The 144,179-nt window shown below is 38.4% G+C and overlaps 1 protein-coding gene across 2 annotated transcripts; it reads right to left on the bottom strand.

Annotated features, from left to right (window-relative positions):
• Positions 1-63,383: 63,383 nt before the first annotated feature.
• Positions 63,384-117,332, bottom strand: FLRT2 (fibronectin leucine rich transmembrane protein 2). 2 transcript variants are annotated; one of them, XM_061463756.1, is made up of 3 exons: positions 117,156-117,332; positions 84,721-84,838; positions 63,384-66,889 (listed from the first exon to the last, which is right to left on the bottom strand). In XM_061463756.1, exon 3 carries the CDS (start codon positions 66,460-66,462, stop codon positions 64,474-64,476), a length of 1,989 nt encoding a protein of 662 aa, XP_061319740.1. In that variant the 5' UTR covers positions 66,463-66,889; positions 84,721-84,838; positions 117,156-117,332; the 3' UTR covers positions 63,384-64,473. The 2 variants fall into 2 exon arrangements, with proteins under 2 accessions (XP_061319740.1, XP_061319739.1); XM_061463755.1 differs by lacking the exon at positions 84,721-84,838.
• Between the last annotated feature and the right edge of the window lie 26,847 nt (positions 117,333-144,179).

Raw genomic sequence — 144,179 nt, 5'->3', positions numbered from 1 at the left:
ATGTGGACTCCACATGTACAAAGCACAAGCAAAGATTTTGCTTCTCTGACTCTTCCATATTGAGTTTCTCTGGTGTTCTTCCAGCTGCCTGTTCTCTCTCATACATAATGTCGCTTTTGTTACAGTGTAGAAAGAGCTGAAAAAAGATAGCTGCTGCTGAGAGCTGAGGTATTTTTAATGCTTCATTCACTGTTACTGCCAGTAGAGTTTAAGGAATTACTTTTCCAGTGATAAATCTAATTTTTTCCGGGCTCTGCATCACTGGCATGGTGGAAAAATATACCCTAAGAGCACTCACATTTCACTTCTCTACTATCTGAATCCCTTCCCAATATTCTGACAATGAAACTTAGTTTGGCTAATTCATGCTATAGTTGCACTTGAACTGGCAGCTGGATGGAATTGATTCTGGTGAGGTGTCCATCTCCTCACTTCTGGTCTCTGGACTTTCAGTGAGCTCTGTGATGTGTTATGAAATGGCAAATTAGAGTTTCCCAACCATTTATACTTACAAACCTCCAGACTATGTGTAAATGTATTGTGTTAGTCAAACTAGTGATGCTAGTGCATTAGTATCACATCTAAAATGTGCAACAAGAATTTGAAAAATAAAACAACCCTTCAGCTCCTTCACGTGTATAATAATAACTGTGATATGGACATAGCATTCAGCTGTCTTATGATTAGAACAGAGGAATAGTAATGCGATGATTTATTTTTTTTAACTTTCTTTGTCAGTCACTTATTTGAGTCTAGATATTTTATCTCAGTTTCTTCTAAAAGGAAGGATGTTTACAAAAGTCAAGCTCCAAATTCTGAATATTATCCAAAATTAGGGACCTTTCTGACTATGGATTTGATTTAGTCCAATTTATAATTTTATCTTATTATCAAAGTATCCAGAAATATCAGCTATAACATATTGAACACTTACAATACAATTTTACAGTTCTCATACTAAATATGTGTACATGTGGCAACAAAATGTATGCTGCATCCAATCTGTTTGCCTGGTTCTTGATAGCTGTGCAATCGAAATAGTGGATAAATAGATAATTAAACCCTTTCAAATAAGTGATGTGCTTTTTAATAAATTTCTGTTCTACTTGAAAACGATTTTTTAATAAAATGTTTTTAGCTTTAAAATTGCTTTAAAAGCCTTTAGGAGTAAATACTGCTGAATTACACAGTGATTTTCTAAGGCAAACAGACAGACAGATAAAAGAAAGTCCTAATCAGTCTCTACAGATGGGGCTATTTAGATCTGTATATTTTCAGCTGCATCTCCTGCCACATAGACAACTGTCTAAAAGATGTTTATTGACATAGCTGGCAACCCAGTGTGAACAGTAATAATACTAATAATACCTTCTACAATATTGTTGCTCAGAATGTGTTAGTTAATTGTGTGGTATGGACATGAGTTTAGATATGACTCCTGAGATCTTAGTTTCCATTATGTTGAATGGCAATCTGAGTTTAATAGAGCGAAATAGGACAAGATGTAGTTTGGATACGATGTGAGGTGACAGTGAATTACTACCAGAAGAATTAGGATGCTTTTCAGGAAGGAAATGGAGAGACACAAGTGATGCCTTCTGCCTCCACAGCAACAGAGTCGATGTAAAAATGTATTGCACATTCTATCCAAGATGCCTCTGTAATAAACTTACATTGTGTAAAGTTAATTAATCCCATATGAGAATAATTTATCCTATCATATGAGAGGCAGAAATGAATTAGCAGGAGGACAAACTGTTGTCTTATGCCTGTAGAATATGGGTCACAAAACCAATCACATCCTGGGCAGAGAAAATTACGATCATAAATAATAATCCTCCTCACAAAGGAAATATGAAAGTCTAAAGAATGTTAACAAAATAATTGAGTTTGAACAAAACCAGGGTGAAATTTCACCAGAAAACTGCAGACAGAATTAGAAAGGATCTAATTATAAGTTTTTAATGGAAATATGAATCTCATTAAATACTGTGTAACAAATATTAAACACAAAGTATCAACTATAATTGTCTTCTTCAACCTTTTGCTGATTGGGAAGTTAGAGAGCAACCAGGAGAAATGTAATAAAAATAATAAAAGAATTATTCAATCAGAATAGACTGACATTGCACCTATGCTTTGTATCCTGTCCCTAAAGATTGCATACCGTAATCCTTATTTTCCTCAAATCTAATTTTAGTCTGCAGAGGATACCTCTTTGCAAAGGCCAAAACCACACAGAAAACAAGAACTGCTCAAGTCAATGAAAAATTACACAGGCAAAGAATTAGGACTAGCTCAATGCTCAGTTTGGTCAATACCCTGAAGTGTAATCAGCTTCTACTGAGGAATTATCTAGAGCTGTGTCATCCATAGGGGTCTCTTACAAGGTGTCTGCGAAGAACGTGCTGCTGCTGAAACTCAAAGGATTTTGGGGTCTGTTCTGTAATTCTGTGTCATGACACAGTAATACAGCTCCTCCTAACAGAACAATTAACTTGACATTTTTATCCCAGTCCTACTTTTCCAAGTAATAACTTCTGTCAAAGGAGTATTTTTAAAACCTCTTTATTTTCCCATGATTTTTTTTTCCCCAAACATGGTAAATATATAAATCCACTACACCTTATCAAAAATATGGAAATGTATGTATAGAAATTAGAAAAAAACCTAAGTATAGACTCAGGCTCAATAGGTTTAATCAATCTCAATCCTATCAACATAGAATTTGCTGTGTAATCATACCAATATTCCTTTTTATTCCCAAAGATTGCTTTAATTAATCAAAACTTATATCCGTAAAATTTTGAAAATGAGAAGACCAAGGACATCTATATTCAACTGGAACCACATCAAATAATTTGACATTTTGTGTTTTGTTGACATCTATTGACATTGATACTGAGCAAAATATTTCAGGATTGTACTGTCTTGTTAGTATGCTGTAGTTATGAAACAATAAAGTTTTGATCCCATGTATTATTTTTACAAAATTAGACATTTGTTTAAAGAAAATTTGTTATTATTAGTAGTAATGATTGTATCCTCCCCGTGTTTCAGACTGAATTAAAATCATTCTTTTATTTGAGATTAAAGTCTCATTAAAAAATTCTGCAGAGCTCTTTTCCATTATAAGCTGTTGTGTTTCATTGATATGTAATTCCTGTTTATCAGTTTGGTAAGCATTTTTGGAAAAAAAGGTGTTGAATAAAGATACTATTGATATGCTTATTTTGAAAGGCCATGTAATGCAGCTTCATAAAGTCATATAAATTTGAGGTGAATAGCTATTAGGTCATCTGGTTTAGTTCAGCCACAAATAATTTTTTGCATTATATCTATCGGTACCCTGGGGAAATTTTTCTGCAGACATAAATTTCTATTATAGAAATTGTAACCTGATAGTCAAACTAAATTTTCCTTCACTCAGTTTCATCTTACTTGCCCCTCTTGTGTTCTGTGGTCCAAACAAGGTACTTAATGTTATTTTGTAAAAAAAGTAAACCCTTTATCATTATTTTCTTTTTATTCAAGATAGACAAAGGTAAGACTTGAGCCCTTCTTATTAAGAATGAAAGATGAACAGAGAAAGGGAGATAACTAATGGACTGAAGACAACTGTTTTGAAAAGAGGCAATAAACTGTCATGAAACACTAAGCAAGTAGAGTGTAGGCAGGCAACATTAAAGGGAAGGACTTCAGTTAAGTGTTTTTGAGTCAGTGACAGAAATCTGAAAGGCAAATATACTACTACCTAATTTTCCTTCATCTGTGTGTCACTGATTATTTGACATTGAGCTGTATTTCCAGAAGTCAGCTATGAAGAAGTTAGAATATGAGAACCAAGAAGTTATTCCTATGTTTTGTATTCTGCAATTAGTGTTTAACAAGGCTACTTGTGTCTAAAATAATTTTCAGTGCATATTATAATAAATTATCTGATTTTCTAGGGATACATCTTGCTCTTTCTTTCTCTCTATTACCTGTCTAGTTTATCAGCCATTACTGCTTACCAGTTTAAAAATGTGAACTTCTCTTTCATATGGTAACAGTGCAGCTCTGGTTTAATCAGAGTTAGAGGTGTATGTAAGGGCTTCAGGGCTTTGTCAGTCACGCGTGGTATTAGGATTGCTATTTAGAACCCTAAGTGCTTTTCCATGTGAGATGGTTTATAAACACAGCTCAATTATTATTGAAACATATTGTAGAAGGGTCTACAACATACTGTCTTTCTGTAAAAAGTTTCAAATTTCACTGTTTTTTTTAGCCTACATACATCACTACAAGTATTAATTTTTACTCCTGTGCCCATTACCTCGATCTCTTTGGGCTTTTCCACTTCAAGATTGCACTCTTATATTGAATACTTAAGCTTTCTGTTGCTTCTTTGTAAGTGTATCACACTACATTTTTCCAGGGTGATTCAATTATCTTAAGTCAGTTAAGTAATCCCCCTGAAGTCAATGGTCATATTTTCAAAAAAGCTCAGGTCTCATATAGGCATCAGCATGCATTGTCTAGATTTTCCAAATTACTCATGGAACCAAAGTTTACAATTATCTTCACAGTGGAACTTGAGGCTTTTTGATAATCATGTGTTACCACATTTTTTAAATCACTTTTCTATACACTAACTAATCTAGAGTATGTTTTTGCCTCCCAAGTTTTGACTTATACATATATTCGTGCAACAGCTGAAAATTAGTCTTGAACCATGTGTTTTATTCCCCTTTTCAAACATGATAATACTATACTAGATAAATATGACTTCAAACTGATTCTTTAGATTTTCTTCTTCATGCATTACCGCTTACATTCTACTTTTGGTTATGGTGTTGTGGATTATGTACAATCCAAGGCTAAAGTGGCCCTATCCAGTTACCTGAAATCTCTTTTTAACTTCAGTCTATCTAATGCCAGCTGCTACTACAGTTTCCTAAACACCCCATTCTTTTCTTAATGTTCAGCGTGTCATAAATTAGTATTTATACCAGTCAACCAAAAGCAAGCATTGAGAGCTTGCAGAGACAAAACCCCTCTCAGGATGCACGTGCTCCTAATGATGTTATTTTATATCAAATAAAGGAATTTGATAAGAGTGGATCCAGATCCTGGCATATTTCATTTGATCCATGTGGTTATTTGAACAGTGGTTTGTTTTTTTTTTTTAAATCAGTTAGGGCTAACTAGAATTTTGGAAGCAGAAGCAGTTGCTTTTATGTTTAAAGAAGTAAAACACTTGGCTGCTAAATTTCAGTGGCTGCTTACTGTGAACTTTGTGTTGATCTGTCAATATGTTATTCCAGGGGCTTTTCCATAAGCCATAGCTAAACAATTTTATTTAACAGAGCAATGAAACACTAAGCAACCCTGATTGAATTCATGTAATAAAGAGCCTGGGTTCAGATAGTTCAGCTTCAGTGAACTCAAATATTTACTCTGATGTTATACTGCAACAAAGGACAGCAACCTCATGATGTAAATGTCATGAAGTAGTTACAGGGAATGTCAACTGCTTTCCTAAAGCTGAAATCAAAATGCTCAGTGGTCCCACAGACAAAGGACATGGGATTTGCATTCTGCCAAATCTTCTCTGGAGCATAAAGGCCAAAACAGTGTTGTGCTGGGGAAACACTAACACCAGGAAAAAAAACCTGTGTTTACAGATCCAGATTCTTCAGAACTGTGTTTGGCCAGGACAGGTTCTCCAAGTCATTGTAGTTGGGGAAGAGAAATTCAGTGTAATTTGTCATGGTTCTTGTCCTGGGTTCAGCAGTAGCAGTCATGTTTCTCCTTCGTGGTAGCTGGTGCAGTGCTGTGTTTTGACTTCCAGCCTAAGAACAGTGTTGGTGAAACCGATGTTTTCGGTTGTTGCTAAGTGATGTTTACCCTGACCAAGGACTTTGTGAGGCTCATGCTCTGCCAGGGAGGAGGGGAAGCCGTGAGGAAGCAGAGATGGGGCGCCTGACCCAGGCTAGCCAAGGAGGTATTCCATACCACAGCACATCATGCCCGGGGTGGGGGGTAACTGGGAGTTACCGGAAGGACACGGGCTTCCAGGTGGGACTCGTTTCTTGGCCGGTGGTATCGTATTCTCTTCCCTTGTTATTTTCTCATATCATTGTTGTCGTTGGTGTTAGCGGTGGTGATTTCTGTTGTACATTGGTTGCTGGACTTTTCTTGTCTCAACCCGTGGGAGTTGCACTCTTTCGATCCTCTCACTTTCAAAATTAGAAAAATAATTATCCTAGCATCTTGTATAACATTGTAACACAGAATTTACAAAGATGTACTCCAGCTAAGGGACTTAAGTTCCCATTTTGCAATGTGACCACCTAAGAACCCTTGTTTGCTTGAGTTTAAGCCTTGATTTATACCTGTATTTATAACTGTATTATAAGCTGTGTTCAAGTTGCTCATTTACAAATTGGCTTTGGGAAGCCAAAGATGGTCAGAATGAAAAAAGCCACATACCTCCTTTGGGCTGTTTTGGTAAGAGAACCTAGGATGTTATAGAGCTTTCTAACATTTATGAACTTTGACCATATGCATTGTTGAAGACAGAATCTTCAAGGGACTGAATGTATATTAGCTGTCACATTATAATACCATGCTGTAAACTAGTTAAATACATTATCATCATTTTTTAGCCAAGGAAACTGAGATAACAATAAGCAGCTTATAAGCTCATGGCTTTCTATTAAAAGTCACAGAGTCTGAATCGCAGAGAAAGTGGATATTCTGCCCACATTCTGTTTATTAGATAGGGGATAAGTCTATTGTACATTTAGGTATTGTATGTTTATGTATATTGTATATTTATTTGTCTTAGGCCAAATATATAGTCTAGCAATTTAAGTGACTTATATTTCAGGGCAATAGGAATATGACTTGACTGGTTATAGCTGTGAATATATGAAGGGTTAACTTAGAAGCACAGTAAATTGCATCAGTTCTTCATTGCGATGTTAAATAATACAGCAAACAAGAATCGATACATATCAATATATTATAATTCATTTTTATACTGAAATATTTTTTTTTTTCTTCTGGCAGGAACAATTTCATTTTGGCAAGACAGCCAAGAATCTGCAGAATATATGCAGAGAATAACTAGTTGAGACAATGACACCTTATTATTCTCCTCCTTCATCTATCTTAGTGTACCTGAACGCATGATTTTTCTGAATCATTTAGCATTGCTCAAAGCCCTGGAAATCTTGTGTAGTGACTTTGAACAGAGATACCCTCTAGTGGTTCCATTTTCAATACAAAATGGATATCATTTGCACCTCTGAATGGAGTATTTACTTAAGAACTAAAGAGATGAAAAGACCATTCTCTCTTTTCCTTTACCTCTGTATCAGCAAAGGGAAATAACCTTGGGTATCTCTCATCTCTGACAAATTAATTGCATTCCTCCTTTTATCATTTCAAGTACAATACTCTGAGGCTTCATAGTCTCTTGGTCCTGTTCTGAACAGATATGACAGAATTTACTCTGTTTAAATATATTTACAATTACCTTTTGGCCTATTTTCAGTGAAATATTTTTGTCTTCATGTCCTTCAATGTTAATACAGAATAGATTGGATATAAATTATTGTAGGAAAGTTTTCTACAGTTGGACCAAAAGGCTCACATCCAGTGCTCTGGATTTTACTCCCAAGTCTGTCACTGAATTTCACCTTTGACTAGGCATTTAAACATTGCATTCCTCAGTTTGAAATAGCTGTAATACCGATTGCTTCACTTACAGCATTTAGCCAAACATTAATTATGCATTTTTTAGATCTGTTAAGCTTGAGCAGAAAGTAGTATAGATCCACACCACTGCCTTTAGTGCCTATTCAGCAGTGAGGCTTTATGAAAAAATGTACTCAGTCGTCTTTTTCAGGATATATATATTCCTGAAATTGTTAGAGGATCTTATCTATCTCTGTTACATACCTAGGTCCTTTCTTACCTAGCCAACAGAAATTATTTCAACAATATTCAGCAATACGCAAGAGAGAAAAAAACAATAGCAGTCTTCTATCTTCAACTAACATATTAAAAAAATTGTTGTAGGAAAACAAATATCCACAGGGCATTGAAGTGACCAATGCACCTCAGTCCTCAGTGCCCTGCAGATACCGTAAGACAGCTTGATTAAAATATTTTTTCACTTACTTGACTGTGCTACAAATACCATACACATATTCACTTACAGAAGTTTAGATGTAACAACTGGTAACCTTTGTCTGTGTGTGAAAAAAATTGTGAAAGTTCCTCATTTACAATTTTAGACCAGAGATATTGTCAAGCAGAGAGATCAGTTGTTTCTATATTCTTAAATTTTAAGAGGAAGAAATAAAATTATGGGAGAATGGAAGGAGAGAATTTTTGTGATTGGAATGGAACCAAAATATCATCTAGGCCTCTTTTGCATGACAAACAATGAAAAATATGATGATTCAGCTTCTTCTCTGGGAAAGTAAGCTAAAGCAAATTATGGATTAGGTATGGATTAAGTAATAACAAAAAAAAAAACACTTTATGAAACTATGCTTATTATAATAGTGTGATAACTACATTTGGAATAATTGTTTCTGAATTTTAATTTTGTCTATCTTGTTCATAGGAGCATATGTGTATTTGACCTGTAACTTCATGCATTTTGCATTCATTATACATGCCTGTTTATTGTCCAACACATACAGTTACTTACCAAACTGAGACCTGATTATTATTAATATGATATTTAGAGATTCTTTGATATGCGTTATTATGAGTAAAAAATCTTAATCTGTAAATAGATAAGCTCAATTCCATTTTGAAATCTCATCTGCTGTTCTGCACAAGAAAGTTCACAGACACAAAATTTCAGAAAAATGTAAGCTAATCATGGTGAAGCCCTAAGCTTCTTCAGCTCATATGCTAAAAAAAAACAAAACCAAACAAAACCCAACACACTAAATGTGTGTATATATATGTGTAAATATATATAAAGTTTGCAGAAAATATATCAGGACATGTAAGTTTGCACTAACAAACAAGAAAGACTGTGAGTTGACGTGTTGAGTTTTTCATCTGTGCTTTACAAAACTATCTTCCCTGCCCTTCTACCTGATGTTAATACAGTCATAACACGTAGAAATGAGCAAGCAGCCATAGTTTAAGACTGGCCCATTAGGGTAAACTGTCTGTGTTTTTTTTTCTTCAACCACAGGAGGTACAAAACCAGATGTTATAATTTTCTGTCAAGAGAGTGGTAACCTTCATGAGAGATCTGAGTCACCACAGATAAATCTGATGTCAGTAATTATATTGTCCTGGATGGTGGAAAGTACTCTTTCTTATTTCACAGTTGTCTGAAGGGTATTCTGCAAATTTCTGTGTTCTGTATATCTTCAGCTTTTTACAGTCTTCCATTTTATTCATGTCTCTCAGGTTCCTGAAGAACATCAATCAGGGTGAAAATTACTTCCATTATAGAAGACCTGCCTTAAGTAAAGTCCTGCATTACAAAAGCTCTTTTGCATTAACCATGCATAAGCTGAAATTTTTTTCTTCATATTTGCATGAAATTTTGGAGCTGACGCCTGCTTTATGGAGGCAACATGGAAGATAGGTATAGCAGGATCAGAGAATGTTATCATATGTCAGTTCCATGAGAACTAAGCCAACTGGCATAACCCAGCATCAGTCCCGAAGCCATATAAATATGTTTCTAAGCCTACACTAATAAGGCCTACTGAGAGGCTACAGAGTTGGCATGAAGCTTATAAACTTCCAACACATGGATGAAGCATTTTCTGCAACAGCTTAAAAGCCTCCACACAGGTAAGTCTAACTATTAAAATACTTTTCTAAGAGGAAGATATGTATTTGAAACCCCAGGCAGATGTTCTAGCATAGGAAAGACAGGCTGTAGTTCTTGCTGCAAAGACCGGCTTTGGGGAAGTTCCCTTATAAGCCTTCATTTTAGCAGCCTCTTCTCAGCCCCATTCTATCTATGTGTCTCAGATCTTTCCCCCTTCTAATGCAAACCTAACCTCTTTGTCTGGAAAAATGTTGTCTCAGTCTTCAGTTAGGTTTAGGATTAGGGCTTAGGTTGAGAGAAAGAAAGCCAAGAGCTCCAGCTGGAGTAACAGGCACAAAAGGGCCTTCCAAAGGTCATTTCACTTTGTAGCCAAGCCCATCCTTCAGCATTCACTTTCAGTCTCTGATCCAGCTGGAGCAGTGGGCTTCCTATTGTTCTCAACTGTAACCTTACCTCTAACTCAAACTTCAACCCTAGAGCTAAAGGTATGGTAGTTTTTCTTGGCTATCTCAGGCTTTCCCCACTTTTTACTTTGTATGAAGGGAGAGGGTAAATGGGAAGGACAGATAACACTGTGACTTGATGACAGATGTCTCTTCCCGTTACTCACAAGGGAAGCCGAGGTCCATCATCCATCATTTGGGATACTGTTGCAGTGCTTAACACTTGGATGTTCTGAATATTTTGCAGGCAGATAAACCTGTTACAGAAATGCAGTTATCTGGGGCCCTTATGAATTCCCTCCCCAGTGATACTGCAAGATTCGTTTCAGATAGGCCACCTGAATTACATTCTTGTGATCACTGCTGGCACCCTGACATTGAAAACCATGGCTGAGATTCAGAAGTGTGGAATTAGGGATAAAATACTCCCGGTTTCATTATGTATTCCCAGGTACCCAGTTATTATTTACTTTGTCAGATATTATTAATTTTGTCAGATATTATTTTGAGGTACATTTCTTCCTTTTTTCCCCTTTTTTTAAATGTAAGAGCATATTTCTCTTTAATCGTAATTATTCCAAATTTATATCAAAATTATTCCTTGTAAAAAGTTAATATGTTCTTATACCAGACTTTTAAATATGATTGATTTAACAAATGTGGTATTAAAACTCTGACTGGGTATTTTAATGTTAATGTTTAATTGCTGTTGCAGGGGAAAAGTTTTATTACTGAGGTATGCTGGGGAAAAAAGAAAAAAAACCTTTATAAAAAATATCACTAATTGAACACTTAAAAGGTCAACATTAATAAAAATCAACATGCAGACTATTAAGCAACAGAGAAAATAGTGATACTTTCAGGTGTCGTTAAAATCAAATGCAAGAATAATGCATTTTATCTGAAAGATACACCAGATTCCTCATCCTTATGACAGAGACCTTCAGAACTTAATGTGACCACCTAACAATTTGAATTATGAGGTTATAGAGAAAAGTTACTTCATAAATTTTTGTCATCGTAGTTCCTCACCATGTATCCTTCAATATTTCAGCAAAATAATACATTTTCCAAGGTTATTATGAAGCTTCTTTTATTCCCAGAAAGAAATATGACTTTGGGGAAGCTTTTCAGTTCTTTCAATTTCTCTTTTTTTCCCAATTGTCATCGTGAAATTGTCACTAGAAAACATTAATATGATAATAGTATGGAAAATGGCAGAAACATTGTAAGTACATAACTATTAAGAAGGAACTCAGAATTGCTAATTATTCCCCAATCAAAATCTTTTTAAAAATTAATCTCCTCATTTTCCTACTGTCTTGAAAATTTCAGGTTTACCTACCCAATCTTTCTAATTGTATTTTATTCTGTGCTGGAAATAAGCTGTTGACTGTATGTGGAAGATTTCATTTATTATTGATCAGAGTAAGAATCTCGTACACTTAAACTGTGACTAGTGCCAGAAGTCAAAATATGAGGAGTTTAGGTATAGCAAAGATTCCAAAGAAACATGGTCCTGTAATACATTGGCCCTGATTCTTAGATAAAGGCCCTTTTACACATTCTGGCAGAAGAAAAGGAGCTGTAAAATGTATTTAAATAAAATTTATGGCCACTCAAAGATTTTTTTATGTTGCTAGAACTGCATAAATGAAAAAAATCTGGTCCATTACTTCAGAGGCTTTTGTTTGGTTTGGTTTTGTTTGTTTTTTTTTGTTTGGTCAGTTAGTTTTGTTTGGGTTTTTTTTTGGGGGGGGGGTGTTTTTTCTTTTTCTTCTTCCAACAGTTGCATTGTATATATGAAACAGAATTTATCTGTATCTTTGTAACTGCTACACTATCCTGTACAAATATATTAAGCAATGCCAAAACAAATCTAGGATTTGAAAGATAATTTTCGGAGTTAGAATAAGGAAAAATTAGGATTATTCAAAATTCTAAAGTTAGGATTATGCTAAATTCTAAAATTCTAAAATTAGGATTATTCTAAAAATACGTGCACTTTAAGAAATGTAATGATGTAAAAATTTCTTTTTTTTTTATTTTATTTTGAGAAGCTGTGATGGGGCATGCTAAATATCAGAAAGACTGGTTTAGGAATAGCTAGCAAAACGGATCGACTGAAGGAGGGCTGGCAGAAAACCAAATCTGTGACCATTCTTAACTGTAAAGCAGTTATAGCTGTTTCAAAATGAAAAATGAAAAATGGAGTGAATAGTTTTAAATGTAAGATCGTGCTGCTTCAAGAAATTTGCAGAAAATCCCCATTCTTGTGTTCTAGCCAGAGACCAGTGGAGCTGGGTGCAGATGGACTTAACTTCTGATTATAAGCAGTTCAGCTCTACATGTCCATTAGCGTTCAATAAGAACTTTCACTATCATGGATTCATGAGTAGTGAGGTGTATGGAAGCAACAGAAATACAGATCTGGAACTGCCATTGATAAATTCACTTACTGCATTAGCACTAAAATCCAAAGCTAGCCAACGATTAATTGAGGTTATGGAAAAATAACCAACTAGTATTTTGCTAAGCTTAGATCCACGTGGGTATCATCCAATATAGTCAGAAGTGCAGAACTTACGAAAGAGGTGTCCCTGCTCTGGGGAGGAAAGAGGACTGAGAACTTCCACTTGTCTGCAAAGTAAGGTCATGTTCTCATCCGCTGCCTTGGAGGAGTTCAAATGCCAAAATTATACTTCTGAGAGCAGTAGAGGTGAGACTGTAGTCACATTATGGGTTGCTGCTGTCACAGATGATGTGGGGGAAGCCACTTTTTCACTTTGGTGTATTTTTTACATGTAAAGAGGGATAACAATTACCTTCAGTCATGGCTAGAGCAGAACAGAACTGTGTAAAGTTCCCATTGCTCCCCCTTACACCTGTCAAGGGCCATCCAGTCTCCAGCTGATAGCAGCCCATCACCCCTATCAGGGTATTGTACCCCTTCACCTCATTAAACCCTTCACCACATTTCTCGTGGTCTCAGGCCTTGTTCCTACAGATGGGTGTTCATTTCTCCTGAGGAAAATGTGTTATGGAGGTAAATTCTTAAGGACTCTTATATATTTGCTCAGATAAGACATGCCTGAAACTGTGCTGAAGGGAGATATTCAGTGAATTGATTTTAAACTGTAGTACCTCTGGCCTTTAAAGTTAATTGCAGATAAACTATAACACTTCTATTTAATTAAGGCCCAGGTCCTGGGCAGGTTGCACATAGCCTGAATTCCAGGATTTGTGTTGTCTCCCTGACAGTCCATTCTCTGTCTCTCTTAACTGCAGTTCTGGTCTTGGCTTTGCCCCATTTTAAATTTGGTTTTCCTTCCTTCCTTTTATGCCAAGATTCAAATGGATTCCAGTCTTTTCCTCTGTAGGGTTTTCTTTCTTAGTGGAACCTGAAGCCTTTTATTTTTTATTTTTTTTTTCTTCACTAAAGTAATTTCTCACTAAATGCAATAGGTTCCCAGTCTGTGTTGCCCTGAAATTTCCCTGTTATTGTTTGAAAACTATAGGAACTGAGAGTCTTCAGTGCTCTTTGGTAGAGTGCTTATACCTGGGGATTACTTCAGCCAGCTCCCCAGGTGTTGACAGTAAAGCGGTGGGTCCTGTTGGTAACCTTGATTTTTACCTCTCTTGCAAAGAGCTCAGAATCCTGACTACCCTCCCTCCTTTTTTTATCGACTTTTCCCCTTTTGCTTTACACTGATTGCACATTACTCCGAAGGCCCTGTGGATGCATGACATAGCTGACAGACTGTTCTGGCAAGGATTTTTTTGGGGACAACTAGTTGTCCATGAACATCAGCCAAGTTTGGATAAAGAAGAGATTTTTCTCCAGCCTCTGAAGTGGACAACATAGTTTTCTGGATTCAACTATAATGAAAGTCAGTACCCAGGTTTTTTAACCTGTCGGTGGCCGGTGTTCATCTATTTGACCAGTCAAGGATGCAGTAAAACTTAGATTCTGTCGTGGTTTAAACCCAGTCAGGTAATTCGTTCACTCACTTCCCCCCCTTTCTTGCCCTCCCCCTGCTCTCGGAGGGATGGAGAGGAGAATTGAAAAGAATGCAACTCCCACGGGTTGAGATAAGAACAGTTTAGTAACTAAGGTATAACACAAATCACTACTGCTACCACCAATAACGACAAAGGAAATAACAGGGGAAGAGAATACAACACCTCAGCACCAGCTGACCGATAACTTGCCCCCCCAGCCCGACCAAGCTCCGACCGATACCTCCTCCAACCCTGCAGTCTCACAGCCCTTCCGGCTAACTCCCAGTTACATCCTGGGCATGACGTGCTGTGGTATGGAATACCTCTTTGGTCAGTTTGGGTCAGGTGTCCTGTCTCTGCTTCTTCCCGGCTTCCCCTCCCCCCTGGCAGAGCATGAGGCTCACAAAGTCCTTGGCCAAACCAAAACATCTCTATCAGCTCTGTTCCCGAGACGAAAGTCAAAACGCTGCACTGCACCAGCTACCAAGGAGGAGAAACATGACTGCTACTGCTGAACCCAGGACATTATCCACCCCTTATTCCATACCATTCACGTCATGCTCAGATCCCACATTTTCAATATACCATCACTCTTATCTCGGTGCACTCTTATCTTAGTGCATGGACCAGTCCCTATAAAGCTGCTGCGTCCATCTGGTCCATGTCAGGCTCCATCTCTTGTAACAGTCTTCCAGAGCAGGAGAGACTGTGTGCAGTGTTCACACTCGTGAATAACCTGGGCAATAGTGTCCATTGTTAAGTCCACCCCTCGATCATGAGTCCATCTCTGTGTTGCATCTCTGCTCTGATGGCCTGAAGTGCCATGGGCCCACCAGGCTTAAAATAATTCACTGTCCCCTTAAGCAGTTTCTGCAGCTTGTTGCTGGGGACTCCATACAGCTGCCTTCCATCTCCGATGCTTCCAAAGCACTGGAGGGGCCCAGTGGACTAGATACGTGCCCATACTGTCCCACACACCCTGCCACTCATGACTCTCCAGCCTTGGGGAAAATCTCTTGGTCCCCCTATATTGTTGTCTAACCCCAGACAAGACCCAAACCTGACTCTGCTTAACTTTTGAGATCAGACAAAATGGTGGTGGGTAGAACACAGTCTGTGTGTGTGCCAACATGCTGATCCCCATCACAATCAGCAGGCAGGTCCCAATGATACCCAAAGGCCATTCAAAACCTTCAGAACTCTCACACGATGCTGCTGTACTTGTCTCTGGGGCTGGTGTAGCTGCTGTGCTTGCCGGCTCTCCCACCACCGGCTTCTCTTTTCCTGAGTCCAGCTCTTCCTCCTCTGCCTTGCTGGGAAATGCTGCGTGGTCTCCTGCATCCTCCTGGGGCTCGGCGGGCGGCTTCCGGGGAATGCTCTCGGCCGTCGCGGAGCTGGGCTCCTCCGCGGGGCTCGGCTCCTCCGCCGCCTTCTCCCTCTGCTCGGCAGCCGCCTCCTTCCTCTCCTCGACCGCCCCGACCTCCTCCACCGGCAGCCGTCCCCTCGCGGCCTCCGGTCCCGTTCCCGCCGCCGCTCGGTCCCCGGGGCCGCTCTCCCGGGTCGGTTCGGCTGCCGCCGGCTCCCGGGGCCGCTCCCCCTCGGCTCCCCGCAGCCTCACGAAGATGGAGAGTAGGGTGAGGGCCAGGACGGTGAAGAGCAGCCGGACGGCCAGGTACAAGTCCACGGCCACGTCCGTCCCGCCCTGCTGCTGGAGCCCGCCCGTATTACAAGCCATTGCCATAAAGCACAGTGAGACAAGAACCTTAGCCCAGGCCCCACACTTGATAAACACTATCACAGCAAATACCGGCTCTACGTAAGTTACAACATTCTGAAGCTGTGAGATCAAGAGAAACAACTCTGAGAGCCAATAAATCGTCATTGTGATGAGTGACTATTAGTCTGGTCAGATCTGTCGTTATCTCGACCCTTCGAGCCCCACGTTGGGCGCCAAAAAGAACTGTCGTGGTTTAAACCCAGTCAGGTAATTCGTTCACTCACTTCCCCCCCTTTCTTGCCCTCCCCCTGCTCTCGGAGGGATGGAGAGGAGAATTGAAAAGAATGCAACTCCCACGGGTTGAGATAAGAACAGTTTAGTAACTAAGGTATAACACAAATCACTACTGCTACCACCAATAACGACAAAGGAAATAACAGGGGAAGAGAATACAACACCTCAGCACCAGCTGACCGATAACTCGCCCCCCCAGCCCGACCAAGCTCCGACCGATACCTCCTCCAACCCTGCAGTCTCACAGCCCTTCCGGCTAACTCCCAGTTACATCCTGGGCATGACGTGCTGTGGTATGGAATACCTCTTTGGTCAGTTTGGGTCAGGTGTCCTGTCTCTGCTTCTTCCCGGCTTCCCCTCCCCCCTGGCAGAGCATGAGGCTCACAAAGTCCTTGGCCAAACCAAAACATCTCTATCAGCTCTGTTCCCGAGACGAAAGTCAAAACGCTGCACTGCACCAGCTACCAAGGAGGAGAAACATGACTGCTACTGCTGAACCCAGGACAGATTCTTAATCCCATTATACTACTTGGATTTTCTTCTGACATTATTATTAAAGCTCTCACAGCACTGAATGAAAAATAGGTGCTGCTGATTATCATGAAAAGAATGTGGAAACTTTGCCTCTTAATACAAATGATTTTTATCTTCACAGACTTTGAGAAAAAATCCTGAAATGTCTTGAAGGAAAGCCAAATGGCAGTGTGAGGTGGAAGAAAATTAATAGTCTGACCAAGAGAAAAATATTCAAAGTTATAAAAAAATAAAAGGGCAGCTTTAGGTGTATGTGTAAATTAGCAATATCTAAAAGGTTGAATAGTATCCCTCTACCATATGAAGTTTCATTTTGTTTTGCTTAATAGGGACTATTTTTCTCATGTCTCCATCTGATAGTTTGTACAAAATATTCCTTTACTCTGCTTGACCTCTATTTCTTTAGTTTGCTTGAACTTTATTCCGTTTTAATCACCAACTTGATTCAAAACCACAATGCCTTAAAAGCCATTTTACATGTGGTACAGTTGTCGCAGATAAGTGGATAGATCTCAGATGTTGGCTAAAAGTTCACAAGCCATATGCACCATTGCAATTCTCCCTTTATGTAACAGAACTGATAAAGAGCTAGGATTGAGTGGCTGGGGAGCCTGGGTTATCATACTGCTTTGCAAATTTCTGGAGCTTAGTGAAATGTTTTACGTAAGCTGGTATTGCTCTTTCTATACTTTTTTCAAACAGAAAAATGTCCTGATAGATTTCCTTATAATTTACTTCTAGTTATTTTGGAAACTGTTGAGCAAAAATTGGTCTAGCTTATTAAATATTACATAAGCAGGGTCTGCGTACATAAGAATTTTGACTGATGGGTGGAAACGTTGGCTGTTTTGGAATTTTTTTATTATTGTGCAGATCAAAAATTGTCCCTAGGATACTTAACTCTTTTTTTTTCAGTGCACATCAAAATGCTTTTCTGACTGATCTTATATTATTCTCACTTTTTCATAGGCAAAACTGAGGCACATATAAGAAAACTCATTGCTTTCTCAGTCCCTTCAGAGCTTTAAAGACCTGCTCATTGGCCCACTGCTGTGCTAAGCACATCTCAGAGCAGAAGTGAGACACACAGCAGCAGAGACAACTAATAGATTCAGCCAGACTAAGGAGCATGAAGAAATTGTAGGTCTATTGATTAACCACCCATGATAGATGGTTTTCACTGATAGTGGCAGCCTGAGTTTTAAAGTTTTTTTGTAGGAATCACCATGCAAAATAGTTCCAACTGTGCTGTAAGTGGGAACATGCTGAAGTGATTTTATGATTTTTTATAGAGAATACTTTCTAAATATGAAGAAAGGATGAAAGCACCTAAATGAAATGTGAAGAAGGAACACTGAAGGTCAACCCTGAGGTCACCCAGGTGGTTGGTTGCAAACTCAGAGATGGTTGGGTCTGCAGATTCCCTCCTTGATTCAAATCCATCAGGCCACATTGCAGAACTCTGACTTGACATTCTCAGAACAAACAAGAAATAACCAACAAACCTACCAGAGGAATGTTTAGGCGATTAAAGATTTCTTCTGGTTTAGTGACGTATAGATGCTATAGCTAATGAAGAATGAGCTATGTAAGTCTGGAAATATCGTCAGAGTGAGAATCAGAACATTAAAGACTGAGGGTGAACCTAAAGCAGCCTGCTTATTCTTCAGAATTATTCATCATCAATAATTTTCTAGGCAGATATTAAAAATAAGCTTAAAGAAATATCTATTGTGTTGTATCCATTTCATAACTGCAGAACTGCAAGCATGATATAAAGTAAACAAACCCCACCAAACCCAAACTAAATCTCCTTCAAAGGCACAAAGTTGTAGCTGGCTTTACATTTCCAGAAGAAAACATACTTTCTTAGCACAATACATGAACTCATCCAAAAACATACCACACTTTTGGCAGGTTACCTTGCTTATAGTGTGTTTCTTCTGATACTAAAACTTAATTACTACCACTTCATGGCAACAGTTAATATTCCTGGAAAGTAAAGAACCTTACCATTAATGGACAATAAAGGCAGTATCAAAATACTTGAGAACAGAAGACTTTACAAGTTAAGGTAAAATAATAAGGATCTTATCTGGACTAAACAGAAGTGGGTAGAATGACTACATAGCAGTTTAAACCTTAAGAAGTCCCTCACAGGTTTTATAATTGTATCTGACTAGCTCTGTGCAAGCCAGACTTGCATGCATAGTAGCAGTTGCAGAAGGGATGGCCTGGGAATTTGTGCAGATGGGGCATGGATGAGGGGAGGAACTTCTCTGTGCAGGATCAAGGTTGCTAATCTGGCTCACTGTGCTAAAACTGCTGAAACTCCAATGGATTCAGAGCTCTTTCAGCATGCTTTTGGAAACCTGAATGATCATTACCTCTGACTACAAACATGCAGTTTTACTGGGTAAAGATCTTTTGTGACGTTGAGCAGAAACAGAAATCAGATCCCTTACAACAACATTTATGCATTTCCTACAAGGCTCATTTCCCCTTGTAAAATGCACATCTCATTTTTCCTGATGAATGACGTCACGAACCTTCATAATCATCTTTCTTTTACTGTAATCCAGGTGTACTCATTCACCTGAGTCAATATATCTAATATTTCTAATTGAAATAAATCTATAAATCTTGACCAGCTGCAGCTTTGTGGGGAAAAAAAATGCTTTATGGACACATCTATTGTCACCTCCCGCACAGTCACATTTTCACCTGCACACATAAACACACAGACACTCATCATATGAGACTCTAGGCATTCTCAATAGCATTCATTCCACTTTAAACCACCTGTCAAAACAGACATTTAATTAGGTTAAGGTGCTTGGTTTTGTGAAAAAGTTTTACTGTACTCTGTTGTCCTTGCTATAAAATTAATAGTTTGACCAACTTCTGAGGGGACAGGGTTTTGCACTTGTGAAAGTCAAATTAAAGCCACCTTTGCCAAACAGGGTAAAAAAAAAAAAAAAAAGAATCTTGGTGTCTGAAACTTTGAAAGCAACACTTCATTTATTACAATCCTTTTCTACTGCCAAGATACAAATTATGTAAAGAAATGGAAGTGCAGCTGCAAAGAAGCCAAGACTGTAACATTTAGTCCATGTCACCCTTGCAGCTGGTGGGGCAGTTGCAAGATGATGAAGCCATCAAAGGACTTGCACTTTACTTCACACAACCTATTTGCTGTCCAATCATAGAATAGTTAAGATTGGAAAGGACCATAAGATCATCTAGTTCCAACCCCTCTGCTATGGTCAGAGACACCTCACACTATACCAAGTCACCCAAGACTGTCCAACTTGGCCTTGAACACTGCCAGGGATGGAACATTCATCACTTCTTTGGGCAACCTGTTCCAGTGACTCACACCTTCACAGTAAAGAACTTCTTCCTTATACCTAACCTGAACTTCCCCTGTTTAAGTTTGAATTCATAAATAAACCCATAAATAAATCTTTAAGGAAGAGGGAGATGCTCTTCACTTTACTGTGATCTCTCTTTCACCGGGATAAGTCTCATTCTTTTGGCTGTCAAGGTAACTTTGTGCAGTCTTATGAATCACAAGCTCCTTACATATCAGCTTAGCTGAGTTGAAAACACTCTGGTGATATTGATCTGTCAGAATAACCTTTTTTTGTCAAGTGACAGCACTCAAGCAAAGAGGATGTCTAAGGAAAAGGGAGTGGTGTTAGGCTGTGGTTACATCCTGGTAACTTCTAAGGCATAGTCTCCTGCCTGCAGAGGTAGGCTTATTTCAGTGGGAGCAAAATTGTCCAGATTCCCACATTATTGAATCTACCTGATTTCCTTCAGGCTTGTGAAGTTCTAAAATATAATTGAAGAAAACCTTCCATTTATAATGGTATTTAATACAGATGTCACTTGCTGATACTCTTATTACAGCACTATCCCAAAGGTCTATTTTGTACGTGGGCCAGGATCTATGAACTTATTAAAAAATTAACATGATCCCTGGGGCTCTTACAATCTGATTAAGGCACAGTTATGAAAGCGATGATCAAGTAAAGCTTACCTGATAATGCATGTGCAGGTTTTTAAATTTAGTTTTTACTAACAGGTTACTTATATGCATTGACCGGTAGTATTTTGGCCAATTTATTTATTTTTAGAGTAACTGTATGGTACAAAATTTATTTTATCTGAATGATAGCACCTCCAGTACATTAAAAAAAAAAACAAACCTTTTTTAACTATTGGTTTATTTTGACTGCTCACAGCAATGGAGCACTTAAAATAAAATGAATTAACGAGTTTTTATCAGCAACAAATTTTAAACATGCAGTGCTCTCAAATACTTCATTCTGCATACAGAAAAGACTATTCTAAGGTGTACCTACCTTACAGCTACAATAATATATGACCTAGGTCAGGCTTCAAGTCTGCCTGAAAAGCTTAATATATGAAAACTTGTAACCTCTGATTTAACTTAAATATTTTCCATTTTCAGTACATCTGTGAAATAATATATTTCTCATCAAAATTCTCCTGATTCTCTGGAAGAACTTTCACTGAGACCCCTCATTTTTATTCTTTAATGTAAGCTAGTTTCAATCAGCAGTTTGCAATCTGCCTTCCAATGTCAACCAAAAATGGTTTTGAACAAGCTGCCTACATGTTATTCTTTCTTCTAAAAAACTAAAATGCAACACTTTTTGTTTCTGACAGCTATTTTCTCCATGATTCCTTCTCTTAATTTTCATTCTGTTGCTGTTATTTTCCGTAAATTTGTGTGAGATGCCACGTGTGGCTTTCTTAAAGTCTTTCTGGCTCTACGATGTTGTTTTTGCTGAGCAGAAGCTGTGGTTTACCAAGAATGCTCTCTGGAATGTGCAATCAGTTTAACTCTGCAGTTTCCCACATAACTACCAGTTCTTTTTTTTGATAACCAGAAAAAGGCATGCAAATATTTTTATTTTTTTTTTTTTTAATTTTATGTATAATTAGCTGACATAATTTTTCTGGATTCAGGTGGAGCTTTACTGCACCAAGTTGATCTTATTGCTTCTAGGCCTTTACTTCTTTGTTTAATTTGTTGTAGAATGGTTCAACTCCTTCTGTTTTGCAGAGTATTATTTGTAGACTGCTATGCTAGGACTTCTCACTTGCTGTTTTTTTATTTGTTTCTAAGATGTTAATTTTATTCAGTTTGATGCAATATTTAACAGTGACTTGTAGGAAAAAAAAAAAAGATCTCCTAAGGTGTATACTACTGCAGTTCACCTTTTTGTCAGGTCTGGTGATCATGCATGATCCTGTAATTCTTTCTAAAATTTCATAATAATCTGTATACCTTCCATGTTGAAGAGATTTCTCGCAGATTTTCCTACAGCAGAATTTCCTGACAGCTACGTCAAGTGTCCTTGACCTGACCTGCCAGCATCATGTAAGTGAACATACTGGCCACAGTGGAGATATCCTTTAGTTTCCCACACTTTCTGCCTTGTTCTTTAGTATCCATGTGTGCAGCACCAAGATTTCAGTCCAAGACCTTCAAATTGCTAGCCTGGATTCTTTCTTCTACTGCTGGAAATAAGAAAACAATAGCTAAACTTCTGCTTTCTTTCTACTCTTTTGTTGCACTTTGGTTTCAAAGTAAGCAACATATTTTTAACATTGTCTTTTTGAGACCTTTAATAGGTTCATCTTGCTTTTAGATAAATGTTGGATTTTTGTTATATTCTCTTCAGAAACTGAGAACTGTGCTGGAAAGAATAAACAAGACATGGATTTGTTAAGATGCTTTTCTAATATATTCTATTCTCAGCAGCTCAACTCATCAGAGAGAGTGATCAAGAACCTGTGTCCTAGGGGCACATGCTGTTCTGGATTCTGATGGGGACAACGCATGACTTACCTAACAGTGCATAAATATAAGATAGCAATTAGATTTACTAAAGCTGAATTTATGAGAGCAAGCAATCAAGCCTGTGCCTGAGCTACAAACTGAAACTCAATTTTCTTGCATCCCCTCTTCACTTGCCCAATCAATCAGCCCAGTGGTGCATAGCCTCTTTCATTTTGTAAAAATTCTGTGCTGGGTGGTAGGATGACTCAATATCTTACTCTTACTATTTTCTTATATCCTGGCAGCTTTTGCACTACTGCTGCTGAAGTTTTAATTTTGTACTAGCTTGTGGTGTGATTGTTAATGCTTGTTCTTTATCAAAAGTGTAATGGATGTGAACAGTACTTGCATAAGGTTATAAGGGGTTAATTGGGCACGCAAGCTTCTCTGCAGGTTGTCAGCTTGGCTGTAAACTCCAGTGACACTGCAAAAAAAAAAATATCTTCTCAGTAAAAATACAATGTCTTTATATAACATACAAAGCACACTGACATAATTTTGACAGCTAGAGTACTGTGCTAAGCTATTATTATTGCCATGCAGAATTTTTAATAAACATCTACAAAGTTCTAAATTCATTTTGTTAGTGGTCTTTTTTACCACAGTGAAAGACAGAGAGGAAAAAGGTGTTTTCAGAGCATACAATGTATATTTCATAATTCAGTGAAAGCAATCTAAAAAAAACCCTGCATCTGTCTCTGTGTGTATATGACAAAAAAGATGGGGGCAGCAGGAGAAAGATAATTTCTATGAATCCTTTTTATTATCTGTAATTTTTTTCTCTATCACATTTTATTCACCTCATTTTCACTTTATAGCTTTGCAGGAAAACAATGATCAGTGTCTGAAAATCATAAGGCACCAAACAAGCACTGGGGAGAATCCGGTATAGTTTTATATATACACCTGTAGCTGCTAATACCTGAAGATTTGTGTGGGTATTCAGTCTACAAAGGCTCTGTGTCTTGATAACTCTCAATTACTGTGACTGATGGCAAAGAGGCAGATAATAACAATCCTCCTCCCAATGCTAATCGTGTCGTGCTGCAAAAGCAGCTGACATTAATGGACCTCTGTGAGTGAACTACTCCACAATGAGAATGAAAGACTCAGATTCTGACTGTTGTTATATACTAAAATAAACTTCCACCTTCTGTGTCTCTCAGAAAAAAAGGGTATATTATCTAATGATGCTTAAGGGTTAGAGTGGCTTTAAGGGATAATAATTCTTCCACTTTTTAGTTGTACAAGAAGTATGTCAATTTTATTGAGTTTTTAAACGAAGTAACATATGGCTCTTTTGGGAAGAAAGGACGGGTCTGATTTCTGTATGCATATGGGTAAGCCGTTGAGCCCTGTTTGTTTATTCACGTGTTCATTTTCCCACCTGACAGCAAATTCAATGAAAAAAGCACAGATATCCACACTATCTGCGCATACCATGTGACTCAACCAAATGGATGTACAGAAGAGATAGAACTGCATCATTTCTGCATGTTTAAAAAGTTTGTAACATAGTTACAAAAGCTGTCTTTGCTAATGATTCTATGATTCTGTGAATTCTGTACTAGGGTAAGTTAACTACCCACTGTAAGCTTCTACTGTTTGGTGCTCTTCAGGCAGGCAAAAGTTGATGATCCCGATTTTATGACATTTTCAAACATGTATTTTCATTAAAGTGCCTGCGTTATGACGAAAAACATCCACAGAAGGAATTTGAACTACAATATTCACTCTTGACAAAGTTTTGTAGATGTAAACTTCTTTAGTATAAACAAAGTGTTTAGTTCCTTCCAAAGTAAAATCAATTAATGTGCTTTTCTTTAACTACTTTAAAATATTTTGAAACAAAAATGGGGCATGTTAACATTACCCACTCTTATGCTGTCTATATTTTTTGCTTGAGTTAAAACATGAAATAAACAATAATTCATTGCAGGAAGCCCTTCTAAAATCATAGAATCATGTAATAGTTAGGGTCAGAAAGGACCTTAAGATCACCTAGTTCCAACACCCCTGCCATGGGCAGGGACACCTCACACTAAACCATCTTACCCAAGGCTTCGTCCAACCTGGCCTTGAACACTGGAAGGGATGGAGCATTCACAACCTCCCTGGGCAACCTATTCCAGTGCCTCACCACCATAACAGGAAAGAATTTCCTCCTTATATCCAATCTAGACTTCCCCTGTTTAAGTTTTAACCCATTACCCCATGTTCTGTCACTACAGTCCCTAATGAAGAGTCCCTCCCCTCCCTCCCCAGCATCCCTATAGGCCCCCTTCAGATACTGGAAGGCTGCTTCATACGGGGGGTGCTCCAGTCCCCTGAGCATCCTCGTGACCCTCCTCTGCACTTGTTCCAACAGTTCCATGTCCTTTTTATGTTGAGGACACCAGAACTGCACACAATACTCCAGGTGAGGTCTCGCAAGAGCAGAGCAGAGGGGCAGGCTCCTTCGACCTGCTGGTCACGCTCCTTTTGATGCAGCCCAGGATATGGTTGGCTTTCTGGGCTGCGAGCACACACTGCTTGCTCATGTTCAGTTTCTCATCAACCAACCCCCCCAAGTCCTTCTCCGCAGGGGTGCTCTGAATCTCTTCTTTGCCCAACCTGCAGCTGTGCCTCGGAGTGCTCCAGCCCAGGTGTAGGACCTTGCACTTGTCATGGTTAAACTTCATAAGGTTGGCATCAGCCCAACTCACAAGCATGTTGAGGTCCCTCTGGATGGCAGACCTTGCAAACTTGCGCAAGACAGACCCAATCCCACTGTCCATGTCAGCGACAAAGATATTGAACAAGATCGGTCTCAACATCGATCCCTGAGGGACACCACTCATTACTGGTCTCCAGCTGGACATTTAGCCATTGACCACAACTCTCTGTGTCTAGCCATCCAGCCACCGAGTGGTCCATCCATCAAATTGATGTCGCTCCAATTTAGGACAAGGATGTCATGTGCGACAGTGTCAAACACTTTGCACAAGTCCAGGTAGATGACATAGAATCATAGAATTGTTAGGGTTGGAAAGGACCTTAAGATCACCTAGTTCCAACACCCCTGCCGTGGGCAGGGACACCTTATGCTAAATCACATCACCCAAGGCCTCGTCCAACCTGGCCTTGAACACTGCCAGGGATGGAGCATTCACAATCTCCCTGGGCACTATTCCAGTGCCTCACCACCCTAACAGGAAAGAATTTCCTTCTTATATCCAACCTAAACTTCCCCTGTTTAAGTTTTAACCCATTATCCCTTGTCCTGTCACTACAGTCTCTAATGAAGAGTCCCTCTCCAGCATCCCTATAGGCCCCCTTCAGATACTGGAAGGCTGCTATGAGGTCTCCACACAGCCTTCTCTTCTCCAGGCTCAACAGCTCCAACTTCCTCAGCCTGTCTTCATACGGGAGGTGCTCCAGTCCCCTGAGCATCCTCGTGGCCCTCCTCTGGACTTGTTCCAACAGTTCCATGTCCTTTTTATGTTGAGGACACCAGAACTGCACACAATACTCCAGGTGAGGTCTCACAAGAGCAGAGTAGAGGGGCAAGATCACCTCCTTCGACCTGCTGGTCATGCTCTTTTTGATGCAGCCCAGGATACGGCTGGCTTTCTGGGCTGCAAGCGCACACTGCTGGCTCATGTTCAGTTTCTCATCAACTGACACCCCCAAGTCCTTCTCCACAGGGCTGCTCTGAATCTCTTCTCTGCCCAACCTGTAGCTGGGCCTGGGATTGCTCCAACCCAGGTGTAGGACCTTGTACTTGTCATGGTTAAACTTCATGAGGTTGCCATCGTCCCACCTCACAAGTGTGTAGCCAGTTCTCCCGATAGCTTCTAGAGGGGCCTTATCTTGTCACAACTCTGTCTTTTATTCGCTACATACCTACAGAATCCCTTCCCATTATCCTTAACATCCCTAGCCAAGTTTAATTCTAACTGGGCCTTAGCTTTCCTAACCTGGTCCCTACTTCCCGGACAACATCCCTGTACTCTTCCCATGACGCCTGTCCTTGCTTCCACCTTTTATTAGCCTCTTTTTTCATTTGAATTTTCCTCAGCAGCTCCTTATCTATCCAAGGAGGTCTCCTGGCCTTCCTGCTGTACTTCCTTCTAGTTGAGATGCAATACTCTTGAGCTTGTAGCAGGTGATCCTTGAATATCAAGCAACAGTCTTGGGCCCCTCTGCCCTCTAGGGATGTATCCCAAGTAACCTTACTAATCAGGTTCCTGAAGAGGCCAAAGTCTGTTCTTTTGAAGTCCAGGGCAGTGAGCTTGCTGCACGCTCTTCTCACTGCCCTGAGTATCTCAAATTCGACCATCACATGATCACTGCAACCAAGGCTGCCCTGGAGAGTCACATTTCTAACAAGCCCTTCCTTGTTGGTGAGCACGAGGTCAAGCATGGCACCTCTCCTTGTCAGCTCCTCTATTACTTGCAGAAGAAAGTTGTCTTCTACACAATCGAGGAATGTCCTGGATTGCTTGTGCTTCACTGTATGCTAGATTTTATGTGAGCAGGATTTGGTATATGCATCATCAGGGAGATACAACTCATAATAGCAGCCAGTGTCATTTTACACACTTCTTTTAAGCCAGTACTTTCTGAATATTTTGCAAATTATGATGAAAGCTCACAGCCTCATTGGGTTTATAGTACAGTATTACCTACTTTTTATGCAGATGTACAGGATTATGTTTTAGAGAAGAGTGCAAGCCCTGCTGTAAATAAGGCATGCCAAGATAGCTCTGAGGAAATGTTTCAACAATCCTACTGGGTATAACTCCTCTTGTATCATGAAGTGAAAGCCAAAGGGTAATAAAGTACTTCATAAATCTTCAATCTCTTATGTGGTGCTAGAAATGATGCAGCTCCTTAAAAGTAAATAGGATGTGGTTGCACTGAATGAAAGAGACATGGTCAAACTGATATCTAACCAGTTACTAAATATGAGCTAAAACTGGTTCTACAGACATTTACAGGAGCCTGCCTGCTTTCTAGAGATTGCAGGGGGTTTATTTGTAGGTAAACCAGATATTTTTGGTTGATTTCTGGCAGGTCATAATCCCAATTTTTTTTTCTGCTTTGACTACCTTGAGGTTGAAAGATCTTAGATATGGAATCTTTCCTTCCTTACAGAGAACAGCCATTCCATCTGGACTTACACAAGCTTTGAAAGAGTAAAAAGGTTACTTGAGTGCTCCTCCCAAGCTCCATGCACGCACAAAGAACTGATATTATCTGACTGCAGGTGGAAGAATAGGCGATGTAAAAAAAGAAACAACCCAACAAACACAAACAAAAAACCACAAACACAAAACCAACCTACCAACCAAAACAAAACCAAACCCCTCCCCCCCCCAAAAAAACACCACCAAAAAAAGCCCAAATAAAATAACAGTGTTTAAAAGTGTCTTCTTTTCTGTTCACCTATCAGCAAAAACATGCAGGACTGGTCCCCTGACAATGCAAATTGGAGACCCATTGTTAGTGGTCTTGGGCATATACAGACACTGAATGTGGAAGCTATACTTCTGTTCTGGGGGGGGGGGAGAGGTAGTGCGAGGAAAAGAAAGAGTCCTTCCTTGAAGTGAAGTTATGGTTATAATGAAAATAATTGCTTAGTGTTGTTTTTTAATACTTAGAAGGTAGTGACATACAGAAAATGTAGTTCTTACTGAGGATTGCAGTATGCTGCATCTCCTCTGACAACTTCAAATTTTGAAGTGTTTGTCCTATGTAACAGTTGAAAATTTGTAACAAAAAATATTGTTTGATAATACAATGCTAGAGGTTAATATGGGATTAAGACATTTGGGAGACCAAATCTTAGAGATTGTTTTTATTTTGCAGGTACAAGTTGCAAATTCAGAAGAAATTTTGAGACATGCTGAAATGAATAGAGAAAGTTGATTTTTCTTTCTGGACATATTCATCTTTAGACAAGTGTGGGCAGAGTGATTGTATCACGCAAGCATTCACAGGGGCCTCCCAAGGTGGTCAAAACAGAGTAGCACAAAAAAGTATGCCTTGACATGCTGTGACAAATCTTGCTCTCTTGTTGAAGAGTGTTAACATGAGTAGGGTAAAGAAAAGGAGCTACTTGTTCCCTTATAGTTTCTGCTTCATCTATATCTGATTTTTTTTTTTTTTAATTATGAACTCCCAGTGGATTTACACAGTCCACTCTGAGCTGTATATGTAGTGATGCTGACATGGGCTGTTTACACAGTTAGGTATGCAGTGAAACTTAAGTCCAACCCTGGAGAACCAGAAGATGTGTTGCTTTGCAAAGATTTTATTGATTTAAAGGTCAGCTAAAATCCTACTAGAAATTTGGGAACCCTTTAATTTAGTCCCTTAAGAGAGTGAGCTGTTTACTGGACATGGGATTCTTCATGAAACATCATTGCTTTTCATAAAAGTTGGGGTTTCAGTGAAGTGAACTTTCATCTACAGTAAAGCAGACTTCTCTGAGTGGTTATTCTATCTACAGAGATGGCTTGAGACAGTAACTCTGTAAGGGTACAGGATGAGAAGTTGGATAGACAGGATGCTATTAGACTAAAACACAAGCTTATTTACAGGTTTAAAAAAGCAGACAGTCTGAATAAAAGTAAACTTAAAGCTCTCATCAGCACAAGAGCAGGAGTATGAGAATAACATGACAATTCCTGGAATTATTCTGTGTGCAATATGCAGAAATAATTGATCATCATCAGTAGAGTGCTACCACTAATGCATAAAGGCCAACCTGACACTGTTCCTGGACTTCTGGCTGTAGTCTCAGGTGGCAATGCATTCGTTCACATCTTCCTGTTATGTAGGAATCCTAGCAATATATCTTAATGGAGCATCCTAGTAATGTTTCTCACCTGGACTTAAAAGTCAGCATCCTGCTTTGTATTTATGTGACCCTTATTTCCAGGCACCAGTAGAGTGACAAACCTCTTCAGAACCAGGGATAACAACTCAAAGTGACATTTAAGCAGACTCTGTACCGTGCTTGCTTGTACCTTGAATGGCCAGAGACTAGTCTCTATACCATTATACATTTTGAGTCATTTTTGTCTGCCTTTGAAACCAGTGTCCATAAAATGAAAGATTAATGAGATCATCTGCAGCCATCACTCCCACAAATAGCATTCATCCCCTCATCACTCTGCCTCTACAGAAGTGACATTTAGCCTGTTTCACACAACACTGTCTGATATTACAGCTCATGCAGGGTCACTTCCCCCAGCCTCCACATCCTACAACTCATGAACTTGCACAAAACTGAGCTTTCCTGGTAACCTATTAAAACACACTCTTCAACAAGCCACAACAGAACACCAAAATAAGTACTCTAAGTGTACTAGGTTTCCAAAATTATTTCCTGACATTTTAACTCCTACTTTTCTTCTTTTTTTTTTTTCTGATAAATGAGCCAAAATATAATTTCTACATTTGGCATAAAAGGAGGTTTTGAAGAGAAGAAAGAATGAGAGAGATTAAGGGAAAGGAAGAGAGAAGGAAAAAGAAGGAAAGAAGGGAGGGAGGGAGGGAAAATGGTAGACAGAGACAATGAGAAAAAGAGAGAAATAGGAAGGAAGGGTTGGAACACAAATTGTCTAACCTGCATCTGCACACAGTGTATTCTATAAAGTACAGGAAACTGGATCATTAGTAGCCAGTAAACTCATGTATTAAGTGATTTGTGTTAGAGAAGAAGTTTCATCCATCTATATATTCTCATAGACTTTTCATTTTGGTTATGAAGGAAACTACAAGTCTGAAACTTATAATTCATATAGCTCTTTTTTCATTAATTAACTATTTAACTAAAAAACATCTGGTAACCTGCCATATGCAATCAGCTCATTCTTCAGATTTTCATTGCAAATTCCTTGTCATTATGATATCCAGAAGTCACTTGTTATAGGTGGAAAGGAGATTAATTCACATCCCATTGTGTCTTGCTGCATGAAACTAAATCCTGTGCATCTTCATCCCTCTTCTGGGGATTTTTGTGGTGCAAGACAAAGCATTCATTAAAGCAGAGGTGTTTTAATGGATCATTAACTTTCCTACTGGAGGCTTTAGGAAAGGAAATATTTTCCTGTGGTCACTGGTGAGCACAAAATATATAAAGGGATATGACACAGATGTTTTTGTATCCACCTTCTTCTGTGTCTCTTCAAAATCCAGTGGACAGAAGCTTAAACTGAGAAGCTAGAAAGGGACCAGTTTAAGAGGTATGGCATTTAGAGCTTTTACTTTGATTAAGGACAGCAGGAAGCTCAGGATCCATCCTTAATTCAGACCATAAAAGTGACTTACGGTCCCTTTGGTTACCAGGTGTTCTTCTGTGCTAACTGTCCCCTTTTTTCTATGGGTGTTCTCTTTCTCCCTGCAATTTGAAACCAAAGCAAATAAAAAAGGCTTGTCCTAATGAATAACTTGTGATATTCCAAAATATACAGAAACAAGCTTCATACAAGCTTTATACAACAGTAAAGCTATATGTGAACGACCACTGTCTGTATGATCCTCATCATCAGTACCATCACACCGAGTCACTGTCATCACTGGACTGAGGTAGGGAAATACCATATTTAGCATGCCAGACATGGGATAGCTGGTATAACTTGCTTAAAAGGATTTAGAAAGTATTAAGAATCAAAAGCATCTTGAATCAATTTCTGGAGAACTTCCTAAAAAATAACTCCAGCTAAAACAAATTAGAGGATGAAAATAATCCTGTTTGTGTTCATTTGTTTCCAAATAGAACTTTAAGTACTCTTGTCCTGAGTTCAGCAGTAGCAATCATTTTTCTCCTTCTTAGTAGCTGGTGTAATGCTGTGTTTTGACTTTCAGCCTGGGAACAGAGCTGGTAACACTGATGTTTTAGTCTGACCAAGGAAATTCTGAGCCTCATGCTCTGCCAAGGAGGAGGGAAAGCTGGGAGGAAGCAGAGACAGGACACCTGACCCAAACTGTTAGAAAAAGAGTGAAATTTTACATTAAAATGATTATATAGAGCAATAGAAATGACTATATTTGAAAAGCTTTCGAATCAATAGTGGATTCTGTATATTAAAAGAATGTTGTAACTTTGCTGCGGTAGCCTCAGCAGTAGAAACTAACATAACAACGAGAAGGACACAGCATGCCTGGCCTAAAACCTTGTAGTTTAGAGCAGGGAAGCTCTGTCTAACTGTGTGTCATGACAATACAGACGTTCACAATTTTTGTATTGCTTACAAGGAAGCTTTGTCTAGAAATGGAAACCATGTATCTTAAGCAGCAGAAAATTTCATCTCTGCAATAGTGGTAGCTTTGTGAAATCATTGCAACATAAAAGGACAAGCCAAGAGAGGAAGTGAGAATGCTGACATCCACATAATGGTTGGGGCCTGTCCAAAGAACAGAAAGGTGAAAAGAATAAGGGGAGGAAGACTCCTTACTTCATCTGAGGAAGACTCCTTACTTCATCGGGGCGACCACCAGAGGGGGCTGCGTAAGCGCAGAAGAGGTTGATGTTGTATTGGACTAATGAAGTAATCCTTGATGGATATGTATTAGTTATGAAATTTTTAGTGTATAAATTGTGAACGTGATGTGATGGGGTCGAAGCCAGATTTGGGCGCGTGCCCCTGGTTTCCCAGCGCTGCAATAAAGCACCTCATATAACCATTCCGGTGGTTATGTGTCAGTTCTTACGCTAACATTTTGGCAACGCAGATGGGACCTTGCGGGCACTGCTGAGGCGGATCGCATCTTGATCTTGCTCCAGCCGGCACCAAGAGATTCTCGGGAAGCCATCAGCCGCGAGCGACCTCCGCTGCTCATGACGGACCTCTGATATGGTAAGAAAGGTGCTTCTTTTCTGATTCAGTCACGGTGCCGATATCTGGTAAAGTCTGGTTTAGTAAAAGCTTGCCTGATAGACGCGGCAAAAAGCTGCGTTTGGCTGGGCTAGTGATAAAGCCTGCCTGTTAGACGTGGCGAAAGCTGCGCTTGGTTGGGTAGGGAGCTCCCGGGGTAAACCGAGGCGCCGTCTGTCAGACAGTAGCAAAAGCTCTGCAGGTTCGGCAAATTTAGTCTGGTTTCTGGTCTGGTTTTATGCTGCGGGATCAGCATCTGTTTAACTAAATATTGTAACTCAGTGGTGCGTGTGTGTGTGTGGCTGTGTAGTGCAAAAGAAACTTGTGTTAGAGATTTCTTTGTACTCATAAAATGCCGTCAATTCCCAAATCATCCCTGTTAGGCTGTCTTTTAAGCCATTGGAAGGAGGGGGGTTTGGGCAGAGCATGCGGAAAAATAAGCTGATTGATTATTGTAATGTTTATGAATGTATGAGGAAGCAGAAGGCAGACCTCCCCACCATCCCAGTCTTGCACAGGACTCACCAGAGGGGAAATTGAGAAGGAAAAGTGCAGGCTCAAGCACCCTGTGCAGTGCTTGTGCCTTTAAGACAGGGAGTTGGGACAGGAGGGCCAGTATATATTAAAGTACCTTTTTCCCCTGGGAATTTAGTTATCTGGAAACAATCAGCAGGAACATATAGAGAGAATCCCAATAAGGTAACCTGAGTAATGAAAATGATTATGAAAACCCAAAATCCAGGTTGGGATGACATCCAAGTACTCTTAGATACTCTCATGGATTCGACAGAGAACGAAATGGTACTACGAACTGCTAGAGAAAGAGTTCGGGAGGATATCAGGCAGGGGTTGGTTATGGGAAACATGGATCAGAACTTCCCGATGGAAGATCTGATGTGGGATTATAACACACCAGGGGGAATGAGAAATTTACGGAGGTACCAAGATTGGGTGATTGTCGGGGTACGAAATGCCATGCCGAAAACAATAAATTGGTCAAAATTGTACAATGTCAGGCAGGAAAAGATGGAATCACCATCTACCTTTTTAGAGAGACTTAAAGAGACTGCAAAGAAATATACGGATTTGGATATAAAAACTGAACAGGCTAAAGCTCAATTGGCTCTGATTTTCCTAGGACAGTCTCAAGATGACATTAGAAAAAATCTGCAAAAGCTGGAGGGAGCAGATCTGCGAAACTTGGACAGATTATTAGAGGCGGCTTGGAAGGTGTATAATTATCGGGGAAAAGAGAGCTCCTGGAGACAACAACAGAATTTCCTGGCAGTGATTCAGGAAAGAGAGCAAGGTTTCTCTAACCCTAGCGGAAGAGGGCGGGGAAATATGCAAGGAAGGGGATGGGGGAGAGGATTTTATAATCCAAAGGCAGGAATGAATGTGGCGAGATTAGTGTATAATCAATGTGCAAATTGCAAACAAGAAGGACGCTGGAAAAATGAATGTCCATTGAGGGGAGGACAATTCATGTCCCCCAGGAATCCTTTTGCAGGATTGGATGTAGCCAAGGCGATGGTACTGGGAGAATATTACAATCAAAGCTGACTAGACGGGGTGGGAAACGAAGAGCCCCTTGTGAAAATTCAGTTGGGAGATAAAGAAGTGAAGTTTCTGGTGGACACAGGGGCCACCTACTCGGTTTTAAATGACTTACATGGGAGGTTAGGAAAGAAAACTACAACAGTTGTAGGAGTCACAGGGAAGGAGGAAATACAGCCATTCCTGCAGCCCCTAGACCTGCAATTCAGGGGGAAAGAATTGACACATAAATTTCTGTATGTGCCTGAATGCCCCATTCCCCTTTTGGGAAGGGACTTATTAGCTAAATTGGATGCAATAATCATCTTCGAGAATGGCGAATTAATAATACAAATTACTGAATCAAAGGCAGGACAGATTTTGGTTCTTAAAGATAAGCCCATTGCTCAAATCCCAGAGGAGGTAGAAGAGGCTGTAATACCGATAGTCTGGGAAACAGAAATTCCAGGGAAATCAAAAACAGCTCAACCGGTAATAGTGGAACTTAAGGATGGAGCTAGGCCAGTAAGAGTTAAACAGTACCCACTGAAGCTAGAAACGAGATATGGAATTATGAAAACAATTGAGAAATTTTTAAAATACCAGGTTTTGGAAGAATGTGAATCAGAATATAACACACCAATTTTCCCGGTGAAGAAACAAACGGTGAGTATAGGTTAGTACAGGATCTGAGGGCAATAAATGAAATAACTAAAGATATCCACCCTGTGGTAGCGAACCCTTATACACTGTTAACATCTGTGAAGGAAAAATATAAATGGTTTACAGTGATTGATTTAAAAGATGCCTCTTCTGCATTCCTCTTGATAAAAATAGCAGGAAACTGTTTGCATTTGAATGGGAAAACCCACAGAACGGACTAAAGACACAGTTAACATGGAACAGACTCCCACAGGGATTTAAGAACAGCCCGACTCTCTTTAGGAACCAGTTGGCCAAGGAACTGGAGACATGGACTACTCAAGGAAAGGTACAGGTGCCGAGATCACAATATCTTTTATTGCAATATGTAGATGACATATTTATTGCAACAGAGCAGGACTCATTATGCATAAAGGTGACTATTGAGATCCTGAATCAGCTAGGCCTAAATGGTTATAAAGTCTCAAAGGAAAAGGCACAAACTGCATGTACTGTGTTGTATTTAGGAAGTGAAATTTCGCAGGGACAGCAAAAGCGGGGGATAAATCGCATAGAGGCAATTTGTGCCATTCCAGAACCGCGGAACCTACACGAGTTAAAAACATTTTTGGGCATGGCAGGGTGGTGCAGATTGTGGATAATGAACTATGGACTCATTGCTAAACCCCTGTATGAAGCCCAGAAATCACCTGTTTTTATTTGGGATAAACCACAAAAAGAGGCCTTTAAGAAACTGAAGGAGGCATTAATGAAATCTCCCACTGGGCATTGGGACTCCCAGATTTGACAAAGGACTTTCAGTTATTTGTCTATGAGAGACAGAGATTGGTGTTGGGAGTATTAACCCAGAAATTTGGAAGCTGGAAAAGACCAGTAGGATACTTCTCAAAACAACTGGACCCAGTAAGTGCGGGATGGCCTTCATGTTTAAGAGCAGTAGCAGCAACTATTGTTCTGATACAGGAGGCCAGAAAACTGACTTTGGGAAAACACATTGAAGTGTTTGTACCGCACATGGTAACAACTGTCTTAGAACAGAAAGGGGGGTATTGGTTATCCCCTAGTAGAATGATGAAATATCAAGCAATTTTGACAGAACAAGATGATGTGAGTTTAAAAACCACTAACCTGTTGAATCCAGCAGCTTTTCTAGGAACCGACTTAGAAGAAGGAACCCTTGAACATAATTTTATAGAGGTTATCAAGCATACATATGCAACCAGGACAGATTTGAAAGATATACCTCTTGAACAACCGGACTGGGAACTTTTCACAGATGGAAGCAGCTTTGTGGAAAATGGGACACAGTATGCAGGATATGCTGTGACGACGCAGCAGGAGGCAATTGAAGCAAAAGCATTAGTCCCTGGAACATCAGCCCAACAGGCAGAGCTGATAGCTCTTACAAGAGCTCTGGAACTGAGTAACGACAAAAAGTAAATATGTGGACAGATTCAAAGTATGCGTTTGGTGTAGTACATATACATGGAGCATTATGGAAGGAACGAGGCCTGTTGTCTTCACAAGGGACTAATATAAAATATCAAAAAAAAATTTTGGAATTAATAATTGCTGTACAAAAACCTAAACAGGTGGCCATTATGCACTGCAAAGCGCATCAAGGAGGAACTTCAAAAATATCTGAAGGAAATACACTGGCAGATCGGACAGCTCGGCAAGTAGCTTGGAAGGTATGGAATATGGTGGCCCTGATACCTCTCAAGGTAAGCCCACTTCATACCTATCTCCCACAAGCTCCAAAATATTCAAAGGAAGATGAAAGACTAGCAGGGCTTTTGAAAGCCCAAAAGAATTCTGAGGGGTGGTACACAACAACAACTGGACAAGTAATAGTACCCCCAGCAATAATGCGAAAAATTCTACAAACTGAACATCAGAAATGTCATTGGGGTGCAGAAGCATTGGTAACTTATTTAAAATGAGGAATAATTTCCACGCAGATGTTAACTATGGCAAAAGAGTAGGGTCAAAATGTGAAATTTGTTTGAAAAATAACCCAGTGGTGAAAAGACAAGTTGAGATGGGAAAAATTAGGATAGGAATGGAACCAGGAGATTATTGGCAGGTTAATTTTGCGGAACTACCAAAAGCACAAGGGTACAAATATCTGCTGGTAGGGGCTGACACTTTTTCTGGATGGCCAGGGGCCCTTCCCTGTTGCACCAATCGAGCAAAAGAAGTGGTAAAATGGTTGCTTAGAGAAATCACCCCACGATTTGGGGTCCCTTTAGGAATATCATCAGATAGGGGTCCACACTTTGTTGCAACCACAGAACAGGAAGTTAGTAAACTATTAGGAATATCATGGAACTTACACACCCCTTGGAGGCCCCAGGCTAGTGGACAGGTAGAAAAGATGAATAAAACAATAAAGAGACAAATCAGTAAAATATGTCAAGAGGCCAAAATAAAATGGCCACAAGCATTACCTATAGCTCTGCTATGAATCAGAGTAAAACCCAGAAGCAAAATGTCAGTAAGCCCCTATGAAATCCTCTATGGAAAGCCATACAAGGCACCGGAACCCAATCCTAATACCCACATTAAAGGGAATCAGGATGTTTACAATTATGTGCTGTCTCTAGGCAGAACTTTAACCAGACTGAGAAGCGCCGTGGTGTGGAATAGACCATTGTCCTGGGAGAATCCAGCACATGACATCCAACCAGGAGACCAAGTATATGTCCGAAACTGGAACGAAGAATCACTAAAGGAATGGTGGGATGGACCGTACCAAGTACTGCTAACTACATTCACAGCAGGAAAGGTAGAAGGGGTGGATTCTTGGATACATTATACACGAGTAAAGAAAGTTTCAAAGGTTTGAATACTAACACAGATACTAAGCCCTACAAAACTAAAACTAAAATGTAAATAAGATGTCTGGGTTCTTTTACAAAACTTTGATTGTCATTTGGTCATTAGCACAGCTAACAGTTGTTCCTATCCTAGGAATTCCTCAGGAAGATGTTTTGGCACAACTTAAAACAAGATGCCATTCTGACCTGCAAGTTCACAGAAACCGTTCTGATAGGATCAACACTAATAAGGGTAGTTTAAGAAAAAGTAGATGGTCCAATAGGGCTGAATCTGCAATTGGCCACAACGAAATTGAAATTATGGGAAAGAAGGACTAAAAGATCAGTAAATTCAACAAAGATAGTCCAATTATATCACCAAAATCCTGAGGAAAACTTAATGATAGGCCTAATTGTGGATTTTGCAAAAATGAAAAACACAAGTAAAACAATGGCATGCTTACCAATGCCAAAAGCAGCTGGAGAATCAATTGAATGGGGAATAATAATGTTTCCACTTCCAGAAATTAACAAAACAATGGCTTGTCAGGAAAAAGAAATAACGAAAAACGTAACGGTGACAGAATATCAGGAAGGTGTTTTCGGAGACCCTGCAGTTTTGGTATCAAAGTCATCATGTGAAAAGAAACCAAATTCTCAGTTTACTTCCATGAGAGGGGAATTGGGAAGATGGGAATTGGGAAAATGTGTTTATAAGAAGGAAATTAAGATAAACAGACAAATAAAAGGAAAGGAGTGGGAATGCAACAAAGTGGATGATTTAAAACAAAATTGGGATACAGTTTGGCCAATGAGTATTCTGCAGAAATTCCAATACATCGGAAACACACCTTGGTGTCTTAAATGGACAGGGAAACAAAATGCAACAGGAGACATAAATAACTTGTTGTCCACGAATAAGGTTAGTCGAGATATTATCAAAAATGTTCCCTGGTGGAATTGTGCAAAAATTTTGGATTGTGATACTGACCTTAAAGGGATTACAATACTCCCAGTCAAAATTGCTTTAATGGCCGGGTGTGCATGTGGAGGACTACCAGATAATAATATAGGCTGTAAGTATTCAATGGTACAAAGTATAGGACACTTTGTTTGGGCAGCTAGTGATGGGACCTGGACCACCCACCTAACTATGGAAGGTCCTGTGAAAGAAATTACTTTAGGATTGCCCACACTCTGTCCCATTTGGAAGAAATCACCATTTAAAGGCAATTTAGAAACGCTACAAATTCGAACAAGAAGAGATATAAATTATAATGATAACAAGGATGAGGACACGTTTAATCCAAAAATGAATCTTAATGACACCTCTTCATGTTGTGCATTGTGCCCATTATTAACAAAGTGCAATTCAGACATCTGCTGAACTGTCCCCCAGTATAATCTTAGGAAAGACAAAACTACTACATCTCTAGCCAATTATTGCGTTAATGTTACATTGTGGAACTTTAGCATCTGCATTTAATGGAAATGTGTTATTAATGAAAATTTACAGTTTAGCTTCTGAAGTTTAATCAGTTACCTAGAAGAGGAACTATTTTTTTTATTGCTATATACGCATTAAGCATGCATTTCAGATCATGCTACTTTTTTTATTTTTTTAAATGGTATTTTTTAAGACAAAAGAATAAACTTAAATTAGTATCGTTCAAAGCAACCTACAAAATAGCTTGGTGGGTCTACTTTCTGCTTAGTGACTGTGAGACTTCTCAATATCCAAACGTGTAGTTCCAAAACCTTCATGAAGCTGTTTCTAGCCCTGGAAGAAGCAAAAAATCTCTCTCAGGAAGGAGTCTGACCACTGTAGTTTTGGAAGTTAGAACCCAATCTCCTGTTAGATGACTGTACTTTAAAGAAAAGAATTAGCCCTTCCTTAGTGTCTGTATCAAAGAAAGAACTTTGCTGCATAGATAAGCATTCACAGATTCAATTCTGTGTTCGAATTAATTTAGGACCAACAAAACCTCAGTAATAACTCTTCTCTGCCTCTGCACAAGAGTTTAAGATGCTGCAATCATGGCCCATGCAGTCTGATGTCATCTGATATAACGGAAGTTAAAACTGAGTCATGGTAACAGATAGTATATCCACTAGAATCCTACCTCAGACTAAAAGATAATGAGTTAACTTAAACTGCTTTCAAGATTATTCTAATTAAAGTAGCTTTGCCTTTGAAATTAACAAAATAAATTCATACAGTCTAGAAAAGCAGCTCAGTTGCAGGCAACTGATTTTTTTTTTTTTCTCTCTATGAAATCTTAGTTTCATTTGAACTTATCACAAAATGTCTTCATATTAAATTCTTATCTTTTCCTTAAAGGTCAGATTTTTGTCCTTCTGTTCTTAGGTGCCAGGTGACTAAATGAAATAAAAGCCAAAGTTGAGTTCTGAAGGGGGAAAAAATAATAAAATTACTCAGGATCTTGTAAATTTCCATCACTCTTTCTTCCAGAAATAAGAATAAGAGAGTGTCATCTCCTATATACACTGCTAATGAGTGTTACGAAGAAGCCATGATCCATTAACTTATTAGAAGATTTAAAAAGAGACAACCAAAGATGCACACAGTGGACACATCCCATCTGGTTTCTGTCTCCAGAGACAATGGTGTCACTGTGGTACACATTTCTTGCAGGTAACTCACAGAAGAGGGCAATGAAGCCTTGCTACAGGTATAGTCAGTAATACTAGCTGATTCTATGATGTTCAAGTTCCCTCAGATTTTAAGAGACAATGTTCTTGTTGAGAGTATTCAGGTAAGATCTAAAACTAAAGTCCAGGATAGTCACAATCATTTAAAATAACATAACACTCAGGTATCTGTGAAAGGACATTAATGTAGAAAAATCTAATGAGAATTTTCTTGTTGTTAGATGTTATCTGTAGGAGCTGTAAATCTTATTAAACAGATTCCATTTCACGCATTTTGAAGATACAGAGTAGAAAGGAAGAATTTGTGGATAGCAGAACAATCAGTTTAATTTCAATTAATTTTGATAGTGTGAGCAAAAAAATCAGATTTGTAAGCACTTGGGGAAAACACAATGATGAATATTGGCCGACTTTGCCCATCAAGCACAAATAGTAATAAGGCAATCTAATTTCTGTCTATGATGTTGTAACAGTGATACAGAAGGAAAAACAGTAGAAGTCATACAGTTTGCTTTCTATGAAGCTTTTGTCTTAAATGGCATTAACAAATTAGGGAAATATAATATAACCACTCTACAGGTGTTGGGCATGGAGTGAAGCACTTCACTTGTAAGAACAAAGTAGCAATATGTTTAGTGATATAAACCAGCACTTGAGCAAAGTTTGACAGCTAAAGCAACAGTGGTTTAAAAAGATTAGATGACAAAGTACACTTAATTATTTACTGCATAGAAGACAGTGTCGGGCAGAACTTTCTGACCCTCCTGTTGAGTCATGAGCTTCAGAAAGGATGCCTTTGTGTTCTAAACTTCTGTGGGGAGTTTAGGTGTGGCTGAACCCAGACTTGGTACCAGATTTGGCCAATGATTTATGTCTACAGGATTATATGTGCACAATCAATTCTTTACATCACTTAGCTAAGATTTCAAAGTTTCAGCACACTTATTCCCAATTAATTTATCAAGATCTGATGTGATAAGGATTCTCTCAACCTCAAGAATTAACCTTAAGGAGCGGCCCTACTCAAGGAGAGATCCTGGCGTTCATCCTGCTGCCATGTAGGAAAACTCAACAGGCTCCAAGCTGTCCACTACTTATGAAGTAAGATGATTGACACATAGTCATATCTGCACACTTACTGCAGAATTTAAAATCTTCCAGACTTGGCTTGAGTTGGACTTTAACTAGCACTATAGGTAGAGGGTGTGTTGCTCAAATTAGCCCTTGGCGACTGTGTTGTCTGTCTCCTCTGAATTGACTTTGAGCCATGCAGCCGTCACAGGCAGACACACCCATTACAACTGCTACTGGTGTTTGTCAGTGTTACAGGAAATACAGGTCAGGTTGAGGATGGGGGAGAGCACGCTATCACAGTGTGAGATGCAAAACTGGTTCCACACTTAGAGCTACCAGCAACTCACAGTGTGCAAAGAGGAGTGAAGAGGCAGAACAGGAACTTTCATGAGCAGGAACTTTCATGAACGTAGTGATGTTTCATATTCATGACAGGCACGAAATAACATAGTTTGGAAGTTTCAGAACATGAGAGTTCAGAAAGTTCTTACAAACCACAGAACTTTTTTTGGGCTAAGCATCAAATTAAGTTTTTAGAATAAAGAGATAAGATTAACGAATAATCAACCCATGTGATACTAAGTTATGAGTTCTACAGGGACTTAGGAATTAAATTTCTGAAATGTAGTAAGAAATCTATTAATTTTAAAAGGTGCTTCACAGAAATAAATACAAATAGTTAAAAAAGATACTATCAGGAACTGACACAGCTAAGGACCAACATGTCTGATTTCCATGCTGGAAGACAAAGTATAAAAATAAATAGAACTAGTAGTGAATATAATGTACATGGGAAAGTTAGTATACTTTCTAAAAATGAAATTTTGGGTCTCACAGAGCTACCAGAGGTCTTTCAAGGACTGCTTCACATATGGATAAAGCATAAGGAGAGGATGTTACCACAAGCTGAACAGGAAACAATAGCGGAATGCCATGTTGTGAAAAGAAAAATGACAAATTGGAGAAAAGCTATAACAGCGATACAATTTTGATTCCTTAGGACTGGTACCACCTCAATATGTAGTTTTCTTGTGATGCCCTTATAAAAAGCTAGCAGAGTGCTTGGAAAGATTAATCAGGAGAGAAAATAAGAGAAAGAAAAGATCTTTGAAGCATAAATGACAAGAAATTATTAAAGGATCCGACCTTATTTAGTTAAGAAAGACATGACAGACGTTGGAAAAACTAGTAGTTCTTAAAATCAAAAAGGTCATCTAGAAACAAATAATACATTTTATTTCCTTCTCCATGTCCAGGGCTAGTAGGATAAGAATAAATGGATTTAAGTTTCTGCAAGGGTTTGGGAAACTGTAACTAAACTCCAGATGAAATTGCATGGGACATAGCATTTATCACTAAATACAAAGCATCTGTCTGGAATGTCAAGAGGTAGACGAGAGGGAAGGATTATGGGGTTTAGAATGTTCTTCCCAGACTAACTTTCTATGATTCAGTAATTATATCCACGTTTCCAGTTCTATTTGAGGAATTTTAATCTAAGCACCTGATTACTATAGTTCCTCAATAGTTCAGTTGTTACTTTAATTATAAGATTTCCAACAAAATATTTGTTTTCTCATTGGAAAGCAGCAGTCCGATGCTTGTTGGGAATTGCTAAAGCATTCCTCAAACACTAGTTTGGTCAACATTTATCCCAGACCATTATCATTTCAAATGATTAATGACTCATTAATGTCATGTCTGGGCTCAGTTAAGAGCTGGCAATGAATGGCAAGCATTTTTTTTTTTCCATCTATAAACCTGAATTAAGTATGTTTGTCAGTTTAAAGGTCGGTATAAAATATAAGGCTTTGGATGTGGACACATTTTACATTGGAATGTACACATGTAGTAACCAAATGGGGAAGAGAGTGCCTTATTACTAAAAGAGTTCAAGAGATGTTAACAGGCACTTCTAGAACAGATGCCTTTGCATTTCCAAAGAATAAAAAAACAGCCTATAATTTAAAAGGAAGAATGTCAAAACTATTACTAGATCACTGCAGATGAAGAAGCTCTGGGAAGAGAAAATTATTTGGAAAGGAAAGCCCTAGAGGATCCCTGGAAATTACGGGCTTGAAGAGTTCCTAGTGAAATATTTACGTTAACAAAATAAAAGCAAACAAGCAAAGTTTAGTGTAGCTTAGAAAGAATATTTGATTATCCAGGAGAAAACCCTCAGAAAGTAGTTATGCATTGAGATGGATAGCCACCTTGAATGAGAGAGTCTCCACCTGAATACTGGCAATAGACAGAAATAAAAAAAAAAATTAAGAGAATTAAATAATGTCCTTTTGTTACCTGTCCTTTACAAGCATCTATAACATTGCTGTAAATGTAGATGCTTTTTATTTGCCTTTTATAATAATCTATTTCAGACTGTGGCCATTTAAATATATGTGGTTAACAGCAAGCTATTCTACACTATCAGATATGGTGATCCTTAAAATTGGGTTCTTATTAAGTTCACAGCTTCCCTAAGTATTGATGTAAGAAATCTGAAACATAAAAGAACTATTTTTTTATTTGAGCTGCATGAATAAGATGCTATGTCATGAGATTTAGGTAGAAATATTTTTCAGTAGTTTCTGTGTGGCACTGTTGTGAGCAGGGCAACTGGAGCTTGAAGGTCCCAAAGGAATTGCTAAAATGTTTTGTAGTCAAGGCAGTTTGTGTACTGACTGCCCAACCACTTGAATCTCAGTCTATTAAACAAGCAAGAATGAATGTTTTGAAGGTACTATCAAGGAGAGGGGCTTACTTTACTGAACAAGTAACAGAAAAAGAATAATGTTCAATCAATACCTTTCTGCTGGAGATTAAAAGATAAGATAGCACAGGGAACTTTCAGAGTAAAAAATCCTTTGCCTGACTAAGGACTGCTTTACCCAAGAGAATCTCGGCAGCCAGAGCTATAAACGCACACAGAAACAACTGGTCACTTTTGACAGCAGGAAAGCAAGACGTAATGTGTCTGTTGAGATGGAGTGTAGAATATAGGATTGGAAGAGTGGGATAAAAGCCAGAATAGACAGAAGCTTTTATAGTCTTGGAATACATCGTGAAGAATGGCAAGTATACTTGGAGGAATTGGCTGAAGAACAGGAATTTATCCTTGTGTGGGAAGGTGTAGGGTGCCTCTCACTAGTAAGAGTTACTACTTAGTTGCAGGCATACAGCCTCTTCTTTCAGAATAAGCACAGAATGCCCAAAACCAGAGAAGCTGCAGATGACATCACAAATAAAACTGTCCCTGCCAGAAAGTCAGAGGTATCACTGTGTATCACTGACACAAATACTGGAAAGTCAGAAGAGTTATGGGATAGAGATCAGCCCTGCTAAATGAGTCCACAGGCACCACAAGAAAAATTTACGTGCCAGAAAAGAAACTCTTTCCATGCAGAAGACTTAATCTTAATGTGCCATGGCAGGCATAAAATAAAAAAGAAATGTCTCATGGAAAATTTTGTCTATGCAGAGAGGTACCTCAAAGATGAGGGGCCTTGTCAGAGCTAGACCTATAGACTGTTAGATACATGCCACAATTTACAACTAGCACATTACTCTTCTCAGTTAAAATCAAGAATGCTCCTCAAGTGCCCAAGAAATTATTCTCTTTCATTCAATCAGGCAGGGTGAAGTAAGGACTGCTGCAGCTTCTGTGCCCAGACCTCAAAAGCTGAAAAGAATCTTTGCTTCCAGGAAAGTCCCACTAAGTTCCTCTCTCAGATGGTCAAACAGCTGTTTTGAATGGTCTTCATTGTCATTATGAATCAGGCTTGATAGAGAAAAATACCCTGCCTCTAATCCTGGCAAGAAATTTTGCTGTTTAATATCTTAAAGCTTTGTCCTTTCAGATAGCAAGTGAAAACTTTTATGATCTTTCAAAGAACTACAAAATGACATTTGTCTCTTAATGTCCAGGAATAAATTGTTTAATAAACATTTCCATCAAAGTTCTTAAGGATAAATAGAAAATATATGCAACCAAAAAATTACAATGGCAACATAGTGTTACCTCGTTTACTCTCTGGCAACTACAAGATACCTCAGTAATTTATGTAGTTTATGCAGCCACACAGAAAGAAAAAACAGAAATCTTCAGATTTCAATGGGCATTTTTTTGTGAAGCAGCTCTAGATGGAAGGAGGAACTTTGTATATTCAGAGTGCTATCTGGGGATTTAAAATCCACGTTACATTTGATGCAACAAAATATGATCAAAGGCCAAAGGACCTGGAAGAAGTGGTACAACTGGAAAAGTTGCAAGAATTCTTTTGAAGTGGAGGACTTGGTGCTACCCTTAATCCTTGAAAACTATTTTGAGATGGAAAATTCCAGGGAGAGTAACATTTAAGGAAATGAACAGGTTAATTAATCTACCTACAGTGTCAGGAAATGACACAGTCAAACTGTACCACAAACTGCACACATTAATAGTTTGAAAGCCTATTAGAGACGTAAAAATGTTGTAAATATGGTTTGTAGAAAAGATCCCAAACCCCTCTTTTGTCAGATATACTCACCAATAATGAAAAGAAACTCATTAAAAAATCAAAAGTCTGCCCTGGGAGTTAGCTCTTTCTTCAGAGGCAGAACCACATTTCACAAAATCAATAGAAAAAAGTTTTTGATAAAATAGCAGGTTTTCATTAGGATCCTATCAGACAGTTGTAGCCAGTAATATGAGGCCACAACGGTTTGAACATTGTAATTAACAAATGAGGCAAAATTAAGTAGCCTTTATGTAAAGTGCAACTTTCAGTATCCTATGTTCATTTAAGACGCATCAAAGTACTGCAATTCATTTATGTGCTCTGAGAACAGCATTTACTTTTTCTCCACATTTCTAGGCTTTTCTTCAGTGGAATGATTTCCTAACCAGGAAATCAGTATTGTATCCTATGCTAGAAATTCTTCACTTTTACAAATATTCTGATTTTATCACCCATGGCACAAATGGCAATTTTGTTGTTTTGCCATCTTTTAAAACTAGAAACCAGCAAGAGTATGTAATTGACTGAATATTTATTTTTTTTAACTTTAAAATTATCTGTGCAAAAATGTTTGAAAAATATAGTGATTACCAAATAGTCTATAGTGAGCAATAAACAAGGAATAAGAAAAATGTATATTTTTTAGATTTTCATTATTTTTATACTTAATTTGGATATTTGATATCTTGAGTCATAGATATTGTGATCCATAGACTTGGTAACATTTCATTGAATCAACTCATTACATCCCAGATCAAGATGCTCCAAGCCTCCTGATGCAGAACGCCAGACAAAACTGCAATTTTGTTACTTAGGAGGTATGTGAAATTAAAAAAAAAAATATAATGATTTGTATTTCTCTAGAAGTGCTGTTGTTAGGTTCAAGTTTTGATAACTTTAAAAACGCCACAAATGTAAATATATTCTGAAGTATGGAAAGTGGCCTTGCATTCAATGCTGTATTACACAATACAGTATAATAAAGAAAGAGGCTTTAAACAAAACCTCAAATCAAATCTCTGTTGAGAGAGCACTCAAAGCATGGTTTAGTTAAAAGCCTACATTTTAATCTTACCATTTTGGGTAAATCTGTTGTGCTTATCTTACATCAAAGTATAAACTGTAATGTTTCTTTGCAAAGACATGTTTTAAATGCAAAGAGACATTCATAAATACTATCCATCTCTTAATATTTTACAGGAGAATAAGGTGATGCACTGAGTGACTTATATTTTCTAATATTATTTCTTCTTTTTATTCTTCCTTTGTGGTTTAAAAATCTTCTTACTTCATCCCTAAGCAAGGTTTCTGTAATCACCATTTCTTCTAATATGTGGCATTGCTGTTAACACAACTTTAAATGTAACATGTTTGATTTTCTTGCTCTTGTATCATAGCAATACCTTGTTGAGTTAGTCTAGTATAATCACTTGGATTATTTTCTTGTTTCTTGCACCACCACTTCACCATTTCTGGATTGCTTTATTGAAAAAACTATAATTTTTGTCCTTTGTCTGCCTTTTAGATTATCAGTAGCACCTGTTATCTTGTTCTCTTGTTTGGTTTTTTTTTGGTGGGGTTTGGATATTTTGTTGCTTGTTGTGTTTGTGGTTTTTTTTTTATTGTTGGTTGCTTGTTTGTTTGTTTTATTTGTTGTTTTTTTTTAAGCAAGTAGAGGAAAAAGGTCTCAGAGACACCCAGATGCTTAAAAATGTGTGAAAAGTGGTGACAGGGTAGGTTTCAGTGACACTGTAAACGACCATTTTCAGGGAATGCTAGCTACAGCACGATCAGTTGGGCAATCCCCAGCTCTGCTCTGCCTTATCTCTACATCGCTGGATCACTACTCTCTCAGTCCCTTAGAGCATCCTTTTCCTATTACCCATTTAGTTCCACATTTAAGGGGTGGTAGGTAATGTGGAAAGAACTGAAAGTGCTATAGAGGTGCAACAAACATACTTCAGTAGAGGTGGGCCCTGAACCAAAAGAAAGGACACAAGAGAAATGGACATGAAAGAGAAGGGGAGAGAAGAACGGAGAAGAATATGGGACATAGGAAATAAATTCGTAGCAGGTCAGTTGCTCATTAGTTGCTCATGCAACAATTTTATTGTGGAGGGAGATTCCTGGCTGAGGACTTGTACTTTGTATTGCATTTTGCGGAGGAATTGTCATATTTTGTCTTAAAGATCCTGTAGAATTAGCATTAATTAAAAAAAAGGACAAGAAGGAAGAAGAAAGAACAAAAGTATGAAGGGAAACTGATACAGACTTTTAATTCTTCTCTATACTTGGAATACCAAATCTTCCATGTATAAACTGTGTGAACTAAGTAGATGGGAAATTATGGAAGTATCAGAGGGAAAAGGCTGCTAATGAAGACTTTCTTTGAGAAAAGCAAACCAGTTAAAATAGCTAACATTTAGATGCAATAGCACAGCTAAGAAATACTTAAGATTAAGCAAAGCTTTCAAAAATAACCTGGAAAAAATCCTCCCCAGATAAATTGACAAAATGATCTAATGCTTTTTATAGTCGTATCAATGGATGGGAAGGCATAAAGGTGTGACTAGAATACATTAGTTAAATAGTTGCAATAGTTAAAACCAGAATTCTCCCACCTTAAAAAGCCTATTTTTGTATCATATCTGTGCTGGAAAATCAAGTCACACTATAGAATAGAAGGGAAAATGCATACGGAGGACATCCAGCTGAGCAATGATTAGAGGCAAACCAGCATATTCAGGAGTTTGTTTCTGCTATATTAAAAGCCTGTTTTGAAAACAACTCCAAATGGTTTCCTTTGATTATTTGAGGAATGAGAAACACAAAGCAACACCGGTAGGCTTTTCTATCAAATTATACTTGCATTTTTTTCCTTAAGTTTTTGAATATTTTTTTAATTCAACATATGGAATTTTAGAGCTGAAGTACAAATATGCCTTCAGTTATGTTAGCTGTTTGAAAATGCAACAGAAAATATTTATTATGAAGGTTTATTCTTTTCAGCACTATCTATTCAGTGATGTTTTATTTAACAATAGAAAGCCTGTGAATAAGTAGCGATAATAAAATAATAATAAAGAAAATGCTTTATTTTGAGACTCTCATTTTTCCTTCTTCAAGAAAGGAAGAATTTTTATTGTTGTAAAGGCTACTTGCTTTTGACCACCTGACAACCCTTAACTAGATTTAAAAAAAGCCTGTTACTATTATTCCACTATAAATTTACAAATACATCAAGTAGGCACACTTGATTCTGTAAGAGAAACAAGATATAATTAGATGTCCACCAAACCAGAATGAGATAAGAGAAATATTGCCTTCCAAAAATAAGAAAGGAAGAAATATTGTCACTGAGGATGTCCTTGACTGAAGTAATGGGAACTAGGCTGCATAATTTTAGGAAACGTACTAAGGATCCTATTGAAGTAATAAAAATATGGAAGGTGCCCTATATAACAGAGATGTACTAAAGCATCCCTTAAATATGATATAATTTCCTTTAGGATCTGTTTAATATTGCATTTGACTTTCAGCTGGATTTCAGATCCTTGTGCCTTTACATGAGTAAGGAATTGGCATATAAAATATAACCACATGAAAGTACGTTTCTTAGAGAAGTATTGAGTGATCTGGAATATCTACCCTCTTAAGAAAAAATAATTCACTGAATTTTTAACTTATAAAGCAAGATCTCAACCCAAGACTTAATTATTATCAATTACATTAAAGGTTGGTAAAGTTAAGTATTCAGAATCTGCTCAGAAAAAAAGTAAGCTACAGCATGATTTGTGAATGCTCCATCCCTGGCAGTGTTCAAGGCCAGGTTGGATGAAGCCTTGGGTGAGATGGTTTAGTGTGAGGTGTCCCTGCCCATGGCAGGGGGGTTGGAACTAGATGATCTTAAGGTCCTTTCCAATCCTAACTATTCTATGATTCTACGAGAATACAACTTTAGGAAAGTATTATGAGAAATGCAATCTCATTAGAGAAGCCAGCCATCACAATGGGAAGGATAGTGTCTTCTAGAGTGGAATTGACAGCTTGTAAAGATTTCTCAGAAACAGATTTTCCCTATCTAAGTTAAGGTTGCTGAATCACTGCAGAAACTATTACCTCCTTTGGCATGGGTTTCCACAGTACATTCTCTTTCAGAAAGCTTTATTTAGACTAAATCATAAACCTTGAACTATAGAGCGGTAGTAGCAGAAAACTAAACCCAATTTTTTTTAAGCCACATTTTCAATTATATCTTTAAACACTTTAGGCCACTTTATAGGTACTCCTAAAACTAAGATAATTTTTTTTTGTTAAATAGATTCTTTCCTATAATAACCCAAATACTAGTCTGTAAACTAAGTTAGAGAGAATGTACAAAGACTCTATTACAGCATTTTTAACAAATACACTATCTGTTCTAGCCTGTAGCTCAGTAATACAGTATTATCACAGCTATCATTGCAGTATTATCATTGCTAGCAATTGATCACAGAATTTTTGCTGAGTTTATGAGGCCTCAAGACTACAGCTTCTCAAGCTTACTTTGGCTGACCTTGTCTTGATCTGCCTGGAACTTTTCTTTGACATGATTTAGCTGTAGCAGTATTTCTCTCTTACAGCCAGATGACCATGCTTAGTTGATTTTAATATGGCTTGTCTTCTTATAGTGTAACCATAGTTTTATATGAAGTTGTAATAAGTAGTTGTTCTGTATAAAAGGGGTATTTGTGACTACTGTAATGAAGCAGTGCAGAGAATTAAAGGTCTGGTATGTTAGTGGAGGCTTTGAGAAGAGGAGACACAGGATGTAGTACAAAGGAATATAGGAATGGGATAAAGGTGGGTGACATGCTGGCACTTGAAAACCCATGACTATGAACAACTCATCAATGGTTAGTTAAAGAAATGCAGACCTGGGCAAAACTGATTTTAGGAGTATCATAAGTGCACTATATATAGCAAATTTGGATGTAATGTGGATTTGCAGATCAATGAATAAAAAGCATGTAGAAAACTATTAGCAAATCAATTAAATGACCCCAGCAGATCCTAAAGTGAAGAAGAAACCAACAGTGTCAACATCACAGTCTTCCTAATGAAGGAGCTGGGTGCTAGTGATTCACCATACGCTGCCCTAACAGATGGAAGGATCCTGAGGGGATGTGGAAGGGTCAACAGAACACCAGAAAAAAACAGTTAGAAGCTAGGAAATGTGTGTATTTCTAATGGTATTCATACAACTGAGGGATTTTGGGGTTTCACTTTGGTTTGCTTTTTTATTTTTTTCCATGGTGGTATCCTTTTCTTTATGTTCCTTACTTTCTTCTTTTTGTTTATTGTTAGATGTTGGCTACCCCTTAATTAGGCTGTTAAGATTTCAGTTATACTAATAATTAACTCCTAGCTTTACATATAATCACTGTTTATTTTTTACCCCTAATGTTTTTTAGCAACAGTGTGTATATTGTGATAATAAAATTCCATTGTAGTATATATATCTTTATTGAAAACCTGTGGAGCCCATATCTTAAAGAAAATTCTATGTAATAATGGTAAACAGATTCTTATCTCCTAATAAAACGCCTCTAGATAAACCTGCTGGTTTTCAGCAGTGGTCATATAACTGCATATAGTGAAATAATAAAAATGCCTAGCTTTTACATAGTGCTTATTCCAGTAGGTCAGTAAAAGATGTACCATTTGTCCCATTATAGGCAAGAATCAGCAGGCATTCAGATTCAGGATCATCAGCATTTTGGTGTTAAAGTTTCTATTTTCTATGCACTATATGACAGTGAAAGTTAGAAATTTATATGTGGACCTACAGAAGAAACCATAAATGATATAGACAACCTTCCACATAAATTATTCTAATCTGACAGTGGATTTAGCATGTTTTTGATTAAAGACATGCTTCAGGATTCAGAATTCAGTCCAGAACTTGTTGGAGCTATTGGAATAATTCCCTATGAAGAAGCCTGTAATGGGATCCACAGGTCATTCTAGCCCTTTTAAACTCCCATGCAATCAACATTTTACAATTATCTTTTTAATAGAGGTGTATTCAAATATTCATAAAGGATGTGGATCTCCTATTAAAAATATGAATATAAATTATTATAGGATATGTAAAAGCTGGAGACTTTAATGTTAACTCTGAATTCACTAAAAGTTCCAAATCACTTGGCTATTGTGAGTTTAATGCATGGTTCTAAAATTTTTCTCAAGAATGTGGTTAGTGAATAGAAACTGGAGAATATTCAGCTAAACTCACAAACCAGGTTCAAGCCCACTTCATGCCATTCACGTTGTTCAAATGACTCATAAGCACACTACAGGTCATTCAACAGGGATCCATTTGCTGATACATGTGCATTAGATTGAATGCTGGAGATACATGTGGCAGACAGTGTCACACCAAGGAGAAGTGACAGATATGGTGATGGTCCATCACTCTGTTGTAATCCTCCCCCTTTATAGCACCTGCTGGGGGCTCTCTGTTAACTGCAGGTGGAGCTGCCTGGCAAACTGCTCTTGGGTCACCATCAGAGAACTGAAAGGATCTCTTTCTCAGGCTGCCCTGAGAAAAATCTGCACATGGAAAAATATGTCATATACTCCACATGATCTGCTCCAGCCAGGGCAGTCAAGCAAGAAAAACAAAACGGAAAAAACTGTGAGCAAACCCAAAAACACATTACCAAAGACATGTCACGGCTGGAAGCAGTCAATACACCAGAGGACTGATATTTAGCATGGCTAAAGGACCTTTCTGAAGTATTTGGTTTCTGAAACACACTTTTTACATAAGTATGAGAAATATACTGTGCATAACATTTCGAAGGCCTGGTTGGATGAGGCTCTGAGAACCTGATGTGGAAAGTGTTCCTGCCCACAGCAGGTCCCTTCCAACCCACACCATTCTATAATTCTATGAGAATACAAGTGTATTTTACAGCAAACAGAAAATTCTAAAACGAAGAAATTCATGTTATTTTAGTCATGTAATACTCTCTACTCACCAAGTAATGCTGTTAGTCTTACACTCATAAATTTTCTATTTGCTTTGGTTATTTTACTCTCATTACCGATCAGCAGTCAAAAGCTAAATCCAAATGAGTACGTCACCTTTTAGAATCAATGCAGAGAAGGCGTTCATCTGACAGTGCATTTCTCTGCAATTTCAAATTAAGATCAGCTTCTGAAACACAGATTAATCTTGTCTCCTGATCAAACTCTGTTTGCTGGATTATTTGGTCTTGCAGAAATTTATCTCTAAACAATTTATCTTCTGTAACAAGATGATAGAAGAATGTTAATAAATTTTGATTTAACTTAGCAGAAACTTCAGAAACTAGAAGGAATTTCATTACTTATTTCATTTACTAATGAGGGATCTCTAGCTGAAAAACAAGTAATTTTGCTAATGAATTCTAGGATAGTATGCACTCTTTATGTTTTAGTATTTCTGCATATGAGAGATATATTTGGCAATATGTATGTAGCATTATGGGTTAAAAACAAACTCTGAAAACCCATAATAAAATATGCTTTAAATTCAATGGCAGGTATTTAAAATGGGAATATCGGGTTACAACTCCGCATGAGATACCCTGCTCTGCTTTGTAAGTAGGGCAGGTATGTAAAACTCTAAAATGAGAATATGTAAACTAACAGCTAAAAAATTGCAGTAAAACTTACAGCTTCTGAATCTTCAGAGCTGCAATATATGCATGGACAGTAGTAATTTTAACTACTGAATGAACGTATTTGGCAGAAGGAGAGTAGCTAGGCATAAATCCCGGTTAGCACAAGGAGACATTGTACACTCAGGGAGGGATACTGTTCTCAGATCAGTCCAGGGACAACTTGCCCTTTTTGGACAAATGGGTGGAGACATGTCTCTTCCTTTCTTACTCACCTAGGCAGAAATAAAACAATTTATGACCTCAGGAACGGATCCATAGGTTTATAGATCTAAAAGGAAATCTCTTTCTACCAGAGCTGTCTCAGAAAAGGGCATTAGAGATTATTTGAGCCATGTATGGAGTGCAGAGGACCTGGCTTGTAGGCTATCATAGGTCGAGGAACATGGTCTTGGTCCTGAGCCCTGCAGCCCCTGCTCATAGTCCTTGAATTTGACATGTTGCTATTCATGTCTTTTAATTATGGAGTCAGGATACCTAAACTGCGTAAGAGCAACAGAAGTCAACTGTGGGCTTTGTTGAATATTTGCCGCAAATAAAGACCTAAAATGAAACACTGAAAGAATATTTCATAGCCAATTTCTAAGTCTTCCTGTAATAGCACATTAGCTGTGTGTCTACGGTTAGATAAATGAGCTGAGGAGGATGGGTGGCAATGAACACTGCCCATTTAGGTTGCTATATGCAAATGTATCTCCTCTTGTATGAGAGAGGTCCTTATTTTGAGCATTCTACAAAAATCCCATATAACAAAGAGTTCTTCATGAAGAAAACATGAAAAGTGAGTTAAAAGACAGTTCATATGAGAAGGAAAAGCTGTCAAATACAGGGAAAGAAAAATAAACCTCGGAGAAGAAAATGACATAGAAAAGTCAATTGTAGTGCTAATGATGTAGAAACATCTGATTTTTTTTTTTCCCTGTTGTTCATACTGAGTTTTAGTTGCATACTGTCTTTTCCCACATTCTGTTCTGTCTACAATTCATTTAAAGTCCTGCTATAAACTCACTCTTCAGTTTTCAATGCTTTCTGTGTTGAAAAGTGTATTTCAGACGGTGCACAGTATTCACTTCCAGGAGGTATGTTAAACTTCTCTGTATTATTCAAGTTTTAGTGCACAGGATAGTGTAACATACATTATTGGAAGGATGGTCTCACCAATACTGACAATTCAGTTCTTACTAAAAAAAAACCCAAACAAACAAACAACCCAAAACATGTTATTCTACATCTTTGCTCTCTTTCACAAGCTTAAGTGGCACCAAAATAGTGTATAAATCCAGAGCAAAAGACCATTATGGGACTTAACATAGACCACTTATATGTGTGAGTATCTATCTATATATATATACACATATGCACCCTCATGAAGACATAGTGTGTTTGTCTATATGTTTGTGTGTGTGCATCTCATGTATGTGTAAAAATGATGAGAAACAGTGCATTAGACAGATAAAAATTACTACTACAATCAGAAAACAGCTTTGTTTTTCTTGTTTTAATCTCAAATATAAACACTTATAAATGACATTATCATGTGAGGCAGCAAGCAGCTGCCCTCTATGCCAATCATGGTAGAGAAGGTGGATATGGCATAGAAGAAATGATGCAAATGAAAAGGAAAATGTGAGATTGGTACCTCTGGATTTTTCATAGTCATAATATCACAGTAGAAGATCATTACTTCATGACGAATGGTTCACTGTACTGACAGCATTTCTTTAGCTTAGCTTCGCTGGGTAATCCTCATCACAGTTTGCAGGTATAATGGTTTTACAGGAACTTTTTCCTTGTGACAAATAAGCAACAGTCTTAACTGCTTAGTTTCAAATGTTAAGAAAACATTTGGACAAGGAATAATGGAGAAAAGTAACAGACATCAAAACTGAAAGTAACAGTGTCTGATGTGACTGATAACTCAATAATCACAGGTGCTATGGTTTGGAATTCATATGCAAGCACCTTGCTAATATTTGCATTGGTGAAAGGAGAATCACCAAAAAGGTGACCTTTTAAACTTGCCTTGTTACACACTCCTTCTTAAATACAGTGTATTAAAATAAATATGTAATGTTTGGAAATAAATAAATATGTAAATGTGTGTAAATAAGGTGTAAGCATACTCCAGAACTTACAGTAAATGGTAATTGAAGGCCCACAAAATAAAACTCAGCTCATTCCTGGCTTTTATAGGCATAGTTTGCAGTTTTTGTTACAGACCTCCAAGAGAATGCACATCACTGAAGATGTCTTAGTGGGGTCCTGTACAAACCAAAGGTCCTATATAATGCTGCAGAGGACCTCTAATTTGCTGCATCCTGCATAAAATGATCCAGTTCTGCATCTGCCAGCCTCTGCAGTCAGCAAAGAGAAATGCCATGACTCCAGTTATTTTCCTTCTGTTCTAGATACCTTGTTTTTTTCAGGAAGATCACGGTTAAAGTAGCTGTCTTCCTCCTTGATCACTACAAAAGAGGATCTGACGTACCTGAGTAAGGAAGAAGAAACATTTCTCTCCTTCTCTTTGACAGCTACTAGTAATAATCTGTAAAACTGAAGCTATAAACATGAAGTTCCTATAACCACAAACCTGAGTTTATCCAGTGATCCCAGCTCAATTTCCTAACATGACTACTGTAAATAAATATTGAAAATATTGAATTAAACTTAAAATTGATAGTAAAATTCTTTCAGATTTCTTAACTCAGTATTCTTAAATTTTGTCTTCTGCTGAAAAGAAGACACAGTCTTACCATTGACATAATGGCAGCAGAAAATAAATCTGCTCTACTTTAAACTTGCTTCATTTTCCGCATGTTCATAATGTCAAATTATAAAAAGGAAAGTCAAAACCAAAGCAGAATTGTATAGAAGCATAGTTAACTACAAATTTGTCATCAAGGCAAGTATCACATCACATCATAGATGACAAAGTAAATCAGGGTACGCATAGATTTCCAAATGAACATCATTACCAGTTAGAGCAGAGAATGCCATGAGCCTGGTACTACTCCCTGTAATTGGGAGAAAAAAATGCTGGAATAAATGAAGTTGTTCACATTAACATATACTGCAGTACTTGACTTCACACCAACTCTCAAATTTTCTTAACAACATGTTCCTTTAATGGGGAGAAATTCTTAACATTTGCATTTTAAGTCAGTAATAAATTATGTATTATTTCCTGAACTGTGAGTGAACAAACCAGTCTGTGAAGGGGTATGAGGTCAGACTTACAACGCTGTCATTTAAATTATCTGTCGTTGAAGTCAAAACGAAGTTTGACATTAAAGTGAGTATATCACAAATTTGTCAGGACTTCACATCTAAACAGAAGCACGAAAGTATTGTGGTTTAAAAGTTCTCTCTCTCTCCCCCACATCCCCCACATTTCTTCCTTTTTTCTCACAGCTAAAGCCTTGAGAAAGTACTGAGCACTTTTGTAAATACTCATTTTATCACATTTTCTTGATTCTATTAATTGAAAGTGATTGCAGTCAATTCAGTGGATTTAAACAGAATATAGTACATGTGTTAGAAGTGGATCTCATATGAAGAGTCTGAAAATTGTATGGGGAATTTAAAATTGTGTCACAAATGTGTGTATGTATAGAGCATATCCATGTGTCCTTTTTCATGTCCATAAAGTGTCGGTAAAGAGGAGTAGCTATACATTCTGTCCATCATTGTTACTATATTTCGTCTTCACAGAACAAAATCTGCCTCGTTTTCATCTCAAACAGGCAATTTTAAAGTATGAAAATTACAGCATTCCATCTTGAGACACACTGATCCAATCCCAATCACATAGAATTTTATTTATCTGTGTGATTACTTGCTTAAAGACTATAGTAGTGGAAATATGGTTTTCACTCAAGAAATACACCATTTGTTCAGAATCTGGCAATTGTGCTTTTCAAGAATGGTCATGTTCAGCTTAGCACTCTGACTAGTATCCATCATGGACAATTCTCAGTTCTGCACAGAGCATGTTAAAGTTGTCAACACACACATGCGTTTGAGTTGGATTTTCTCTGGTAGTTTATACATCATCTTTGTTCTTCAAGGCATTGTAATCAGCATTACTTTTGTTATTTTCCTGTTACTTCCTTCTGTATATGAATCCTTTCTATACAGAGGAAGGTAAATAGTAGACCCAGTGCACAGATTCTTCTTATTCCACATGACATGTCCCCACCAAAGTGTAATTGTACTAATAAACTCTTTATACATGAATTTTTTCAGTCATATATGTTACCCATAATATGTCATTGTAAGCAGAAAATGTGTGTTTATGTGTAAAAGAACATTCTTGTTATGCTCAGTGGCCTGTTTGTGGTTTCAAATGTCAATTTCTTCTGTGGCTTATATTGGACAATGTTGCTCAGTCCATATCTCTGTCTCCCCCCATTTCAGTAAAGTCTACTTCTCTGCTCTCCTAGTTTTGCAAAAGAGATGCACAGGCCTACTACCTGCCTCAGTTAATGTTTTTCACTAGGGGGTACATAATGTGACATATTATACAATGTGTCGTACCGTATGTTTTTTAATAATGCTTCTGACATAAAGTACTCGTGTAAGCATTCTGATTTATGGTTGAAATAAGTGGGGTCAGGATTTCACCATAAGAGTGTACTAATTTGTTTTAGGAATGCAAATTATTGTTTAAAAGTTCACCAAATCTCCACCTGTGTAACAGAAATTGTTTAGTGATTTTTAGTTTTAACCTTTACAGACCATGGCACTTCAAACAGAATTAAAACCTTTGTTTCACACTTTAATGACGGAATGTAATTTCTCCATGTGGCACCAGAAATCTTCTTAGACACAAGAACTCTTGAAAAATTAATTTTAGATAGAAGAAAGAACTCTTCTCAAAATTAAATAGTGAAAAATGTTGGCTGAACAATATTTAAAAATAATCCTCCATGTGCTTGCTTTGGGAGTTCCTTATAGCTAAATCTCCTATACACAACCTCCAGGATTTATACACACATGCACGTGTGTAAACAGATCCAGGCAACTAAGCTTAGAATTATAAAAAGTAAATATAAAAAGACTGATCTCTACAATGATAAATCATTTTGGGTTATTACAAGGTTATCTGATGAAGTAGTCAGTGTTTGTCAACATTTTTCTCTTTTGAGATAAAATCCTCAATTGAAAGTGGTGATGACATTATTTTTTCCAGAAGTACATAAATGATGGCAAGTGTTTGTCATCTACCTATTTTGTCCATCCTCCTGTGGTAAAGCAGGAACGTTTGCTTCCCAGGGTCTAATCTGGCTCAGAAGAAATCCATGGAATAAGGCAGGGAAGGGGCCAGATGTGGATGTACTGCACAGCAGTTCTTGGTAGTTTTATTTAATATTCAGGGTAAAGTCAGAGAATAAGAATTTATAGGGAAGTGACACTCAGCTATATTACATTTCTAAGCTTTCAAGTGACACAGTAACATTCAATATTTCTGGTTCTAGCAATGCCTAAAATTAGTTCTTGCATATGTAACTAGAAAAGGGGTAATTTTCATTTCTAAGTAGCTAAAGCATCTCTTTAGATATACTGAATATATTACCAGATATACTAGGTATAAGATATACAAAAATTTATTAAGGCTTATGTCTGTATGTTGTGCATTCTGAGAATTCAAGAACAAATTTGAAGGGATAATTGAAAAAAAAAATAAACCGCATCTCATTTCAAGGAAACAGATAATATTAGGTAAAATGCTTAAGTTTGGCAAGGATGAATGAAAAATGCATGTACCAAATGACTATGCATATAACTGATCACAGCTTCCACATATGTATATTTGTTATAGACGTATATATCTGCTTAAGTGTACCTATTTAATGCAAACATTGGAATACAATCTATTCCTGTTTTGCAGTGTTTTCCTATACGTGTATCAGAATGAGTCTTATAAAGATAAGATTAAATCTGACGAAGTGACAAATGGTTTAACTCTTTGAGAGACAGAGATGAAAATACTTGTCTTTTAGAATTTGAAAAGAATGTGGACATACAGTAGAATATTTGGAAATATTTTCAGAAAGGAAAGCCCAGAAGATAGATTGATATTTTTTCTGATTTCCCTTTTAGATAATCAAATCCTTATTTTAATTAATTTGTTCATATAAATACAGCAGGATTGTTGTATTTTTTAAATAACTCTTTACTGAATATGCCAACAAGATAATATATAGTGTATAGTGAGGTTTTGAAGTTAACAATGCGTGCAACATGGCAGATTGCAGAAAACAGATAACGCAGACTTCAAACCATCTATTTTTCCATGTTAAAGATATAAAATATATCAAACACAGAACAGAACCAAGTGCGCATATCTCAGTTAAATTCAATTTTATGAAAGATCATCTTCAGGTATTTGGGACCAAGTGAAGATAACATTTTTTTTTAGAAGCTTATCTGTATCAGAATTCAGCTCTCATGAGGCACATTTCCACAGAGCCCCATTATAATATAATAAAATCTTGCCAAATCTCTTTTGTACTAGTTTTCCAGATGGACCACTAGCTAGCATCCTTTTAAAGAGCAAGACATTGTTTGCTGTACAAAAGTTTAATGCCAAATGCTTCAATATTGCCTGTAGTATCATTTGGGATATAACATGCCCTGTTCAGCAGAGTTCAGGGAAGGAGTGGTCATCAGCTTTCTAGAATTACCTCTGTGTTTAGAAGAGATCATCAGGCAAGATTTGATGAGGCTCAGAGCCAGTAAATTTTGGTTTTGGCACTCATTTCTATTTTGTTTTTCCACTGAGCTGGAAAGATAAGTCGTAAGTAAAAGCATCATTCTCATGTTCTAAAGAAAATACTTTACTATCTCCATGTTAAATTTAAGGTGAAGGAGTACTATAAATGGAGAACTCAATGGGAATTAACCACTTCATTGTCAAAAGCTGAGACTGAACTTTCACTCCAATATAATTAATAAAGTGCCTTATGTAGACCCTTAAAAGAATAACACCACCACAATATGCATAAAGTTATTTTGTTTGCAAAATTAAAATCAATGAATTTCTCAGAGGGAGACATTTTCTCTCATGGAAAAATAAAATGATTGACAGAAAAATACAGTTGAGCTATTCTAGTAGCAAACAGCATATAAAACAGCTACTTCATTTTTCTGTTTTACTTGACATTCATCATAGTCCTTTATTGGCTTACAGGGAAAATGCTAATAACTTTTCTGTCCAAAATAACCCAATCCCTAAATATTCTTATGAATAAATTCAATAATAATATCTCCAATGAGAATGTGTGACCACAAAGTCCATGCATTTATCAGGTGTCCATTTCTGCCAGCAAAGCTACATGCAAGGAACACTTGTTACAGTGACAGAGCCTGTGAAAATTCGGACCTATTTGCAAGTAAGTCTTCAGAAGGAACTCAAGGACCCGGCAAAACAGTATCACAACATATTAGTTGTGATACCACTTTAATGTCATTTCACTTAAACTTTTAGTTTATTTCACTCACCAATCCTTTCTGTACATTTATGCCAGCTATTAATAGTATACAACAGAAGACAGGTGAGAATGTAAACCACTCATTTTCCTCCAGAGCCAATGAACCTATTAAATTCAGGACCTGGAAAGGAACATTTTGGATAAGTGGTATAACCACATATTTGTGACTTCTGCTCTATAGCCTTTAGTTAATATCTGTGGTCAGACATTGGCACCAAGGGAAAATGATCCTAGTTTTATGAAGCCTAAGCAAAAACCTACTACTCTTAAACTTTATATCACCAAAACATCATTGCCCATTTTTAATTCTGACTTGTTCCAAATACTTTACCTAGTGAAAATTGCCCATTAGGTGTTCATCTAGTTGTGACCTAAAATGAAGTCTCAGCTGTTTGTGTGGCTGACACTTTGAAAAGTCCTGGACTCTATCCCAGGTTGAAATACACTAACCATTTCACAGGTGGATAGCAATTAGAACTGGGAGAAACATTCTTCAAATGAAACATATGACCTTTCAGTTGACTATGGCTGTGAAATTTTTAGATAATAGTTCCAGCTTTAAACATGAATTTTGGTATAAGTGGTTTGCTACTTTTTTTCAAAGGAGTATTTATAGAAAAGAGTATCCCATGCCAATATATATATATATTTTTAACACTGAAAAGAAACATAAAATATGCTACCTTTAATTTTATTTTGATTTTTGATCTAAGTGAGTGATAGTCCACAGAGAGATATATATGTTTCATCATCTGAGATCAAAAAGAACTGTTTGTGGAAGCCTTCTGTTTTCACCCTGTTAGGACAGCAACCACGTTTGTCATCAGTTTGAGCTTGTGGATCGCTCACCTGCAGTATGGCTGAACTCCCTGAATAAGTCATTTGCTACAACTAAGGCGCCTAGCTCATTTTGAAACTATGGTATCCTGAGGACTAGAACAAAAGATGTTCATCAAGGAGGACAAAGATTCCTCCAGCACTAGTCACTGAAGTATGAAATTCTAGTAAATGCAAACTTTCAAAGGATGCCTTTTGAAATCGAACATACAGATAGTTATTTCAGTGAAATTAAATACTACATCCACACCCAATGAGAATCTCTGGCTCTATTTAATTTCAAACAAACTCCAGCATGCAATGGAAGCGTGCATAAGCACAACTATTTGCTGCTTGTCTTGTGGGCTTTGGCACTTAAAACATATTAAACAAACAAAACAAAAGTATCAACCTTTTCATCACAGTCTTCAGTAAATAGGTCACAGAAAAAAAATGCTTTGCATAGACATTTCTACCTAGAATTATCCCATTTGAAATCATATGGCAGCCTTTTATTTAGCATAATTTCAGTGACTTTACTATTACAGTAGCCATACAGGTTTCCTAAAATACCTGTAATAGCTGGAAAAAATAAAAAATATACAGAATATAGAGTGGAATTTCAAAATGTGATTGTAAAAGGTGTTGGGGGAAAGATTCTGCTTCTTACACAATGATTGTACTTTGCCATCAATCATAACTGGATTCATTTTGCCATTGCAGAAAATGAGTATTGCCATAGAAACTGCACACTCATAGACTGCTGGGTTTCAAGAATAGGTTGAGAGAAAGGAGCAAAGGAAAGGATTAAAACCCTCTCTCCCAACATAAGCAGCCTCATAAAGTGAAATGTCTACGCATTTCGCAGTGAAAGTGCTTCAGCCTTTACTTCCAATCCACTTCTAACAACTTCTCTTTGTCCCTAGTTGGTCACTGTAAAAAGTCTTCTCTTTGGTTCCCTCAGGAAAGTTTTCTCTCTTTTCTCTTTGTTGTGAACTTTTGCTTGTCCACAAGCAAAAAAATGAGCTGCATTTAAAAAACAAACTGAAAGAAATTAGAGAATTAGATTTCACCACTGAGCTGGCAAGAAAAAGAGAGTTCTTAGCAGTCACAGAGTCAATGGAACTGCTGGAACATTATATAATTTTGAGAGCAGCAGCATGGTTTTAATACAAGCATGATGTTTCTCATAGTGCATGAAAAGCTCAAGGACTCAGAAGGTATTCCAGCCAAAGAATCTGAGCGAACAAAAAAGCAAATTCTAAGCCCACCTACTGCTTATAAAGCACAGATCATTGTGGAAAAGCTGAAGAGAAGAGAAAAGAAAGGAAATTCAGAGGGACAGTGTGTACTTGTGTTCTCAACATTCCTCGGCTAATTGATTACTTAGTTAATGTTTGTCTCTGTATCCCTCTGAATAAGGGAGGAAAAAACAAACAAACAAATAGATTTTACACATTAATTTTCCCCGCTGAACATATTTCAGTTCATAATAGGCTTGGAGGCCTCTCCAATAATAAATAATTTTTAAAAGATCTTTCTTTTTTTCTCTGTTTGTTCACTGTTTGGTTTTGGATTTTTTTTTTTTCCCTACTTCTCCATACTGAACTCCAATCCCTAAATCAAATAAGGCTTGAACCATAAAAGTCAATAGAAACCTTTCCATTGGCATCATTTTTTGCACCATGTTTTCATCAATTTACACTTTTAGATTCCAAACTCTACATGAATACTGCAGAGCTGGGAGCTCACAGAATTTCATGCATTCAGGCTTTACCTGAACATGCTGTGTCAACAAATGCTGCTCTATTAAAGAGAGGTGCAACTTAATGACAGCTATCTGATACATACCGATAACCTTCATCTCCCACTGAGAAGGGTCAGAGAATGCCTAAAGCTTCTTAATCATAATGAAAAGCAGGAACAGTTTCTATCTTAAATGTATATAGTGTTGGGGGAGATTTTCAGAGTAGCTTTTGTAAATAGGAATCAAGGTCACTGAGTTTGACGCTGAGCTCTGTATACCTTTCCTATTCCAAGTATATTGGGGAAAAAATAATCAAAGAAGAACATAAACTGTTTGGTAGCACTCAGAACTCCAGTTTTCTGTTGGAGGTAGGAAATGCATAACTGACAAAGGGGAGCAGTATTTCCAATTGTTTGATGCTCAACAGTAACTGCTGGGTTCAAGTCAGAAGGATTGCACCCATTTTATCTGAATTGCTTTTTTCTGTTCCTAGTGTGACCCTGTTTTAATATGCACTTATTTTCCTGTACTACGGGACACCTAGAAACTTAACATCCTTCAGACAGCTTCGACAGCAAAGTGGTTAACGTTTGAAGAATGAGTCATTCTTTCATTTGCCATGACATGGGTTCTTATTGTACAACCCTGTACAGTACTTAGCAATATTTTTTAAAGATTTAAAAAGCAAAGAGTTATAAAACCATTTGCAATTGACTTGAAATAGAAAAGATAGCACTTTTTTTTAAATCCCATTATATAGTACACCGTATAAATTACAGAGTATTCAAATGCATAAATGCATCTTTGTAACATTTATCAAATGTAATTTTCTCATTGTTGTTTGGGGGCTTATTCTTCCCAAAGTTTTTTCTCTTTGTCCTAGACACCCCCATCTCCCTTCACTATCACGTATGACAGTGCTCCAGGTCTGAGACATTGCTGTTGCAGTATCGCATATTGTTGGGGATGTGGCAGTCTGTGTAGTTAATGCCCCCGTTTGGGGTATAAATGGGCTGCAGTCTGAAATCTCCTTTAAGGAGCTGATCATTATTTAAGGAGACAATCTGGAAGCTGGTTTCCGTCATCTCCAGGATGGAGTTGTCCTTCTTGGTCCCTGCCTCGCAGTAGTCGTCTTTCCGACGGCCCCGGTTGTATTTCCATTTCTGGGAGGTGTAACGCCCTTTTTTGTGCATGTGCCAGCAAAAAATGCTGAGCAGGACCACGAGGACAAATATCACTGCACCCCCAATCAACCCTGCCAGCAGAAATGGGGAGCCCAGGTTCTGAGAAGTCGTCTGCTCATGGCTGGAGGGGATGTTGCTGCCATTGCTCAAAAAGGAAGCCTTGGTTGTGGCTTCTGAACAGACAGGGTCTTCTCCAGTTTGGTAATTATTATAAGTATCCAGTGGAACCAAACAAATCCGATAGGTAGATTTGGGCTCCAGATTTACCAAACTTAAGTGTTGTTTCTCACCACTAACTATACGCTCCTGAACGATTCCTCCTACCAGACTATGGCCCATTTTAACCCATGTGAGTTTATATGCCATCACAGTAAAAAGAGACATCCAGTTAACTTGGATGCAAGTATCATTCACAAAATGGATGGAGAGTTGAATCCTTTCAGATATAGGAGGTGTCACCCTTTCTCTGTTCTCCCTGTCAGGCACAGTGGGGAGCGTGGCTATGGTGGGAGTGAGAGGATTGTATTTGCTACCTGGGGGAGGAAATGATGAGGTGGGAGCTAATGTAGTTGACATGGCTGTAGCTGGGACTGAGGTGATGATAAGTGGCAGACCAGGGGTGGTGGTGGGGCATGACAGCATATTCATATTGAGCTCCCTGACTGCCATACCTCGGACCTGCTCTGGTCCCTGGCACATAAAACCCCGTACATTGATGGAAGAAGGAATAAATTTGAGCCATTCAGTGACCCACTTAATACTGCAGTCACACAACCAGGGATTATTCCTTACAGTGAGTTGCCTCAGGTTGTGGAGATTATCAAATACCCCCTTTACCAACATCCGAAGTTGATTGTTGGAAATATCAAGACGTTCCAGCTTGTGGAGGTTTGAAAAGGCTGTAAGTGGTATATGGGTTATCTGGTTGTCCTGCAAGTAGAGCCTTAGCAGATGTGTACCTGGAAGATCGGGAGGAGGATAGGTCAGTGAATTCCGCACTATTGAGAATTCCTTGAGCTTGGAGAGGTGGCTGAAGGTACCTTCAGCTATGCCTTTATTAGTAAGAAGATTGCCATCCACTATCAGACGCTCCAGACTTGTAAGATTCTGGAAGGCCAGGTCTGAAATGACAGCAATTCGGTTTTCATCTACTCGAAGTTCTTGTAAGTCCACCGGAAGGCCTACTGGTACACTGCTTAAGTGATTCTTGGACAAGAACAGAAGCTTGAGGCTGATGGCTTCCTGGAATGCCCCATCCTCAACACCAACAGTGGAGATGGAGTTGTCATCCAGATGCAGCTCTTCCAGCTTCAAAAGCTGAGCAAGGGCAGCCCGAGAAATGGTCTGGATGTTGTTTTCCTGCAGGTGGAGAACCTTGACATTCTTGGGCAGGTTCATGGGGAATTCATCCAATTGGTTGCCATACAGGTAGACTGTGTGCACAGACTGGACATTGTGCAACTCTGCAGGAAATCCAGCATTATTAATTTGGTTATTATGGAGGTAGAGGACAGTTACACCCTCTGGTATCCCAAGAGGCACTGAGGTCAAGCTTCGCTCATTACAGTAGACAAAGTTTCGATCACAGCGGCACACTTTTGGGCAGGCCAAAGTTTTGGAGACCTGCACGTACAGCCCCAGGGAAAAGATAAGCCATGATTTCATGAGAACAGCCCGATCTGTGGGCCACATTGTAGTCCACAAGCCCATTTCTAATTTAAAGAAATAAAGTACCAAAGTGTTAAAGAACTGATAACAATAATGAAGCACATGTAGCAAAATCTCAGGTCATTAAAATTGGCTTCTATTCATGTCCAGTGTTCAGGCCAGAGTTAAAGTCTTGGAGGCTAAGTATAAAATAATCCTTTTATAATTGGTCTACCTCCTACTTTTGATAAGAAAGCCACAGTCTTATTAGCCAGGGTTACAAAGTTTGTTGCCTTCCTCCATGTGTGCTGAAACAAACAATAGCTGTGTCTTTGTGGGTGAGCCACAGGCTAATTTAAAGCTACCAAAAGTCTTCTGTGTATGAGTTGTTTGGAGGGATATTTCCTTTCAGTGAAGTTTGTTGGTGTTACACTCAGCCTTCTGAAGTCAGAAAAGTCTTCATATCAGCTATGTGCCAGATCTGGCCCGCCTGTAAAAGAAAAAAAAAGGAAAGAAAAAGCTGAATAGCATGAAATGTTTATTAGGGAAGATCAAGCCCATTGGAAGACTATTCTAAGGCTGTGCTCATTATGTCTTTCTGGAGAAAAAAAAGCAGCATTAATATTAAACATTAGCTTAACATTACTGTTAAATAGTATTGAAATGTATTTGAAATATATTTAATGTAAAGTCACTGCAGTGATTGAAGGACTTTCAGTGACTTCAGTGAAGGCTAGATCTATCACTTGTGTTTGCATATTGTATCTCCAGTCTTTGTTCTTGCACAGTTTGTTTCAAATCCTAAAACTAAAACATTTTAAAGACCTAAAATTAAACCATTTGACTAGAAATTTTTGTTCTTTTTTTTTTTTTCTTTTGCAGAACCACTGACTTCAGTTAATGCTATTCACTGATGCCTGACAGAGTAGACTCTGGACTGTATTATTTAATCATACTCTATGGTGTGTTTTTTTTCATTTCCTACCAGATTCTGGAATGTTCTTCATCTATTACTGTAATGCCATTCTCTATATTTTCTATCTTAATGCACACTGCCAGATTATTGCACCTCACTACAGTGAATTAGGTTCTTACGAGGAGAGGCTTTTAAATAAGTACAGTAATCCACAACTACAAGATACCTTGATGTAAGGCATGCATTAGCTAAAACAATTATCTTGATATTGTTTCTGATGTAAGCTGTGCTGTCAACAGACTTCAGTATTAGCTTTGCACTAAATAAAACAGGCCCACATCTGCTAAGTTACTGGTTTAGGATACCGGCTCAAACTACAGCAGTTTTGCAGGAGAGTACTTTTTTCAAGCCATAAAGGTTAAAGGCTTCTTTTAATTCTGCTACACAGTTGTCTGTGAATGGCTACATAAGCAAATTTGTACAGATGATTTCTTCAACGTATATTTTCAGCTAAATGCAGTTTTTATCTTTTATGTTCCCAGCTACTATTTATTATTCAGAGCTATAACCAAAGACATCCACTCTCTAAAGCATGCAATGAAAGGTACTGTATTGTATGATGCTATCTTGTTATGTGTTGTTTCCAGTGACTGAAAAAAAAAGTGTTGCATTTTACATGTTTGAACCTAATGAAGGATATAAACCTTGACAAGGACCAAGCATTTGTAGATCACAGCATCATAGAGTGGTTAGGGTTGGAAAGGACCGTAAGATCATCTAGGTCAAAACCCTTGCTAGGGACAGAGACACCTCACACTAGACCATGTCACTCAAGGCTCTGTCCAAACTCTGCCAGGGATGGAGCATTCACAACTTCCTTGAGCAGCCCATTCTGCTGCCTCACATCTCTCACAGTAAATAAAATTTTCCCTATATCTAATTTAAATATCCTCCATTTAAGATCTCAGGGTCTTGAATTGCGGTTACATAAGCATAGTGTTTTTCCAGATTTTGTTTACCCAGAACAAATCTCATTAGCTGGGATTTCAGGAAAATAGAATTTCAGTGAACAGAAATCATGCTTACAAATCTTCTTACTTTATTTAAGCAGTTTAAGCACTATTCATGTAATTCAGAAAGAAATGTAGTTCAGAAGTACATGAAAGTTTGTTCTTCAGCTACAGCTGTACAGCTTATAACATGTCCCAGACACTGCTTTTCAGAATCCGACGGACTGACAGGTTCAAAGTCTCAACTGTTGTAACCCTGCAATCTTGCACTTGCAGGTTAGTATAATTATTTGGAGCATCATCAGGGTTCAGCCTCAGGGCTAGAACAGTTGGAGATAAGAAGTGAAACCCTGAAAAATCCTGTATCTTATCACTATGAATTAAAATGGTAAATGCATGCATACCGTAATGCAGGCTATACTGTGTATTGTCCTTTTCTGGAAACAGTAAGATTAGCTACCACACTGTTCAAGGTTTTCTCTCTTACACATTTCAGTTAAGAGTAGTTTCAATTATGTAAGATGACGTGATTCTGTAGAGAAACTCTTAACAGGATTACAGTGTAACATGAGCCTAAGTGTGACAATTTATCTGCCTTTAATATGGCCTGGCTCCCATCTAGATCATACTGCTCTGATCTGTCATGACGCTGTCTTTTTAAAATGAGAAAGGACATGCAGAGCCTCCTCCGAGATGCTTAGGACCACACAGAGTAATAATAGTGGTTCTCTCGCTCCCTTGCATCATCAGAAAGAGACAGCCTCTAATAGGGCCAATACCCTGCACTGAGCTCTATTTTGACTGTAAGTCTGATTGATGATTAGGTTTTATTTGACTCCTGGGTATGACAGAAAGCCCAGCTGAGGATGTGCAGCTGCAGGCAGCTGCTCCTCCTGGTTTGCTGGAAATCTCCTGTGGAGGAAATGTGATATTAAAACTGATTTATGCATTCACCTTATTCTAGGATTCTGGCCAGACTGCCTCTCACCTAGGAAGATATGACATCTGAATAAAAGATTTCAGTAATGATTCTAGCACAATGGGCCAAACACACAGCAGTTTAAAAGAGCTTTGACTGGATAGTCACCTAAGCATATTAGCACTTTGGAAGCTGGCACTCTGTAGTTTATCTCCTTTTTCTTATTACATGCATTTGACCTTAGAAATCTGTCAAAACTTTCCTATGGTTTTCTCCCCTCATGATGGTGAGAAAGGGAGTCCTTTTATTAACATCAGTATCCTAATCTCCAACTATCAGTCCCTAATAAACAAGTACTATAAAACTCAGAATATATGCATTGGTAGATACTGTTGATTGTATTAAGCAAGAGCAGAAGGACAACTCTAATTGGATATATATGGCTTCAGGGTTGAATGTGGTGTGCTAGAGGGAAAGAATGAAGAAACAAGGATACAACTGAATGCGTTTTAATATTTGGGGGGGGGGGGGAAGCTTTACCTAAGTAGTCTTTTACAACTGTTTAATAATAATTCATAGTGGTGGTCACAGTTGCAGTATTTTTCAGCAAATCTCAGGGACCCTAATGCAAAAGTGAATTATGTTCCTGTGTTAGAAATATGCCCCTCAAACACATCAAAAAGATCGAAGAGCTGAACAAACTGATTTAAAGATAAGCTCTGTGAAAGAAAAGCATCTTATGCAAATTCCAGAAGGCTAGAAAATCTTCAACACTTTGTTCTTCAGCAAACTGCCAAAACTGGGGCAACTAGAGTAAATGAGCTTTCCTCCCACCCCTGACATGCTGGCTCCATCAAGAAAGCTCTCCGTTTTCAATATTCTTACAAGAACTGAACTGAGTGTCTCTGCGAATGAACTGATCAGAGACAGAATTCTGGAAGTGGAGGAATTAAAGGCACTTTTTAGCTTTCATGATTTTAAGCGTTATGAGTTGACTCATAAACAGTAGATGGTAGTGACTTTGCTTATTGTGAAGCTGGAAAATTTTAAAAACCAATCTAGGAAGAGAGGATGAGGGTAAGGGAATCTGTCACCATTAACTTTAAGAAATCAACTGGCAAATGCCTCAAAACACATCTGCCCATCTATTATCACCTTCATAATTTTGGTTTCTGTTTCCTTATCCTGTATACTTGATTTTTATTATTTCTCCCTATATCCTCCTTGGAGCATAAGCCACATCTTCCAAGTGTCTAGGACATTTCTTGTTTTCCTACAGCCAAGATATTAAATCCCATTCGGATTTAAGGAATGATATAACTGTTGAGAAAAGCACATTGAAATGATGAGAACCTATGCACATGTTTTAGGTGGCCATGTCTGAAACTTTGGCGCAGTGGTCTGAGTTCCTGACATCAATGGAAATGTACCCTTTCGTATCTTAAGAGTAGTTTCTGATCAACATTTTTATCTCACTATCTTTTTTCAAAACTGCCTTATTTAAGTTCCCTTTTGGCATGATTAATTCTAGCTGGAGAACAACAATTCTGTCTTTGTGTACTTGATAATGATTTTGAATTTGCTTTTGTTCAACACTGGAACTGAAGAGCTCCTTTAGGAGATTTTGATTAAAGGTATTCAAAGGATGAAATATCTGGCTGCAAGTTGTGAAGGCGAAGGTTTTATTAGTCTCCCCATCACTGGTCAGAATCATCCATACAACTCCACTCTTTAGTCACCTTGCTGTGCACAGGCAAAAGAGTTTAGCTTTAATAAACAAACATTTTTCAATAATTAATATATTACTGAAAATGCTACTCAATCATAAATTCGTGGTAGCTAGTTAAAAAACTCCAACAACCCACTAGCACCCTACTTACTGAACTCCTTCCTATCGCAGTGACCAGTATTGCCTCAGTGGCTGTGTCTGTGGTGTCTAAAGTAGCTTCCAAAGCTGCACACATGGCCATCGTCCCCACCTTTCATGCTGCAGTCTTCCAAGCATGCAGTGCCAGGTTTATCACTCAGGGTCCCTGTGGCTGCCTAAGACAATGTTCAGGGGAGATAACAGAGAATAAAGAGAGGAGTTACCATGTGGAGGACACACCACATGCTATTATAACGCAGGAGTTTTGCTGTGCTCCTGAAGCCAGGTTGTCTGTCTTCATTACTATTCCCATGTATTATATTAACTCCATTATTTTTTTTAAAGGTAATAAAATTAGCAATGCTTGGCTATTCTTTCCTTCAAGGAATCCTGAAAATAATCAACAATAGGTATTAGGAATCCAAGGGTTTTTTTTCTCTGATATCCAAACTACTCAGCACCACTTTTCCTAGCAAGCAGTTCATCCATTTATCGGACTATGAGTGCCACGCAACATAAACTGAAAGGCAAGTAAACACAAACGGTCACATCTATTCTTTTCAATACTATCAGTAAGTGACTCTCATTTAGCATAAAACCATTTGGCATTAATTTTCTTGGCTTTATTGCAGACTAAGGTCATAATCAAGTCATAATCTCACACTACATAATTATAATATACAGTTAAGTACAAGGCTACTATGTCTGGAATTGAATGATACCCAGAAACAAATCTAATTCTATTCTTCTGAAACCTAGTACAGAGTTTCTAGTACTTAAAAAAAATGCTTGTGTATTTCATCATCTGGTGACAAAAATAATTATGGAATAATACCTGGCAAATCCCTTTTTCTCACATAAATAGAGTTCACACCTACACATGAATAAACATACTGCTTTTTTTAACTGATTAGGAGCCTTAAGTGATGGTTTACTGTTTGAACTTTGTCTTTAAAATTTGGTATGTGTCTATAATCTCTGTATCAAAGGCACTGAGAAAAGGAATCAAAGGAACCAAAATGCTTTTACAGGAAGCCCTTTTACGTGTTTGCTTTTTGTGGCTGCTTCATAATTATGGTGTTTATTATGTAAGAAAAAGAGATAAGGAGGAAGGAAGAAAGATGAAGAAGAGAAAAAAAAATCCTCAGTGCCCTCTTCTAAAGTGAATATTGATGTCAAGAGAATGATCGGTAGCTAGTACTAGAACGAAACCTTACTAAGTGTCTCTGTACACTGTTACAGGCACTATGACGTCTGTATGGACAGCTTTTGTCAGAGAAAGATATTGCTGCCTTTGCAATACTGTTAGCAAAATGACTCAGCAAATGTACACAAATGGGCTCTTCCCCATGTGTTCTTTTCTACTCTGATCAGGATGTGTTTGGTTTTGCCTTTCAATTTGCACTTAGAATTATTCTCAAAAGTTCAGATTAGGCAGCCTGCTGAAAGCAAGTGAAATGGATTTGGAACTGCCTTGGTGGAAGCAGAAGAAAGTTTAGAGAGTAGTACAGTCTTGCAGCAGTGGGTGTAAAGATGTCATTTACCATTCTCTCCTCCTTGCTGTTCTCTAACCTTTCGCTTCTCCAAGCCTTTTATCTCTTTCCAGTTACATTCTTGCAAATTATTAAGCAGACACATTTCCCAGAAGGATTCAGGCTTCAGGAAATCCCTTTATAAAAGACATGATATTATAATCAACAAAAGCTTTGTCTTTGCAAATTTGGGTCATGCACAGGTTCTTGCTGGTCAACAGGAATCTGACAGAGCCCAATTCCTGACCACCAGGAGGGGGAGCTAAGATAGAGGGAAACTTTCCCTCCCCTGAGCAAACGAATAAATGTGGGACTCTCTCTTCCCACTGTGTCCACACACACACGTGCAGCACGTCTTCCTCATAGACGTCTGGGATCACCAGTGATATCTGGCTTGTTTGGCAGCATCTCTGTTGCATGCCTGACAAACCGTTTTAGCAGTATAGCACTTTGTTTCTGGGAAAATTAGTATTTCTATACTCTAATAATGAGTATTATCCCCACCTTGAATTTTACGTATTTCATAGTTCGAGACTATTTTTTACTTTTGGGTTACTGCAGAGTGCACTTACTGCATAGATATGAGAAGGCAGGCAAGAGAGGGGGGAAGAGAGTTAACAATAGAAAAAAAGAGAGGTTCATGAGAGCTACAGCTCAGACACAGCAGCTTTTTCTCCTGTACAGATTAGCAGATAACAGTGACAGGTCAAAAGAGAGAACAAACTACAAGACATAATCACTAGAGTGACCACTGTACTCCTGGAAGCAGGGCTGAAAAAACTACAAGAACAATGGCATTAATGCCTCAGGTGAAGCCATGAATTCAAGGCTGCCAGTCATGCTGCCTGGCACTGTGCTGTGCTACACATCCTACTCAGTTTCTCAGACTTGTCCAGAAGTGGGCACTGAAGTGCCAAAGTTCAAATGTGGAGAATACAGACTAATGTATCTTCATGCCTGCATTTACTTTAACGGCTATTATTTCTGACAGAAGGTTACCCTCAAAACTTGATGCAACATAACTTCAAGACTGTATCACCTGTTCTCATGGTTTAAGCTCAGCCGTAAAGTATGCAGTCACTCAGTCACTATCTCACTCTGCCCCCCCCCCCCCCCCCCCTTTCCTTCCCCTCCTCCCAGAGGGATGGGGAGGAGAATCTAAAGAATGCAAATTCCACAGGTTGAGATAAGAACAGTCCAGTAACTAAGGTATAACACAAATCACTACTGCTACCACCAATGATAATAATGATGATAAAGGAAATAACAAGGGAAGAGAATACAACTGCTCACCACCCACAAACCGATAATACGGAGCCTGACTGAGCAGTGATCTAACACTTCCGGGTAACTGCCCCCAGGTCTGCATCCTGGGCATGACGTGCTGTGGTATGGAATACCACTTTGGCTAGTCTGGGTCAGGTGTCCTGTCTCTGCTTCCTCCTGGGTTCCCCTCCTCCTTGGCAGAGCATGAGACTCACAAAGTCCTAGGTCAGACTAAACAACTGAGCAGTAACTAAAAACATCAGTGTTATCAGCATTGTTCCCAGGCCGAAAGTCAAAAACACAGCACTGCCCCAGCTACTAAGAAGGAGAAAAATGACTGCTACTGCTGAACCCAGAACACCTGTGATAATAAATCTCTGAGCCCAGAAATGTCTGTGTTTCCAGTCTGTGACAGAAAAATTCATCCTTGTTCTCAGACACAGATGTCCTATAGGTCAATATGATTTTTGTCATAGCCAATGTATGTCAAGGAAAATGGCTATTTTTACTAATTAAAAACAGAAATGAAAAATTATAGGAAAGACTATAGGACCTAATGGAAAACATCAAAGAAATAGCACATATACTACTGCAGGCCACATTAGTGGACACTGTTTTCAAATTTATCTTCCGGTTTGTGATACCACCCAGTCCAAACTGAATGCCTATCTGCACATATTAATCTTGTATAGACTTTTTGCTATTGATCATTTCAGCTTCTGGAAGAACCAGAAGGAGATTTCTAGAAGTGGAAAACTGCTGAGAGCTTCTTGCCTGTGGAGTCCTGAATTCTAATACAGGAATCATCAAAACCTACTATTTCAGCTAATTGTAGCTGTCAAAGGTAATGACGACACACATGGAAAATTAAAAAGCAAAATATTTAATTGCCTGTGCGCAAGCAGGTAGGACTCCATCAGAGAACACAAGGGAAAAGGAAACATGCAGAACTTCAGGTTTTTAACTAACATGAGCTTCTGAGTTGTGTAGGGCTTTAAGGCAGACCAAAGTCATTGATAGCTCAAGCATCTGTTTATAAGAAAATATCCCCGCTTTCATTACAAAACTGCTGATTGTTGGAAATTTACTCCAGATGGTGACAATCATGATATTTTCACTCTAGTGGGCAAAGAGGAACAGATGATCACCTCCAGGACTCATATCAAATTGAGTATTGCACCTACCAGAAAAGGGCTATTGCTGTCTTTATTAACCTTCCCCCAAGGCCTAGTCTAGTTTTTCAGCAGTCCAATGCTGTACTGTTCAAAACTTGACAAATCTTTTATACAGTAAGAACTATCTATTTAGTATGGAAGTGAATTAATTCCCTACTCTTTCATCACCAAAGAACTGATCTTGTATCTTAGGTAAAATATTTTTGATGGATCTCATCTAGGACCCCACGAATTTAGCGATGTACTATGTAATGATGTAAAGCTGGTTTGAGAAAGCTGGAAATGGCAGATGAAAAGAGTCTTACACAAGGAGCTATCTGGAACATTTCAAACAAATGCATTTTAATTAAAATACATGATTTCACTGAAGCCAAAACCTTTCATGGAGATTTGCCAGCTTTGATTATGTTTTCAATAGGAAATATGCCTGAGGTCCAATGCTTTCTGATCATTTATGACCAGAGGCAAAGAGAGAAAAAATTATACAGGAGGACTAAAAACATTGACCTTTTTACCCAAAAGAAGATAAGTTTTGACACAGTTTCATTTGATGAAAGCATTCGTAAAAGTGTTTACATTCCACACTTTAAAAGCATGAAAGTTTTGAAATTATCTGCCTGTGGACAGGTGCACTTAACATAGAAAAAGGGAAAAAAAAAAACCCCAACATATTCTTTGGTTGATTTCTTGAACCTTTTCCAGGTGGCTTACAGCTTTCTGTAACAAAAACTAGACATGTCTGTTTGAGAAAAACTAATAATACTAAGCTAATTTAAAATAATTCCCCTTTTGGAACACAAATGTTCTGTATTGTGTTTAGCATAATGCATTTTGTACTAACTAAAAATGAAGGCAACCTGCTGCTTCTTTGCAAGCAAATTTTTCCCTACCTATAAATTACTCTACATGGCGAAGCAAACAGTTTGCTTTTATCTAGAGGTATGTGGGCAGCCTGGCAAAACATCTCTGGATAATTCAAAAAATCTGCTTTTAGTGACCTAAGTGACTAAACATTGCTTCTGTAGAGACCATATCTTGACACATTTTAAATGAGTTGCATGGTGTTATGAGATTTTGCATAGTGTCACATTATGTTGTGGGAAATCATTCATTTATAGGGTCTCAGGCAAATGAGTGTGGGCTTTCTTCCTTATTTGTAGCATACAGCCCAAGGAGAAAATAGGGCACTAGCTGCCCCTCAATCTCTCAGGCACCTTGATACAAATAAAGCTGAAAGTGTCATCATATGTTCATCTTTCCAACAAAGCCAGATGGAGATCTCTCCTTCCTCTTTTAATATTACTTAGCATTCTGCTCCTTCACAGTACTATGAGCTACTCCATAAACACTGCTAAGGAGCTATCAAGAAAGATTAATAATGTTGTTTGCACCCTAAGTGCTTCAGAGATCTGCTGAGTATAGTGTAGTCACTAATGGGGCCACTGAACAAAAGATTTTACCCAACTAGAGCACAAATCTTGCTTATATGACACCTCCCCTATAACAGGCAAACAGATGGTTGTCAAACAAATTTTTTAAATCATTACCATCAGATAGTCGGTTAACAGAAAAGGGGAAACGTATTAAAATGATTGATAACACCAAACTTCTGAAAACCCTATTCGGCTAAATAAATGAATTATTTATCAACTGCAGAATTTCTCAGCATTAGTACTACCTGATAAGGGTCTGAGGATCTGGATTTCTTATCTTTTCCCAGTGATTCAATTACACTTTTCTGTACAGACAGGTGGAGAAAGTGCAATATTCTCACTACCTCAGGAATGACACCAGAGAATTTCATACAGGAAACACCTTATGCTCCCACATACAATCAGAATCAAAACTTTTATTTTGCAGCAATATAAAACACTAAAGATATACCAGTAGCTATTTTACAGCAGTACAAAAACATCAAGCATGTGGTGGTATTGTTTATTTGGACACCAGTAAAACCAGTAGTTTCCATTAGAGCACAGAAAGAAAAAAAACACCAGAGGCAATAGAGAGAACAGTGTGCCAAGGATATGGACCATTTATGGATTTTTTTTTTTTTGTTCAGTTACTTTTGTTTGGATTTTTTCAATTCATTTCTTGCTCATTTTCACTCAGGATTCCAGTAACTCCATATGATAATAACTATTTTCAGTGAGAGGGTCCTGTTGTTCCTTTTTGGTATTAATGACCAAGAACATACCTTAAGAATGTACACATCTGAGGAATAAAAGCGTTGAGGGAAGTATGACAGGTGGTGGGATTAAGGAATTTGTTTGCTGCACTGGGGATGTGAATCACAACTCATGAGTCCTGACAAAGACCAAATGTTTTTGGCACTTTGCTCTGGTTTGATTCTCTTTTTGTGAAAGAGTACAATGCTACCTTTCCCGAGCAGTCATTTAGATTTCCTATTTAGCTTCAAAGTTCTTTTAGAAAAGGTGGCTGCATGGGACTGCACAGAATTTAACACAGGGCAGCTTCAGTTTTAGGTATAAGCTGAAATAAAAGCAAGCTAGAAATAGCAAACAGACATTTCTAACCCAATGATTCTAAGCATGGAATTAAAACCACAAGAAGATCATGAGAAGTCTTAAGGGATCATAAGTAGTAAATAATGACAGTGTCAGCCAGCAAGAGCACTGTTCCTGCAGGATGAAGGAGCTGAGATTACATGTTTAAATGTTGGCTGCAACAGTTTCAGCAACTGAGGAACTACTAGCTGCCTTTAATTTCTGGCAGCAGCTCAGTTCCCTGGGGAAGAAAAGACAGAACAGAAGAAGAAATGGTGTTTACATTTGCAGCTATGATTGAAGTCACTTCCCAGTCTTTCTCCTGCTCTACTCTTTCCTTGAAGAAGCAGAGATGCTGCCAACAAAGGGGTGCTCGAAGACAAAGCAGAGACAAATGGAATCATATTTCCAGAAGCTGGAAATGTGTTGTTCCAGCCAATTTTTTTCTGCCCCATGCTGATGGCTGCAGGACAGAATATTCTGTGAATAGTTTCACGGGGTACACAGCATCACAAGTCTTCTGACCATGAGCAGAAGAAAGAGGATACTGTGGTGGCAGTAAGCCTAATTTTCTCCACAACGTACAGAGTGACAGGAAAAGGCCTTCCATCTATGTGCGTTTATGAAGAAGCAGCTCTCAGCAGAATAAAACCCTGGTATTCTGTCCTACAGTTTCTGTCATATTTTCTTAATAACCGCTCTAAAACTTTTTATTAAAGAGCTCTCCTAAGTTCATTTCACTTAGAAAGTTCAAAGCCTTCATGCAGAATGAATCCTGACAGAGAAGAGAGCACAGAAAGCAATTCATCTTTGGTTTTCCACTTCTCCCTTTGCCTTTGAGGTCTGTATGTAGTAGCAACAGTGAGATCAAAATTGTCAGCAGGCCCGCAAACAACACCTACCAGCAGCAGAGGAAAAAATAAGAGTCCTCTACCACTAATGCATCACACTGGGCGATCTTCAGCACTGTGCAGACAGCCAACAAGAGATTCGACCACCACTTAAACTCTCCTAATAGCTTTTAAGTGGGTCTTAAGAGGTGCATACGCCTCGAGCTGGCCTTCAGCCCAAAAGCAAATTCCATTTGACATGTGCCAAATCATTTCAGGCAGCAAGCTCCTTATCAATATGTGTCCTTGTGCTACTTTTCAGCACAGTTGCTACTGCAAGGAATCAGAGCACTATTCTTATCAGCATTTTGTGCTTATACAAAACTAGACATCTCAAATGAGTTCAGGATGGCAGAGAGGCAGTGTACAATAAAACCTGAGAGAGGGCCAGAAATATTTTTTTAGAAGTGAGACAGAGTTTTAAGATATTCTATATGCAGCAAAATATGCCTGCTCAAAAATGCAATTACTGTTTTCTTCTGTTTGCAGAGCATTCTATCTATTCAGGTCACTGCATGAATCAAGTAAGAGGACATGTTTTTTGTGTAGACCTTTGAGTACTTTAAATGGACCTCTTATGAAGATCTGCTAAGTGATCTGGGGGGTTTCCTGATGGGTTTTTTGTTTGGACTAAAAACTGAGGTAGGTGCCTAATGCAGGTATCTTTGTAAGCAGGGGAAATTTTGGATCTTGACCTATGTCTACTCCAAAATTTTAGATACTAAAGACATAGGTCTTTATTTATATTTTTGCTAATAAGAGGTATATTTGTTGCAATCCACTGATGTAGGGTACAAAGCCAGTGTTAACTTTACCATCCAATCCATGGTATTTTCAGCAGTTTTACCTCAGGTAGCCTGTTCTGACCTCTACACAAACCTTTTGTGTAAGGGCTAGAAAATAAGGGAGATAAAAAGCAAATGATCTTTGATGGCAAGGGTAATATTCCTATTGCATACACCTGTAACAGCAGGCATAGGCTTGCACCTTACTTTTTAATTTCATATTGGATAAATACATGAAAATGGAGAAGGAACAGATGAGGAAACACTCAAAATCCTCTGCTTTATGGAGAGATGAATGACAGCATAGCCTATAAGCAGCCTGGAAAAAGGATTCTGAGAACTGGAGCAGCTGCAGATGTTCCTTTGGTTACACAAAGGAAATTTTCTTTTAGCACAAAGCCCTCTTTACTCCACCTCTCTCTTTGGGCTATTGCATCTGTGTTCTGTTATGCAGGACGTACAGTCTAGACAACAGAAGTGGCACTGAGGATTAGAATAAATATGAAGGGGTGAAGTCACCTGAGCCTTCACACACACACCCCTCTACCCCCTTTCAGACTGGATTTGGCAGGAATTTATCAGACATTTCACTCCAGATCTATCTAGACATCTCTGAACCACTACAGTAAATAGCTGACCTTAATTCAAAAAGTGGTGTGAAATAATAAAGGACTAAAATGAAACAGTTCCAGTTATTCCAGAGGATAACAGACTTACTGACTCCTAAGAGCTTGGATGAGCTCAGCCCACAGCAGTGAAGTTTATTTACTGTATAATATTATTTTAGAAATTCTTTCTTTGCTAGTTCAATCAAAATGAACTGCATTTCCTAATACCATATATCCTGAGAGATAGTGCCACATGCTCTATCCAAACATAGGCTTAAACTAACCCACCCTGGCAGCAATTACCTTCAAGGCTTTTGAAGCTCTTGGGAGATATTGCCCTCCTCTGTTCCAGCGAAGCAGAAAACCATCTTGTATTCAGCAGAAAAAAAATAAAAATAAAAAAAATCTGTTTCCATATTCACTTAAAATATTTTAAGCACTAACCTTCCTCCCCTAAAAAATTAACTTAAATCTTCTGTGTAGGGCTTATATGAAGGAAGAAGGCTTGCCAAAGCAATAGTGTTCATTATTGTTACTAATAACCAACTACTTTTGAAGCACTGATTAAGGACTGAGCACTGACTGTTTAAACACAGTCATGTGGCTTTTCTGGTCATTTTCTGAGTTCAGTTCCTACAACTCCTTGAGCTTCACTATAACCAAAGAAAATTGAAGGTGATTTACATAGGTACCTGTAGCAAATTAACTGTAAATTCACAGGCACCAGTTGTCACCTGGGAAGCTCCTGTCTCCCACTGCCTGACAACAAAGCACTGAATTAGGAAAATTCCTCTATGAAAATCATATTTTTATTACCAAGAGCCACTGAGATTCATTAAAATTAGTAAGGTGACTGTTTAAAAGAGATAATACAAAGTACTCCTTTACACAGCAGATAGTGAAGTGAAATTTTCTGCCTGTCTGTAGTGCAGTTTTAGCAGGTTCAAAAAGGATTCCACAATTTCATGGTCTTTAAACAGGTACCCTTAAAGAGAATAGGAATGGATGCACCCTCTAATATACAAATACAATATGACAAATAGCAACTCCAACAATTTCCTATCTTTGCTGGGAACAAAGCACTGAGCTAGGTCCCTTGTTGCTCTGTTTCAGTCGGGAATTTCTTATGTTTTAGTGAAACATGTTTTACAGTCAGAACTAGGGACTGAGCACCACAGCAGATATATAAAATGTGTGGAACCTGTCCATTATACTTGTATAGTATTTAAGCTAGAAATTAAATACAGTGCCATCCTGTAGTGTATCTGATTGATAGCTTAAAAGTATTTGACACAGCTCAAATTCTGCATTTTGAAAATCTGGGTAGCTGCTAATGGCCATAAATATAATATTAACCTAAAGTGACCAGATAATGCAATCTCAGGCAACTCTCAAGCAACTATTATTTACTCAGCATTCTAGGAGAAAAAAAAAAAAAAAAAAATGGAAAAAGGGGGGCCTCACTGCTTTTATCTGCTTTTGAGGCCATGATTTTGTAAGGTGAATACAAATATAAAATGGTAAAATAATGATGCAAAAACGTGCTTTCAGGGCTACAGGAAGTTCTAGGTCCCTAAATAAGAATGTCCTGCTTTAGCTTTAGAAGACTGGAAACTTCATAGAGTGAAATAGTGACCACAGAGAGAACTGGAACATATTATCATGTTTTGGACTCTTCTCTTTTATGACCTCTGAATCTTTCCTGTAAAGAAATATCCAAGCCACAACGTCTGTATTAAGAATTGCACTGCCTTGAAGCTGAGACTATTCTCAATCTAGGGTTTCAGTTTGAATGCATCTGTAATTTTTATTTACCTAAGCTTTGCATAAACACCTTTTTTTTTTTTTTTTCCCAATTCCATTTTTATTCTTTCTATGATATAGATGGGATCTTTCTTCTCAGTGTCCTGCCTAAAATTTGGTGAAAGAGGTCATTAAGCCAGCTGCTATATAAAGTCAATATAAAGTCTGTGAACTTGCTAGATTACATCTTTTACTTTTTGACTGCTGGGAAGGTTGTCAGAGTCTTTTGTAAAGACTTGCTCACTAGCTCACTTCACCTCCTTTGAGATATGGTTTTTTGAAAGAGCCTCATCTTCCACTAACCTATAGAATCCATAACTTTGGTTATCCTTCAGTGTAAACAGAGATTAGCAAAAGTGTTAGTTCTTTCTAAATTTGATACTTTTCACAAATAAAATATCAGAATAAATAAAGTGATAAAAAGAAACAAAAGAACATGATTCTACAGCATTAACACGCCATGAAGGTTGAAACATTGCTTTATTGCTAAAGGATAATTATATCCCATGATCTGTTGGGCATAGTCATACTTGTCATTGTATACATCATTACTCACTTTCTGATCACCCTTTCTAATCCAGACTAGGTCAGTATTGTCCTGTGGTCAGTCATTAACATGGGTGATGAATACAGTGAAAAATTAGGTGGCAACTTTAAGGCTATTCCTTAGTAGAGTTTGAAATAGTCTGAAGAAGTGGCAGTTGCATGTAAGACAGTTGTGTTTCTCTTTTCTGAGTCCAAACCTCTGATTAATTACAGAGCCAAGAGCAGTCAGGCATGCCTTTAAAAGGGGTGATTGGAGAGACTAGTGTCACTCCACTGATAGAAACAACTCTGCTCTTCAGGTTCTCTTCTTTGTGGACAGTTTTTTCTCTGACAAACTCTTTGGGTGAAAACTACCTTACAGTTGGAAGCAGTAGATAAAGACAGGATTGAAAAATGACACCATCCTCCTAATGACTGCAAGTAGAATACCCATGTACCCAGAGAAGTTCTAAATGGTGTTAACACTACCATTAACTGCTGAAACAATTTTTCTAAGAAAAGCTGTCATTGCCTGCACAGCTGTTAACATTCACATTGCAAGCACTATTCACATCCCTATAATCATGGACTTTTGCATTTCAGGGAAGAAAAGCTCAAGTTCTTCTGGACCCACAGGTTCCAGGAGATGGAGCCATGAAAGAAATGCCAAGTATCTTAAGATTCACAACAAAATCAGAACTGGCATGGTTGCAAGTCATAGCCTATAATCAGGGATAAAAACAGTGGAAGTGTTTCTTAAACTCAATGTGAGCATTAAGATAATCCAGTTATCCCACCTGGCTTCCCTCTTGAATATTTATGACAACTCTACCTCTCCTGAGTATAACAGAAAGTAAAATGAAGCCAAGGACCTCAAAATAGCATTCTCCATCAAGCTATGTGGGTAGGCTGTCCCAGATATCTCCCTACAAATATGATGAAAATAAACAAGATAATGTGTCCTCCACTAGCTTGTGTTCAACTGGCAAAGAAACAGGGGTTGTGGCAGTACCACAAGCTTCACTGAGCCAATGGCATGGTACAAACAAAAGAAATTTTCCTTTTCTGATTTTTTTTTTTTTTTTAAACTCTTCAGGTTTTGGATTTTCATCCTGAGTCAGAAGGCCAGGACTCATGATCATGTGCTGGCTTTGAGAAGGTATTTTTTGGTAATACAAGACAGTTAAGTATGTTAGTCATTTACACGTCAGTTTGGAGTTTTGAGAGCTCTGCTCTTGAACAGCAGCACTAACAGTGTTTCTGACCAGATGCTGCCAGCAGGAGATAGGCTGATTCCCTGGTTTGTTTGTATATTATGGGTACATGTGCCTGGGACTGACCTCCTAGGTCATGGAATCCAGACCCCTGCTATCACAGGAAACTGTCACTGAAAGGTAATACATCAGCTAGGAGCTGATGTCTCGTTTGTTCTTCTTGCTGTGAATCCTCTTGTGGTTGGTCCTTCCCATTTTCTCCTGGGAGGTAAGACCTTATACTTCAGCTGCTTTTGTTCCCAGGGTTAGCTAATGATCCTTTTCAAAAATCACAGTATGACAAACATTATTAGCATCCTCCTGGAATTCAAAAAAGCATATTTATTTTTCAGTTTACATTAAGAAACTGAGACACTGTGTGTTTTGGGTTCAGCTGTGGACTGCATACAGTGCTGTGGTAGACTACAGGAACTACAGAAAACTTCCAGTTTCCTCAGAGGGAACTGCTCTGGCACAGCAAATATCAAAAGCAGCTCAGACTTTTCCAAGAAATGCAGGATGAGACCCATTATCTGGGATGTAAGGGAGTAAGGCTGAAGGCTTTAGGATCTTACCTAAATGTACTACTTTGGGAGGTTATTCTGAGCTTCATTCAGTAGGACTTCTTGCACCCTTGGACCAGCTCAGAAGGAGAACAACTCAGCATGTCTTAAATCTCCCTTGACCTCTGGGGTTGGTATCCCAACTACGAAAAAGGCAATGCTAGGTCTTCCTCAGAGTTCAATAAAGTTGCTTAAATGTTGCAAAGTGAGATGGGAGCACAAGTAAAATTAAAAGTTGCAAGTTCCTGTCTCCTAGTATGCATTCGATCAATGAAACCACATGTTCTTTCTGCTCAGGCATCCAGCTTGGAAGACCGTGGCCCTCAGTGGCCTGAGGTTTGACTGCTCCAGCTTTGTTTGGTGGGTTTTTTTTTCCCCTTCAGCCTTTACTATCAACCTCAGACAAAGTCATTCAGTGCAAGTATAGGAAAGAAGACTGGTGTCACAGTGGGGAACTTAATTTAATGAAAGTACTTGCAGAAATTCTTTTACTTACTGAAAGCATATAAATGGACAGTGTGATTTACAAGTTTATAAGGAAACAAGTACACAGCTTCCCCTGATGCTATGGTTAAGACAGCTTGGAAACTATTGTGCTGTGCGACAGAACAGCACAAACACACACTGCCGAAAGCCACAGCAACTATTCAAATCCATTTTTGTTTTAAGTACCAACTATTAAAGTGACCATGCTGGTTTTACCTTGTTCTCTCTGACAGTGCATGACAAAAGTCCTTTTAAATGCTGATAAGTTGCAAGTCTGCCTTTTCTGAATTGCAGAGGAAATTTGTCTTTGTAGTTTCTGAATAGCACTACAGAACTAAAAAAAAAAAAAAAAAGTAATTGCTGAACACACTGTCAGCTATGCACAGTAGAAAGCAAATATAAACCTGGAATACGGAGACCCACATCAATTAAAGAAACTAGACTTTATGGCATCCGAGTTTTAATGTAGACAGGGTAGAACTCATGGAAGTTATTTTACTTCAGATACAAAAAATATACCTCGTTTTGGTAATGCCAGGATATTCCACATAGGCAGATTACCCCAATCTCTTGATTCAAATAACATCATAGACAATTTATGCCAAAATTAAATAGTCTTTGTGTCTTTCACCACTTGCACCTCTATTGAGGACTGAATAAGCCATCTTAGTCTTCAACCTGAGACAAAAATATTACAATAGCTAACTAAAAATATCACTTCTTAGTCTATTCCTGGAGTGCTCTTGATTCAAATATTATGATTTTCTAAAATATATTATTTGGAATTATACTATAAAATATTCTGCAAATTACGAGATGGCTTATTATTGAAAGTGTCATTATTTGCAGTTGGTCACATTAGCTATATGGAGAACTTCTGTTTTCACGTTCAGTGCTCATAGTTCCTATGATTGTTTTTCTGTTCATAGAAAGATATGTTGGATGAACTCAACACAGTGCTTTACAATTCACCTTTTAAAGTTTTCTTAAAACTCATGCAAATGTGTCCAAAGGCCAAGAAAACAAGAATGCAAGCGCATATCTTCAGTTTTCGGGAATATTTGCTTCTAGGGCCAAATTCTCTACTTGTGAACCCACCCAATTTTTTTGTGCTTTTCTGGCAGAGAACACATTGTACAATATTTTGACATTTCAAACCAAAGTTTGACTGAGGGATTACAGGGGCATTTTAAGAAATGAGTAAAAAAGGAGTTGTATAATTCTTATAATCTTTAAAGGTTTGGTTCTAAACACATCTAAGATTTTTTGAGAAACATGTATTTTTCAAAAATGATGCCACAATCTGGTAATGAAATTTGAGAATGTGAATGTTCTTCCTTAAAAAATAATACCAAGCAAAAAACCATTATTACCTTCTTTTCCAAATTGTATCTTAATATGGTAGAATAGTATCTAGTCCTGTATGCTTTCCCAACAAAATTAATGTTGGTTTTGTTAGGAGAGTATAAAACAGACATTACTGTGAACAATAGCTATTTAATTGCTTAATTTTAAATATTCAAGTTCTATAATACTTCTCATTTATTTTATATTTTTGAGGGGGAGATAGGTTTATTTTGAATTAGGCTCCAAGACTATGTGCTTTAATGCAAGAGAAGTCATGATTAAAATTGGTAAAAGTGATCTATAATGAAAGCATAATTTTGAGAAACTAGTATAAACTCGTAGCTATAGATTTCTTTCCCATGTATGAAGCTTCATGGCTCTGATTATATTCTACTGCCTTTGAAGTCAATGGAAAATTTCCCACTAGTTTCAGCTGGCTCTTTGTTTTATTTTCAGAAGAACTTTTTAAAGTTTCCTATTTCCAAGTTCCCATGATATAAACTTGGGTGTGATTTTTGAAAGAATTTTTATGCACATGAATAGACAGAGTTACTGAAGTTAGCAAGTCTGGGGAGCTGGATCCAACATCACCACTTACAGTGCTGTGTTCTGTTAACTGCATGGAATGCCAATCACATCACCATATTTCTCCATCCCACTTTATAATTCAACGTATACAGCTCTGCAGCTTATGCAGTAGTTATATTGCTAACAATTGCAGCTTACTAGAAAAACACTGTTAATACTTTGTGGAATGGCAAAGACATAAAACTGAAAGAAAGTAGTTTTCAGTACATTAGAAAAGAAAGCAAAAAGGCAATTTTCTCCAAGTTTCTTGGGACTGTTCTGAATGACATTAAGTGTAATAGGCATGAGAGCAATATTTTGAAGAAAGTATCTGAAACTTTGTTTTACACAAAGTCAGTTGATTCAGGCATGCAATTATGGCTGCACCAAGAGATTTTTTAAAAACTTGAGTAACAAACAAGATAATGGGCTCCATCAGTTTCATAGGATGTCTAAATGTCTAATTCACTTTTCAAAATGAAAATATATCCCAAAGTTTCATCTGGTGGCACAATGTACCATCATGCAGTGTGTAAAATCTAGCAACCATGGTTTGATTTAATTTGAAGTAAAGATAAAATCACCGCTGCATGTTACAACTTCCCTAATGATCACCAGCCAAAACTTATTCCAGGCATTGAGCCTTTTTACTTTTATCTTCACATTCTTCTACAAAATCAGTGATATTATATTGTCGTCAATTAATTTTTCTAAAGTGCTTTTTCTTCTTCATCTTCTTCTCCCTATTGCTCCCTTATCCCCATCTTAAAAAAGGTATCATTTGTACCAGTGAAATGCCAAGGAAGAATCCAACCAGAGCCACGCACTGGATACTTTTTCTTCTATTCTGTAAAAGTAAACTAAGTTCACATACACATCCATGTATTTCCACCATGTCTTTCTCTCTTCTGGGCATTTTTTTCTACATTCTTTCTCCCTCATCTCCCCACTTCCCAAGGCAAAGCTAAATCTACCCCTAGAAGGGTGGACTGGCTTCTGACTGCTGTTCTCTCCCTCCTGTGACTTGCATGAATTAAATGGTATCCATATTTTTAAAAGACTATATTTTGCTGGAAACAGAATACTTCTTTGATTCCTAATCATTCAAACAGGATTCCTAAGGGGTCTTTTTTTCTCCCTCTTAAATAACAAAGTAATTGAGTCTCCAGAAGCATCAACTAAATTCCCCCTAGTTTTGTGAACTGAACTTTTTTTTCCTTTAGTGTGATAATATTTTTCCAGAGTGGCATCAATGAAAAGAACATAGAAAATAGATCTGTTTTTCTTGCAAGAGGTCTTTCATGCTAAATAAATGGATTTAAGGATGTCCAAGCTCTGCCCATAGGAGATAATAAGAACATTTAACACTTACAGTAAATATACTTTTTTGCTAAATGACTTTTCATACCTCAACTGTAGTAGAAGCATTAAGTAATGAAACTCAAGTCCAATAGAAAACCAGCAAATGGATAATTAAGAAAACAATGAACATTAGAAAACCTATAAAAACCCAGATGGGCAGCTAGGCCAGTTCATTACGCTCAGTGTAACTTGATTTCAGCTGTAACTATAATAACATCCAGCAGACATGCCCACTGCTGAGGGCTGAATGTGCAAAAAAATGTCTTGTCTTACTGTTTTTAGTAGAACACTTGTTTCAAAAGCTTCTTCTTAATTAAATGCCTGCATTTGGTTATGCTAGGTACTAAAGAAGGAGTACTGGATACCCAAGAAGTAAGCACTACATAACTGAATATAATTACTTATAACATGTTAAACAAAGAAATTATTAAAATTACTATTCAACATTGGTAAGCAATAATTTATTGGGGAATGACTGCAGAAGTGAGTTCAGGAATCAGGAATAAAAAAGTGGTCAAAGACTCAAAAAAATATAGGAAAAAGCACCTCATGAAACATTTCCTATGATTAAAATATCTGCAAGTGTACTTCCCATATAACTGGGGCCAATGCAAAAATATGTAAAACAGAGAAAATGGATTGTACATCAATGAGGCCTCTAACCAAAATAGACAAATTCTGGATATAAACAACAGATTTGTGAGAAGAGTCCTGGATTACCCAGTGTGTTATTACCTCCAGTGATTCAAAGAGATTAAATAAATTTTGATTGCACGGTATTTGTTTCAAGACTTGATGGTCTCCTATGAGAGATATCTGCCCACTTGCCTTAATGGATAACTTACGGTTTGAGACATTTTCTCAACTGGCCTCTGGACAACACTTACAAAGGAGAGAGTGAGTGGCTGCACCTTGCCCTTTTCCCTGGCACTGTTCACCTGTGTTCCTAACAACAGTACAGTCTCTCAAATGGACACTTGGTATAGCTGAAAAAATATTGAGTAAAATCAACTGTGAGGTTTGAGTTTAAAAGAAAACATTTTCTCACTCCCAGCTGGTTTTTGAGAGAGAACATTATTGGTTATCCTACCAGGTGTGCATGGAGCTCCACTTCCTAAGCTCATACGAAGGCTCACATGCAGTCTCCTTGAATAAATTAACAAGTAAGAGGTTGCTCTTACTTGTTATTTCTACTGCCAGAATTTTTTTTTCTTTTCATCTTAAACTGGGCTTTAAAACGTATTTTCTGGTCTGTAGCATACGACAGTAGACAAAAGCAAATGATGTGAATGACTGCAAAGCTCCTACCAATGTTTTTCTATTAATACTAAGGATACTGGTGAAGAATCAGTATTCTCCTCACATCTCTGCTTAACATACCAGGCATACAATGCTGCCACAAAGGGTTTGCAAATCCCAGGTTCTCAGATGATCTATGCTTAGATCATCTCTGCTCTACAATAATGCCTGCTCTGTTGCTTTAAGGTAGCTCTGGTACTTGCAAAATTTAGAGGCACTTCAGATTGCTCTAAACCCTTCTGGCTGGTCGCAGCTTCTGCATAGCCATTTGCCATCTGAGAGCAATTCTAAGCAGATGCCTCTGGTAAACGGTTGGCTCTGACCCATCTGACCCCCAGGGTAACCCATTTTTATGGCCAGGTTAGCGACGGATTGTCAACTGGGAATAAACAGCACTACTTATTCTTCTACTTTGTTTTGCCAGAGCAAAGCTGGATTGCAGGACAAGTTTCAAACATTTCTCTATAAGCAATGTATGCATCATAAATTATGAGCTGCTCAAAAAAAGCTGCATAGGCATCTAGAAATTAATCCTGATTACCATGCAGAGTATTTCCCCATAGACAATGAAGACAGAGATTTCTTTTTCCCCATGTTTTTTTTTTTCCCATAGAAACAGGTGATGGGACTAGTGATGAGTATCTGGGCTCTAGTTCATGTGAATCCCTTAGGAAGGATGATGAGCTACTGACAGCTTTTTTCTAGCCCATAAATCTTGCTGAGATCTACTCCCTCCTCTTGGCCACTGAGACACTTCAGCAATTCTGTTATATGAGCCATGCAAGATCTGCTACTTCAATCACTCTCTTCACTGACAGTGCCAGCAGAACAGGATGAGGCCATATGTCAGAAAGAGGTAGTTTATGGGAAGGGCTCAAGTATGCCCCCAGTCTCAGTGAGGAGGTCTTTGGCACACCTGCCTCCTCTTGGACTAATGGGGAAAAAGGATCCACATAGGTGAAGAAAGGATGTACATGGCTTTCATCTCCACCTCAACTATCGTGACCACTGTCAAAAATTAAGGATGTCCTGATAACATTACCAGCAGCTTCTGATAGATTGGAAAAGGTGTAGTCTCTACTTTATTATAAAATTATGAAATTCAACAGAGTCTTCATTTTCACAGATTTTTTTTTGAGGGATAAATAGAAAATAATTAGGATTTAGAGCCAGGACAATGAAGATTTGACCCAAAGCAATAGAGGTCAAATGCAATTAACCTTAGCTTCCATGTCAAAGTCAGACAATGTATAAGAGTTTCTGCATGACCTGCTCCTAGCTTCAGCGTATAAAGGTTTAGATTGGAAATACTATCCTGAAAAAAACACAGATTGCAGACATGGTATCAGATTAACATAATTATGAGGAAATAATTGGTTGAAAAACCTGAAAATAAAATATAAATTCTCTCAAACCTTAGCGTATTATTTCATATGAATCTCACCTGGACTTAAAGGTTGTTGTCAGCTGATGGCAGTTCTGTATGAAATAAGTAAATTCCAGTGCAGTTATCACTGGATGGATGTGCGCAGCAAAGACTGCAGTTCCCATTTGCAATAACCGGCCCCTTGTGAGGCCAAAAAAGCAAGCACAGAGATTAAGTTATCCATTGAAAGGTCCCTCTGGCTAAATTGAGGGATAGAGTGGGACAGTATGTATGTGTGAAAGGAGGATCAAAGCATGACTCATGCTTCCATAGTGCCTGTGCTGTATTACTTTTATCAATAGAGACTTTCATTGTTCAAGGCTTTCAGTCTGATAAACCAGCACTGCAGTAATTAATCATGGCAAATGGTAAAAAGATATCTTTTCTACTCACTAAAACAAGAAGATGGGTAAATAGAGAACAATGTATAAACATCTTAGTAAATTTTTTACTCTGCATTAAAATTAGAAGCCATTTAAATGTCTTTATTCTTATCCTTCTTAACACGGTATCAAAGAACAATTAGTCACACTCATATCACCCATTAATGGGAGTCTTCATTTAAATCCCGAAGCCCTGCAGCAGACATCTACCCTTTATAATTTAGGGAATAACTGAAAAGATGGTGAAATAAGACCTGACAAACGTAACAAAAAAAACAAAAACATAAAAAAACCCATCAGAAAACAAATAGCAACCGGGATTGCAATAGCAGACAGCAAAAAAACAGTAGAAATTTGTATTTTTCAAAGTAATGAGGCTCTCACATTCAAATACGTTCCTAAAAAGGTAAAAATAGAAGTGGTGTGGAAAGGAGTGACAGAAGTCCCAGGAGCTTAGGAAGCTCACAAGCCTATCATCACCTCTAGAAATAGTGGCATACACCTCCATGATAGTGCAGAATTGAAGACATGGTATTATTTTCCAGGGATGAATCAAAGTGCATGTACTGTGTCTTGTAATTGGCTTCTTGGTAAGAAATATATCTGTCCCTGTTTCAGCAAAAAGAATCTGAACAACTCTGTGCTTTCCCAAGCAAACAAAAGTCAAAATAATATTTCAAACCAGTTGAGCTCTTGTTATAGCTGGCTGTATATTAAATATAGTTTTACAGTGTGAAAGTTCATTCTTTCAGTTTTCCTCCATATCTTCACACTGTATGTGCACTGAAAGAAAATGAGACACATTTGGGGGTGAATATGTCAGTCTTGGCAATCTAAGCTATTGTATCTCATAATAACTTCTGTTCTCTTATCCCACGTCTTGTAAACTGAATCCCATACCAAACTGCACCCCCTACATGAAAGCAGAATTTGATGTGAAAAGAAAGCAAAATTTCATGGAATCATGTCAAGAATACTTTTGGGCCAAACTTTATATAGAATTTCTACCAGTGAATTGGGTGACAGGAACAGAAAATGTAGATTTTAAGTTAAATAGCCATGTGAAAGGTAGAAAAGTATGTGAATTTAAAATGGTCTGACCCAGAGTGGCTGGGGATCTCCAGTATATGGTGTGAGATAAGATTTTTTACATCTGAAGAGCTGTGCTGGAAAGCAAGTTACTTATGCAGGGCAAAGATCAAATGAATTACAGATTTTATTTACAATGTGCTCTAGAAAAAAATCAGCTTCTTAAGGAGTTGAACAGGAATAATTAAATTCAAGTATTAATTTAACATGTAAGAGGCTGATCTCTGAGTTTTTATTAGAATTGTGACTCTGGGTTAAGAAAATCAGATTTGGTCAACGTTTGTGTGACAGATATCTGTGTTGCTTTTTTCCAACAAATGTGCTAAGACCCTTTTATAGTTATTCAAGTCACTAACCAAAGCTTGTTTTTTGGTTCCCTTTCAGCTGTAGTGAAGTTCAGAAATTTATTCATAACTTGCAAATTGACACTACAAACTGTTTGGCCCTTTTGCAAACCAAGAAGCCGTGGCTTACTCTGCGTCCTTTCTTTCTCTCTTATTATTTGGCATTCAGTTGTATCTATAGTTAGATGCAACTTTTTATAAATCAAGAATCAGAAGAGTAAAATGGCTAAAAAAAAGAAAAAAAAAAATCACAAAGACTGTATTTCATAGTAAGTTGTAACCTAAAAGTTTCAGACAATTAAATAGAGAAGAACTATAGGATCCATATAGTGAAAAGAGTTGCAGTTACCAAAAAAAGAGAAATCTCTACTAGAACAGCTAAAGAGTGCTTCTCTCTGTTCCCCACTAAACTCTAATATTATTAAAGCTCATACATTGATGTAGATGGATTTTATCAGGAAATTCTGAAGGATGAAATTTTAAATATAGTTGATCTAATTTTTCTTTCACTTATAAATGAAAAGAACTATCATCATTAATGATATCATTTTGAAAACGTTATGAGAGTTCCAAAGAAAATCTGAAGTCTGTGTGCTTAAATTTATCTTCAAGGAATACAGAGTATGTGTGTGTGTATGTACGTATACATATATATATATATTTTCCTGAGCATTTTTTCCCTTCCTTCTAAATCTGATAAAGGTTTACCCAAAGAAATGGTATCAAAGGAGTTAAAGACATAGTATTAATGCTGTACTACAATGATGTCAGAAGTTTATGACAGGATAGCGGGTTACAGTGCCAGAAGTTATGGCACAGGAAAGAATGTTATTTTAACAGCATGATTCTCCATGAAAGCCTGTCATCTTCTGTTCTTGATCGTTTGCTAATGTACTAAGGTGACATGTCTAGATAGAAAAGGAATGTTTTTCAGCTGTTATGTTGTGGCTATTAATATTGCTACTGCTACAGAATAAATACGCTGCTACTGCTTGCCATCATTTTGAATTAACAAAGACGCAGCAATCTCTTGGGACACCATTGTTTCCAAAGGGCGACATCCTTCATTCCTTATTCAGATGAAAGTCTTAATAACTTAGCTCAGGAGAAACTTTCCTTTTAAGAACTTTAAGCCCTTGAGACCATCCAGATACCATGCTGTATCAGGCCACATTCACTATGACTGACAGGGCATAATGAAACACACAAGTTTAATTCATTCTGCACTGCTGCTCTCACACTCCTTTGCTATTTTTCTAACATGCCTGACAATATCATAGTCAGATACAGCACATGCTTAGCAGCGGGAAGACAGAGATGAAATTCTGAACATTATGACTGATTGTGAACATTATGACTGATTTACCTTTTGTCTAATAGCCCTCAAAACTCACAGTGGATGAATAAAAACTTTAGCGCTTGTTTAACTTTTCCCAGAATTTCCTTCCTTTCTGCAATCTTCTTCCCAAATAACTCATATGTATTCCACAGATTTCCTTCTTTTTTCAAAACCAAATGAATGGCAAAGAGAAACTTTTTGCCTAGTAAAGAGATTTTTTTTTTTACATATTGCATTTGACTCAGTTGCACATGGCTTTCTTTTGATTAACAAGTTCTTGCAACATCATGTTCAAGGACTATAAAGCTAATTTGTCAAGGTCTGATGTACAGATTTACATAGTTGTTCATAGCTTGCAAGTGCGTCCTTCTAGGCAAATTACCAGCAATGCCTGTTCTTGAAAAGGTAAGTTCTTTCTACTCCATTCTTCAAGAAAGAAATCTGAGTCACCAGAAGAGCAGATGCACCTTGATTATCCCAGTCATCTGAGCCAACATGGCACTGTGAGGCATCAAGTTGCCTATAGAATCAGCTCAGTGATCTGGGAGACCCAGAAAATTGTGTGAAATCAGTGAACTTATGCAAAAAGCATCTACAGAAAATATTTACACCTCTGTATTTGAACTGCATATCTCTGTAAAAATAAAACACTTCTTTAATGTTAAATCAAAGTAGCCGTTAATACATATCATACCAAAATTTAAATGTAACGTGTGTATACATTACTGCTCATATTTGAAGTAGTGCTACAGTAGCTGTAAAACTGGTTGTTGTCCATACCTACTCATACGTAATTTCTGCTCACAAAGTTCACCACCTATCTTTCATGTACTTTGCTGCCTCCATTCACCCTGATCTTTTTTTCTGCCAAAGATATATGAAGAAAAGCTTGAAAATTCACTGGAAAATGCAGAAGTTTTGTGTTATTTCCCTTATACATGAAAGACAGAAAGGGAAAAAAGAAAAAAGAAGCAAATCCAAAGCTGTCTCCCTGACTGTGTCACTGATGGAAACAAGAACTGGAGAGACTTTAGACAGTGCTGAACAAGATCTCAGCAACGGAAGCAACTAATCACAGAAATATGTGATCCACTAGTCCGAGCACAGAACTGCAATTTGTATGAGCACATGCGATTCTATGATTCTATGATTCTATGCTGTAGAACTAGAGGAGGCATCCTGGGTCAGTGAATCCCATTCCCTGCTATCATAAGTAATCATGTCATATAATAGTGTTCATCTCATTTGAGCGCAGTCTTAAAACCCTTTTTATGAATTTGCAGAATAAATACATTCATAGCTAGTTTATATTCATTTGTTCTTGTCTAACCTTGTCCTTTAACAAAAATAGTTCATCCTCCTCCCGCTCTCCATTTATTTATAGAAAGCAATCATACTTTTTCTCAGCTATTATTTTGCTAGGCTAAGTCCAGCTCTTTCAGTCCCCTCATGTAAAATAGCTCTTCATTCATCTAAATATCAAAGCAGCTGGTCTGTATACCTGCTCTTCTTCAAACACCTTTTTTTGAATACTTTCTAAAATGTTTCAAATAGTTTTAACCATCCCTACTATTAAAATCAACTTTTCATTACCTGCTTTGCTTCATATATACTAAGGTGCTTCTCTTGTTCTCTCTCCCCTTCTTTCTTTCCTTTCTCTCTCTGTGTCATGGTCAAGGCATACAAGTGTTTTGTGATTGACTCATACATCCAAGTCTCACCTCCCATCTGCTGTTTTCCTAGCCTGCAAATTAAAGTTTTTGCTAATTAAAAATATAAATGTGTCAATACCTAATATTTTTGTTTTGCTTAATTTCATTGTAAATCTGGTATTTCTGTGTCTTAGAATTGTCACGGATTTTTTGTATATTATTGCAGTATTCTAATGAGAATTTATCTCAAATTTGTGTCATTATTCCTGATAAACTAAATTCCTAAATAAATAAATTAAAATGCTAATAATTGTCACCTCCAAAGGTAATACTAGAGAAATTCTGATAATATCTCTAGAGACAAATTACTCCTTTTTTTAGCTCTCTTCCATTTTGTTGTTTTGTACTCAGAAAACTATTTGTTTCTGAGTCTCACAAGTCTCTAAGTCTCTTCCACAGGATAAGTAATTTCATCATATCAGATGTTTTCTTGAAGTCCATAGAGAAAAGGAGAAATATAATTTTCTTCTACAAACCCAGTTATTTTGTTAAATACAGCTATCAGGCTAGTCTAGCATGACTCCTCCTTCTATCCATATAATGCAAATTGAATTCCATCCCATTTTTCAGATACCTGTTTTTGTAAATATTTATCTTGATAAGTGTTATAAATCCTCGATTATGACAATGGCAAAGAACCATTGGCCACAATAACAAAGATGATACTTTCCTTCTTTTCTGCTCGTTCTTTTTCTTATTTTCCAATTACGAGGGATGCTTCAGGAGTTACTGTTTCAAATCTTCTAGATTTCCAGAGTGAAATTTGTAAATCCTTAATCCTTGCTGCATTCTCAGATGAAAAACATCTGGGTTTAAATACATTCCTATTAGCCTTTCTGCCTTTGCATTTTTCAGCGTCATCTTCACTAGAACCTCAGTAACAGAGTTCTAACCCTGATACTGAGACTAATTTAACTTATTTGGAAGCATTTATAAAAAATTATCTCTTCATTACAGTACAGGCAATGAAATATATGTCACTCAAAGCAGGGTTAGGAGGTTCTACTTTCTTGTATTTGTGTGTAGCTTTAGAAATCAAAAAATACTGTCTGTAGCATCATTGTATCACCAGAAAATGACACTGTGATCTCATAACCTAAGTATCTGAATGCTAACCCTCTTGGGTCTCACAAATTCTGCTGGATGAAAAACTCTCATATTAGGTATTTTCTAGGAGTGCATATAGATATCATCTATCTTTTTGCTGTTGTGCTATGATAATAAGTTATGATACTGTTACTATTGTTACAGGCTAATCCTACAGTGGCAAAAAATTGTACAGTTTGATTATAATAGCTTAGTAATTCATGAAAGCAAGTGAGAAAGAGAAAATACTACACAGGCTGAAAATTCTAGTAAGAAATGTATGCAGCACAGATAATATTTATATGCAGGTGCATATATATATATGCATGAAAAAACTTTATAAAAAATAGCTCAATAATGTAGACTAGTAGCTTAGATAAATCCACATTAATCGGTACTAAACATGGTAAATAGATGCTGAAAAGGCTATATGGTATTAGACAGAATGAGGTAATTGGTTCTTTAAATATAAGAAAAAGAAGATAGTCTAACTTTGTAAGCACTATTGTAAGTGGCGAGATCCTGACTAGAAATAATAATTGTATCATATGGAAAATATATGCTATATGTCACACATGGGAGAAGAGCAAGCCAGACCAGCCAAAACCAGTGGCCATCACCAGAAAGTCCTGAAGACGGAAATACTCAAGAGATCCTAAATTCTATTTGTTAATATATTTGTAAACAAGTTTATAAGCTTCTACCTAGCTTCAGAATGATTAAGTGCTTATTCCCTCCCTCACAAGGGCACATGTCCTCATAACCATAAAATACATTTATCCATGTAAATAGCTGATACTTGTCCTGATCATAACTTTGACTTTATGGATATCCTGTGGCACTGAGCTCAGCAGGATAACTCCTAACTATATAGTACACAATCACTTTTGTAAATTTGTCTATTTTTATAGTGTTGGTCTATTTTTATAGTATTCTTTACATAGATCCTTGGCCTGGACCTGATACAATGAAAAAAAACACTTTGGAATATTCTATTTCTCCCTATCTACCTAACAGCTTTTGTATTACAATATCAGCTCCTTTGGGGCCTCTCCACTCTGACTGAAATATTTCTATTTTGCGTAGCATCTCTTCACAATTTTAACAAACTTTGTTGTGAAAAATGCATGTCTCGTTAAATAAAAATAAAAGAAAGCAAGCGAGAAAATGAAACAGAGGAAACCACATTTTGCTGTTGATTTAAATTTTGAAAAAGATTGTAATGTCTAGATCCTTATAGGATATTTCATACAAAGATCATCTTTCACTGCTTCATCTTTAAGTGTTCTACAGACAATAGATTATTGACCAGCAGTGCTTTGAACAAACTTTCTGGTATAGGTCAGAATTTTTAACCAGACAGGACCAAAGGTTAAATGACTTGACCATCTGAGTCAGCAACCGAGTTGGAAGGAATAAGACCCAAGAGTGAAATCTCATCTTTCTGAAGTAAACATAAACTTCCCAGTATTTTCTGCAGAGCCAGGATTTCACTTTATATTCTGTAATATGCTTCTCCTTCCTCACTAAAGCACAATTGCAATAAGTAGTCCTTTAGTTACTAAACATTTAAAGGCAGTTTTTTTAGTGATGCTGGTAATATTTTTTGCCCACTCTCATATTTGATTTCACATGATTTCACATTTTCACAAAAGTGCTCATCATTCATTATTTCAGTAATATACGCTTAGGCAAGTAGCATGATTTAAAATTTACTGACGCTGTGATCCATTTAAATAGTTCCGACATAGCCTTAACTTATTATAGGGAACGCAAATGACAGTATAACACCAAAATTGAATCAAGTAAACTGATAATAAAATTTGCGTAGAATGACAGATCTCATTTCAGGCCGTTTGCACCCAAGAACATGACAGCAAATCTCCAGAATTTTGCTTAAAATGCTTGAGAAATATTTGAAATGGAAGAGGTGATTCTTTGATTTAATAGTTATATTGTTAACCAATACAGATGGGCATATTTTCCAGTGCAGTTGTCCAAACATTCAATCTGGACAGCTAGAGTTCTCACATTACTGAGATAATGTTATTGCTATTAATAATCTCAACCTCTGAGTTTGAAGGCACTGCACAGAGCTGCAGATGGCTGCATAAAGGTAATTATTTTTATAACTATAAGATTAGAAATACTGGAAACTCTGTACACATGGTTTTGTTCTGCTGCATGTTTAGCTTCAGAAAGCCAAAAATGGATGTGACGGGAATAATACTTGCAGGAAACATAACGCTATAAAAATGACAATCTAGTGCAAGTTAAGCTTATAGCAATATAAATATTTATGTTATTAACGCCACCTAAAGTATCCAAGTATGAAATATACCTCACTATCGTATGTGCAACATAGCAGTTTATGTCAGCAAGACATTACTTCTCTTGCAATAAGTTTTATTTTAAAATGATTTATTGTACTGAAGTCCATCAGGAAGGAAAAGGAGCTTGATGAGGTAAGAGAGGACCAGGAAAAGAAAGCAGGACCAGATGCACGTAGAGTTCAATAACATAAATTGTCATAGTATCTTTCCAGAGGCTTCCACCCTAAACAATTTTAACTGTTGGCTGCAACATAGGTCTCCTTTTATGTGAATGTGGTTTCCTGAAGTGAATGGAAATTCAGACATCTGTAAAGGTTTAGCAAATTGGGCCTATACAAAACAAATCTTATTAATAAGCACGTGGACAAAAACTCTGCCAGTGTTCAATAAACTCTTGCTTTTCTTTCAGTGCCATGTGTTCCCATTATCTTCTTAATCACTCGCTCACAGCTCCAGTTTAAGACAATGATGTTGTAGCCAGTGCATTCTTGGTCAAATGAGAAGTTATGTATCCTATGGTGAGATCCAGTCCTGGTCATTTCTTTCTGTTATTCTAAATGGCCAAACTCAGTTAATTAAAGAAATTTTGTTTCCTTATGCTAGCTGTACCAGTCCTGTCACTGCAGGCATATTTTCAAGACAAATGCATCAGTGTTTTGTCAAAGCTAATCTTATTTGTGTCTAGAAATGAGGCTTCCATAATTTTTTGAAGACTCTGTAATAATTTTTGCTCTTAGAAAAATGTCCTGAAGTTCTGCTTATTTGAGACAAAGATTAAAGAATAAAGATGTCATTCCAGCTAGTGAGACAAGTATCATGATTTTGAGTTTCTCAGGGAATACTCACCATCTCTCATTATTTATTTTTTTTATCTGAGTATCTGGAAACAAACACTTTTAAGAAAGGCAATGTATTAGGGTCTGTGAAGAACTCAGTCCTTAATGTAAGAAGTCAATATGGCATTTAAGTATTGGCATCTGATTTTACAAATTTTCTTTAGATCATGGAAGCGTAAAGTCATTTTTACATGGTTTGGTTGAAAGCTGGTAACATGCAGTACTGATTGATTTTGAATTATATACAGAATTTGTATTAGCTTAGATTCCAGGAGTCTGTATAATATTTTTTCATCTAGTTTTGGGGTGCATGCTTGTCTCACTACCCATGTTCCACCAGCGCACTGAGCAGGCAGAAAAGGAACATATCCTTCTCCAGGTGACTCATGGGACTTTACAATAACATTAAAACTAGGAATCAAATCACAAGTTAAGTATTTCTATGTGGCCCTTTGGATGGATGCTCCTTTACATGTGAGAGGAAGCATAAGGAGGTCATAAGCATATTAAAAGTTCTAGCAACTACTGAATGGCGGGCTTGAATTAAGTCCTAGTTAGCCATAAGGGATATGGAAAGGTTAGTTATAAATTACCTCAGTCCTCTGATGTTGGCAGGGATTATTTCTATTGATTTTGATGAAGACCAAAACATTACCTAGGTCTTTGACTTCAGGAACTTTATTCACATATAGTAAACATCAGCTATTTTGGTGCTATTAGCCACACAAGTACCTAAAAATGAACTGTATTTGAATTAATCAATTACATGTAACAACTGGCTGGTACTAAATTTCAGCGGTTTATGCAGACCAAAACAGTGTTTGGGGCAGCAAACAAGTAATTCTGCATCACTTTAGATACCCAGTTTCATCACATCAAAATGTTTTAAATTTATTTAAATATTTCTAAAATTTTCAGCCAATTCTGAGCATAATGTCAAAGAGAAAATTAATAACTTTATGTTAATTTTAAGAAGAATGGATTCATCATTAATTTTTTGCTACTCTGGAATGCTTATTTAGAGATCAGATCACTAGTTGGCCATTTGTTGATTCCTTAGTTCAAATCCTAAACTAGCACAACTCATCTAATGGTAATTAAAGCCAAAAATATTACGTCAGTACAGCCCAACCAAGGAGCAGACCTGCATGTTCAAATTACAGAATACATATTCTAGCATCAGCAGCTAGTCAGTAACTGGATGCCACACCTTCAGCCCACTGGAATCCCATGCACTACAATACTACGATATTCTCTCTCCAAGAAAAGCTTGAGAAGGAAAATTTCACACACACACACATATATCAGAAATTGCAAGAACAAGTCTCATATTGCAAAAATTATTCCAATAGTCATTCTTTACTTGTGAATTTAGTTTGGGAAGTTTTCATAGAGAGACAACTTTTGCAATTCAAGGAAACTAAGATGTTGGAGACATGCATAAAAACTTTCCTTTGAAATATATTTTAATTTCTCCCACGTCTCTGGAAGGAAACTGCTTTTGACAGACTATATTTTGCCACTGTTAATAATTAATATCAACATTTACCAAGGGAGATTGGTCTTTGCTTTAATTCTCATTGTATGCCAACCAACCTGCTACCCATTCTGATTACTTTTATTACTTACTGCTGTTGTTTTGTGGACTTTACAGGCAATACTGTTACAACAAAACAAAAAATGCCAATATGAAAAAATCTGCTCTTCAAAAAGGCTTTTATTTCCCACTGTCTCAGATTCATATTTTAGGTCATGCTATATTTTGAAATTAAATTTTTCTTACTCAAAAACTTCACAATATAACAGGTGGTGTTTCTTGGTCCTTCAAATAGAGAGAGCCACAAGCCATCTCTGTGGGTTTAAATCTATGCGGAGACCCTGCAAAAATGGTAATCATGTTCAAAATCTATTGACTTTGACTGGAAATGAAAGTATGCAGAATTTTGCAGAACTTCGCCTCCACTGGGTAAAGGGGCTGCTTCACAAATTTATTTTTGATCAAGCTGGAAACAGAGGAAACCAGTGTCATATATAATATGAAATGGAAGCGTGCATTTCAAGGGAATAATAACAATAGAAATAATAATAATAGTAATAATAATGTCACTTCTAGGGAAGGTGGGAATGAGGGAGAGAAGTCAAAGTGACTTCTATTGTTTTGATGTGGAATGACTGCAAATCGAGCTGCATCACTCTTGAGCTTGGGGGGCAGGGAGTGGAACAGGCTTAGATATTGTTAAATTTAAGTAATGTGGAGTCAGTTCTCTCTAGGAGCAACACTGTATATGCATTGAAATACTCCTGAGAAAATATTCCTGACTTACATTGCCACAATGGAAACCAAAACCCTTAAAAAGAAACTCTGGCTGCCTTTAGTTCTCTGTAACAGTGATATATACATATATTTATATATATATATATATTAAAAATATATATATTTAAGTTAGACCAGTAATAGTCACTGTGTTATAGTATTCTTCACATTTTGTTGTACTTTCTGGACAGTTTTACAATGTCCTTCCCACATTTACTCCAAATTCAGTTTGTATACAGAAAAAAATAAGATGTTGTGAAAGTTGCAACTACATTAGGAATTATCTGATTATAATAACAATTTTAATGCTTACACTTGGGCTGGAAGTAGAAAACTCTTTCACTGGTTTTATTTTTATTATTGTCCTGAGCCCCACACACTCAAGTGGCAGAATGGCCACATACTAATCACATGTATGAGTTTCTCTACAGGATGTCATGTTAATCATCAGGAATTTTGGTCAAACAGTGTGATAATTTTGCTGTTTATGGAATGTCATTTTTTTCACCTTTTATACAAAAAAAAAGGATTCATTTTAATTTCCCTATTACTTTGCATTTTTAATGAAAATATAACACACTTTTAAAAACTTAATTTTTAGATATTCCCTTTCAACTAAATATTCTGGTTTTGATTCTGCTTTCCAAAATGAGGATTTCTGCATTTGCTTTTTAAACTACTATGGATACGGGTGGCATGTACAGGCAGCACTTTGTAATTACCCACCTGATTTGTCAATGCATTGATACTTATGCATTGATTTGTAAACCATCAGCACCCTCCACTTAAGGCATTTCACACAGTTCTGCACATGCACTGGATTTCTGATTATTTACAGCCCTAAATATGCTTTGCAGTGAGACTGACAATTGTTCTGCTCTAAGGATGCTCATCTTGTTTACGCTTTTCCCGAGGGATGAGGATTTGAAACAAGAAGCATCTTCATTTTCAGTTATATAGATGTAAAATAATTCCAGATTTCAGATTTATACTGGAGAAAACCTGTGGTAAAATTGTGACCAGTCACACACTAGTTCTTGCTATTTCAAGTCTTATAACTTGATTTTCCCTTACTGGTGGTGCTGTGTCATGAGAAGATTTAAACAGTGAAAAATTGTCAGAGAGATCCTCCTCTCTTACAGGCCAGTAATACAAGGTATGAAGACGTTTAGTTCATGTGATTTTATTTACAGCATTGCAATACTTATAAGAAATAAGGATCCTCCTGTGATTGTCAGCAATTACAGAACACACATACTTATTTATAATAAGGATAATCTTCTGACGGGATATTGCCCAAACAGTGAGCAATACATTGGGCTGATGAATTCAACTTGTATAATTACCTGAGAGAAAGGAACTAGAGTGAAGGAAGGGGAAATGCGCTTCCTGTCAGTTTGGCTCTAATCTCATTTCCACACAATCTAAATGACATCTTTGTACATGTATCTGTTAGTGAACCAGCAGACTACTTCCTGAAGAAGCTCTTTCAGATAAGAGATGTTAAAATAGATAGAATCATAGAACTATGAAAGTACAACCCTTTAATCTTGGTGGGAAGACCTAGGTTTCAATATAGCTAGGGTTTTAAGCATTGGAGATTAAGACAGTAGTTAGAGAGAGAGAGCAGAGGTGAGGGAGAGGTGCTGTGTATTACATCTCTAAAAGAATGATCCACTGGGAGTCACTTTTGCAATGTTGTTATTTACAGTTGGAATATGCAGCACAATTGATGTTATTTTGCTGATTACTTATCTAGATTGTTCATATGTAAGAAGTCAGTAGAGTTATAGACGTGATCCATGCACTCATGTACCCACAAATAACCATGGGCACAAACCCCTGCCCTGAATTTCATGTTTAGAAGGGAACTGAAAGCTTTGCAATTGTGACTGGCCAGGTCTCTTGATGTGTATTAATAATTCTCTGCATGAAATAAAATAATTTGATATTATCAAACACCACAAAATTCTTTTGTAATGACACATTTCGTTGAAATTTTCCAGACTGGCATTAGGCTACTACAGCAATAAGCAGAATGTAAGACAGAATAGAACAGAACATAATGTGTTTCGTTATTATTCAGATTGTTCTATATCTAGTTGCAAAACTGCATTAGCTTCTATAAAGGAAACAATGACTAACAAAATGGATACATTTATTCTTAGACATTAACTGCCTCTGGGGTACTACTGAAATTTGCCCTGGGAAAAGTCTTCTGAATCATATATTAAAAGACATCCCTTGTTACCAGCTAGCAAAGCTGCACACACTTTGCTATCTGCTCCTGTCTGGACACAAGTGCGATGTCTCACTGTAGATTCTGAAGGGAAATATACACCTGCAAAGCAGCAGTACTCGATTATCTGCAGTAACATTAAAGCAATTTCCTCATACTGTTCACATTTTTCTTAGAAAACACCATCATCAGAATATGCACAACTATGGGTTTAACTGAAATTAATAAATATTAAATTGATAGAGGACTTGTGTCATTATTTTCCCCACTCCTGCAGTAGAGAGTTCCCATAGCAAGAGAAATTATTAAATGTTTCAAACCTAAACAGATAGGTTTGAAATTTAATGCAACTACTAAAAGCCTACAGTTGCGTTGACAGAACCATCGTCTTTAGTCCTCTGGGAAAAGGAGATGAAGGTTAGGATGGTATATTTTTTACAGCCATGCTACAGTCCCACGATGGTCACATGCCAGTGAAAATCAAGCTTCATTACGCAAGCAATGCTGAAATGCGTGAAAAACGTCAGGGAAAATATGTCAGTCACAACAGGTACAGCAGTTGCTATAAGACATATAAGAAAAGTAACTGCAATATAAATGGCTGTCTCAATAAATTACAGAACCATGTCCACATATGAATCTGAAATCCAAACTGTATGACGAGTAACAAGAACAATGCTCTAAACCTGACCTTAATAGTATGCCCAAGCAGCATCCTATAATGATTCAGAGGCAGCTAGGACACAACACAGTGTCAGCTCCTACACAGCAATCCTTTCCCCACATTGCTGAAGTAGTAAGGCTGGTCCACAGTCATGTCTCTAAGGAACCAAACAGAAAAGTTTTCTGTTTTACGCTGTGAATATTCATCTGTTGTAAACTTGATCCAGCCCTGATTAATGCAAGTGCTACACATCTTATATAAAGCAGTTTTTTGAATCTTCTCGTATGTCAGCGCTTCTTTGATCAACCGTTGTTATTAACTCTTCCTTCTATCTTCCATTTGTGTTGCTTTTTATGTCAGAAAAAAATAGCAGTTTGTTTCTGACAATATGCTTTTTACAAGGACTTGTACACTGTGACAGGCTCAGTTCTGCTCTGTAAGAACAGAGTAAGAAGAGGACATGGAGGTAAAAGAGCAGTTCATCCTCCTTACCTAACAAATCATTTCTGACAGGGACTGGAAAAATGAGTCTGTGTTAATAGCAGTGGGTTTACCTGAGTCCACCTTTCATTTCATATAGATTACTGTAGAATATGTCTGGATTTCAAACAGAAACAGAAATTTGGTATTCAGCAGGAGAAACCCTGTGTCATTCTGTCACCTCTTAAGCTTTAAAAATATTTCACTTTTTTATTATTTGTCTTACACTTTTAGGAAAGACTGCTCAGAAGACATAACATTGTTCCTGTTCTCAGGGGTGAAACACTGGCTGCAAGAAGTAATTCAGACTATTTTAATTTTTACTTGTACTTCATTTCTTTGAAATGTCTAACAAAAGACTTACAAATCTGACAAAGTAAGAGTTTTTTCCAACTCTCTACAAACAGTTACTTAAAAACCATGTTTGGCTGAAGTTCAGTGCTCATGAAAAGGGAAGACAGATACCACTGACTGAGGCACTGCACACAAGTTCCCAAGAACAGTTCTGCCAATGCAGTTCAGTCCCACACCTGTCCTGGAACTATTCACAGAGCTAATCTATGTGGTAGTTATTCCCATGTGGGCAACTATCCATGAGAGGTTTGACTGAGACCAGCCAAATTGATCTGACTTGTGTTTTATTACTCACAGGAAGCTTGATCTGAAAGAGCGAAGGGCTAACATGTTAACTCACACAATGCCATCTTTCCACTGATTTTTTTCTTCTCTTTTACAGTTATGGTAACGGAATTCTAGTCAGAATATTTACTAGACTTTCTAAACAAGACTTTATAAGCAAGCAAATAAAGAGTTACATATTGTCCCAAATATTATTACTACCAGAACACTTTTGGAGAATGCTGAAATCATTAAAAAGAAACAAAAAATGCACACTCTCTCTAACAAAGCAAAGGCATATACCTTTAGTATAACCTTCCACATAAATTATCTTCTTTCTCCATAGTAAGCACCCAGACTCGGTGCCGCTGATGACTGTGGGCATTTGGTGTGCCTGGGGGAAGAGAAATGCCAACTCTCCTACATGTACACACATGCAGGGAGTTCCTGCAACCTATGCTGGTTAAGGCCTCGGTGTGCACCACTTCTTGTTCCCTTGCTGCTTTTAGAATCCAGTGTCGAATTCTGCCTTGCCTTCAGCTGTAAGGGGAAAGAGCACACTGCAAGCCCAGATCATAATGTAGAGTTTGATCAATGTCTGACTTAATCAACAGGACAGCATGAATGCGCTGATGATGCAGAAGCAACACCACAATTCTGTATGTTGTAGTGCACAATATTAATTTCCTTTAGCATGTTTCCTATAAACAAGAATAATAAAGAACCACTTCAGTGCCATTTGCCCCTAACTGTATTTTCCCCAGTGTTCTCCTAATTCAGACTTTGTTACCCAGTACATCTCTAGTCTCTTTCAGAGAAGAGCTCTAAAGGCAAGAGAAAACTAAATGGCATAAAAACTGGATTTATATTGTATATTTTAAATAACAATATTCATTATTCCCCTTGGGTTTATTTATGTAAAGTGAACTTTCTGTGTATATATCCATGCCGGCGAGAAAAACTTGAGAATAGTTACTCACTAATTGCTTAATCCATCGCATTTTTACTCTGTATCTGTTTTTTCTTACAGTTAACATGCACAATTTCTAAGGTCACAAAAATGAGAATGTGGACTAATATTAAGAGGGTCTAGGGACTACACCAGTGCTCACCAAACAGGACTCACTAAACCAATAAGGGTTCTGCTCTAGAGCTAACACATTCTGAGATAACATTAAGTCTGTTTGATGATTCCCTTGTATTACGCCCACCACAGAAAGAACTGGGGGAACTCACACATCCTTTTCTCCTGCCCCAGCTCCTCCTAGATTATGCGCTGTCCTACCTCTCCCTTTCATGGTGGTCAACAGTCTTCCTCTCAGATGAATAAAAGCTTAGGAGGTTACAATTGTGATCGTTAGGAAACTCCGATTTCCTGTTGCACAGAAAGTTGACTGTTTATCTCTTCACTCAGTCTGGAAAATTAGATTGCTCACTTTCATCCTGTTTTCCCCGTAGATATTTTCTAGTCACTTTCCCTTTCCTGCTTTTATCTTCCCTTTGCACAATACTGCAACGTCTGACCTGCAGAAATAAGATGGGAAATATTTAAATGAAAATAAAACCTTCTATCAGCATTATTGCTTATGTTAGTTTAGATAGTACCTTTAAGAGACTTTGTGTCCTCAATGCACCTCACATGGACAGATACCACAGAATGATCTGCAGCTTCAAAGATCCTTTTTAGCTGAAGATCTAATGAAAAATTCTGATTCAGAAAACTAAAGAGTGAAACAGGAGAGAATTATGCTGCTACCAGGATACATGTCAATAAAAGTACCTCAGATAGACAGTGGAAGGAAGTGTAAATTTCTTAACAAGGCTATAGGTCTTTGCATTATTTCTGCTTCTACTAAATAGGAAATAATCTTTTACCATTGCATCAAAGGAGTTAAAAAGAATAACTTTCTGTCAAATATGTCTGTCATTGAACACAAGACAATATACAGGACTACTTCTGAAGATCACCAAATATTTCTTCACAAGACCTAAGTAGCTTATGAACTGATAATAATGCTACCTGAAATTTGAAGGTGTTTATTCTCCCAGGGCTTATCTTTCTGCAGCTGGTTGGCTAGACTGTAGGATGTCTTCTCTAGGTCAGCACATGCATAACCAGACAATCATTCTGCAGCTTGTAAAATATGACTGCATATGAGATATTGATGGCCTAAGGGAAGTTCTGAATATCAGAGGTTCATAATTAGAATGCTTATGCATTTGCTCCAATAGAATTCACATCAATGTCACAGAGATGAGTGGTTATGAATTTTGGAGTCATCTCTGCTCATTCAGAACGATTTACGCACTTCCATCTTCAGACAAATGAAGAGCGAAGAATTAGAGCCAAACCCTTCTACCTAGAGAGCTTATCCTTACTGAGTTCTAAATTTGTAATTGCCTCACCCATGGCTCAAGATCAAGCCCCACATTTCGTAACTCATGACTTATTTATGTTCATGCCATCCACCCGCTTTCAGTCATTCTGTCCTCTTATCTGTAAATCTACAGTCACACCATGTAGGATGTGTGGATCTCTTGATAAGAAATTTTTGCAGGAGAGAGAATATGGACAGATTGACAGTTCTGTTGACAGAGTTGCTGGCAGCAACTCTAACATCTCATTTATTCCAGATTTATAAAGATCCACTGTGCTGATCTGAGGATAGAGCTAAGTGTTTGACCTCTGTGCTAACAGACTAGTTGAAACCTGTATTTGGTACAAAATACTAAGTTAAACAGACACTGATAAGATTATCCAGTGTGGGACAGAAAACAACCATCTTGTTAGCATTGTGATTTCCCCATCTCATTAGCATCATGATTTCCACAGTTTCTGGGCCATGGGTTTGAGTTTTCTTTGCTTTGGGGTATGTTGCTGTTGTTGTTTGGTTGGTTTGCTTGTTTGATTGGGGTTTTTTGTTTTGTGTGGGGTTTTCTTCTTCCCCTTTAATTTTAAATCACTGTGTTTTATATGTAACTACAAAATAAGGCTCTAGTGTGAAGACAGGGATTCAATACCCTGGATCCAGAAAGAAAAACATTAAAAAATATTCAGAATATTCAGTTTCATCATTCTTTTAAAAACTGTATTAAACAGAGTACTATTTGTGAAAACAGCTGTCTATTAACTATGGGGGGAAAGCACTAAGGGAGTGAAGCTAACAAATTAGAAAAACTTATATACAGTACCAAGTCCTACAGTATCACTGATAGCCTTGCTACCTAGCTAAATAATAAAAAAGGAAGATGCTAACTAAGCTTCAGAAGGAAACAGATTTTGTTAAATGATCCTTTGCAATTCTAATTCTCTCTGAAATATTTTTTTCTTTTCATCTTTTTTGTGTGTGTTCCTGCATGCATATACATGCATGTTTATCATTATGAATACACAACACTACTTCAATAAATAAAAGATTTTGATAGGGCACAACATGGTTAAAGCAATTAGAGTAAACTTACTTTCAGATGCTGTACCACAGAGGCTTAGGCATCTGTGGGCAATTTCAAGGGACTTGGCTCTGTCTGTGGCACTCAAAGTACACATGAAAGAAAAAGGAAGGAAGGGAGGGAGGGAGGGAGGAAGGCAGGAAGGAAGGCAGGAAGGCAGGAAGGAAGGCAGGAAGGCCGGAAGGAAGGCAGGAAGGCAGGAAGGAATGAAGGAAGGCAGGAAGGAAGGAAGGGGTGTACATTATGCTTCTTTCTTGCCTAAGTATTTCCACAGATGTAATAGTAGACATTTTTCTCTCTGAGTAAAGACTGTTACTCTGCTGCACAACTGCTAAAGAGTAAGGTTCTGAAGTTAATTTTGCCAAACAGCTAATTTCTCAAATAAAAAAAAAGGACTTCTTGTAGCAAAATGCATTTTACAATTTATTGCTGAACTGCTGCAAGAAGCTCTTCACTCAGCAGCATGGCACAGGGCCAGAATGAGCTATATCAAAAATCACTGTTGGGCATATACCAATTTGATACACAGGATTTAGCAATAGAGTTGGGAATGACTCTGTGTGCCTGTGTGTATGTATTCATGTTCTGTTAAATTTTAGCAGTCTCTAACTGTATACGCATCTTCAGTATGAAGACATCTGTTGTTAAACTGCTAAATTTGTTTTAAAGAAGGAGAAATTTATCAGGCTGGATAATAGCACCTTTTACTTGTTTAATTTACTTTTTATGTGCTGTAAATTAATTTTCTATGGGATTTTATCAAAGGATAAAATGTCTAAGACAAAATCTTTGAAAACATTTCAATGAAGAATGAAAAAATTTATGAGTGTCCTAGAGAGATGACTGCTTGTTAGCCTTACATGTCTTTTCCATCTCCAGATTCTTTTGTTCAATGAATAATGTGGGGGATTATAGTAATGGATCAATACAACATGACACAATATGCATATAAAGCATTAACATATTAAATTGGAGTCTCCCAACCACCCGACCCAGGTTCATACTGATTCAGGTATCAAAGCAATTTTCTTCTTTACGTAACTATAACAAATGATGAAATAAACAGCAAGTTTTCAACTGATACAGCTTAAGAAATAAATTTTTAGTCTAGGAGCATTCACGACTAACTCCAAAGCTAAGTGGTTAAAGATGCGAGTAAGGTTAAACCTAGATCAGTCAATGAGGTGTACTGTGCAACCAGACAAACCAGACTCCTAAATAGGGTACCCTTACTTGGATGCAAATCTCTCAGTGACACTAGAAGCACCACCTAGGAAAAACTTCCTAGATCACAAATGAAAATTATAAGGTACTGCTAACAAATATTCCTTCATTTAGAGACACCTCACATGGTTTCAGCTGCCATTTCAGACATACAACAGGCTCACTAAAACCATCTCACTTACCAAAATCATAATTCATTAATTGATATGCACACCTAATGCCTATTCTACAGATATTTTGTATAGAAGTATACCTACGTAGGCTGTGTTTGTGGCAAAAACATACACTGCTACAACTCTAATACAGATGCAGTTCTAGTAACGTAAATGACATGTACTTACATAGCTTGTTTTCACATATACACATGAAGAAACTACTAACAAAAGCATGTATACATTAGTATAACCAGAGACACACTGTTGAGGTTGTATCATCTTCAATTAAAGCTAAATGACATCACTTTTGAGTATTCAAATTATTACTCACATGAGTAATCTCTAATCATGAAAAGAGTGTCTGTGAAATTAACTTCCCAGTGAAAGAGAGAAGGATTGAGTCTGGAATCAAATACATTAATTTAAAAAGCAGGTTTTTTTGAAGTTCTCTTTCATAAACACATGTAAGTTTGCTACAGAGTCTTTGCAATGACCTTGGGAGCAATACCTCTTGGGAATACCTCAGGCTTTTTTCTCCCAGCGTAGAAACTTCCAACACACTGGAGGAAAAAATTGAAGTTTTTTTTCTCATTTAATTTGATTAGTAGTTCTCCAACAGAATTAATTTTTGATGAAAATTAATTATATATGCTTTTGAGGGAGACCTCCGTAATACAGACAAAGTCACAATTACCTACGTATGTAACAGAAATTATATATATACATAAAAACCTGCATTTCTTCTTCAGAACTACCTATTAAATCTCCTGTTCTGTAAGATTTTGATATAATACATATTTTTGTTAACTTCAGTTCCAATGACATCGTGAAGGTTGTGTGTATTTTAAACCAGTTCTAACATCATATTTCTTTTTCTCTGTTGATAAAGCAGGCAGGAAACCTCAAGAGAAATAAATATTTGTAACTCTGAACCTACAAGCCTGTGTTTGATGATCCCATGACTGCAGTTTGACTATGGCCCTCTGCAACCTGTGTGAAGGCTGGGAACTGTGAGCATCACTGAAGGCTCCCAGAAGTGCTAGGACGTACTATGGTAGCACTGTCTCCTTTCCCTACACTAGTAACCCTTTTCACATGGCTAATTCTTATAAAGCAGACCAGTGAGGTATGAGCTACTCGTGTGGCTATGTGGTACAGGACTGGAAGTACTGTCAAGAAAATCTCTTCAGTTTAGTTTTTCTTGTTGGTTTAGATGAAGGAATGACAAAAGCTGCCAGCCAGAACTGGGAGTAACACTGCCACATACTTACTTCAGTTCTCAGAAGGTGCTGATGAGGTTTTTCATTCTGATCTCTGACCTTTCCTGCTCTTAATGGGTCATGTAGTACTTTCATACAGTTTACAGTATTTACTATGAGAGAAGTGTCTAGCATCAGCCTGCCCAGATCTTGCTTAACACAGAAGTACATGACAGTGAATGGTTAATGAATCAAACCTTTTGCCTGTAATTCTCCCCCAGGATACCTGACCTTAAAAAAATACTGTCACTTTTGTCTGAATAAAGACTGTGGAATAGTTTCAGACTAATTTAATCATAGTTAGCATGTTTTCAGGAAGGAACTAATTTGATGTCTATATATTTTGCATTTTTAAGTCAATTAGATTACCCGTGGTAACTTGGCCGCAATAAAGAACTTTGACCAAAGAGAACTTCCGCCCCTTCATCCAAACATTTTCACTGTGATATATTCACAAATAAATGATGATAAAAGAAAGTAAATGCCCTCTTCTCTATTCTGTGGCTCAAGATATGTCCCTGCCTGGGCTGAAATTTTTAACACCAGATTGCAGACCATTACAGCAATCTACAGATTATTGTCCAAACAACCTTTCAAAATTATCCTTCAGCATTTTTCACTGCAGTCTTTAATCCATAGCTGTTGCAGAAAATTACAATGACAATTTACCTCATGAATGGGTAGCTGGTGATTAAGTGTTATGAAAGCAGCCTGTTGACTTGCAGGCCAAGCCAGAATATTATCTGTGACCTTTAATATTCTGCTTCATAAGGGCAGATCCTACAAAATACTGACCAGAGCCTGCTGGAAGCAAGTCACCTCTCACCTGGGGCCAAAGTAAAATCATCACTTTGCAGGACTAAGTCTAGCAATGATCTGATCCTGTACATGAAAAACCTACTGAGTTTTGTCTGCAAGAAATCAAGGATCAGTTTCAATGATATACTCAGAGGCAATGATACACAGAATATCTATGAATGGTCACCAGTTCCCTGTGTCGTATGCTTTTCTAAATACATCCTCACATTAAATTAGGCTAGAAAAAGTTTCTTTTACAACAAATCTTTTATAGCTTGAAATAAAACATACAGACTATTTCTAGGTAGAGCTGACAGATAGCCCAAGATTTCTTTTTAGAAGGGATATTTTATGTACCCCTTTAAACATCATTAAGTTTTCAGGAATGCTGAATAAAGCATGATGGATTTGTTTTAAGTTGTTGCTAGTATTTAATTCCAATTCAGTTCAAGGGGCCATGTGCGAAGAAGGAATCAAAGAGGGCAAAAAGAAACCCTGTTTGCTGGGTAAAGCATCAGTTAAAAAAAAAAAAAAAAAAAGGAGGCTGTAAGAAGGTCCCAACACCTTTCGCCAGTGTCTGAAAAAATCAAATTAAATTATTAAATTGGACTATTCCTGGGACATATTGTTTGATGTGACTAGAATATAATTTGTTAAACAGAGAATAGTTTTAATTTCAAACACTTCTTTCCTGAGTATTACCTATGAATTAAGGTTTAGGTTTGTTTAAAATAAATTAATAAAACATGTCTGTCAAGAAACATACTCTAATGACAATTTTTTGTGGTTGCACTTTTTTTTTTAAAAAAAAAAGTCAATTACTTGAAAGGTATAGGTTACACAGAGCTGTAGGGGAACTAAAGGTCGTATCTTCAGTATATGTTAAATTAGCCTTCTTTACATATTTTTATTTTTTTAATAAAAGACAAAAAATACGAATATTTATTTTACCCAAAGAAAAGAAAAAGCAATTTTTATACCTCTGGGGAAAGTTCCAGCTTTTGGGGTTTCTTGAGGAAATAAATAAAAAGTATTGGCAGAAAGACTCCTAAACAGACTGCCCAAGGGGGAGGTAAGGAAACACCTAAAACCATCATATTACCAAGTGCTGAGGTAATCAACTACAATCTGGAAAATGTCAAACAATGGTATTCACTACTCAAAGATATTGCTGATCAAGTCCTCAACTGCCATTTACAATCACTAACTAAAACATGGAATATAGCTGTGGATATAAACAAGAGACAAATTAGTATTGGGAAGCTGGGTTTAATAATCCCCTAAAAGAGACCATCTGTTTATAAAGACCCCCTTTTCCTTGATCTCTGACATGTATTCTTAATATAAGCACAGCTGGATTTTTTTTTTTTTTTTTTACATTTTTAAACACCCTGCTACTATAAATTCTACTTATAGCATATCTGGTCTGAGTGTTTGTCTCAAGTTTCAGTTATTATGTAAGCACTCAAGGGCAATAAAATTTCACATAGGGTCAGCCTGCTTTAAAGTATTAAGCCATCAGACAAACATCAATGCAATCCCTTTATTATTGATGTTCAGTACTACTGGATAATTTTGGGTTTGAGGTAGGGTGTTTTTTTTTGATGTTTTCAGATGTCCATCATTATCACTGGAATGGCTGGAATAGATTTAGAGTACTTTCCAAGTTCTGGATTCATGTTTGGAACTGCAGTTTGGTTTTCTTGTTTTCCTATTTAAAACACAAGGAAATCATGCTGTCCGTAATGGATATAGCATTGATAACCTGACAAGCTAGGTGATTTGCAAGTATAAAGGAACAAAACAATTTACAGCCTGTGTTTCCAATCCACTACGGTGAATTAAAAAGGAAAAAAAAACCACCACTGACTATACACTTCTCACAGATAGAGGTCACTAACGGACTGGATTTGAATCTGTCTGCTTAAAAGTCTGAAAGTTACATGAAAGTAATCTAGTGAAAAATGAACTCATTTTGAGATTAAAGATATGGCAGAAATTATTAAGAAATACAGCTCTCACCTTCCTGGAAACAATATTATCTTAAGTGTGCCTTCTTTCTAGTTCTTTAAATAGAAAGTGAAGTACAGGAAAAGCCTGACAGTGATGCTCGTTTGAACTCCTTTTTGTTTTCTTGACTTAGTAAAACTATGTCCTTCTTTTCTCTGGTGAGGGTAGAGAAGTCAGCCCTAATAACATCCTACATTTTAGATGCTGCTATTTTAAGCAGTTAAAGGCAAGCACATTCCTGATTCTCGAAGGAAACCATAGCCTATGTAATGCAGATTCCAACTGAGAGGGTATAGGGTTGCGCAAAGGAGATATGTCTACATCCTAAATCAAACTATCCAGCAGGCCAGGATATAAATGTGACTTGTAACAGTGGCTCAAATTAGATCCAGACTCTCAAAGCCAAACACAGATAACATCACTTTACACACAATACAGGGTGTATGTGCATGTGAGGAAAGACTTTTAAGAACGCTGGGTGCATTCCAGCACCACTTCTTCTTGAAACAGTCCTGGACTTTGGAAAACACTCATGACTGTTCTAGTCATAGGTGGTTTTACAGACACTATATTTACACCGTTCTCTGACTTGCTTCACCTACAGTACTCCAGGCCTGCACTCCCTTACTTTTAACTGCCTCGCTGCCGAGGAGAACAGGCAATTAAATAGCAAACCTCCTACCAATGGTAATGATATTTGAAATCTCTTCTCTCACATGATTTTCAGGAAAATGAACAACACTAGCAATTTAACATCACTTTTGTCACTTAGAAGTGGTGACTTTTACATAACATCTGTTGGATCTTTTTGATTATGTAAAGATTGTGCCTCAGCAATAACACTGCATACATTGATTCTTGAAATGAAGGAATGAAAGGTGGACAGAGGTATAGGTACAGTACCCTTGAAGTGTTTTGAAAAATGCCAGGGTAGATTTTTCTCCTTCTGAGAACCATGTATCTAAAACCAATCCATTAATTTCCTCTGAAACTACAAATACGTAAAGATGCTCTTGGGGAAAGACCATTTCAATGAATGAAGCACGGAATTAAGTCAATGGAAGTTTTTCAAGTCTATGGGTGTTTCTCAAACTCAGGTAGGGATCAATCTCTCTAAACTGGTTTAATTTCCTTGCAAGCACACTGTAAAGTTAGGTGCAGTAAATAAACTTCTCTTTAACACATACCCCGCCTTTCAGAGAGAGAGAGAAAGTGAATGATTTGCTTTAATAACTTTTCCTGCTCCTCAAGCAAGAAACCTCTCCCTTTCTATTTAGCTGAACTCTGCATTGCAAAAAGCAGCATCTGAAGAAATCTAATCAGTACCTTCCACACACAGTACAGGAATTTACACGGATTTTTGCCTTGGATTTATTAGCTTATTATAAGCCTTAAAGCAGATTTCCTCTATTAAAATTAATTAAAAGCTCCTGTTGACTGATTCTCATTCTGAAAAGAAGCTGGAGAGTCTTACTTCGCAACTGATTTATCTTTTATGGGGTTTTGTCTTACGCTCTAGAAACGTCTTTTCAGCTATTTGACTTCTTTTTGCGATATTATTTCTTGGTTACACACACGCTCGCGCAGTATTTGTCATTATTTTGCTAGAGATTACCGTCTAAATCCTCAAGGGCTCCTCTGTATTCCGAAGTCCTGATCCAATTCCCTTAACCTGGCCCCTCGCCCCCAGCCCCGCTCCAGAGGCTGCTGACGGGGATCTGACGGATCCTCCCGCCTGGCGCAGCTCCCTGCTCTCCCCGTGGATCAGTTTAACACTTGCCAGCGCAGAACTAAGTCGACTGCCTCTTCCGACCAAGGCTCACCTTAAAGGTCCCGTTTCTCAAAACCACGTCCCAGATATTACTAACGGTGGTGCCAAGCCAGCCGCTCGGCCGGTTCCCTGCAGCAGGGGTAGTTCTAGGCTCCCCCTTTCCCGGTTCTTGGCCCTTGTGGCAGGGGCCGGGTTCGGCAGTGAAATGCGACCGAGGATCCGGGACTCTGCTGCAGCAGCCGCAAGCTCTGAGTCCCACTCCTAACCCATACTCTGTCGTGGAATAACCCGGGGACCCTCCTGACACTTGCCAACGGCCATTCATAAATCCGTGCGCGTGGGTACCCAGCGCCGCACACCCGCAGACACGGAGCTTTAATGAGGCGGAGGTGGTATTTCTGACACATAACCTGATCCCGGCTCCTTTACTTTGCCTTCTTGGAGAAGACAAGACCTAGAGGATCTTCTCTCTCTTGGAGAAGGCAAAGGGCACCACGGCTAGAATTACCAGGAAGGGGAAACAGAGAAATGAAACCCCAGCTGTACCTGGCGGTGTCTGGGAATCCCTCGCCGGCACCGATCATAATCCCCCTCCGCGCCTCTGGTCCCCCACACCAAAACTTTTCCGCCGCTGCAGCCGCTCCTCGGTGGTGGCCGCCGCCCTCCGCGCCGCACCGCTCCCGGCCGGCCCCACTCCCCGCCGGCCGCCGGCGCTCCGGAACGAGCCCCTCGCCTTTCGCGCCTTCCTCCGCCCTTACGAGGCAGCGGCATCGTCGTCCCCCCTTCTCCGCCACCTCCTCCTCCGGAGCGCAGCCCGCGGCTCTGACATTCCCAACGCACTTTCTCTCCTCGGTTCGCTCGCTCTTCCCCCCTCTGTTCCTTCTTCTCCGGTAGAAAATAAACGAGAAGGGACCACGGGTGCGCCTGGTCTTGGGTTTTGATTTGGTTTTGTCTCCCTTTCTGTCCTCTCGAGATGATGAAAGGATCACATGAGGCGCAGGCACGGAGACCCCGGACCCGTGGAAGTCGAAGAAGGCATCGGACACATATATGTGAGTATATATGTGAATGCTTGTGTCTGGCTTTTTCCAAGTCCTGCTCCTGCCTTCAGCCGGTATTGCAGACTGATTTTAGCAGTAGTGATGCCTCAGATCTGGCTATTTCCTGCTAATGTAAGTCGTGCCTTTTTTTCCTCCCTGCCTGACACCCCAGGGAGATGTTTACAGTAATGAATTCATTTGATAGCCATCTCTCTCTCTCTCCGGGAGTCCCTCCCACATTTCTAGTTTAAAGAATGCTTGGAAGGCAGGGCTGCAACCTAAAGCTTTCCAAGAGGCAAAGTCAGGCTAGGTTTTTTCTTTTTCTTTCTTTCCTACCCCCTTTCCTCCTTCCCTGATTTTAACCCATTGCTTGCTGAAGGCAGTTTAGCGAGCTCCGATCCCTTGGAATCCCCCTCCCTCCGTACTCTCGAAGAAGGGGAGCAAGAGAGCGGCGCTGCCCGTGGGGGGCCGTAGGCTGCGCAGCCCCGGGGCCTTCGCCCCGCCTCACCGCGGAGCCCGCCGGGCAGGGGCTGCGGGAAAAGAAGGTGCAGGTATCACTGCCCTTGGCGGCGGGGCTGCTTGGCCCCGCGGCTCTGTGGACTTTCGGGGTGTATCGGAAGGGAAGCCTGGGAGGGAGCTGAAAAGCTCCCCGAGCTGCGGTCCTAGCCTGGAGATGCCCTCCCTAGCAATAATTACAGCCGTGCTCTCCACCAACATGGCGATATTTCATGTGCAGCTACAGACAAGCCCGCCTCTCCCACCCCCTCTCTCCCTATCCTTCCTCCCCTGTGAACTTTCAGGTAGGCGGTAGCAGTACGCAATAAATAAAACACAGAATAAAAGAAAGTCCAACCCTCAGGGAAGAGCCGGGCCTCCTTTAGTATTCCGTCTGATTTCCACCGTCAGTCAGAAAGACTTTAAAAACGCTGGAGAAAACGCCTTTTGCCCTAAAGCGCTAACACACACACACACACACACACACACACACAGTGTCTCCTGTGCACTTTCAGTGCGGGTGAGTGTGTGCGTTCGTGTGTGCATGTGTGTGCATCTGTCTGCGCTTGTTTCAGGGTAACACTTACTCCGCCGCCCAGCTCCTTAGTAAGCTACTGCCTTGTCCTGACAAGTCCGCTTGCAGGCAAGACTATTTAATACCGAGCACTTGAGCGATAGATAAAGCCGTCAAGGTTGGATGTGGGGTGTTCGAGGAGAATTTGCCTCCAACTCTTCCATCAGCGCGGCTTTTGCTGCGACTTACTTTAAGACAGGGGCTGAGGAGGGGTGGAGGAGAGCTGATCAATGCCATGTGTCAAGGAAACAGAAAAAAGGCAGCCGACTGAAATGCCTCGAGGTTTGTTTCCCCCTCACTCCTGTAAGCTCACTGGCTTGCATTTTGTGCTCAGCCGTACCTCCAAAGCTAAATCATTCGCCATTGTCTCCGCACCTCCTTCGCCCTTCTCTGGAGGGGAGGGGGGCTAAATTATTCACGACTTCAAAGGCTTAATAAAACGTACCGAGGAGCCCGCCGCTGAGCCCCGGGTCAGCCCAGCCGCGGTGTGCTGGACGCTGCTCCTGCTCCTCACCGCCCCTCCCTCCGCCCTCACCCACACCCACACCGTTCCCCGTGCCCTTCAAGGGGAACTTGGAGAGCCCCCGCGTATTGTCAGCGCGAACCGAGCCGCACAATGCTGCCTGCCCACTCGAGAAAGAGTTTGTGCCCTCACCTAAGCGGATGCGTGGATTGATTAAGACATGCCGGGGGGGGGGGGGGGGGGGGGGCGCGGAAGGGGAAGCGCAAGTAGCAGCCTGGCATCTTTCAAGGGACCCGGCGAGGGGAAAAGAGTTGAGAACGAAACCCCCACTCCCCTGTCGGTACAGCTATATGGGGGCCGGGTCTGCTGTAGGCCCAGGGGAGGAAGGGAAAGCAGCCTTGGGCCCTCCGCGGGGTTTAGCAGTCCGAGAGGGAGAAGGTCTGACACGGATCAGATCCTTGTGGAGAGCCTGTATCCCCAGTTCGGAGGAGGGGCTGCTCTGAAGTCGAGTCTCTGCCTGCTGCTTCCAGCTGGTCTCGAGGGATGAAAGGATCAGCAGCCCCATAGGGTCCAAAGGCGAATGGACAACCTTTTTTCAAAGGCTGTTCTAGCTCTTTTTGACTTTTTAAGACCTGGTGTGGTTTTTGGGGTTTTGATGTTTTTGTTTTTTTTGTTTTGTTTTTGTTTTTTTTTCTCTGCATGGTTTTCCTTTCCCAAAGCTGATGGACAACCGGTGCGTTTCTCCACACCCCCCCCCCCCCCCCCCCCCCAAGTCTTTCTCGTTTTCTGTCCACCCGTCCCTTCTTTCTCCACGTGCCCGATATTAGTAACCTGTCGACAACATGTAAGGCAAAGGAGATCGCAGTCATTTCTTCTCCCTATGCCCCAGTCACAGAGAAAAGCGGGAATGCTAAAAACTTCTGCAAGGCTGCAGGCTGCTGCCCTGCCCCACAGGCTCGGGGAGGTCAGGTGGCATTACTCCTGTCCCCATTCCTCAACCAGACCACACTGCAAATCAGAGAAAGGTACTCAGAACGCACTTTGGTCAAATCAAGATCGTGTCAATCCAGAAAGTGGCTTAATTAGCCATTACCTGCTCCTGCAGAAGTGGGTCCTCCTCAGGTCACCCAAAGCCCACCGCGTCCGGCAGGTCGAAAGGGAAGAAAGTGGCAGAACAACTAGGCTCCGGCATGGTACTCTTTTAAGGATCACCACCAAGGTCTCTGTTTTCCATTCCTGCCAATTGTCACCATCACCCAAGGTTTCTCTCAAGTAAAAGAGGAAGGAAATTTTCTTCCCAAGCTGCTGTCCAGCCGGTCATTTGACCTTTACACCCACCGATGGTACTGAGGAACACTCTTCTCAAGCGGCTAAACGCATCCTAATTTCCTTTCTTCTTTTTTTTCCCCCGGCGGCTCCGGCGCAACGCCGCGGAGCGATCTTATCGCCGTGTGCTCATTATTCACCGGTGACAAGCAGAGACGCAGAACTCCTAAGTGAGGGTGACAGATTTCAAACGCGGGGCTGCAGCATACTCAGCCTCAGACACATTCTTCCTCAAACTTTGCCTAGCAAGCAAGTCAGCGTCTTAACCCTTCGCACCCCTTTCTTCCGCCGGGGCGCCGAGAGCTCAAACAGTGGAGAGCGCTTATTTCAGCGGAGGCGCTGTTCATTGCGTGTCATTTTCTACTCTTGGTTATTTTCAGTTGGAACAAATCAGAAAAGCCAACTCCGGGGAGCAGTTGGAAAGCTGAGTCCTTCTCTGTAGTTAGGAGCTGGAAAAATCCTCTCGGCAAAGCAGATCTCGGGGACTCACCTGCGGCTCCTACTTTGTCACTGAGTCGGGTATGCAAACTGTCACACGCACCGCATGAATCCCTCTCACACACGTATATACGGAGCTTCTGCACTTTCCTCAGCATGGTTTCGCTGAAAGGACAGATCCGAGAGTGCTGTTTCACTCAGGTCTCCGGATCCAGCTGGTTTACAGGTTATTAATTACAACAGAGACAGGAGTAAGTGAGAAAGATATTTCCATCAAATAAAAAGTAATTTAAAAAGCCTTTTTTCACACGTGCACTTTTAGTCAAAGGAAATATTTACCACCAGCAAACTCCAGCATGACAGAACATGTTTCCTCTGAAGCAGAAAAGAGCCTTAAAAATGAAAGAAAAAGCATGTGCAAGTCAAAGATGAAATGAAGTGTATGAGAGCTTTTCAAACTCAGTACCACCAGCCCAGAGACTGATGTCAAGACAACACTGTACCACTGTGACTCGAAGATGTAGAGAGACAAACAAGGAAATTAGCAAACTCCATTGGTTTTCTAGTTTTTTGTTTGGTTTTGTTTTTTTTTTTTTCCCAGAAAATTATTTATGTTTCTGTCACCCTTTCCCTCCTCCCCTAAGAAAGGGACACACACACCTCTAACTGAACGACACTGAGACTGGACGTGGGATGGGCTGCCAGGAGCTCCTTCGAGAGCCCCAGTGGTCAGGCGATAGGAAGAGCACCGAGGCAGGTCAATGCATGTGAAGGGGAATCTGAGTGCTCTCTTCATTAAATGTGTAAAATAAGAATGGACAAGGGAGGAGGAGAATCCTTCAATAAGCAGAGGGGCAGAAAAAAAAAGTGCTCTCCACCCACATTTCTAAGTTTCGAATTTAAACACAATGGGCAAATAAACCTCCTTAGAAGAACACCCCCAGGCCGCCTCCAGAAAAAAAGCAGACCCTTTAGACGTTGCATGCATCCTTGTCCTGTTTATAACAGCGGGTGACATCCGTGGAGAGGGTGACTAGACCTCTCCGACAGAAGTTTCCCCGGCGGGAGGACAGGGGCCGCAGGTGCGCCGCGGGCGTGGAGCAGGGCCGCCTGCACGTCCCGCGGCGCGGCCAAGGTGGCAGCAGAGCACAGCTCTTGGAGGGATGGAGGGGTGCTCGGCGGCCGCAACCGGAGCCGCAGCCGCCGCCGGGGAAAACTTCCCACGTGTTCTCCGTCCAGCACACGCTGTTTAACCTGGTTCGCCCCTTAGCAGCACCCCTCCCCCTTCCCCCTCCCCCCCTCCCTTTCACCGCCTTTTAATCTTAGTTGTAGTCTGATTACTTGGACTTTAAATATACACCACACACACACACCCCACTCCCCCCCCCCCATCCCCCACCCCGGAATGTGTTAAACATGTATGTATTTATTAGCAAACTGCTTTGCATGGCTGAAAGGCAATAAACCGAAAGAAGAGTATAGACATATATTCTCTTTAAATTATCTGTGATCATACAGGATGGCTAGCCTGGAGTGATGGTCCACTGAACCATAATACAACCTCACTTATTTTTAAGAGAATGTGAAATGGGGTAACATTAAGAAAGATTCTAAAAATAAAAGTGTCTTTTTCTTCTTCTCCTTTTTTTTTTTTTTTTTTTCCCTAGCAATATGGTTAGAATGATCTCTGCAGATGCTAGAGAGAGGATAAAGGAGATGGAAGTAGTTTTGTAACTGGGAGGCTGGTCTAAAACACTCAATAATGTCAATTTTTGTCATAATATCACATTTTGGTTCAGGCCTTAAATTCATACAAGTTGACAGAAGAAAAATATCATAAAGCAAATTTTTCATCACATTTGGGAAAATTAGCATCTGAAAAAATATTTAGAAGAAGGGAAAGGAAGGGGAGGGAGGGCAAGGGAAGGGAGGGGGAAGGGGAAGGGGAGGGGAGGGAAGGTGGGAGGAGGGGAGGAAAGGTGAAAGGAGGGAAGGAAAGGGAAGGGAAGGGAAGGGAAGGGAAGGGAAGGGAAGGGGAGGGGAGGGGAGGGGAGGGGAGGGGAGGGGAGGGGAGGGAAGGTGGGAGGAGGGGAGGAAAGGTGAAAGGAGGGAAGGAAAGGGAAGGGAAGGGAAGGGGAGGAAAGGAAAAAGGAAAGGAAAAAGGAAAGGAAAAATGAAAGAAAGGAAAGGAAAGGAAAGGAAAAAGGAAAGGGAAGAGGAAAGGGAAGAGGAAAGGAAAGGAAAGGAAAAAGGAAAGGGAAGAGGAAAGGGAAGAGGAAAGGAAAGGAAAGGAAAGGGAGGGATGGGAAGGGTGAAAAAATAGAATAGCAAACCAATGAGTTATTAAGATACTGTTAAATTGCATTGAATTCTAGACAAATTAAGTGCTTTAACTATAAGTACATGAGATTGGGAAAAAAACCCCACACCTAATGTGTATTTAACCTGAGCTCCTACTTCTATAGTGACCTTAAAATGAAAATACCATATTTGCTCTGAAACAGACTTTGGCAGAGTTGGTGATATGACTCAAATGGAAAACTACTATAATTTTGGAATGTAGGCATTATATTTTATTTCCAAATAAAATTAGTAATAAAACTTCAGTATGCCATTAGATTGTCCTTGATTGTTTTGCTCCTCATAAGCTCTTTCTTCCCTCCACCTTTCCTTAAGACCACTGTTGCCTTCTTTTTTTTTTTTACTTGTATATGTTGTTAGGTATAATTTTGTAATAGTATTCATAATGCCTTGGGTTGCTGTTCTTCACAGCCTTCACATAGCAGAGGTTCTCCTTCAGGAGATTTCTGATTTCTGCATTTAGCTTCTGACAGTCTCATGACAAAGAGTTTCTGGGGCCATCCTTCACTGTTTTATCCCAGGAGACACAGGAAGCTGGGAGTCTTACAGATTCGTTTTTTTTACTTTGATTTTTATATTTTTTAAGACTGAGGAGGATGTTCCAAGGTTTTCTTTTGTCTAGTAGTTGATTTCCAGTAAAAACAGAAAATACGCTGGTCAAAATCAGTTGAAAATCTTTTTCTTTTTTTCCCTTTACTTTTTGAGCACCTTAGAGACTCATGTCAAATCTTGTTCAAGTCAGAAAAGATCTAAACAGCTGCCATCCAATAGACAGGTTGGAAATAGATAAATAAGATAGGAAGACTGGACTGAACTTTAACATTTTATTACATTTGAAACAATAAAAATCATACTTTTCTGACCACACTTTATGACCAAAATAAACTATGATAAATCACATCACCTATTTTGCCATCTCATTTCAAGCAAAAATGTCTATAGGGAAGACAGAATTCTATGTATGAATTTCTGGTTACTTACCTTAATTTTCATGCTGAAAATAGTTGCACAATATAGATTAATACAGCCAACAATTAATTGAATCTAATGAAATAGAGGTAATTGAAATGGCTAAATCATAATGGACATAAGAATCCATCAGTCATTAAACACTGTTATGCATTGTTTCTTCAGTGTTTTTTTTCATGTATGCAAAATGAAAGGGAAAAATAGGAAAAACAGCAACTGACTGAAATCAACGTATTATGAAAAATTAAAAATTATGATTGACCTAACTACTTACTGTGGTGGGAGTGGAAGGCATAAGTAAAACCTTGTGAATGATTTACAAATGGTCAAAGTAAGTTCTTTCTTCAACATTTTCTAAGCAAAATAGTTAAGGCCCTTCTCACTGACATTGTCATCTTTTAAAATAAAGGAAATCTTTTCCGCTTTGGTTCTGTCACTGACCCTTTATGTTTCTGGAAAAAAAAATCCACACACTTCTATCAGACATAATTTAGCTGCACCATATAGAATTGAAACACGACCTAAGTGAAAATCACGCAGCATTCATTAAATTGCATCTCATGCATTCATCACTCTTCTTTTATCCTAAGAGAGAAGAAGGCTAGAAGGCAGACTATCAATCTACTCTAGAAAAAGCATCTCTTTCTGATGGCAAGGCCATCTGCCCTATCTCCCAAGGGACTTCAAGAGCTCACTCATTCTAATTTTCTACTGATTAAAACCCCAGATTCATTTGTACTTTCTTACCCACAGGTTAAGCAAGCTAAAATCATTCCATCACTTTTGTATCTGTTGAGTCCATTTCTGTAACTTTTTGTATTTTCAAGGGGATGGTTACAATTATGGAAGAGTGCCTCTAAATGATCGAAGATGAGGCAGTTTTCTTTCATCACAATAAATATGAATGGACAGATTTTAGAATTATGAAGATTTATAAAACCTGGGCAGAAGAAAATTGTTTTAAAACAATCAGCGTGGTCAAAGTCCTTCAATATTGTTTAAAGAGATAACATGAAAAAATTGCTACAATTTATAATACAGACCCCAGGGCTCATAGCATAGCTCTTAGAGCTTTATAGCTGATCATTGCCATGCAGCACTTTCACAAGGCTACCAAGCTTTTTTCTACAGTACTTTAAAAAATCTTGAGCTGTATCTGACAATTGTTGTTAGCTCTCTTTCAATTCCAGTATAAGCCAATTATGTGTAATAGGCTACAAAGGAGAATGCAGGTTTTCTATTAAAATTTATTGATTATTTCCTTTTCCTGGATTAATCCCTTGATTATTACAAAGATATAATACTATTTTGTGAAGCCTTTTCTAATACATCCTGTTTATTTCGTTTCAAACATATTATTGTAAACAGGCTAGGTGAAAAGGGAAATTGGTTTCAATTACGTAAAGAAGGAGGTATAAAGCCATTTCCCTGATCATCAAGGTCAAGAATCAGAGGCTACATGATTACACCTCTAAACTGAGAAATAAATGAGCAATAGTCTTTGCATGCTGCAAAGGGACCACAAGGTCCCTTTTTCAGGACTGTTACTAGAGGATAGAAAAGCATGTCACTGTGGTATGGAATGATTACCTGAACAAAAAAAAAATACAGGCAGAATGACTAGGCAGATGGCATCTGTTTTGAATCCTGATAAACTGGCAGTAAGCTTTCAGGTCTTTGAAAGGATTTTGAGGCAGCGAGAATATCTCGTGAAACCATTTGCCTTGATCTTCAGCTGTGCAAAACGCAGATTTGTGCACCGAGTGGAATAGGAAGGTTGTCATAGCAGTCAACAACTCTTCATCAGTTTCAAAACATAGGGCACCTGCTTAATTTTGTTCGGTCCTAAAATTTTTCTTAGGATCTAGTAGAAGAAAACTTATGCCACTTCAGTAATTCCTTTATGAACAGATAGGCATTACCTTTTAGACTTAAGGGAAATGTTAGAAGGAGCAAGAATCTCTGATCTAATCTGCTGAACCACTGAAAGGTTCAGCACTCATTCAGGTAACTGTGTCCTGCTGGCAGAGAAAAAGAGGGGATGTGATTTAACGAGGGATACGTGTTATGTGGAAGATGAAAGCATTGCTGAAAGGTATGAGGATACTTACACTGATGATATGAAGAATATTTAGTTGCTAGTACCAGTAGATTTTTATTTTTTTTTCCATTCTGTAGTAGAACTGCAAAATATTCTAAATTTATTTCCCCAGTGGAATGCAGAAGGAACTTTCTGGTGAAAAAACCCATCTGCAGAATTATACCAAGACTGCAAATCTAGCGTGATCATAGTTCAGCTAGCGATCATTGTTATGACGTTCCAGTCCTCTTTGTTTTCCATTTTGCAATCTTTGCAGTTCTTAAGACCTTGCACAGTCCCTGGGGAATGATCTTTATTGGCTTTGTGTGTACTATATTCATTTAGCCTGTGAGAGTGCTGACCATTTTGTATAAAGAAAACAGCTGTATGCAAAGGTAGCAGCATATGAGGTTTTTCTGGATCATAGATATATACATTTAATTATTTTGCAGAATCAATAATGAAGTAATTGAAGTCTAATGCTTTTTTACTTTTGACTCAAATAGACCCTTCGTCAATTCATGATGAATTTTCAGTTAATTCTGCTTACTTGGTGGTGATAAATTTCACTTGAAATCAACCATGAGCTTATTTAGCCACACATACAGTGTCCTAAGTGGAGTAGTTACGAAGATGAGTCAGGAATATACCCCCAGGATAAACTGAACTTTTTACTTGCATCATAAAATGATCTTCCTTTCTGTGCCTTAGGCAAAAAGAATGCTAAGAAGTTAAGCTATTCTTTTCATAGGAGAAGGCAGTGAAACCCTCCCTGAATAGAATGAAGCCACTTGAGTGTAATAGTTTTTTGGTGACAAACAAAATGAGTTAGAGAGAGGAGAGTTTTCAGGATTTGACTAATTTGTTTTATTTTTGAAGCACATGTAAGGTTGTCAGCATTTTTCAGCAGAGGGACAGATTTCTGCAAGATCTACAAGCTTTCCTACAAGCTGGGTTTTCACTATTAGAACATCTTTGGAGTTCTTCTTGTGCATTTGCTCAACAAAATTTGCCTCAATCACTGCTAAAAAATAGGCTAATTATATAATTTCATTGTCCTTGTCCTTGTATTTCTTTGGTCTCTCACTTGTTTGCTATTGAATATTGTTATGGCCAGTATTGTCATTCTCATGATTACTGGCTTATTGCTGGACTTATTATCAGGGAGAAGCAAGAGCAAGGCTGCTCCACGAGGAGGGATGCCCGTAGCATGGGGAACAAACAAGAGGAATTAGAGATGTGTGCACGTTTACGGGGGTATGATATAATAGGCATCACAGAAACATGGTGGGATGGCTCCTATGACTGCAGTGTTGGAATAGAAGGTTACAGGCTCTTTCGAAAGCACAGGCCCAACAAACGAGGAGGGGGAGTTGCTATTTATGTTAGGGATAGGCTGAAGAGTATGGAACTCTGTCTGTGGACAGGTGAGCAGTCAACAGAGAGTTTGTGGGTCAGGGTTAAAGGGAATACAGCTATGGGAGACATTACTGTGGGGATCTGTTACAGACCGCCTGATCAAGGAGACCCTGCGGATGAAGCACTCCATAGACAGATAGGAAAAGCCTCACGCTCACAGGCCCTTGTTCTCATGGGTGACTTCAACCACCCTGACATCTGTTGGAAGGAGGGTATAGCCCGGCACAAGCAATCCAGGAGGTTCCTCGATTGTGTAGAAGACAACTTCCTTCTGCAAGTAATAGAGGAGCCGACAAGGAGAGGTGCCATGCTTGACCTCGTGCTCACCAACAGGGAAGGGCTTGTTGGAAATGTGACTCTCCAGGGCAGCCTTGGGTGCAGCGATCATGAGATGCTCGAATTTGAGATCCTCAGGACAGTGAGAAGAGCGTGCAGCAAGCTCACTGCCCTGGACTTCAAGAGAGCAAGGATACACCCCTAGAGGGCAGAGGGCCAAGACTCTTGGTTGATATTCAAGGATCATCTACTGCAAGAGGAGGAGTGTTGCATCCCAACTAGAAGGAAGTGCAGCAGGAGGGCCAGGAGACCCTCTTGGATGGATAAGGAACTGCTGAGGAAAATTCAAATGAAAAAAGAGGCTTATAATAAGTGGAAGCAAGGACAGGTGGCCTGGGAAGAGTACAGGGATGTCGTCCGGGAAGCTAGGGACCAGGTTAGGAAAGCTAAGGCCCAGTTAGAATTAAACTTGGCTAGGGATATTAAGGATAACAGGAAGGGATTCTACAAGTACATAGCAAATAAAAAACAGACTAGGGAGAACGTAGGCCCCCTCAGGAAGCTCTCGGGAGAGCTAGCTACACAGGATTTGGAGAAGGCTGAGGTTCTGAATGACTTCTTTGCCTTGGTCTTCACTGGCAGTCAGGTGAAGTTCCCAATGACTGGAAAAAGGGAAATTTGACCCCCATTTTCAAGAAGGGAAAAATGGATGACCCGGGGAATTACAGGCCAGTCAGTCTCACCTCTGTGCCTGGCAAAATCTTGGAGCAGATTCTCCTGGATGGCATGCTAAGGCACATGAAAATCAACAAGGTGCTTGGTGACAGCCAGCATGGCTTCACTAAGGGGAAATCCTGCCTAACCAATTTGGTGGCCTTCTATGATGGGGCTACAGAACTGATGGACCAGGGGTAGAGCAGTTGCTGTCATCTACCTGGACTTGTGTAAAGCGTTCGACACTGTCCCACATGACATCCTTGTCTCTAAATTGGAGAGACATCAATTTGACGGATAGACCACTTGATGGAAGAACTGGCTGGATGGCCGCACACAACGAGTTGTGGTCAATGGTTCAATGTCCGGCTGGAGACCAGTAATGAGTGGCGTCCCTCAGGGATCGGTGTTGGGACCAGTCTTGTTTAACATCTTTGTCGGTGACATGGAGAGTGGGATTGAGTGCGCCCTCAGCAAGTTCATCGATGACACCAAGCTGTGTGGTTCAGTTGATATGCTGGAGTGAAGGAATGCCATCCAGAGGGACCTTGACACACTTGTGAGGCGGGCTGATGCCAACCTCATGAAGTTTAACCATGCCAAGTGCAAGGTCCTACACCTGGGTCAGAGCAATCTCAGGCACACCTACAGGCTGGGCAGAGAAGAGATTCAAAGCAGCTCTGCAGAGAAGGACTTGGGGGTGTTGGTTGATGAGAAAATGAACATGGGCCGGCTTCAGTGTGCGCTTGCAGCCCAGAAAACCAACCGTATCCCGGGCCGCATCAAAAGGAGCGTGACCAGCAGGTCAAAGGAGGTGATCCTGCCCCTCTACTCTGCTCTTGTGAGACCTCACCTGGAGTATTGTGTGCAGTTCTGGTGTCCTCAACATAAAAAGGACATGGAACTGTTGGAACAAGTGCAGAGGAGGCTCACAAGGATGATCAGAGGCCTGGAGCACCTCCCGTATGAAGATAGGCTGAGAAAGTTGGGGCTGTTTAGACTGGAGAAGAGAAGGCTGTGTGGAGACCTCATAGCAGCCTTCCAGTATCTGAAGGGGGCCTATAGGGATGCTGGAGAGGGACTCTTCATTAGACACTGTAGTGATAGGACAAGGGGTAATGGGTTAAAACTTAAACAGGGGAAGTTTAGGTTGGATATAAGGAGGAAATTCTTTCCTGTTAGGGTGGTGAGGCACTGGAATGGGTTGCCCAGGGAGGTTGTGAATGCTCCATCCCTGGCAGTGTTCAAGACCAGGTTGGACGAGGCCTTGGGTGATATGGTTTAGCGTAAGGTGTCCCTGCCCACGGCAGGGGTGCTGGAACTAGATGATCTTAAGGTCCTTTCCAACCCTAACTATTCTATGATTCTATGATCTGGAAGCCGAGGGTGACCCTGGGCAGGGGAAGTGCCCTCAGCCATTGCTGCACAGGGAGGTAGGGTGGGCAAAAGAGGGTGCTAGGGACAGCGTTCGTTATCGGTCCCAGATATGGTAGGCTGGGGAGTCAGGGTCAGGATCCACCTAGGACCGTGCTTGAAAGAAGGCTGTTGTGTGTGTCCAAGCTCTATTCGGAAGGACTGGATACTTGCACACCTCCAGCAATGATCAGACCAGGTCTGGGTGCCAGCCCCGAGCTGATATGGAGCCCGTGCACCATAGCAGAGCATGCGTTGGGGCTCCCAGGTGATAATGGACCTAGTCAGGGCCTATGGATGCCCCCCGGATTTTGACATATATGATATTAACCACTAGCAACTGCATACTTGACTTACTAAAAACACATAATATTTCATTAACATGCAACATAACTCTCTGAAGGCTGTTTCATGAGCTCACAAGCAAGCTCCAGCTCTTTTCTCAAAGCAATGGATGATTTTCTCAACCCATACTAGAGAGTCTATTGCATTAAGTATATGATAGATACGATATTTCAGCTACATGTAAGAAAGCTTTTAAGATCATTTAAGGTAGCATCAGTGCTTCACTTTTCTTAGTTTTTCTCATTGCTGTACATGAGATTGGACAGCCTCACAAAGCAGATACACTATTACCATTTTGAGCAATTGTATTATGTTTTAACTTAGAATTAATGATAGAGTTGACTTCTGGAGTAAGATGACTGCTTGAGACACTCAGACTTTTCCAGTAACCCAAACTAAGGAGGTTTAAGCAATTATTGCTTAAAGCTCTTTGTATACTCGTATTCTTGAACATCTGCATTTGACAGTAAAAGATATACTAGCACCGACTAGGGTAAATGTTCATCTTTTTTTTTGTGCTAGGCTGTAAACTGGAAACTATCAGGGTTGCTGCCAGTCTGAGAAAGCTCTTCCTGTTGAGGGAAAATGAGGAAAGATATGGGCGGACAAGTGGAGGAGGTAACAACTTTAGCCAGCCCTGCCTGAACCCCCACTGCAAATGAGTCAACAGTCACAGCTCTAATTTGAAGGGGGGGGGGGGGGGGGGAGATCACAAATCCTGAAACTGGAAAAAAAAGAAGCTAAAAAAAAACAAAAGTAAGTGAATAAGATAATTACTGGAAGAAATAAATTCCTTATCAATATTTCTTTAGATTTCCACATCATGTTGTAGTTTGCCGTCATGATTTCCACTAGAAATGCAGGTTTTGAGTCTCATGATTTTCAGTTGTGTATCTGGGAAAGGATTGGAGCTAGCAGCTGTGGCTTGATGTCCTTCCTTGTTAATACTGAGGTTGCATTTTTGCATTTACTTTTTTGGAGTTGTTTTTGCCCTTTCCCACCCCCAGTTTTTTTTTCTGTAGTTGGTTTGTTGGTTTGTTTTTTTTTTCCTTTCCATATTCTAAACTGGCCAGGAATGCTGAATCATGTTTGTGCCATGAGCAGATATATCCTCAGGGCCTGGTCTACTTACCTTGGGTTTCCTAGAATTGATTTGACTTATTCTAGATTGGCAGGGGATAATATTAAGTCATTTATCATCTCCTAGGGGATCTGTCCTTGCAGGCAGGTGAGTGTATCTTTTGGGACTATCTCTTCTGTAGTTGTGCTAAAAGGGAGGGCATGAAATTGCTTCCAGTGTATTTGGTTACTATTATGAATATGGAGTTCTATAGTTCTGAGAGATAAATGGGCAAAAAATGTCTCCTGCTTTTGCAGGGCAAAATCTATTGGGTCAGCTGAGTCAGATCACACTGTGCAACTTTTGATGTCATGAATCAAAAAACTGGTACAGCTATGCCAACATCCTGCTACTTCTGGCCATGCCATTGTTTGACACTTTAGAGAAATGTGCTGAAAATCCACAAACCACCTGGCCAATTGTTCAAGTTACATATCTTGATTAAAAAAGTTACGGATGAAGAAGCAGAAGTCAGGGGAACTGATGATCTTCTTCTAGCTGGCTGCTCATGTAGACACCTTATATTTAACATTACATGAAGAAACTCCTTTTTGTTTCTCATTATTTTTCTAAATGCTCATATTTTATGAAGCATACACGTTTGGACTATAAAGACTCATTAAATGCATTGATATGTCTTTCTTCTTTCTGTTTCTTATCAGTCATTAATGAAACACAATGACTTGTCTCCCAATTTTTTCATTTGTTTTCATCTGTATTCCTCATTATTTTATCTTGAACAAAGAGTAGTCTTGTGCCATGAAGGCACATCAAAGTCATAATTACATTTCAGTCATCTGCACTGAACTGTCTGTCATCTGTTAACATTTTGAATGCTCTATATGTTTTCCTGCACTTGTCTGCATTCTTCCTCATTATTTATTCCTCCTCGACCATCCATTACTGATTGCTAACTACTTTCTGCTTTGAATTTCTTTAATTACCAGGTGTATTTATAACCTAGCAGCTTCAGCCCAGAAATACCCGTAATGCTTTTTTTTCCACATTTAGCAAGTGTTTATACTGTTAACACTAATGTTTATGTACATGACCAATGTGCCAAAGCAAGGCAGGATAAATCTCAGGATTGAGAATCTGTTATGTTCCACAGCTGTCTACACAGTTTTCCCCAGTCTATCTTTTGTGCTTTGGACACTGTCCTTGACATAGCCTAAAACTTAAAAGCACTCACAATTCTTTGCTGTCAGTAATTTCTTTTGTGTTGTAAAATTGTCAACTGATAATAACTAAATTGGTGGCCAGGAGGGGGTAAGGACTGTTAGTGATAGTTTTCATTCCTTCTTGGTTTTAATATGCATCATATTTTATTTTTATTTAATTAAAATATTTTGTTAGTATTTCCATCTCATGTAACTCCTTATGCTTATCTTTTAGGTCTTTTTTCTCCTAGGTACCCATTTAATCATTTGTTACATGTTATTTTGAAAGCAAAGATGTTATAGCAAAGATATCTTTTCACATATGCTAGCAAAATTGGGTCCCAAAAGGTGATTTACAAGTTAAGTGAAGAACTGAAATTTCAAAGGCCTGCTTTGAAAGAAATAAATGTCAAAAGCATTAATTATGTGCTGTACAGATACCACATTCCTTTTCTGCAAAATGGGACAAATGAGCATTATTTCCTTCATTAGGAAATCTTTCTCATGATTAGGTGAAGGATATCAGACAGAAGGTTCCTGTAGAAGGATAAAAAAGTATATACTTTATGGTGTAGCTTCTTAACTGATTTGCACTGGTATAACTTGAATGGAATCAATGAAACTATGGCGGTTTATACAGAAAGAAAACATGAATGTGCATGGGTTTATTTTTTTACTTTTAACAGAGATTCAGGGAGATCTAACTATGGTATCATTACATTATGCAGGCTGATTTCAGAGTACTAGGAACTTTATTTGCATGAGTTTAGGTGACCAGAGTACTCCTTAGTACTTAGTAATTCTTTATACTAGAAATAGTAAAAGGCCACAAGAAATCTGCTGAGGCTCAGTTTATTTTCATATCTTTCTGTAATTATTTTTTCTACTTTCACTAAAACAGAAATTCTTTGATAGTGTGTGCAAACTCTTTAAAAACATTAAAAAGAGCAGAAGCCATCACAAAAATGAAAAATACTTCACCAGACTTCTTAACTTTTGATATACTGATTTAATTTCAGTTAAGTTTGTAAATACCAGAAATAGTTTGTATCTTTATACACTCTGTACTATGAAATTAAGCAAAGCATTCTTTAACAAGTGTTATATTTTGAAAGTAGCAGTGTAATGATCTAAGGGATCCATGAAGCATTGCTAGAGCATGCCTAATTTGATTAAAAAATGTTTATATTAAGCGAGTAAGTTTTAGCTGAGAAAGAACATATAGCTTAGAAGCATAACCATCATTATGATTAATTGTGCTCAATGCTAATTATGCAGTTGATTTTGCCTGTCTTGAATTTTTAGCCGTTGATCCCTACTACAGATTATATATTGATTTCTTCATGCAACTATTTACAGATGATGATAAAATCATATATGAACCTTCTCTACACAAGTAAAATGGATTCATCTCAACTCCCTTGAGTAATATTTTTTTCTTCTTTTCCACTCTTTTGTTGATTACCAGTTCCTTGTCAACTACAGCATCACCTACCCACACATCCCAGCTGCCACTCTCATTTTCCATCCAAAACAGCAGAATGCATCACCTGTTACCAATACTGCCATTCACCCTCAAGAAACAATGAAGAAATCGGTGCTTATCCAAGACTCCTGGCAGCTATCCATGTTTAAAAGATTGAGGAGTTCTATTTGTAGTCTATTTCCTGATCTTCATCAGCATAGAGCATAACATGGCTTTGGAGAGACTTCTGAACTTCCACTAGAAACAGCTAGTCACACAATGGGAATGGAACAAGTCTGAGGTATTCTCTAAGCAGCACAAGAAAAACTTATTTCCAACAGCAACACCCAGAAGGATGTCCATTCTTCTGGCCTTCAGGGCCACAGATGGACTGTATCTCTGACCACGTGTCCTCTGCTTCTCTGCTGCTCTGTCATAAATTCTGTAATTTTTTTGTCCAGCCATTTCACAGCTTGCTTGTTCCTGCCATTTAATTTGCCTTGCTAACTGCTATAGCAAATTCAAGTCTTTTGATGAATTCTTTGCTGCATTTAGTCACCTTTGTTAGCTTTCACCCTCTTTCTGCTAATGGATTGGTTCTTCCACTGCAGCCACTTGTGTGAGGTGGTTATCTTCTTCGCCTATGCTGAGGTATATTGTGGATTAACTATTTCTTACTATTAGTTCTCCAATTTGACTTATATATTGCTTCAGAGGTCATAACTCTTCCCTTGCTGCCTGCTTTTCTCTTCTACGCCTTTCCTTCCTTCTTCCTTGCACACTTTCTTTTCTTCATTTCTCCGTATCTTACCACAGACTGTCAAGCCCTAAATCACTAAGAGCAATGTAATAAGAGCAAGAGAATGTGCTATTATAGCTTACAAAAGAAAATGAAAAAGGGTCATGGAAAATACCCCAGTTAATCTTTGCTGCTGTATTTTATACAGCCATTTTCCTCACCACAAGACAGATAGCAAATGCTAGTAACTTTCAGCTTTGCCCCAACTTGCCTATAGGAAAAGATAATGCAAAGTGGAAGATGAAATGGCCATGCCCCATAGACATGCATATCTTCTAGAAATTGCATATTCTTGCTTTCTTTTTTTTTTTCCTGTTTTCCTCCCCAGTATGTCTTCCCTTAAAATTTTCTCCTCCTGTATTACCACCAGTACTTTGCTCTATCTAAACACAGCATACGCTAGTATACCAAGGACACCACAGTCTTCATTCTTAGTTCTGCCCAGCAATGGCAGATGAAAGTGGAATCTCTGTTCCAGCTTATGTAGCTTGCCGCATCATTTAGAGCTATTATCCCCTCGACCAGTTATTGCTACAGCCCCTCCATATAACAATAATTTCTCAAATTCAGTGGATTTTGGCTCTACTACTCCTGCCACACTACTGCCAGGGAAGTTTATGAGAGGAACCTGCCTGAGACAGGCTGTACGCTAAAGAGGTACTGAACCAGAGGCTAAATCCAGCTTATCTGGGACATTGTGGCACAGTTCCTGATCAAGAAGAAGGTCTCCCATTCTGTGGAGTTGCCACTGAGAGTCTTTTTCATGAACCAGATTGTGAGCAAAGAACTTTTGACTGGAATGTCAGTGTTTTAGGCCACATATCATCTCAAGTCCTTCCCCATCTTCTGATAAGTCCACGCTATGACTGAAGCTTAATAGACACCTGCTGGTTATCCACAAGAGCACAAAAGCATTTTGGAAAAAGGAAGTATGTGATGTGTTTTACATTTTGGGAATGCATTGGCCATATTTTGGTCATGTGTTGCAGGAGAATTATGACGGCCTTCTACAAAGAGGCAATCCTCACTGTCATCATCCAAATAGTTCTGGCTTATATTTTCTGCATGTCTGTGACCTCTCTCTCTCATTATCAGCTCCTCCCTTCAGAGTGAAAGAGTGACAAGATGCCTGGTGGCACCACATTTGATTTGAAAACTATTAACAAAATGAATCCCCAAAGAAAAAGATGCAGGGAACATACAATTCACACTATTTGTGTAACCTTCAGTGAAAGTGTGAAAGGAAGGCTGAAAGGAAAATCAAAGCTATAAAAACTAAAATGTGAGGTAAGAATAAAGAAAAGTTTGGGGGTACTAGATATCTGAAAGCTGTTTCATGTTCATTTAGATTCAGTGTATTGTTAATCAATAGTTTTGTTTTGTTTGGATGTGCCTCTCATGCCATGAAACAACAGGACAAACCAATCACTTTTCACTGTTAAATGCAAATTAAGGTTGTTTGCTGTATTACCTTTTGCAACTCAAAATTTTGTGAAAATAATTTTTCATGAATTCTTTCTAGCATAGTCAGGAATCTTCATCCATACACATGTATAGTGTACAAATGCATGTATACACAAGTATATTCATATAGCCAGGGATCTGCCTATATGGGAACAATCTTTAAATGAAATTCAACATTTATGAAACTTGCTTCTCTGTATTGTCCTAGTGTGTTTAAATTAAGCAACTATGCATCTTTCTAATTGCGGTTTAACCCCAGCCTGAAATTAAGCAAAACCTAAGCACACTAATAAAAGATCATGCACTCTCCCTTCCCACTCTGCACAGTCTGTACATCTGGGAGATGATTTTGTAAGTGCTAAGAAGAGGAAAGATGATAACTTCTTGGCATGTGTTCTACTTCAGATGAACATGGCAGCAGGCTATTTTCTGCTGTTTACCTAGTGTTAATGCTCTGAGAAGGGATCCCCTCACCACAGGACTCTCTCCCACTCAATTTAGTGGAAATTATCAAATCATATGTCAGTCCTTTACCAATCCCAAATCCAGCTGGACAATGGTGAAAGAGCAGTGCCCTTTCTGAGCTAGTGTAAATCACAAAGCATCTACTCTGGATGCCTTTCTTAGTGATGAATCACTGACTGCTGGGTGCAGTAGTAGCCTCTCAGTATTGTCAGGGTGGAAAATCACCCTCTCCTATCTTCTTGGAAGGCAATGATTAGCTGAAGGTAAAACGTCATGGTTTCCAGTCTTTCAAAAGAACCTATACAACCCATGGCTATCAGTAAATGCCTGTGTTGAAACCTCAGAAACTTCAAGTTTTCTTGCAGGCTCTGAACTCTTAAGTCATAAAAATGACATTAGTCTGATTGCCTGTTTGCTTTTCCCCTGTGTTTTGCTTCTAACTTCAGAGTAGTTATTTTCACAGCAATTGATGGTATCATCTCTCAAAAGCTGGAAAAGCTTCACAAATGATTTTGCAAAGCTTCGGTATTTTCTCAGGGATGGCCACACCTGTGTTGTTTCCTTCATCCTCCCGTTCTGGATTTCTGTTAAGTAGGCAGGATTTGTTCTCACTGATTTAATCGTCGGTTTCAGTTTTACCTGTTACAAAGAAGATGGCAGATGTTCTGCATCCTCCACATCTCAGAAAAGGGTTTACATTGATAGCAACTGTATTAGTTTTTAGATCTCTTAAGAACATGCGGATAAGTGCACCATGCCAATATTTTTGGCACTGGTAAGCAAACAGTTTAATTATGAACAAGTTGCTACTGTGATCTTAGCAGATCCAGTGATTAATTGTGTACCTACTGGAAGTTTGTGCGCATTTCTGGAGGTTTATAGCAATATCCAGGTTTAGCATTTTTTTCATAGGCATGTTTGACTTGAAGTTGAATAATAAATAAAATTTAAAAAATCTGAATATATAATAGAATATAATTGTACGACTGAATATGCATTTACACAATTTAGAAAAATGGTTCCAGATAAAGTTTTCTGTCCTATTAGGTGAATAAAATGCATTTCTTAAAGCATTCCAAGATTACTTTTATGGTATTATGAGGAAAATGTGCTAATTACTACTAAGGATGGTTTAAATTAATTTCCTTTGTATGCTTACCTCAGAGACTCATGCTTCTTGAGAGGAATTTTCAGCAGTTATCATCTAACCTCCTAAATAATGTCACCTTTAATTTTAATGGAAAAGAAATAGTCAGGAAAATCATAAGCATGGATTTATTTTATATAATTTGCTTACTTAACTAAAGATAAAATTTTAAGATGCTCACATTTAAAACCAAGACACAACAAACTCAAAGAAAAAGAGGTATTTTTAATGGAAATTCAGTAAGCCAGAGATCTGGGACCAGAAATCATAAAGATTCATGAAATATGTTTCTGATGGACAAAGATATTAAGAAGTGCATGACTAATATGTACAGCTTGGCTGGCATAAATGTCTTTCACATAGTCATTCCAAAATGTGCTGTGACAGGAATAGCTTATTTTCCTTGGTGTGAAATTAGTATGAACCAGAAGAGGAAAAGTAGATGCTATTCGAATGATGTGTAATAACTCTAATAGTATCTTGCAGAAGTGCTAGAGAGGTATATGGGCAATCCTTACTGAGGCAACTTGACACCCATGACATCTCTTCTAGCGGCTTCCTTACCACTGTTACTACAATACTGCTTTGCTCTAGTTGAACACATTTCTGAAAGCAGGGTCAACTCATTGTCAGATGAAATTGCTCACAGTTTTATCCCATCAGACCTTGAAAACGTCCAAGGATGGAGACTGTACAATGTCTTTTGGCAGCCTATTTTGTCTTGGTTGTTCTTGTGGGGATAAAATTTATCTGTATATCGTATGAACCACTCTTTCAGTTTATGCTTCTTGTTTCTCATCCACTCACTGCAAATCACTGTGAAGAGGCTGGCTCTGTCTTCTCAACACCCTCCAGGTAGCTGTTAGGTCACTCCTAGGCCACATTCTTCTCCAGCCTGATCAAGTCCTGGTTCCCCAACCTTTCTTCACAGGGCAAAGGATCCAGATGCCAATCATGTTCGTGCTCTTTCAGAACTCCCTCCTCTTCATCAATATTTTTACCGTATGGATTGAGCCAAAACTGGACAAAATCGTCTCGTAGTGGTCTAGTGAGTGGTGTATAAATGGGAATAAGTATTTATCTTGATTTCCTGAGTGTGTTCTCCTCCTGTTCATACAGCTCAGGATGCAGTTGGTATTGCTGTTACATGTGCACACTGCTGGCTCATGCTCAGCTTGCTGTTCATGATGAGCCCCCCAAAGTGTTTTCAGCAGAGCTGCCTGCAACTGGTTCATTTCCAGCCTGCAGCACTGCAAGAGGTTCTGCTTCCCATGTGCAGGACTTTACATTTGTCTTTCCTGAATTCGATAAATTTCCTGTTGGCCCCATTCTTTCAGCAGGTCTGGGTACCTCCACCCTCAAGTGTATCAGCTCTTCCCCCTGCCTTTCTTGGTGTTACCTGCAAACTTCATCACCTTCTTGAGGTTATTGTTAGAGATGTTAAAGAGGACAGATATGTATGGAACATCTGTGTTTCAAAAATTCAAGTAATTCATTGAGTCTTTCTGGTTCTGAGACTCACAGTCTTTTTCACTTAACTTTGATCAGCTGAAGTAATTTGAAATAAGGGCAAATTGATGGTTTGTATTGTAACACCAGAAAATGCCTTTATTTCACTGAAGATGTTGTTTGAATAAAGATTGTAAGATTGTGTGGTTCATAGATTGGATATAAGGAAGAAATTCTTTCCTGTGAGGGTGGTGAGGCACTGAAATGGATTGTCCAGGGAGGTTGTGAATACTCCATCCCTGGCAGTGTTCAAGACCAGGTTGGTTTAGTGTGAGGTGTCCCTGCCCATGGCAGGGGGGTTGGAACTACGTGATCTTAAGTTCCTTTCCAACCCTAACTATTCTATGATTCTATGATTCTGTAATATTGGGCAGGCTTTTAACAAAGGGATTTGAAGAAAATCTCTGTTTTATCAAATACATAAAAGCAAGTCTTTTTATTTTCATAGCTGTACAGTGTGGTGCTGGCAGGGTGAGCTTTCTATATAATTACCATTTCTAATAATGACTTCTACTAAAAATGAAATAAAAGATCTTTGTGGGGAAATATAAGCTCTAAATGTGAGTGCTATATTCTACAGATTGTCATTATTTTGAAGCCTTAAAATAATAAATGTTTCCAGAAGCAAACACAGGCTATTCAGATGTCAAATTCTTTTGTTTTCATAAGTGTCCCGTTGAATTCATTGAATCCAGCATTTAGCACTTGGCATCTAATTAATTTGTTATCAGAGAGGAAGTCATGAAGCAATGCAATTCCCCATTCTCGTATGCACCAAAATCTGTTTTTAAAACTGTGGAGGCAGAGTACTAATAATAAGAGGTTTCTCAGCTTAAATATTATTTCCCTTCCAACCCCACATCATACTTTAAAGAAACCCTCCCCCAGACTCAGGGAAAAAATACCCAAGAAGCAAATCCACAAACCCCCTCATTTGCAAAATATAACCCTCAGGATTTTAAGTTTTTTTTTTTCCTTTAGTAAAGTAAATCACATTGTTCTTTTATTCAACTTTGAGAAAGCTCATTCTCATTACATTTTTAAGTCAATGGAGATAATATTCTCAGGAAGATGAACCAAGATGTTTGCATATTTTCTGTAACTAGAAGACTTCAAAGAGACCAATTAATTTTAACTGGAATGATGGAGGGACAGTTCTGTTATTCACCTTTTTAAAGTACAGAACAGGCCTTACTGAGTAAGCTCATCAAATTTACATCACCATTTAATTAAATGTTTGTTGCAATAATTGACCTCAGAGTAAGTCATCTGGTAATAAATAGATTCTACTGTTTCTAAATAGTGTTTTACTGACTCTCAGATTCTATTCACAGCCTGGTAGCTTTGCCACAAACCTCATCAGCAATTTACTTAAATGCGTAATTCCACTGTAAAATTGACAGTGAATCAGAATTAAGTTTAACAATAGAGATTTCAGTGCACGGTCCAAAACAGAAAATAACATGCTTTTCTCTGAAACTTTTATTTTCAGGGACAGATGAAAACCGAGATAGGAAAAAACCCTAGACAAACAACCCAAACCCTGATATCTATAGTGTTTCTATTTTCTCACTTTTTTTTTTACCTGCTTAAATAATTGCCTAAAGAATTTTGTGCATATCTGAATTTGAATTCAACAACGGTTCAAAGAAAAAAGCAGGAGCTTTTTACGAGTTTTGATGAAATACAGTGATAACCTCAAGAAACCGAAATTGACATACATTTAATGTCCTCCCTCCTCCAAACTATCGATTTATTACTCTGTTTTTGTTTAAAACCTATGAGCTAAGTTCAGAGGTGATGTGTAAAATGTGTAATTTAGAGTTCTTTATGCTCAGTTAGACACCTTAAGACCTACTTACACTCACTTAAGTCAGTATAAGTCAGTGAAATGGAGTGTAAATTAATGTGATTTACATGTGGAGGAGCTGGAAGAGTGAGAAGGTATTACGTATAGGAGGGAATAGAATTCTTATGAGCTTTTTCTAATATTCAGCTGTTTTTCTTGCTGGACCTCTGTACCCCTGAGTAAACACGTTTGCATATGCCTGCTTAAGCTCCTGTGCATTTAGTGAGACTTTCTGAGCCAAAGTTGCTGATATGTAAGAAGTGTGATAGAAGTGTCATCTAAGGCACTTGCCCTGCCTTCTATCCAGAAGATTTTTACAACCACTGCACACTGCATGTTGTGCCCTGGTGCCTTGTTTGACAAGCTGGCAGGGAAGAGGTAAGCTCAGTCATTTTCTGTGGGATAAGAACATGTACCTGGCAGCTATCACATTTCTGTAATTTCACACTCTTACCCTGTGGTAAGTTGCTCTTTTGCCAAGTGTGCTATGTAAGGCCCTGTCAGCTCCCACTTGAAACATGACTGTTGAAGCACTACCAGTACAGAGGCAATTCCTGCAAGATAAAGAACCATAAATCTATTAATCTCAATTTCTACTGCCACAAAAATCTCTGATGATAACATACTAATTTAATACTTAAAAAAAAGCCAAACAACTGCAAACAAAAATGAAAACAAAGCCCCGAACTGACCAAAATATTTACCCTAGAATCATGGTTACATGGTTATACACAAGTAAGACTAAAATTTAAAATTAATCTGAAGCATAATGAACATATGTGGAAAAAAAAGAGGAGTAAAGGAGATAAAAAACTATCGTAGTTAAGACTCTGCAAAGACTTTGGCCTGGAATCCTCTGGAAAGTTTTGCAGCATATGTCAGATAAAATGTGGAAAACAAACCAGAAAAATCTATCCAGGTTTTGCTATGCTGGAGAAACCAGCATAGCAAAATTATTCTGGCCAAAAATGTTTTAGCAAGTGTAGTTCACATTGCTCAAAGAATTGACATCAGCTTTTCTTTTTATTTTTTAATGCTACATTTTGATAGAAAGCCTTTACCAACTCATTGTAGTGATGTAATTATATGTTTTAGTACACAAGATGGTAAAGTCATTCATATAGGTATGGTCTATATGTAAAATTTTTGCTAAGTATATTAGTATGATATATTGTTTGACCTTATATTCAAGAAGAGTTAAACCCTCATATGAATCCTAATTTTCTTTTGCAATATGGATTGCTTCCCCCCCCAAGCCCCTCCCAAGTTAAACTGTAAAGGTAGCTAAACCACAGTAAGAAAAGCTATTCTGGTATTAAACTGGTATTTCAGTTTGCATTCAAATCTTGATTTGTATCAAGAAGATTTTCCAGTGCAGCTAAAAGCTTTTTCTGTGAAGGAGTGAATCCAGCTAATGTTTTCAGAAACTGTAGTCAAGACAAGGCAAAGCACTTTTTGCTACATATAAGAATGGTCCTATGTCCCAATATTAACTTAAACCAGTTTCTATACAACAAGCTTTGTCTTGATTAGAGTTTTTTAGGGGCTAATTAGTTCCTGCTAGCAAATAAAATAAAAATTTTCATCCTTTTTTTTTCTTTTTAATTATTTTCTGAATGAAATCTTAGAAACACCCTTAGAAACTCATTAAAGAGAGTTTGTACATGTAAATGCAGCTGAGGAACTAGCATTCTGTCCCCACATGAGCTCTTTCACCAGCTGTGGTCAGCAGGGTGAGACTGGGGCCACCCATGGGGTAGCCCTGGGTGACCTGGGAGCTCATCATAGCATAGTCACATGCATGGAAGTATTGGTTTACCAGCATCACTCTGACATTTGAAAAGTCTGACTATAGCTGTGGAGTCATGCACAGATGTTTTGGAATTAATGAAAGGGAATATAATTATCTATGCTATTTATGTGTCTCCAGTTTCTGTTCTATTTTGGTGTCAGCTGTAAAGCTAGGATAATGGCACTGTCCCAAGGAGATACCTCTCTTGCCATGGTTCTAATGAGCATACAGCAGAATCCTTTATATTTTCTTTTTGCATTTTTGCTTTTTACAGGACACTTGGGGAGACCACATCGTGCCTCTTAGATATACAACTAACATGGCAAAAGACAGAAAATAAATCAGGATGATGGATTTTTTTTATACAGTCACTGGAGATATAAATCCCTATTGGCACAGACTAAGATAGGAGTTCAGGAAGTGGATATTCAGACTGTGAACTTGTAAGATGAAGTCCGAAAAATACTTCATAAAGAATTTATAACCTAGATTTTGTCATTCTTTTTTTTTCTTTTTTTTCTGTCTCATTTAATAAATTTTCTTGGTAAATTTGGGCCTGAAATTATGTCTAAATTATAGGGGCTTCTTTTCAATTCTGTTTGACAGACTTTGGGTAGTTAAATTTGAAGATAACAGATTTCACCAAACAAAATTAAAGCTATTTACGAGCACCTTCATCTCCCTCCACTTCTAGTACACATTTTCAATATTTTTGTCACCAAATTCATCACCATTGATATCAGGCATGGGAAGAAAAGCAAACCTGCATAATTGCCTTTAAGTATTTTAAAGACAATATTTTTGTGTGTGTGTGTATTAACTGATTTTCTGCTTTGTAGAAGCCTTACTAGCCCTTGCATGAGTAAATGAGACATTTTCTTCAAACA

Source organism: Pezoporus flaviventris, unplaced genomic scaffold, assembly GCF_033815535.1.
Source record: "Pezoporus flaviventris isolate CSIRO_AGI_PZ_B2104156 unplaced genomic scaffold, CSIRO_AGI_Pfla_v1 ptg000036l, whole genome shotgun sequence".
In the NCBI taxonomy this organism is placed as follows: domain Eukaryota; kingdom Metazoa; phylum Chordata; class Aves; order Psittaciformes; family Psittacidae; genus Pezoporus; species Pezoporus flaviventris.
Note: the sequence above shows the minus strand (reverse complement) of the source record. Positions and strands in the feature narration are given on the sequence as shown.

Coding starts and splice junctions, on each gene's coding strand:
- FLRT2 (XM_061463756.1), bottom strand. CDS start 66,462: ATGGGCTTGTGGACTACAATGTGGCCCACAGATCGGGCTGTTCTCATG.